Below are 144,179 nucleotides of genomic sequence, written 5' to 3'. Positions count from 1 at the left end.
ACTCAAGAAAAACATTTATTTTTCTTAAGTTTTGACTTTTTCTGTAGATCTTTTGGATTTTTTTCTTTTTTTTTTTCCCTCCTATTTCCCCCCTCTATTGTAGTTGTCGAGGTTATTGGCACTATGAAATCTAATTAAGATTTTTCTTTTTTTCTCACTCACATTTTTTTACTGTTGTTATAAATCTCTGCCTCTATGTTAGGCTTTTGCAGTTCTGTGGAGTTTTCCTTTTTTTTCCCTTTCTTCTGTTTTTATTTCCTTTTCTCTTTTAATTTTAATTTTTAATGTTTTAAACCTATTGTTGTTTTTATTCCTTTGTTTGCTTTTCCTACTGTTCTTTTCCCCTTGAAGTTAATTTTTAATGTATATAAATCTTTTTTACCTATCTGTATTTAATTTTGCATATCTATTCTCTTTTTCTTTTCTTTCTTTCCTTTTCTCCCAACATATTTGTTAGTTTTGTTTCATTGCTTTATCCCCACTTGGCACCTTGCTTTTGTTTTGTTTTCCAGTTTGTGCTTTAGTTAGTTTTGTTCTTAACTTGTAGATATGATTTTTGGTTTACTTTGTTCGCTGGGTCAATCTATTGTACTTTATTTTTGTTGGACTGTTTTAATTTTGCTTATGGATGCATATGTATATGTGTATTTTCAGTCACACTTTTTATTGGTGTTATAAACTTCTGCTCCTGCATTGGGCTTTTGCAGTTCTGTGGAGCTTTCTTTTCTTTCTTTTTTTTTAAATCTTTCTTCTTAGTTTTTGTTCGTTTTTTTTTTTCTCTTTTTTCATTTTAAATTTTAATTTTTTAAACCTATTATATTTTTCCACACTTTTTCCTTTGTTTGATTTTTCCTACTGGTCTTTTCCCCTTGCAGTTAATTTTTAATGTATATAAATCTTCTTTGTCTAGCTCTATTTAACTTTGCATATCTATTCTTTCTTTCCTTTCCTCTCAACATACTTTTTAGCTTTCTTTTCACTGCTTTATTCCCCACTTGGCACCTTGCTTTCATTTTGTTTTCCATGTTGTACTTTAGTTAGTTTTTGTCTTAACTGGTAGATATAATGTTTGGTTTCCTTTGTTTGCCAGGTGAATCTTCTGTACTATATTTTTGTTGTACTGATTTGATTTTGCTTATAGGTGTATATATATATGTGTGTGTGTGTGTGTATTCAGTCACACTTTTTATTGGTGTTATAAACCTCTGCCTCTATGTTGGGCAGTTCTACGGAGTTTTCCTGCTCTGTTTTTTTCTTTTTTAATCTTTTTTTTCTTTTAACCTATTGTATTTCTTTCCACATTTATTTCTTTGTTTGCCTTTCCTACTGGTCTTTTCCCCTTGCAGTTAATCTTTAATGTATATAAATCTTATTCCTCTACCTCTATTTAACTTTGAATATATATTTTTTCTTTCTTTCCTTTCCTCTCAACATATTTGTTAGATTTGTTTTCACTGCTTTATTCCCACTTGGCACCTTGCTCTAAGTTTGTTTTCCAGTTTGTGCTTAAGTTAGTTTTTTTCTTAATTGGTAAATATAATTTTTGATTCCCCTTGTTTGCTGGTCAATCTACTGTACTTTATTTTTGTTGGACTGTTTTCACTTTGCTCATGGGTGTATGTGAATGTGTATATTCCATTATTTTAATTATTATTTGCCTGATTTTGTAACTGCCATTTGTCTGTTGTTCAACGTTGGTTTCTCGTTATGGGGTATGCGTTTTAATCTCACTTAATGCACTCGTGGAATCTTTGTTCCTGACTAGAGATCAAGTCCTGAGCCTTTGGAGTGGGAGCAGTGACTCCAAGACCCTAGAATACTAGAGAATTAACCCTCAAGTGTATAAATAGTAAGAACTCAAACAAAGGAAGCCCAGAGAATAAAAGACCTGTCATCACCTAATCAACAGTAGCACTCTGTTCAGGACTCCCCATCTAAAAAACAAGCAAAACAAAACTACGAATCCAGTCATCAGCAGACTGGATGACCACCTCACTCAGACCTGCCCATCAGAGGAAAAACAAACAGACAAGCAAACAAACAAACAAAAAAACTCAGCACAAATCTCACCCTATATGAAACTTAAACAATTCACTGGACCAGAGGTAGAAGGGTAGAAATCAAAAGGAAGAAAGAATTCAACCCTGAAGCCTGGGGAAAGGAGACATCAAACACAATAAGCTAGAAAGAAAAATTATGAAAAGACAGAGAAATACTACACAAATGAAGGAACAGATGAGAAACACCACAGTTGAAATAAACGAAGAGGAAATAGGCAAACTATCTGAAAAATAATACAGAATAATGATAGTAAAGATTATCAAAAACCTTGAAAACAGAATTGAGAAAATACAAGAATCAATTAGCAAAGACCTAGAAGAATTAAATAATAAACTTACAGAGACAAGCAGCACAATTACTGAAATTAAAAATGCTGTAGAAGAAATCAATAGCAGAATATCTGAAGCAGAAGAATGAATCAGTGAGCTGGAAGATAAAATGGTGGAAATAACTTCTGAAGAGCAGAAAAAGGTAAAAAGAATGAAAAAAACTGAGAATACTTGAAGACCTCTGGGACAATATCAAATGCACCAACATTTGAAGAAGAAGAAGAAAATAAAGGGAATGAGAAAATTTTTGAAGAGATTATAGTTGAAAATTTCCCCAACATGTAAAAGGAAATAGTCAATCACGTTCAAGAGGTGCAGAGTCCCATACAGGATAAACCCAAGGAAAAACACACCAAGACACATACTAATCAAACTAACAAAAACTTAACACAAGGAAAGAATATTAAAAGCAGCAAGGGAAAAGCAACAAGTTACATACAAGGGAAACCCCATGTGTTTAATAGCAGATCTATCAGGAGAAACCCTGCAGGCCAGAAGAGAATGGCAGGATATATTTAAAGTACTGAAAAGGAAAAAATCTGCAACCAAGATTATTGTACCCAGCAAGGAATTCATTCAAATTTGATGGAGAAATAAAAAGCTCTTCAGACAAACAAAATGTAAGAGAATTCAGTACCACCAAACGAGCTTTAGAACAAATGTTAAAGGGACTTATATAGTCAAGAAATACAAGAGAAGAAAGTGATCTACAAAATCAACCCCAAAGAATTATGAAAATGGCAATAGGAATATATAGATCAAAAATTACTTTAAATGTAAACAGATAAAACATTCTAATCAAAAGACACAGGCAGGCTGAATGGATACAAAAACAAGACCTATATGCATGCTGTCTACAAGAAACCCACTTCAGACCTAAACAAAGTTATAGACTGAAAGTGAGAGGATGGAAAAATATATTCCATGCAAATGGGAGGCAAAAGAAAGCTGAAGTAGCAATCCTCATATCAGATAAGATAGATCTCAAATAAAGATTACAAGAGATAAGGAAAGACACTGCATAATGATCAAGGGATCAATCCAAGAGAAAGACATAATAATTGCAAATATCTAGGCAGCCAACCTAGGAGCACCTCAATCATAAGACAAACGCTAACAGACATAAAAGGAGAAATTGCCAGTAACACAATAAGAGTAGGAGACTTTAACACCCCACTCACACCAATCATCAAAACAGACAATTAATAAGGAAACACAAGTCTTTAATGATACATTAGAAAAGAAGGATCTCATTGATATCTTCAGGACATTCCATCCTAATACAGAATACTACACCTTCTTCTCAAATGCTCACGGGACATTCTCCAGGATAGATCACATCTTGGGTCAAAAATCAGGCCTCAGTAAATTTAAGAAAATCGAAATCATATCAAGCATCTTCTCCAACCACAACTCTATGTGATTAGATATCAATTACAAGAAAAAAAAAACTGTACAAAACACAAACATATGGAGTTTAAACAATGTGTTTCTAAACAACCAACAGGTACTGAAGAAATCAAAAGGGAAATCAAAAAGTTTCTAGAAACAAATGACAATGAAAACACGATAACTCAAAACCTACAGGATTTACAACTGCAGCAAAAGCAGTTCTAAGAGGGAAGTTTATAGCAATGCAATCCTACCTCAAGAAATAAGAAAACCATCAAAAAGACAACCTAACCTTGTGCTTAAAATAACTGGCAAAAGAAGAACAAGAAAAAAAAATAGTAGGAGGGAAAAAGTTATAAAGATCAGAGCAGAAATAAGTGAAAAAGAAATGAAAAAAACAATAGTAAAGATTAATAAAACTAAAAGCTGCTCTTTGAGAGATAAACAAAATTGACAAAACTTTAGCCAGACTCATCAAGAAAAAAAGAGAAGAATCAAAACCACAAAAATAGAAATGAAAGAGGAGAGATTACAATAAACAATGCCAAAATACAAATCTTCATAAGAGACTATTATGAACAACTATGTGACAACAAAACGGAAAAAACTGGAAGAAATGTGCAGATTCTTAGAAAAGTTCAATCTTCCAAACTGAACCATGAAGAAATACAAATTATGACCAATCCAATTACAAGCACTGAAATTGAAGCTGTGAGCAAAAATTGCCCAAAATACAAAAGCCCACGACCAGATAGCTTCAAAGGAAAATTCTATCAAACATTTAGACAAGAGATAAGGACTATCCTTTTAAAACACTTTCAAAAAACTGCAGAGGAAGGAACACTTCCAAACTCATTCTCAGCTCAGTTTAGTTCACTCGCTCAATCGTGTTCGACTCTTGCGACTCCATGAACCACAGAACGCCAGATCTCCCTGTCCATCATCAACTCCCGGAGCTTACCCGAACTCATGTCCATCGAGTTGGTGATGCCATCCAGCCATCTCATCCTGTGTCATCCCCTTCTCCTCCTGCCCCCAATCCTTCCCAGCATCAGAGTCTTTTCCAATGAGTCAGCTCTTCCCATCAGGTGGCCAAAGTATTAGAGTTTCAGCTTCAACATCAGTCCTTCCAATGAACACCCAGGACTGATCTCCTTTAGCATGGACTGGTTGGGTCTCCTTGCAGTCCAAGGAACTCTGAAGAGTCTTCTCCAACACCACAGTTCAAAAGCATCAATTCTTCAGCACTCAGCTTACTTCACCGTCCAACTCTCACATCCATACATTACTACTGGAAAAACCATAGCCTTGACTAGACAGATCTTTGTTGGCAAAGTAATGTCTCTGCTCTTTAATATGCTATCTAGGTTGGTCATAACTTTCCTTGCAAGGAGTAACTGTCTTTTCGTTTCATGGCTGCAATCACCATCTGCAGTGATTTTGGAGCCCAAAAGAATAAAGTCTGACACTGTTTCCACTGTTTCCCCATCTATTTCCCATGAAGTGATGGGACCAGATGCCATGATCTTAGTTTTCTGAACATTGAGCTTTAAGCCAACTTTTTCATTCTCCTCTTTCACTTTCATCAATAGGGCTCTTTAGTTCTTCTTCACTTTCTGCAATAAGGGTGGTGTAATCTGCATATATGAGGCTATTGATATTTCTCCCGGCAATCTTGATTCCACCTTGTCTTTCTTCCAGCCCAGCGTTTCTCATGATGTACTCTTCATGTAAGTTAAATAAGCAGGGTGACAATATACAGCCTTGACGTACTCCTTTGCCTATTTGGAACCAGTCTGTTGTTCCATCTCCAGTTCTAACTGTTGCTTCCTGACCTGCATGCAGGTTTCTCAAGACACAGGTAAGGTGGTCTGGTATTCCTATCTCTTTCAGAATTTTCCACAGTTTATTGTGATCCACGCAGTCAAATGCTATGGCATAGTCAACAAAGCAGAAACAGATGTGTTTCTGGAACTCTTTTGCTTATTTGATGATCCAGCAGATGTTGGAAATTTGATATCTGATTCCTCTACCTTTTCCAAAACCAGCTTGAACATCTGGAAGTTCACAGTTCACGTCTTGCTAAAGCCAGGCTTGGAGAATTGTGAGCATTATTTTACTAGCGTGTGAGATGAGTGCAATTGTGTGGTAGTTTGAGCATTCTTTGGAATTGCCTTTCTTTGGGATTCGAATGAAAATGGACCTTTACCAGTCCTGTGACCATGGCTGAGTTTTCCAAATTTGCTGGCATATCGAGTGCAGCACTTTCACAGCATCATCTTTCAGGATTCGAAATAGCTCAACTGAAACCCCATCACCTCCACTAGCTTTGTTCATAGTGATGCTTCCTAAGGCACACTTGACTTCACATTCCAGGATGTCTGGCTCTAGGTGAGTGATCACACCATCGTGATTATTTGGGTCTTGAAGATCTTATCTGTACAGTTCTGTGTATTCTTGCCACCTCTTCTCAGTATCTTCTGCTTCTATTAGGTCCATACCATTTCTGTCCTTTATTGAGCCCATCTTTGCATGAAATGTTCCCTTGGTATCTCTAATTTTCTTGAAGAGATCTCTAGTCTTTCCCATTCTGTTGTTTTCCTCTATTTCTTTGCACTGATTGCGGAGAAAGGCTTTCTTATCTCTCCTTGCTATTCTTTGGAACTCTGCATTCAGATGGGAATATCTTTCCTTTTCTCCTTTGCTTTTCGCTTCTCTTCTTTTCCCAGCTATTTGTAAGGCCTCCTCAGACAGCCATTTTGCTTTTTTGCATTTCTTTTCCATGGGGATGGTCTTGATCCCTGTCTCCTGTACAATGTCATGAACCTCTGTCCATAGTTCATCAGGCACTCTGTCTATCAGATCTAGTCCCTTAAATCTATTTTTCACTTTCACTGTATAGCCTTAATGTATTTGAATTAGGTCATACCTGAATGATCTAGTGGTTTTTCCCTATTTTATTCAATTTAAGTCTGAATTTGGTAATAAAGAGTTCATGATCTGAGCCATAGTCAGCTCCCAGTCTTGTTTTTGCTGACTGTATAGAGCTTCTTCATCTTTGGCTGCAAAGAATATAATCAGTCTGATTTCAGTGTTGACCATCTGGTGATGTCCATGTGTAGAGTCTTCTCTTGTGTTGTTGGAAGAGGGTGTTTGCTATGACCATTGTGTTCTCTTGGCAAAACTCTATTAGCCTTTGCCCTGCTTCATTCTGTACTCCTAGGCCAAATTTGCCTGTTACTCCAGGTGTTTCTTGGCTTCCTTCTTTGCATTCCATTTCCCTATAATGAAAAGGACATGTTTTTTGGGTGTTAGTTCTAAAAGCTCTTGTAGGTCTTCATAGAACCATTCAACTTCAGCTTCTTCAGTGTTACTGGTTGGGGCATAGACTTGGATTACCGTGATATTGAATGGTTTGCCTTGGAAACGAACAGAAATCATTCTGTCGTTTTTGAGATTGCATCCAAGTACTGCATCTCAGACTCTTTTGTTGACCATGATGGCTACTCCATTTCTTAAACTCATTCTACAAGGCCACAATTACCCTGATACCAAAACCAGACAAAACAACACACAAAAATAAAGCTACAGGTGAATATCACTGATGAACATATATGCAAAAATCCTCAACAAAATTTTAGCAAAGAGAATTCAGTGATACATCAAAAAGCTCATATACCGTGATCAAGTTGAGTTTATTCCAGGGATTAAAAGATTCTTAAATATAGGCAAATCAGTCGATTTGATACACCATATCAACAAATTGAAAGATAAAAAGCATATGATAATGTCAATAAATGCAGAAAAAGCCTTTGAGAAAATTCAACACCCATTTATAATTAAAATTCTTTAAAAAATGGGCATTGAAGGAACCCACCTCAACATCAGTTCAGTCAGTTCAGTTCAGTTGTTCAGTCGTGTCTGACTCTTTGCGACCCCATGGACTGCAGCGTGCCAGCTTCCCTGTCCATCATCAACTCCCGGAGTTTACCCAAACTCATGTCCATTGAGTCGGTGATGCCATCCAACCATCTCATCCTCTGTCATCCCCTTTTCCTCCTGCCTCTAATTTTTCCCAGAATCAGGGACTTTTCAAAGGAATCAGCTCTTTGCATCAGGTGACCAAAGTATTGGAGTTTCAGCTTCAGCATCAGTCCTTCCAATGAGCACTCAGGACTGATGTCCTTTAGGATGCACTTCAACATAGTAGAGGTCATATATGATAAGCCTACAGCAAGTATTATTTCCAGTGGTGAAAAATGGAAAGTATTCCCCCGAGATCAGGAACAAGACAAGGGTGTTCACTTTCACCACTATTATTCAACATACTTCTGGAAGCCCTAAGTACAGAAATCAGAGAAGAAATATAAATAAAAGGAATCCATATCAGAAAAGAAGAAGTAAAGTTCTCACTATTTGCAGATGACATGATATTTTACATAGAAAACCCTAAAGACAGTATAAGAAAATTACTAGAGCTAATCAGTGAATTTAGGAAAGTTGTAGGATGCAAAATCAATACCCAGAAATTGCTTGCATTTCTATATACTAACAATGAAATATCATAAATAGAAATTAAGAAATCAATTCCATTCATCTTTAAACAAAGAATAAAATATCTAGGAATAACCTTACCTAAGGAGACAAAAAAAAACTGTACACAGAAAATTATAAGACACTAATGAAAGAAATCAAAGATAACATAAACAGATAGAGAGCTATTCCATGTTCCTTGGTAGGAAGAATCAATATTTTGAGAATGACTATACTACCAAATGTGATTCTACAGATTCAATGTAATCCCTATCAAATTACCAAGGACATTTTTCACAGAATGAGAACAAAAATTTTCACAATTCAAATGGAAACACAAAAAACCCAAATAGCCAAAACAGTCTTGAGAAAGAAGGATGGAGCTGGAGGAAGGTTGCTTCATGACTTCAGATTATATTACAAAGCTACAGTCATCAAGACAGTATGGTGCTGGCACAAAACCAGAAATATAGACCAACGGAACAATATAGGAAGCCCAGACAAAAACCCATGCGCCTATGAGTTCCTCATTTTTTACAAAGGAGGCAAGAATATGCAATGGGACAAAGATAGCCTCTTCAATTTACTGTACTAGGAAAACTGGACAGCTGCATGTAAAAGAATGAATTTAGAACACTTCCTAACACCATACACAAAGATAAATGCAAAATGAATTAAAGACCTAAATGTAAGACCAGAAACTATAAAGCTCTTAGAGGCAGAACACTTGATGACATAAATCAAAGCAAGATCTGCTATGACCCACCTTGTAGAGAAAAGGGAAAAAAAATTAAATATGTGGAACCTGATTAAACTTAAAAGCTTTTGCACAGCAAAAGAAACTATAAGCAAGGTGAAAAGACAACCCTCAGAATGGGAGAAAGTAGTAGCAAGTGAAACAACTGATATAGGATTAATTTCCAAAATATACAAGAAGCTCATACAATTCAAAATCAGAAAAACAATAAACCCAATCAAAAAGTGGGAAAAAGACATAAAAAGACATTTCTCGAAGAAGACATAGAGATGGCTAACAAACACATGCAAAGATGCTCAACATCACTCATTATTAGAGAAATGCAAATCAAAACTACAAGGAGATATCACCTCACACCAGTCAGAATGGCCATCATGAAAAAGTCTACAAACAATAAGTGCTGTCAAGGGTGTGGAGAAAAGGGAACCCTTTTGTACTGTTTCTGTCGATGTAAATTGATACAGCCAGTATAGAAGACTGTATGGAGATTCTTTAAAAGACTAGGAATAAAACCACCATATGACCCAGCAGTCCCACTCCTAGGCATATACCCTGAGGAAACCAAAATTGAGAAAGACACCTGTATCCCATTGTTCATTGCAGCACTATTTACAATAGCTAGAACATGGAAGCAACCTAGATGTTCATTGACAGATGAATGAATAAAGAATTTGTGGTGCATACATACAATGGAATACCATTCAGCCATAAAAAGGGACACATTTGAGTTTTAATGAGGTGGATGAAACTAGAGCCTATTATCCAGAGTGAAGTAAGTCAGAAAGAGAAAGATAAATATTGTAATACTAATGCATATATATGAAATCTAGAAAAATGGTACTGAAGAAATAATTTGCAGTGCAGCAATGGAGAAACAGGCATACAGACTAGACTTATGGACTTAGGGAGAGGAGAGGAGGGGGTGAGATGTATGGAGAGAGTAATATGGAAACTTACTTTACCATATGAAAAATAGATAGCCAATGGGAATATTCTGTATGTCTTAGGAAACTCAAAGAGAGACTCTGTATCCACCTAGAGGGGTGGGATGGGAAGGGGGATGGGAGGGTGGTTCAGAAGTGAGGAGATATATGTTTACCTATTGCTGATTCATGTTGAGGTTTGACAGAAAACCACAAAATTCTGTAAAGGAATTTTCTTTCATTAAAAAAAAAACTAAACTATTTGAAATAGTAAATGAACAAACAACAGGGAATATCAACAAACTTGAAAATTAGCTTTTAAAAATATGACGAAATTGATAAGCACATAAGAAAACAAATCAAGGAAAAAGAGAATTATAAATTACCAGATTAAGAATAGGAAAGAGGTTTCACTACATGACCTATAATTATTACATATAATAATAAATATGGTAACCAATTTGAAATAGAATATGACACGGGATTTAAAAGATGACAACAAGATCATGAAAATACCTAAATCTATTAGATATGATAAAATTCACTAAAAATCTTAACTCCCCACACACATACACATGCTCCCCATACACAAACACAAACACACACACACACTTTCATTCACACTATACTAGTAATTACTTCAATCATTTATTGAAGAAAAAATGTCAATATTATAAAATCTTTTTAAAATAAAGTCTATATTAAACACTGCTAATTCATTTTATGAAGTCAGCAAAATCCTGATACCAAGCCAGAAAACACGTCATTCTCACTCAAAAGAAAAGTTAATATGGTTATAAAAATAAGTGCAAAATATTCGAGAAGTACTCACAAATTGAATTCATTGATAAATGAGAGAAATAATGTATTTTGACCAAGTACAATAAACTTCATCTAAATTAACAATTTATGCTAAACGTTATTATAAAGACAGTGAATAGAAAAGCCACAGTCTAGGAGAATATAACAGTAGAGTTGAAAAGGATAATTTACTTGGATATGGTCTTGATTACCACCTTCTGTACAATGCCCCAAACCTCCATCCATAGTTTTTCAGGCACTCTGTCTATCAGATCTAATCCCTTGAATCTACTGGTCACTTCAAATGTGTAATCATAAAGGATTTGATTTAGGTCATACCTGAATTTTCTAGTGGTTTTCCCTACTTTCTTGAATTTCAGTCTTTATGTTGCAATAAGGAGCTGATGATCTGAGCCACAGTCAGCTCTGGGTCTTGTTTTTGCTGATTTTATAGAACGTCTCCATCTTCAGCTGCAGAGAATAAAATCAATCTGATTTTGGCATTGACCATCTGGAGATGCCCATGTGTAGAGTCATCTCTTGTGTTATTGGAAGAGGGTGTTGCTTTGACCAGTGTGTTCATTTGACAAAACTCTGTTAGCCTTTGCTTTGCTTCATTTTGTACTCCAAGGCCAAACTCACCTGTTACTCCAGGTATCTCTTGACTTTCTACTTTTACTTTTAAATCTGATGAAAAAGACATCTTTGTGTGTGTGTGTGTGTTAGATCTAAAAGATCTTGTAATTCTTCATAGAATCACTCAACTTCCTCCTCTTCAGCATTTGTTGATGGGGCATAGACTTGGATTACTGTGATGTTGAATGATTTGCCTTGGAAATGAAAAAAAAGATCATTTTGTCATTTCTCATGTTGCACCCAAGTACTGCGTTTTGGGCTCTTTTGTTGACTATGCGAGATACTCCATTACTTCTAAGGGATTTTTGCTCACAGTAGTAGACATAGTAGCCACCTGAATTTAATTTTCTCATTTCAGTAAATTTTAGTTCACTGATTTATAAAATGTCACTGTTTCCTCTTTTCGTCTCCTGTTTGATCACTTACAACTTACCTTGATTCATGGACCAAACATTCCGTGTTCCTATGCGATATTGTTCTTTACAGTATAGCACTTTACTCTCAGCATTAGTGCTTAGTCACTCAGTCATGCCCAACTCCTGTGACCCCATAGACAGTAGGACCCACCAGGATCCCCTGTCCATGGAATTTTTCAAGCAAGAATACTGGAGTGGTTTGCAATTTCCTCCATAGGATCTTCCCCACCCCAGGGATCAAACACGCACCTCCTGTATCTCCTGTTTTGCCGTGGATTTGTTATCTTGATACTAGCTTGTGAGTCATCAGCCTTGTATTTCACATGATGTACTCTGCATATAAGTTAAACTAGCAAGGTGATAATATACAACCTTCACGTGCTTCTTTACCAATTTTGAACCAGTCCATTGTTCCATGTCTGGTTCTAATTGTTGCTTCTTGACCTGCATACAGGTTTCTCAGGACAAGATAAGATGGCCTGGTATTCTTATCTCTTTAAGAATATTATATAGTTTGTTGTGATCCACACTGTCAAAGGCTTTAGCATAGTCAGTGAAGCAGAAGTAGATGTATTTATGGAGATCCCTTGCTTTTTTCATGATGCAACAAATGTTGGTAATTTGATATTCAGCTGTTACAACTTGATGAGTAGAGAATCTTTCCATATACTTTCATGTTTTTTTTTTTTTAATTTTGGGAAAAAGTTAGAAAAAGTGTAAATAATACTGATAGTCACCACCAGTGTTTCATTTTGATTTCAGTGAGTACATCTTAAATTTCTTTTTTTTTTTATGTTTGAGAATATTTGGCATGGAAAAATAAAATCTCTTTAATAATGTTAAGGAATGTATTCTGGAAGTTTTTTCCTTTTAAAAATATTTGTTAGTGTTTAAAAAAATTATTTCCTAGCATTCTTGTTGATTTGCTTCTATTTTACAAATAATACAGTAGATTGTATTATGGTTCCCAGGTATATTCTCTACTTCCTATAAGAGCATTTATTTCATTTCAGCACCACATGATAGCCAGTGTCTCTTCTGGGAGGGACACACTGTCCCCTTAATGACATTTGTAGATTTGTAATGCATTGGATCAATGACATTTGAGAAAGCATGAAATATGCTACTTAAGAGCAAAGCTTTAAAAAAAATCACAAATTTTCATTGACTGTCTTGTGTTTTTTGTGAGTTTTTCTCTTTGTTTGTTTTGCTTTGTTTTTTTCCCAATGCGAAGAGAATGTACCAAATGGGGATCCTCCTCCAGCCTTGTTTCCAGTAAAAGAAGACCCCAGGAGCATATCTGAATAACCTATGGTTGTTAAGATAAAACAAGAACAGAACTGAGACATTTGTTGTCAGCAGCAAAGAATTTGGAGTGGTTAGTCGTCATAGCATTTTGGTATTCAATTTTTATCTTAAGCCTCTTAGAATCAGTGAAGATGAACATAAATTAGTATCTTATCTGAACAATGATCAGCATGATATTCATCATTTCCTAAATCAAACTGTCTTCCCATGCCAAGTTTAAATGATAATCCAGCATGATAAAATATGCTTATAAGTCAATATTGTCACTTTCAGTTTTCTAGTACTAAGAGTTATTCAGACTGCCAGCATCCCTAGAGGTTTTTAATCTGGTTATATTATTTGTTTTTGTTTTTGATAATTATCTATGCTTACAATTATTTGTCAGGCTTTCCATATTCTTCTCTGTCCCATGGAAATGCACACATCCTAATATCATTCATTAATTAAAAGTGGTCTTCTTGAAAATTATTTTTGCTTTCATTATACTTATTTTTTCTTACACTTTTGACAATGTACAAGTTTGTGTTAAATGATTTTTAAAACTGTAAAAAGATAAACATGAACCAAGAACTTCCAGATGTACAAACTGGATATAGAAAAGGCAGAAGAACCAGAGATCAAATTGCCAACATTTACTGGATTGTGGAGGAAGCAATGGAATTCTAGAAAAACATCTACTTTTGCTTCATTGACTACACTAAAGCTTTTGAGTGTATGGATCACAACAAACTGTGGAAAATTCTAAAAGAGAAGGGAATACCAGATCACTTTAGGTATCACCTGAGAAACCTGTACATAGGTCAAGAAGAGACAGTTAGAAACAAAAATGGAACAACTGACTGGTTCAAAATTGGTAAAGGAGTACAACAAGGTTGTATATCTCACCCTGCTTATTTAACTTATATGCAGAGTACATTGTGAAATGCTGAGCTGGAAGAATGACAAGCTGCAGTCAAGATGGCTGGGAGAAATATCAACCACTGCAGATATTTAGATGATACCACTCTAATGATAGAAGTTGAAGAGGAACTAAAGTGTCTCTTGCTGTGTGTGAAAGAGGAGAGTGAAAAAAAGCTGGCTTGAAACTCAACATTAAAAAAGATAAGATCATCTCATCCAGTCCCATCACTTCATGGCAAATAAATAGGGAGTGGCAGGAAATGGAAGCGATGGCAGATTTTATTTTTTAGTTTCCAAAACCCTTGCTCCTTGGAAGGAAAGCTATGCCAAACCTAGACAGTATTTTAAAAAGCAGAGACATCACTTTGCTGACAAAAGTCCATGTAGCCAAAGCTGGTTTTTCCATTAGGCATGTACGGATATGAGAGTTGGACCATAAAGAAGGCTTAGAGCCAAATAATTGATGCTTTTGAATTGTGACGCTGGAGAAGACTCTTGAGAGTCCCTTGGACTGCAAGGACATCAAACTAGTCAATCTTAAAGGAAATCAACCCTAAATATTCATTGGAAGGACTTATGCTGAAGCTCTAATATTAAGGTCACTTGATGCAAAGAGCGGATTCATTGGAAAGATTGAAGGTAAAGGAGAAGAGAGTGGCAGAGGATGAGATGGTTGGATGACATCACCGATTCAATGGACATGAACTTGGGTGAACTCCAGGAGATGGTAAGGGACAGAGAGGCCTAGTCTGTGCTGCTGTCTGTGGTGTTGAAAAGAGTCCAACATGACTTAGTGACTGAGAAACAACAACAACATACTCATCTTATTCTCCTCATCTTATTTGATTCCTTGTCATTTAACTTTCTTTTTCTACTATTTCCTTCAGGTGTTTCTCATGGCATAAAAATATGTCTGCTATTATTTATTCTCCACTTCTCCTTATTTATTATTGTTTGGAGTGGTATACATTTCATTCATTCTTATAATTTTACCAAGTATGTACGTGGTATGAAAAATGGTAACACATGTATTCAATTTTCAACATTTACTAAAATTCCTTTCATAAGTTCTTTATTTTTTCTTTCAAGGCTCAGTTTAAATGACAAATTTCCAATGCCAGATTCCCTGAAATTCCAAAACAGAACATTACTCCTCTCTCTTTGCTCTTCTAGAACTTTGCTCGTCATGTTTGTGTAGCAATCATTGTATTATATTTTAGCTACATTTGGACATATTTACCCCTTTTCTAAACTGAATATTACTTTGTAGCATTTTATCCATTATTGAAAAACATCTGGCTTATGGTAGGCACTCAGTCCATTTTTGCTAAATTCAATTGGAATTCAAGAAATTGGCATCCATCATATTCATCCTGCCTAAATCATCAGGTATGAGCTGGCTCCAATTGAAACTCAAATGAGTAGAAGGGGTAGAACTTTTTTTCAAATTTCCAAGACTTGTATTTTTTTTTTTCCTTTCATTAAAGTAAATACGTGAATTAATATTTAAGAGCAATGTTTCCATTTTCCTGGATTTCTAGTTATATAAACGTAAATCAGATGTCCTGTACTAGAATGCAAACTATTAAAAAGAGAAGAAGTAAATAGTTCTGTCCATAATCTTAAGAGTGTTTATACTGTGAAGGACTTCTATTTCTGATAACATTATTCTAATATGTGTAGGTGGAGTAAGAATTGGACAATTCCAGCCAGGAACTGGAGACATTATCTGAGCCCTTTCCAAGAATGAAAGTAAGGGGAAGGTGAGCAAGTTGTCCTCGGTAAACAAGTCCCCAGGCTTAATTAGAAAGGATTACTATAAAGGACCTCATGCTATATACTTTGGAGTAGTCATATTGTATACATATTATGATTTTTCCCCTTTCTGCACTGTTACTCCTTACTGTTAATCCTATTTTTTCTATAAAACTTGATTCAATGTTACTTGGCTTGGGAAATGAAAGAAATAAAAAATATACAATAAGATACCTGGAAAAAAGAGACAGCAACAGCCATCTGAAAAAGACTATCATAAGATATCATTCATTCAATCAATCAATCAAAAATGTTTATCAAACACCTAATATGAGCCAGATAATGGAGATAGGGCAGTGAACCAAACAAACGTGATTACTTTTTATAATCTACTCAAGCAAATTAAACATTTTTTTATGTTTAAAACATTTTAAACAAATGTTTAAATTTAAAATTAAATGTATCACATCAATATTTAATTTTTTTCCAATTTTGAAGATTTTCTTTGACTAGTTGAACTCAGAAGCAAGCATGCTACTGATATTGAGATTGCTATAACTTTAATACAGAAATTGTCATAAAATACAGAATTGAATTTTAAAATAAGACAACTTACCAAACTCCTGTAACCATAGACTCATACTCCATTTAGAATAAATATCTATCAAGGAAATTGCTTTACTTCTTTTTGGGATCAGCATTTATATTAAAGATATTCTCATGATGGTTACAGCAAGCATCTGCTGATTTTACAGTTAACTATTATCATCTGTCCAAGCCCTCAATTTGCCTCCCTTCAGAAATTAAGGAGCTAGCCATTTACCACCACTCAGCAAATATTAAAACTAGCATTTAAAATGAGAGAATAAAATTTAAAAGATAAATTTCTACCAAGATAAATGAGAAAATTCTCATGAGTTTTATCATACAAAGAAAGAAATAGAGAAAGAGGACAAAAGAGGGAGGTAGAAAGAACATTAAGTACAACTACAAAAGTATAACTTGAAATCTAAGGAAACCATTGCAAATCAAAATAAAGTTCACCGTTGTTTGTTATGCATGCCTCATGTACAAAATTCCCAAATGTGAAAGTTAGCATTATTAGTTTACCAAAAATATACTGACCTCACACTTATGACTGCTCCTCTATTCCATGGGCATTTCAAATGTAGTTCAATGGAATTACACATTGTTATGTTTTTAATCTTAATTCCTGATAGAATATTTCTATCTTGAGCTTCATGTTTACCACTGTCTGACTCATCACCATGTTGAAACTTTAAATTCTTTGCAACTTAATTAAAATGAAAGCAGTGAGGAAATTTTTATAAACTTCATGAAATTACTGATTCAACAACTGATATTTTGCCCTATGTAACAAAGACTAAAAAGTGGAGATAATCCAGAGGGACCTAGTGACTTAGAAGAGTACCTCTCACTTCTGTGTCAGTAGTTAAAATTCAGTGCAAACCTAAATTTGCTTCCATCTGGTGTTTCACAGAAGCAGGTAAGAAAATAAGGGCAAGGGACTTCGCAAGGTCTGATAATCCTCATTGACTGGTAAATACCCCTGGTGGCCCCTGAAAGGATGGGTGATGCAGGAGATACAAAAAGGAGACTGATGAGGAACAGAATGACCTTCTTCCAGGGGCTCTTCCTTCCAGAGAGGGAGGAATCCTCTCCATATATATATATTTTTAATATCTGATTTAGGAATTGACTCAAATATTATTTGGCATGGTTAAATGTTTTGTACTCTTAAGAAGGGAAAATATTTTAAAATTTCATTGAGACATAGTTCAAATGATGAGAGTCAAGAAACGCTCATGTATGAGACAGGGTGCTCAGGGCTGGTGCACTGTGATCATCTTGAGAGAAGGGATGGGGAGGGAGGTGGGAGGCAGGGTCAGGATGGGGAACACATGTACACCCATGGGTGAGTCATGTGAATGTATGGCAAAACCCACTGCAATCTTGTAAAGTAATTAGCCTCCAATTAAAATAAATTGAAAAAAAAAACACTCATGGATGTTAATTGTGTTTACATTATCCACAGTCAATAAAACAGAGGTAACAGTGAAATTAATGTGTGAATGAATTCTGTACATCTAAACTATCATTATAAATAGGGCATCTCTAAAATTAAATGTATAATTCAGAACTGTCCTCTTACATTTATCAGTTCAGTCACTCACTTGTGTCTGACTCTTTGTGACCCCGTGGATTGCAGCATGCCAGGTTGCCTGTCCATTAACAACTCATGTCAATCAAGTCGGTGGTACCATCCAGCCAACTTATCCTCTGTCACCCCCTTCTCCTCCTACCTTCAATCTTTCCCATCATCAAGGTCTTTTTCAGTGAGTCAGTTCCTTGCATCAGGTGGCCAAAGTATTGGAGCTTCAGCTTCAGCATCAGTCTTTCCAATGAGTATTCAGGACTGATTTCCTTTAGAATTTATTGGTTTAATCTTCTTCTAGCCCAAGGGACAAGCAAACGTCTTTTCCAACACCACAGTTCAAAAGCATTAATTCTTCAGCGCTCTGCCTTTTTTATGGTCCAGTTCTCACATCCATACATGACTACTGGAAACACCATAGTTTTGACTATACGGACCCTTGTCAGCAAAGCGATGTCTCTGCTTTTTAATATACTGTCTAGGTTGGTCATAGCTTTTCTTCCAAGGAGCAAGCATCTTTTAATTTCATGGCTGTCACCAACTGCAGTGATTTTGGAACCCAGAAAATAAAGCCTGCCACTGTTCCATTATTTCCCCATCTATTTGCCATGAAGTGATGAAATCAGATGCCATGATCTTCATTTTTTGAATGTTGAATCTTAAGCCAGCTTTTTCACTCTCTTCTTTCACTTTCATCAAGAGGCACTTTGAAAGCTCTCTTCACTTTCTACCATAAGGGTGGTGTCTTCTGCACATACGAGATTATTGACATTTCTTCAGGCAAACTTGATTCCAGCTTGTACTTCAGCCAGCCCAGCATTTCCCATGATGTACTCCACATATAAGTTAAATAAGTAGAGTGACAATGTACAGCCTTGACGTGCTTCTTTCCCAATTTTGAACCAGCCTTTTGTTCCATGTCTGAAATTAACTTTAGCTTGTTGACTTGCATACAGATTTCTCAGGAGGCAAATAAGGTGATTTGGTATTCCCATCACTTGAAGAATTTTCCACAGTTTGTTTTGTTACACACAGTCAAAGTCTTGAGCATAGTCAATGAATCATAAGTAGATGATTTTTTTTCTGGAATTATTTTGCCTTTTCTATGATTGAATGGATGATGGCAATTTGATCTCTGGTTCCTCTGCCTTTTCTAAATCCAGGTTAATTTAGAACTGAAAGTTCTCAGTTCATGTACTGTTGAAGCCTAGCTTGGAAAATTTTAAGCATTACTTTGTTAGCATGTGAAATAAGTGCAATTGTGCAGTAGTTTGTTATTTTCTGGCATTGCCTTTCTTTGGGATTGGAATGAAAACTGACTTTTTCCAGTCCTGTGGCCATTGCTGAGTTTTTCAAATTTGCTGGCATAGTGAGTGCAGCATTTTCACAGCATCATCTTTTAGGATTTGAAATAGCTCAACTGGAATTTCATCACCTCCACTAGCTTTGTTTGTAGCAATGCTTCCTAAGGCCCACTTGACTTCGCATTCCAGAAGTCTAGCTCTAGGTGAGTGATCACACCATCGTGGTTATCTGGGTCATTAAGATATTTTTGTATATTTCTTCTGTGTATTCTTGCCTTCAGATTTTCATTTCCCTTAGTTGTCTCATGATACTGTTAATTATATTAAACCAGGGACTAAAACATGATCTTTTCTCCAAAATGTTCTCTTCTTCTCACATTCATAGTTCCTAGGTCATTATTTTTTCACCTTCTTTGTCATCTATGGGTTCATATCTAAGTCTAATGTTTGGTATAGATAGGTAAGATAGATCAATATAGATATAAATAATGGTTTCAATCAGAAAATGTTTCTATCTGCAAGTTCATTTCACCAGCATCCTATAGAATTAATGTGGAGATTTTCTTTCCACTTATCATTGTAATTCAGACAGTCTTGCTCTTAGTCTTTGTCTTAATTACTAAACTTTATAGAAGTAGTCAAGTTCTCACTAAAGTTAGTATTTTATCTACTCTGTTGCCAGGCTCACTTTTCCTCTGACTGCTATGTGTGTCTTGAAGCTCCCATGTCATATGCTCTACTCAGGGGAATCTCTCTTGTATGTTTCTCCAGACAGGCCCTGTGCTCTCACCCTCCCTATGATTATGTACAACAACATACTCTCAGAGAGTATTTGACAAATTAAATCTACTTAAAAATATTTTTGCCTTAGGATAAATATTAATTATTGCCCAAATTCCCATTAAATATAATTTTACAGGCAATAAGAATATTCATTAACTTGTCTCTGGTTCTTTGCATGAAAAATATCAAGAGACAGATTTATAGAACAGAATGCTTTTTATAGATTATTTAACAGTGATTTTTGCAAATAAGAAAGCAAAACATGGGACAGCCTTTTGATTTTCCCAAAGATAGACAATTAGCAGACACCATAACTGGAATGTTTTTTCCTCAGGCTCTAGAGTATTATTTTTGTTGTTGTTTTTCACTATACAACAACTGACATTGATTTGTGCAAACTTATAAGTGCTTAATTTAATTACTAATTGTTACTTGTTTTGTACATACAGTGGAATAATGAGGTCTTATAGCAAGTGATCAATCTTTCCTCTAAAATGAAAGTAGATTGTGCAAAGGTGCAAGTCTGAAAACTATTTTCTTAGGCTATATTTGGAAAGGAAACAGTAAAGTCAAAAATTTTAACATTTTAAGACATTTGTTTCATATTACCAATTTTCTTTCTAATGTAGTATTGATATCTTCTGGCATAATGATTTTATTAGAAAGTTATTCTTGCCACAGCATGGTCAAAACTGAACCTTATTTTTTAATCTTTTCCAATTTATGAGATAACAATGAGGTGTTATTTTAATAAACTAATACAATTTCTTAATAATGTTAAGAAAATCTCTAAGGTTATGGTGAACAATATATGATAGCCACTAGTCATAAGACCATATAAATTTACATTAGGTGAATTTAAGAATTCAGTTATTCAGTAGCACTAATCATACCTAAACTACTCAATAATCACATGTGCCTACTGAATACTGTATCAGAGAGGGCTGATATGGAATATTTCCATCATCACAGAAAGCTGTATTAGACAATGATATTCTAATGTTAACAATATTTGTGAAACATTTTATATATATACACATATGTATACTCTTGAAAAGTTCTAGTCTACCATTCTTTTGACCAATTCCTAATGGTAATATGTGTGTGTTTGTGTGTGTGTGCACAAATATGCTCTTAAATAGGTGGTTTCACATTATAAGAGTAATAGCAGATAAAAACCGATCTCTTAAATAAGACTATTTTAATTAAAATTTAAAAAGTCCTATTTTAAAATACAAATTCCCACTGACTATTTTCACAAAATAGAGTATAACATTTTGCTTCCTTTAAATGCAACTACATTTTAGTTTGTTGTGTTGGAAGGTCTATGGTATCTTTGGTTAGAAAATTATCCAGGAAGTAACTTCTAAATGTCATTAACTGCATGAAAATGACACTTATCATTTTGTGTTTAAAAAGCAAAATGTTCTTGGAGTCTTTATTCTTTCAACTACTATACAGTTTATTGTTTTGATTATCCCATAAAGTTCCATTCTTTTCCTGCATGTCTCTTTTTCAGCCCAGATTTTACATTTAAATGCATAATAGAATTTATAGGAATTTGAAAAGTTAGAAGCTCAAGGTAAAGTTGCAGGAAACGTTGTTCATAATTTAGTCCTGAAACAAAGCCATGTAGCACATTTATATTTTTATACTCGGTAAAAATCTATGATTTTCTTTAAACAGAAGTGTAAATACACAAACGTTTATGATCCTCCTTTGCAGGCAATCTATTGAAAGCCTCTTTTTGACTTGCACAGTTGATGCAGGCTTAGGGCAGGTATCTTTCCACATTGAAATCCTCCAGAGAGTAAGGATAACAACTGCCTCAGGGTCTTCCTGGTTCGAATTCACCACTTCACCATATGGGGAGACATATGAGGATCAGTTTAGCAGATTTTGGAAGTGATTATCATGGAGGTTATTCTTTTTAGCAGATGATTTTTTGTCCTGAAGCTCCCACATAAATGTAAAACAGAAAATATGTTCTCAGAAGAGACAAATATATATTTCAGTTTTCCTCTCCAACAGTTGAAATGACGACAAACTGAGCCTGAGGATATCCCATCACAGTATGAAGGGTGAATTTTAAACTGAGTGTGCATTAATGGGATATTTGGTTCTTTCCTATCTTCCAAATAAATTATCTTTCAAGACAAATATAAATATAAGAACAAGCTGTGATGTGACTTGATAATTTAATTCTCCTTCAGTGTGTCCTTGAAACTTGTAACAAAGCGGTAGAGAAATCAGTCCTGGATATTTATTGGAAGGACTGATGCTGAAGCTGAAATTCCAATACTTTGGCCACCTGGTGAGAAGAACTGACTCATTTGAAAAGATCCTGATGCTGGGAAAGATTGAAGGCGAGAGGAGAAGGAGGCAACGGAGGATGAGATAGTTGGATGGTATCACCGACTCAATGGACATGAGTTTGAGTAAGCTCTGGAAGATGGTGATGGAGAAGGGAGGCCTGGCGTGCTGCAGACCGTGGGGTTGCAAAGAGTCAGACACAACTGAGTAACTGGACTGAACTGAACGCATGAAGTAAAAAGTACTTCAAGATTCCAATAGGTTTTCAAAATTAGAAAAGCAGTCATTCTAAAACATTTTTAAGTTAATGTTCTTTATTAATATTTCCTTCGAGTTTGAAAGTAACATTATGTAACGTGCAGATGTCTCTAGCCTTTAAAATTCTAATACAGAGTATGAACTTTATTGTTATATAAGTTAAACACTTCACTGCAGATAATTAATCACCACAGAATTATTACAATCTTCCCATGAATTTAATTAGAATTTTCAAAATATAAGAATATGGTAATTATTTGATCTTATCCTTCTATATGCTGCTGCTAAGTCGCTTCAGTCGTGCCCGACTCTGTGCGACCCCATAGACGGCAGCCCACCAGGCTCCGCCATCCCTGGGATTCTGTAGGCAAGAATACTGGAGTGGGTTGCCATTTCCTTCTCCAGTACATGAAAGGGAAAAGTGAAAGTGAAGTCGCTCAGTCGTGTCCGACTCCTGGCGACCCCATGGACTGTAGCTTACCAGGCTCCTCCATCCACGGGATTTTCCAGGCAAGAGTACTGGAGTGGGGTGCCATTGCCTTCTCCATCCTTCTATATAGATTTTATTAAATAAAGCATCATACTTCTCAAGTTTGACTCTGGCCACAGGAGAAAAAAATATATTTAAACAGTATAGCAAAATATAGAATTGAAACTGTATTATATGTTTACAAAATATCCATGTATGCTGAATCACAGTTTCTGCAAGTTTCTTTTATTTGATTATTTTCTCTAACCAGGGACTCTTGACTGGGGCCATTGTATCCTCCATGGAACATTTGGCAATGTCTGGAAAAATATTTAGTTTTTACGTCTAGGAGGTTGACTACAACCAGTATCTTTGGGTAGAGGCACTAATGGGGTTAAAAATCCCCACAACGATTTATGTAGTCTATAATATTGAGAATCTCTGCTCCAAAGCATATGTAAAGATCTACAAACTACCAAAATTTGATAAGCAAACACAATAAATCATGTACATAAAAATTTTTTAGAACCTCAAAGTCTTAGGAAGATGGGCAATCTGCTCCGACTGGTTTATATACACACACAAACATTACATGTATACATGATACATATGTATGCATGTGTGTTTATGTGTGTGTATATATAAATAGTTGAACACACATATTATGCCAAATGGTGTTCAAATGTTATTTGTCTTTGAATAATGCTTTGGATGGAGAAGACAATGGCAACTCACTCCAGTACTCTTGCCTGGAAAATCCCATGGACAGAAGAGCCTGGTAGGCTGCAGTCCATGGGGTCGCAAAGAGTGGAACCCGACTGAGCGGCTTCACTTTCACTTTTCACTTTCATGCATTGGAGAAGAAAATGGCAACCCACTCCAGTATTCTTGCCTGGAGAATCCCAGGGACGGTGGAGCCTGGTCGGCTGCCGTCTATGAGGTCGCACAGAGTCAGACACAACTGAAGCAACTTAGCAGCAATGCTTTGGAAGAATTGGTCTTTTTTTTCAGTTACTAAATTGCTGTCTAGTCTAGATTCTTTAAGTATTAAGTGATCAGAGCCACAATTTTAAGTAGGCAGGGACTTTTTCCTCCTGGTTGTTACTGCAGCTATATAGGAGTATGGTTTTTCTAGTGTGAGGCTTGTATTTAGAAAACCATCTCTTTTTGTGCCTGTCAAATCTCTGGTTTGTTGATACTCAGCCTCTAGAACAGATCCATCTTCTAAATTAGATATTTTTCAACTTCAAGAAGAAATATTATGTTCAATCATTTATTTACTAAAATGTAATTGTTGTTCTTGCTATAACTCAATATAAGTTCAATATAATTATCTAAACTGTGACTAAGTGACTGAGCTATCATAATTTTGGAGAGTGAAGGGAATTATGACCCCTATCTTCCTCTGTACTCAAATTCCTACCTCTATATTTAAAAGAAGCAAAACTCCATAGCTCAGTTCCTACACCTGGAAGGATGTGAATATATCCTGAACACTAGCCAGCCAGTCAAACAAAATTTCCTAATTTATTTTGAATTCTATCTTGAAGATTCTCTGAAAACTCTAACTGGTAGGTAGCACTTAGGCACCTGGAGATAAATTTAAGGATATTCCTCTCCCATTTATAAGTGTAAAATAAATTACTGCTTATTTTCTAAAGCATTTAGCTGCTGAAGATCTCCTGCAGTATATGAAATAAAAAGGGGATACATAGAGCATAACAGAGAACCTGACATTGATGTTGCAGAATGTGTGTGTGTGTTGTTACCATGTTTAAGTGTGGATCATATTCACTATGTAATATGCTATCAGTGTAATCTTTTTTGACAACTGTGAAGCCAATCTCCACTTAGCATCAACTTATATGACGGTCACTTGGAGTAAACTCACCATCACATGTTTGCTTGTTTTTGTTTTCCTTTTTTTGACAAAGTCTCACTAACACAATAATCTGAGACACAAGGTTTTATTCTACATAAACTTATTTAAATTGTGAGCTATCTCTGAAAAAAAATCCAATTTTTGTCTTATAAAATAACCAAAATTTAGTCTAAAACAAAGGTGAAAAGCAATATTATAATTTTATTTTGGTGGAAACCAACAAGTGTCGTGCTTGTTAAAATTATGGGCAAAGAGATTGTCTTTTCTCCTTTGTATATTCTTTCCTCCTTTGTCAAAGATAAGGTGTCCATAGGTGCATAGATTTATCTCTGGGCTTTCTATTTTGTTCCATTGATCTATATTTCTGTCTTTGTGCCAGTACCATACTGTCTTGATGACTGTGGCTTTGTAGTAGAGCCTGAAGTCAGGCAGGTTGATTCCTCCAGTTCCATTCTTCTTTCTCAAGATTGCTTTGGCTATTCGAGGTTTCTTATATTTCCATACAAATTGTGAAATGATTTGTTCTAGTTCTGTGAAAAATACCGTTGGTAGCTTGATAGGGATTGCATTGAATCTATAGATTGCTTTGGGTAGTATACTCATTTTCACTATATTAATTCTTGCAACCATGAACACGGTATATTTCTCCATCTGCTTGTGTCCTCTTTGATTTCTTTCATCAGTGTTTTATAGTTTTCTATATATAAGCCTTTTGTTTCTTTAGGTAGATATATTCCTAAGTATTTTATTCTTTTTGTGCAATGGTGAATGGTATTGTTTCCTTAATTTCTCTTTCTGTTTTCTCATTATTGGAGTATAGGAATGCAAGGGATTTCTGTGTGTTAATTTTATATCCTGCAACTTTACTACATGCATTGATTAGCTCTAGTAATCTTCTGGTAGAATCTTTAGGGTTTTCTATGTAGAGGATCATGTCATCTACAAACAGTGAGAATTTTACTTCTTCTTTTCCTATCTGTATTCCTTTTATTTCTTTTTCCACTCTGATTGCTGTGGCCAAAACATCCAAAACTATGTTGAATAGTAGTGGTGAAAGTGGGCATCCTTGCCTTATTCCTGACTTTAGGGGAAATGCTTTCGATTTTTCACCATTGAGGATAATGTTTGCTGGGGGTTTGTCATATATAGCTTTTATTATATTGAGGTATGTTCTTTCTATTCCTGCTTTCTGGAGGGTTTGTATCATAAATGGATGTTGAACTTTGTCAAAGGCTTTTTCTGCATCTATTGAGATAATCATATGGATTTATCTCTCAATTTGTTAATGTGGTGTATTACATTGATGGATTTGCGGATGTTAAAGAAACCTTGCATTCCTGGGATAAAGCCCACTTGGTCATGAGGTATGGTCTTTTTAATATGATGTTGGATTCTGTTTGCTAGAATTTTATTAAGAAGTTTTGCATCTATGTTCATCAGTGATATTGGCCTGTAGTTTTCTTTTTTTGTGGCATCTTTGTCTGGTTTTGAAATTAGGGTGATGTTGGCCTCAGAGAATGAGTTTGGAAGTTGACCATCTTCTGCAATTTTCTGGAAGAGTTTAAGTAGGATAGGTGTTAGCTCTTCTCTAAATTTTTGGTAGAATTCCGCTGTGAAGCTGTCTGGTCTTGGGCTTTTGTTTGCTGGAAGATTTCTGATTACAGTTTTGAATTCCGTGCTTGTTATGAGTCTGTTAAGATCTTCTATTTATTCCTGGTTCAGTTTTGAAAAGTTATACTTTTCTAAGAATTTGTCCATTTCTTCCAAGTTGTCTGGGAAAACTGGTCAACCACTTGTAAATGAATGAAACAGACCACTTCCCAACACCATACACAAAAATAAACTCAAAATGGATTAAACATCTAAACGTAAGACCAGAAACTATAAAACTCCTAGAGGAAAACATAAGCAAAACACTCTCTGACATAAATCACAGCAGGATCCTCCATGGCCCACCTCCCAGAATATTGGAAATAAAAGCAAAAATAAACAAATAGGACCTAATTAAAATTAAAAGCTTTTGCACAACAAAGGAAACTATAAGAAAGGTGAAAAGACAGCCTTCAGAATGGGAGAAAATAATAGCAAACGAAGCAACTGACAAACAATTAATCTCAAAAATATACAAGCAACTCCTGAAGCTCAATTCCAGAAAAATAAATGACCCAATCAAAAAATGGGTCAATGAACTGAACAGACATTTCTCCAAAGAAGACATACAGATGGCAAACAAACACATGAAAAGATGCTCAACATCATTCATTATCAGAGAAATGGAAATCAAAACCATAATGAGATACCATTTCACACCAGTCAGAATGGCTGCTATCCAAAAGTCTACAAGCAATAAATGCTGGAGAGGGTGTGGAGAAAAGGGAACCCTCTTACACTGTTGGTGGGAATGCAAACTAGTACAGCCACTATGGAGAACAGTGTGGAGATTCCTTAAAAAACTGGGAATAGAACTGCCATATGACCCAGCAATCCCACTGCTGGGCATACACACCGAGGAAACCAGAATTGAAAGAGAGGCGTGTACCCCAATGTTCATCGCAGCACTGTTTACAATAGCCAGGACATGGAAGCAACCTAGATGTCCATCAGCAGACGAATGGATAAGGAAGCTGTGGTACATATACACAATGGAATATTACTCAGCCATTAAAAAAAACATTTGAATCAGTTCTATTGAGATGGATGAAACTGGAGCCCATTATACAGAGTGAAGTAAGCCAGAAAGAAAAACACCAATACAGTATACTAATGCATATATATGGAATTTGAAAGATGGTAATGATATCCCTACATGCAAGACAGAATAAGAGACACACATGCATAGAACAGTCTTACGGATTCTGAGGGAGAAGGTGAGGGTGGGACGTTCTGGGAGAATAGCATTGAAACATGTATATTATCATATGTGAAACAGAACACCATTCCATGTTCGATTCATGAGACAAATGCTCAGGGCTTGGGCACTGGTATGACCCAGAGGGATGGGATGGGGAGGGAGGGGGGAGGGGGGTTCAGGATGGGGAACACATGTAAACCCATGGCTGACTCATGTCAATGTATGGCAAAAACTACTACAATATTGTAAAGTAATTAGCCCCCAACTAAAAGAAATAAATTTATTTAAAAAATAAAATAAAATAAAATTATGGGCAAATACAAACACCAAAATTCATTTTCAAATGATTATTTTGATTATATCTTTATAGTATTTTCATTTTAATTAAAATGGAAAGAAAAACTAAAAATATAAGGAATCCTCAGAACTCATACACTTTGACATAGGCAACATTTAGAGAAGTAATACACTGGGCTTTCCAGGTGGCTCAGGGGCAAATTATCTGCCTGCCAGGGTTCAATCCCTGGGTTGGGAAGATCTCCTGGAGGAAGAAATGGCAACCAACTCCAGTATTCTTGCCTGAAAAAACCCATGGATGGAGGAACCTAGTGGGCTACTGCCCATGAGGGCCACAAAGAGTTGGGTGTGAGTGAGCATGTCCAGACATAGACTCTGGAGGCAGTCTTCAAAAGGATATTGGCCAAAGGATTTTAACTGGCAGAGGCAATCCCAGTCTGGGTATTTCAGGGAAAAGTGCATGCATGATTAAATGGTGTAGGGGTGAAGAATATCATCTTTTTTTAATTAGTTTATTTTCTATTTTTTAACCTTAAAATATTGTATTTGTTTTGCCATACATTGACATGAATCCACCATGGGTGTGCATGTTTTCCCTTCCAGAACCCCCCTTCCACCTCCCTCCCCATCCTATCCCTCAGAGTAATCCTGGTGCACCAGCCCCGAGCACCCTGTATCATGCATTGAACCTGGACTGGCGATTCGTTTCACATATGATAATTTACATGCTTCCATGCCATTCTCCCATATCATCGCACCCTTGCCCTCTCCCATGGAGTCTAAAATACTGTTCTATTTATCTGTGTCTCTTTTGATGTCTTGCATACAGGGTTATCTTTACCGATTGACTAAAGACCATATATATGTGTTAGTATACTGTACTGGTGTTTTTCTTTCTGGCTTACTTCACTCTGTATAATAGGCTCCAGTTTCATCCACCTCATTAGAACTGATTCGAATGTATTCTTTTTAATGGTTGAGTAATATTCCATTGTGTGTATGTACCACAGCTTCCTTATCCATTCATCTGCTGATGGGCATCTAGGCTGCTTCCATGTCCTGGCTATTATGAACAGTGCTGCGATGAACATTGGGGTACACATGTCTCTTTCAAGTCTGGTTTCCTCAGTGTGTATGCCCAGCAGTGGGATTGCTGGGTCATATGGCAGTTCTATTTCCAGTTTTTTGAGGAATCTCCACACTGTTCTCCATAGTGGCTGTACTAGTTTGCATTCCCACCAACAGTGTAAGAGGGTTCCCTTTTCTCCACACCCTCTCCAGCATTTATTGCTTGTAGTCTTTTGGATAGCAGCTATTCTGATGGGCGTGAAATGGTACCTCATTATGGTTTTGATTTGCATTTCTCTGATAGCGAGTGATGTTGAGCATCTTTTCATGTGTTTGTTAGCCATCTATATGTCTTCTTTGGAGAAGGGTCTGCTTATTTCTTTGGCCCACTTGTTCATTGGGTCATTTATTTTTCTGGAATTGAGCTGCAGGAGTTGCTTGTATATTTTTGAGATTAATTATTTGTCAGTTGCTCCATTTGCTATTATTTTCTCCCATTCTGAAGGCTGTCTTTTCGCCTTGCTTATAGTTTCCTTTGTTGTGCAAAAGCTTTTAATTTTAATTAGGTCCTATTTGTTTATTTTTGCTTTTATTTCCAATATTCTGGGAGGTGGCTCATAGCGGATCCTGCTGTGGTTTATGTCGGAGAGTATTTTGCCTATGTTTTCCTCTAGGAGTTTGACAGTTTTGGGTCTTGCGTTTAGATCTTTAATCCATTTTGAGTATATTTTTGTGTATAGTGTTAGAAAGTGTTCTAGTTTCATACTTTTACAAGTGGTTGACCAGTTTTCCCAGTACCAGTTGTTAAAGAGTTTGTCTTTTCTCCATTGTATATTCTTGCCTCCGTTGTCAAAGATAAGGTGTCCGTAGGTGTGTGGATTTATCTCTGGGTTTTCTATTTTTGTTCCATTGATCTATATTTCTGTCCTTGTGCCAGTACCATACTGTCTTGATGACTGTGGCTTTATAGTAGAGCCTGAGGTCAGGCAGGTTTATTCTTCCAGTTCCATTCTTCTTTCTCAAGATTGCTTTGGCTATTCGAGGTTTTTTGTATTTCTATACAAATTGTGAAATTACTTGTTCTAGTTCTCTGAAGAATACCGTTGGAAGCTTGATAGGGATTGCATTGAATCTGTAGATTGCTTTGGGTAGTATACTCATTTTCACTATATTGATTCTTCTGATCCAAGAACACGATATATTTCTCCATCTGTGTCCTATTTGATTTCTTTCACCAGTGTTTTATAGTTTTCTATATATAGATCTTTTGTTTCTTTAGGTAGATATATATTCCTAAGTGTGGTATGCTTTTCATTGTGATAGTGAATGGAATTGTTTCCTTAATTTCTCTTTCTGTTTTCTAGTTGTTGGTGTAGAGGGATGCAAGGGATTTCTGTGTGTTAATTTCATATCCTGCAACTTTACTATATTCGTTGATTAGCTCTAGTAATTTTCTGGTGTAGTGTTTAGGGTTTTCTATGTAGAGGATCATGTCATCTGCAAACAGTGAGTTTTACTTCTTATTTTCCTATCTGGATTACTTTTATTTCTTTTTCTGCTCTGATTGCTGTGGCCAAAACTTCCAAAACTATGTTGTATAGTAGTGGTGAGAGTGGGCACCCTTGTCTTGTTCCTGATTTTCGGGGAAATGTTTTCAGTTTTTACCATTGAGGATAATGTTTGCCTTGGGTTTGTCATATATAGCTTTTATCATGTTGAGGTATGTTCCTTCTGTTCCTGCATTCTGGAGGATTTTTTTCATAAATGGATGTTGAATTTTGTCAAAGGCTTTCTCTGCATCTATTGAAATAGTCATATGGTTTTTATTTTTCAATTTGTTTATACGGTGTATTACACTGATTGATTTTCGGATATTGAAGAATCCTTGCATCCCTGGGATAAAGCCCACTTGGTCATGATGTATGATCTTTTTAATATGTTGTTGGATTTTCTGTTTGCTAGGATTTTGTTAAGAATTTTTGCATCTATGTTCATCAGTGATATTGGCCTGTAGTTTTCTTTTTTTTGTAGCATCTCTGTCAGGTTTTGGTATTAGGGTGATGGTGGCCTCATAGAATGAGTTTGGAAGTTTACCTTCCTCTGCAATTTTCTGGAAGAGTTTGAGTAGGATAGGTGTTAGCTCTTCTCTAAATTTTTGGTAGAATTCAGCTCTGAAGCCGTCTGGCCCTGGGCTTTTGTTTGCTGGAAGATTTCTGATTACAGTTTCAATTCCTGAGCTTGTGATGGGTCTGTTGAGATTTTCTATTTCTTCCTGGTTCAGTTTTGGGAAGTCGTACTTTTCTAAGAATTTATCCATTTCTTCCAAATTGTCCATTTAATTTGCATATAGTTGCTGATAATAGTCTCTTATGATCCTTTGTATTTCTGTGTTGTCTATTGTGATCTCTGTTTTCATTTCTAATTTTGTTGATTTGATTCTTCTCCCCATGTTTCTTGATGAGTCTGGCTAATAGCTTGTCAATTTTATTTATCTTCTCAAAGAACCAGCTTTTGGCTTTGTTGATTTTTGCTATGGTCTCTTTTGTTTCTTTTGCATTTATTTCTGCCCTAACTTTTAAGATTTCTTTCCTTCTACTAACCCTGTGGTTCTTCATTTCTTCCTTTTCTAGTTGCTTTAGGTGTAGAGTTAGGTTATTTATTTGGCTTTTTTCTTGTTTCTTGAGGTGAGCCTGTATTGCTATGAATCTTCCCCTTAGCACTGCTTTTACCGTGTCCCTAGGTTTTGGGTTGTTGTGTTCTCATTTTTGTTTGTTTCTATGAATATTTTGATTTCTTTTTTGATTTCTTCTGTGATTTGTTGGTCATTCAGCAGTGTGTTGTTCAGCCTCCTTATGTTGGAGTTTTTAATTATTTTTCTCCTGTAATTGTGGTCTAATCTTACTGAATTGTGGTCAGAAAAGGTGGAAGAAAATCATCTTAATTTGTTGAAATGTTACTAGGAGATTAAGTTCAGACAATGACTGGCAAGAATTGGGAGTACTTTCAATGCTGAAGTGAAGTGTGAAAGTCACTCAGTTGCATCCGTCTTTTTGTGAACCCATGGGCAAATCAGTCCATGGAATTCTCCAGGCCAAAATACTGGAGTGGGTAGCCTTTCCCTTCTCCAGAGGATCTTCCCAACCCAGGAATCAAACCTAGGTCTCCCGCATTGCAGGCGGATTCTTTGCCAACTGAGTCACAATGTTGAGATATTAGACAGATACAAAAACAATGTCTAGATAGTCTTATCAGGAAATGAACTTTTAAAAGATGTCTTTTAGGAAAGTAAGTCACACAGCAGTACTTTTGGTTCCTGAACCCAATTCCAACATGTTCTGTAGAAGCTTCCCTTCACCAATAAGTAACTGAAGGACCTCGGTATGGTGTCTGAGAATTCAACTCTATTCTGACTCTAATTGGAAATAGCATCAGAGATAGGTGAAGGACTCAGTCTCCTGAAAATGACCTTCCACTTCAGATGCCAAGCACAAGTTCAGGTTGTGACTTCCGACAGTCACAGTGTCACATTTTAATCAGTCACTGGTTGAAATCGGAAGCTCCCACAAGTTTTTCCTTGGTTTTGATGAATTACTCTATGAACTACAGAACTCAGGAAGCCTGTTCACACAGTATATTACTCACATATTAAAAAGAATATTACAGTATACAAATCAGTAACCAGATGAAAAGGTGAGGTCAGGAACAAAGGAGCTTCTGTCCTTGTGGAACTTGGAGCCTGGCACATTGTCTATGGACATGTTCTGGTTCCCCATCCAGAAGTTCTCTGATCAATCTCCTTCTTTTAGATTTTTTTATGAAGACTTTATTACTTAGGTGTGATTGATTAAATCATTGGCCATTGGTGATTTATTCAATCTTCAGCCCCTACCTCTCCCCCTCTATTTTTAAATCACATTATTAGAGAAGTATAACAAATGTTGAGAAAGTATACATTGAATTTTAATAAACAAGTAAAATAGCAGTTGCCATTGTTAACAAGGAAGATTACATGAACCTGAACATAATCTTACTGGAAGATTTCAATACAACCCTGTTAAAATGGGGAAAAAAAAAATCTAGAAAATATATGACAAATTATTTCAAACGAATATACAAGCTAATATAATTATACCATCAAGAAACTTAAACTTATATGACACATATATGCATATGTACATGTATAAAAAATCCTCTGAAAATTAAAAAAAAAAGTTTTTTCATTATGATAATGATGGTGATGTTTGCATAACTGTTATGAAAATTAAGCCTGGACATTAAAGGGAAAGCAGGAATTGCAAGCCTTAAAATATAAGTCTTTGGCATAAATGTTATTTTTAGCTAGTTATTCAAAGAAAGTGCACATACTGAAAAAGCTTTCCAGACTAAGTAGAAATTATCCTTTTGTGAGAAACATTTGCATTTTTAAGGAAAATCTTCATTTATAACGGAGTCTCCTTCTATGTACCAGGAAGAGAGGAATGATTTTAACTGTCTAGAAATTCTTGTCAATGAAGGCAAGTACTTTAATCTGCATAAAAATCTTATTCTATTTACAGTGCTTTGCTTGGTAGCCTTCAGTAACTGCCCCCTTCCCCATACACACATCTAGAACAAACACATTCTTTTGTCTTTATCTGGAGTCATTATTTAAGGTGATGGCTTGGGCCATGTCTGGGAGTTGCTCAGTTTTCCTGGACATTTCATATGTATACAGAAGATTTACATGCCATTAAAAGTCTTCTTGACCGCTATATTTAAAATGGTCACCAACAAAGACCTACTATATATGACAAGGAACTCTGCTCAATATTATGTGACAGCCTGGATGGGAGGGTAGTTTGGGGGAGAATGGATAGATATATATGTATTGCTGAGTCCCTCTGCTGTTTGCATGAAACTATCACAACATTGTTAACTGGCTATACTCCAATACAAAATAAAAAGTATGAATACAAAACAAACAAACAAAACTTCTGTTTGCTATTCTACTCTTAATATGTCTTTTTTATTATAGGGAGGATGTCTCAGCCAAGAACGTAGAAAAGTAGGGGAAAAATTATGTTTCCTTCCTCACAATGTTAACAAAAACAAAACAAACAACAACAACAACAAAAAACCCTCAACAATTAGAAAATTTAAGAATGTTTGCAGGCTGAATGCTTGTAAACAATAAAATTAAATTTATTCAATAAAATAAAAATTAAAAAAGATGAAAAGAAGTTTTTAAATATGAGGAACTTATGAAATAAATTGCTAAACAATTATACATCAAAGATAAAATATAAAATAAAAGTATCATCTCCTTAGAAACAATGAAAATGTAACCAAAAGTGGGGTCTTTGCTCAAAAACCATTAAAGAGGCCAGGTGGGATGCTGGCAATCAGAGATCAGGGGAGCACGGGTGGTGGACAGACACCTATCCAAAACCTAACTCCCCCAACTGACAGTCAGTGGGCATTTATAGGTTTACGGAGGAGACTTCATGCAGAAACAACACAATCAGCTCTGCTTCTAACAGAAACAGAAGATATTAAAAAGAGGTGTCAAGAATACACATAAGAGCTGTCCAAAATAGGTCTCAATAACCCAGGTAAACATGATGGTGTGATCACTCACCTAGAGCCAGACATCCTAGAATGTGAAGTCAAGTGGACCTTATGAAGCATTACCACACACAAAGCTCGTAGAAGTGATGGAATTGAAACTGAGCTATTTCAAATCCTAAAAGGTGATGCTATTAAAGTGCTGCATTCGATATGGCAGCAAATATGGAAAAATCAGCAGTGGCCACAGGACTGGAAAAAAGTCAGTTTTCATTCCAAACCCAAAAAAGGAAAATGCCAAAGGATGTTCAAACTACTGCACAATTGCACTCATTTCACATGCAAGCAAGGTAATACTCACAATCCTTTAAGCTAGGTTTCAACAGTACATGAACTGAGAACTTCCAGATGTACAAGTTGGATATAGAAAAGACAGAAGAACCAGAGATCAAATTGCGAACATCCATTTGGCCATAGAAAAAGCAATTGAATTTCAGAAAATCATCTACTTCTGCTTTATTGACTATGCTAAATCTTTTGACTGTGTAGATCACAACAAACTGTGTAAAATTCTTAAAGTGATGAGAATACCAGAACACCTTACTGCCTTCTGAGAAACTTGTATGCTGGCCAAGAAGCAACAGTTACAACTAGACATGGAACAATGGACTGGTTCAACATTGTGAAAGAAATATGACAAGGCTGTATATTGTCACCGTTTATTTAATCTATATGCGTAGTACATCATGTGAAATGTTGGGCTGATTTAATAACAAGCTGGAGTCAAGATGGCCAGGAGAAATATCAATAATCTCAGATATGCAGATGACACCACCCTTTTGGCAGAAAATGAAGAGGAACTAAAGAGCCTCTTGATGAAGGTGAAAGAGGAGGGTGAAAAAGCTGGCTTAAAACTTAACACTGAAAAAACAAACATCATGGTATCTTGTCCCATCACTTCATAACATCTTCTGCTTCTGTTAGGTCCATACCATTTCTGTCCTTTATCAAGACTATCTTTGCATGAAATGTTCCCTTGGTATCTCTAATTTTCTTGAAGAGATCTCTAGTCTTTCCCAATCTGTTGATTTCCTCTATTTCTTTGCATTGATCACTGAGGAAGGCTTTCTTATCTCTCCTTGCTATTCTTTGGAACTCGGCATTCAGATGGGAATATCTTTCCTTTTCCCCTTTGCTTTTCGCTTCTCTTCTCTTCCCAGCTATCTGTAAGGCCTTCTCTGACAGGCACTTTGCTTTTTTGCATTTCTTTTCCATGGGGATGGTCTTGATCCCTGTCACCTGTACAATGTCACGAACCTCTGTGCATAGTTCATCAGGCACTCTGTCTTTCAGATCTAGTCCCTTAAATCTATTTGTCACTTCTACTGTATACTCATAAGGGATTTGATCTAGGTCATACCTGAATGGACTAGTGTTTTTCCCTACTTTCTTCAATTTAAGTCTGAATTTGGCAATAAGGAGTTCATGATCTGAGCCACAGTCTGCTCCGGTCTTGTTTTTGCTGACTGTATAGAGCTTCTCCATCTTTGGCTGCAAAGAATATGATCAATCTGATTTTGGTGTTGATCATCTGGTGATGTCCACGTGTAGAGTTTTCTCTTGTGTTGTTGGAAGAGGGTGTTTGCTATGATCAGTGCGTTCTCTTGGCAAAACTCTATTAGCCTTTGCCCTGCTTCATTCTGTGCTCCAAGGCCAAATTTGCCCCTTACGCCAAGGTAATTTCTTGACTTCCTACTTTTGCATTCCAGTCCCCTATAATGAAAAGGACATCTTTTTTGGTGTTAGTTCTAGAAGGTCTTGTATGTCTTCATAGAACCGTTCAACTTCAGCTTCTTTGGCATTACTGGTCGGGGCATAGACTTGGATTACCGTGATATTGAATGGCTTGCCTTGGAAACAAACAGAGATCATTCTATCATTTTTGAGATTGCATTCAAGTACTGTCTTTCGGACTCTTTTTTGACCATGATGGCTACTCCATTTCTTCTAAGGGATTCTTGCCCACAGTCATAGATATAATGGTCATCTGAGTTAAATTCACCCATTCCAGTCCATCTTAGTTCGCTGATTCCTAGAATGTCGACGTTCACTCTTGCCATCTCCTGTTTGACCACTTCCAATTTGCCTTGATTCATGGACCTAACATTCCAGGTTCCTATGCAATATTGTTCTTTACAGCATCGGACTTTGCTTCTATCACCAGTCACATCCACAGCTGGGTATCGTTTTTGCTTTGGCTCCATCCCATCATTCTTTCTGGAGTTATTTCTCCACTGATCTCCAGTAGCATATTGGGCACTTGCTGACTTGGGGAGTACATCTTTCAGTGTCCTATCTTTTTGCCTTTTCATACTGTTCATGGGGTTCTCAAGGCAAGAACACTGAAGTGGTTTGCCATGCCCTTCTCCAGTAGACCACACTCTGTCAGCTTTGTTTAACTAAGCTTTGTTAGTTAAAATTAAAAATGATATAGACATCTAAAGATACACCCAGAGACTGGTTCAAAGTGGTGGAATGGAAGGACATGCATTCATCCCTCCTGTGATAAGACGAAAATCACAACCAGCTGTTGAATAACCATTAACAGGAGAATGCTTTAATCCACCGAAAAAGACAAAGACAAAGGAGAGACTGCAATGGAGATGGTAGGGGGGGAACAATCATGATAAAATCAAATCCCATGCTCATCATGTGGGTGATCCTCTAACTGGAGAATAATAATACAAAGAAGCTCCCCCACTGTTGTGAATGTTCTGAGCCTCACATCAGTCTTCCCAGCCTGGAGATCCAGCAAAGGGACTAGGAATCCTCAGGGAACCTGACTTTGAAGGCCAGCAAGCTTTGATCACAGGGCTTCCACAGGACAGGGGGAAACACAGACTCCACTCATGGAGGGCACAAACAAAATCCTGTTGGTACCAGGACCCAGGGAAAGGGACAGTGACCCCACAGCAGACTAAACCAGATCTACCTGCCAATGTTGGAGGGTCTCCTGTGGAGGCATGGGTCAGCTGTGTGGCTTGCTGTGTGGACAGGGACACCGGAGGCCTCAGTCCTGGTAGATGCCCCCAGGCATATGCCCTCTTGGGGATACCATTAGCCTCACCACTAAGCTGGATCACCTCAGGCCAGTCAACTAAGAGGGAGGGAGCACAGACCCACCCATCAGCAGACAATTGCATTAAATTTTACTGAGCACAGTCTTGCCTACCAGAACAAGACTCAGTTTTTCCCACCACCAGTTTCTCCCTCCCATCCAGAAGCTTACACAAACCTCTTAGCTTCATCCACTAGAAGGCAGACAGAAAAAGCAAGAACTCCAATCCCATAGAACTAGAATGAAAATCACATTACAGAAAGTTAACCAGAATGAAGAGGCAGAATGTTATGTACCAGGTGAAGGGACAATAGAAACCCCAAACAATCAAGTGAAGTGGAGATAGGCAACCTTTCAGAAAATATTTCAGAATAATGATAGTAAAGATAATCCAGAATCTCTGAAAAAGAATGGAGAAGATACAATAAAAGTTTGCTTAAGGCCTAAAAGAAATAAAGAACAAACAAACAAACAAATTCAAGATATACTAAATGAAATTAATATCAAAATAACTGAGGCAGAAGAATGGAAATGTGATCTGGAAGACAGAGTTGTGGAAATCACTACTGCAAAACAAAATATAGAAAAAAAATGAAAAAACAAATAGAGAGATCTTTGGGACAACATTAAATTCACCAACACTTGTATTTTGAGAGTCCCAGAAGGAGAGGAACCAGAAATCAAATTGTCGAATTCTGCTGGATCATTGACAAAGCAAGAGAGTTCCAGAAAAAAACATCTACTTCTGCTTTATTGACTATGTCAAAGCCTTTAATGGTGTAGATCACAATAAACTGTGGAAAATTCTTAAAGAGATGGGAATGCCAGAGCTGACCAACCTCCAGAGAAATCTGTATGCAGGTCAAGAAGCAACAGTTAGATCTGGACATGGAATAACAGACTGGTTCCAAATCGGGAAAGGAGTACATCAAGGTTGCATATTGTCACACTGCTTATTTAACTTATATGCAGAGTACATCATGAGAAATGCTGGGTTGGATGAAGCACAAGCTGGAATCAAGATTGCCAGGTGAAATATCAATAACCTCACATATGCAGATGACACCACCCTTATGGCAGAAAGCAAAGAAGAACTAAAGAGCCTCTTGATGAAAGTGAAAGAAGAGAATGAAAAAGTTGGCTTAAAACTCAACATACATAAAACTAAGATCATGGCATCCTGCCCCACCACTTTATAGAAAATAGATGTGGAAACAGTGAGAAACTTTATTTTCTTGGGCTCCAAAATCACTGCAGATGGTGACTGCATCCATGAAATTAAAAGATCCTTGCTCCTTGGAAGAAAAGCTATGACCAACCTACACATATATTAAAAACAGAGACATTACTATGCCAACAAATGTCTGTGTAGTCAAAACTATGGCTTTTCCTGTTGTCATGTATGGATGTGAGACTTGGACTATAAAGAAAGCTGAGAGCCGAAGAATTGATGCTTTTGAACTGTGGTTTTGGAGAAGACTCTTGAGAGTCCTGTGGACTGAGAGCAATAAAACCAATCAATCCTAAAGGAAATCAGTCCTGGATGTTCATTGGAAGGACTGATGTTGTAGCTGAAACTCCAATACTTTGGCCACCTGATGTGAAGAACTGACTCATTTGAAAAAACTCTGATTCTGGGAAAGATTGAAGGCAGGGGGAGAAGGGGACAACAAGGATGAGATGGTTGGATGGCATCACTGACTCGATGGGTATGAGTTTGAGTAAAACTCCGGTATTGGTAATGAAGAGGGAAGTCTGACATGCTGTAATGTATGGGGTCTCAAGGAATTGGACACGACTGAGTGACTGAACTGAATTGAACTGAGAAGGAGAAGAGAGAGAGAAAAGATCTGAGAAAATATTTGAAGACATGATAGCTGAAAACCTCCCTAACAAGAAATAGATTGATGAAATAATCAAGAACATCCAGGAAGCTCAGAGAAGCTTCAGAGAGTGCCAGACAGGATAAACCCAAGGAGGAACACTCCAAGACACATAGGAATCAAACTGACAAAAATTAAAGACAAAGATAAAATATTAAAAGCAACAAGGGAAAAATGGGAAATAACATACAAGGGAGCTCCTGTAGGGTTATTGTGAAAGAGGAGAGTGAAAAAGTTGGCTTACAGCTCAACGTTCAGAAAACTAAGATCATGGCCTCTGGTCCCATCACTTCATGCGAAATAGATGGGGAAACAGTGGAAACAGTGTCAGACTTTATTTTTTGGGCTCCAAAATCACTGTTGATGGTGATTGAAGCCATGAAATTAAAATACGCTTACTCCTTGAAAGGAAGGTTATGGCCAACATAGATAGCATACTTAAAAGCAGAGACATTACTTTGCCAACAAAGGTCCATCTAGTCAAAGCTATGGTTTTTCCAGTGGTCATATATGTATGTGAGAGTTGGATGGTGAAGAAAGCTGAGTGCTGAAGAATTGATGCTTTTCAACTGTGGTGATGGAGAAGACTCTTGAGCCCCTTGGACTGCAAGCAGATCCAATCCATCCATCCTAAAGGAGATAAGTCCTGGGTGTTCATTGGAAGGACTGATGTTGAAGCTGAAACTCCAATACTTTGGCCATCTCATGCGAAGAGTTGACTCATTGGAAAAGACCCTGATGCTGGGAAGGATTGGGGGCAGGAGGAGAAGGGGATAACAGAGGATGAGATGGTTGGATGGCATCACTGACTCGATGGATATGGGTTTGGGTAACCGTGAGTTGGTGATGGACAGGGAGGCCTGGCGTCCTGCGATTCATAGGGTTGCAAAGAATCGGACATGACTGAGCGACTGAACTGAACTGATAGGGTTATTAGCTGATTTCCCAACAGGTACTCTACAAACTGGAAGGGAATGGCATGAAGTTTTTAAAATGATGAAAGTGAAGAAATTACAAACCAAGAATGTTCTACCTAGCAAGACTCTCATTCAGATTTGATGGAAAAATCAAAAGCTCTACAGACAAGCAAAAATTCAGCACCAACAAATCGGCTTTACAAGATAGGCTAAAGGGATTTTTCTAGGCATGAAACACAAGAAAAGGAAAAAAAAAAAAAAACAGCTCACATAACATAAACCCAAAACAATTAAGAAAATGGTCATATGATCATGCATATTGGTAATTACCTTAAATGTAAATGGATTAAGTGCACCAATACAGACTGGCTGGGCAGATGAGAACATGTACGTATAGGCACCTCCACTTCCCACATCACTCTACTTAATCCCTCAAACTGTATGTGAGTTCCTTTTGTTATTAGGATAATCATGTTTACATTATGATTTTAAATTGTATCTTCAATTTTCTGTCTCACTATTGATTGTGAAAACTGATAAACATCTTTTACCATTGTGACTATATAACTATTATTTGTTTAATACATTTATATCATGATTGGTCAACAGAAAATAATTGGATCCTGTATAATGAAAATTACTATTTAATAGAAAAACTCGTAATCACTTTTTGAAATCCTGATGCACATTAGAATTATCTTGGAATATTTTGAAAAACATAAATGCCCAGCTATTGTTTGTCCTCCAAATTATATTTGATATTAACTTCTTATTTTGATATTAGTTTCTAATTTTGATACTAATTCCTCATTTAAATGCTTTCTTCTAGCAATCACTCTCTGAGTTTTTTCAGTCTTTTAAGTTTACTGAAGCTTTCAATGATTAAGTCAAAGATCTCTCTTGGTTATTGTCACATTGCACTTAAAATATGTGGGTTATTTTCAGTATATTTTGATATTGATTTCTAACATAATTCCATAGTGATAGGAGAGCAAACTTTATATAATTTCAAAACCTTTAGGCAGTGAATTTTGTGCACCTTCTTTTATGTTTCTGGATATGTTCCAGTGTCTATAGCTTTACAGTTTATGGGTACTTGAATAGAATTTATATTTTACTGTTGTGTGATAATTTATGTTAATTATGTTATTCAATTTATGTTATTTATGTTAAGTATGTTATTTAATTTATGTTAAAATTAAGATTTTAACATAATCTTAATTATGTTGAATTGGTTTGTAGCCCTTTTTAGGTCTACTGTATCCTTCTACTTTTCTGTCTATTCATTCTATTAATTTTTGAGAGTATAATGTTGAAACTCCAACTAAAATCTTTATTTATCAATTTAAAAATAATAATAATAATATATAGTGGAACTTTATATAACTTTGTTCTGTATTTTCCAAGTCTCCTGCAATGTGTTATCATACTTTAATAATTAAAAAAGTTTTAAATTAAAAATGATAGGAGAAAATTGATGAAGTATGTGGCAATATGTGTGGGTAATCTAGCTAGATGGTATAGACACTTTCAAGTTTGCCTAAATGTTACATTATAATCAGATGAACCCATGAACAAATGCCTTCCCAAGTGATTCTCTAGACTGTAACTCAACTTCTGTGTCCTGTCTCTCATTTGGGGATTCATCATATGTCATGGACCTTTAGCTCACACTGATACTAGATTTATCCTATCTGACTGGAGCACACTTTGTATGTAATGAATTCACAAAAAGAGATTGCATAAAGATTATTCTGCCTACTTGTAAATAAATATTTGAAATAAATTCTAGCTATTTTATTTAAGGAATGTCTTGGCAACAAGATTTTTGGTCACAGGCTCATAGACCTAGCCATGTCTTACTCTTTGCGACCTCATGGACTGCAGCATGTCAGGCTTCTCTGTCCACCACCAACCCCCGGGGCTTGCTCAAACTCACTTCCATCGAGTTGATGATGTCATCCAACCATCTCATCCTCTGTTGTCCCCTTCTCCTCCTGCTTTCAATCTTTCCCAGAATCAGGGTCTTTTCCAGGGAGTCAGTTCTTCGTATCAGGTGACCAAAGTATTGGAGCTTCAGCTTCAGCATCAGTCCTTCCAATGAATATTCAGGACTGATTTCCTTTAGTATTGACTGGTTGAACCTCCTTGAAGTCCACAGGACTCTCAAAAAGTCTTCTTCAACACCACAGTTCAAAAGCATCAGTTCTTCAGCGCTAAGCTTTTTTTATGGTCTAATTCTCACATCCATACCTGACTACTGGAAAAGTCATAGCTTTGACTAGATGGACTTTTGTCAGCAAAGTGCTATCTCTGCTTCTAATACACTCTCTATGTTGGTCATAGCTTTTCTTCCAAGGAGCAATGATCTTTTAATTTCATGGATGCAGTCACCATCTGCAGTGATTTTGGAGCCCAAGAAAATAAAGTCTCTCACTGTTTCCATTGTTTCCCCATTGATTTTCTATAAAATGTTGGGGCAGGATGCCATGATCTTCATTTTTTGAAAGTTGATTTTAAGCCAGGTTTTTCACTCTCCTCTTTCACCTTCATCAAAGAGCTCTTTAGTTCCTCTCTGCTTTTTGCCATAAGGGGGGTATCATCTGTGTATCTGAGGTTATTGATATTTCTCTCAGCAATCTTGATTCCAGCTTGTGCTTCATCCAGACCAGCATTTCACATGATGTTTTGTGAATAGAAGTTAAATAAGCAGGGTGACAATATACAGCCTTCAATTAAAAATAAATAAATTAAAAAAGAAAAAAATGTATATTGTAAATTTGAGGGAAGTCACCTGTAAACTTTAAAAAACATAAATGAGGGGGAGGGGGCTAAGATGGTGGAGGACTAGAACGGGGAGACCACTCTCTCCCCCACAAATTCATCGAAAGAATATCTGAACGCTGAGTAAACTTCACAAAACAACTTCTGAACGCTGTCAGAGGACATCAGGCATCCAGAAAAACAGCCCATTGTCTTCGAAAGGAGGTAGGAAAAATATAAATGATAGAGAGACAAAATAGTTAGGGACAGAGACCCGTCCCAGGGAGGGAGTCGTAAAAGAGGAGAAGTTTCCAAACACCAGGAAACCCTCTCACTGGCGGGTTTGCGGGAAGTTTGTGAATCTTGGAGGGCAAAATAATCAGGAGGAAAAATAAATAAATAAAACCCACGGATTACGTGCCTAAACGCAACTCCCAGCAAAGTACCCCAGACGCTCGCATCTGCCACCAGCAAGTGGGGGCTGAACAGAGAGGAGCAGGCGGCACTGCTTAGGCTAAGGACCGGGCCGGAATGCCCCGAGGACAATCTGAGGGAGCTAACGTGAGATAGCAACCTAAATGGTGGGATAGCCAGAGAGAGAGAAAGAACTCTCCCCCCAAAAGCCCAAATCTAAGGCACTGCCGGCCCGCTCACAGAACAAAGGACTGAGCAATACCAGAAAAGAGCTAGCTGGCTGTGGACTGCTCCATCCCCCACCCCCCCCGCCAGATGCAGCAGGCAGGCGGGGCCAGCCAGAGCCAGAAAGGGGCAAACTTAGCCCCAGAGAGGAAAGACTTCTTGAGATTCCGGATGGTTGACATATACTGGTAGGATCACAGACAGAGGCCAGCTACCCAGAACTGACACAAGGCACTCCGGAGCCAGGTGCCCCCAGGAAACGAGACTGGGACCAGGGAGGTGATGTCGCACCACACTCGCAAACACCTGGCAGCCTGAGCTGCTCCGACCAGGGATTGGCACAAACCACAGGGCCAACCGAGTCTGCGCCTTTCTGGAGTACCCGAGAACCTGAACCTGTGCAGCTCAGACCTGGGAAGTGCATGCATTTAAGGGGCAGCTCCCTGGCAGAATAACCTGAAGCCTGAGCAGAGTAGACTGGGAAAGCACACACGCCGTGAGCGGGGGCAAACCCAGCGTGGCCGAGACACTGCGAGTTCTCCACACACACGCCAGTGATATTAGTCTGCAGTGCTCCTCCCTCCCCACAGCACGACTGAACAAGGGAACCTAAAGAGACCACCTCCTCCCCCTTGTGTCAGGGCGGAAATTAGACACTGAAGAGACCTGCAAACAGAAGCCAAATGAACAGAGGGAACTGCTTTAGAAGTGACAGGTCAACAGATTAAAATCCCTGTAGTTAACACCAACTGCATTGAAAGGGGCCTAAAGATCTTGAAAAGTATTAGCAGGAACAAGGAACTATCTGAAACTGAACTTACCCCACACTGCTCGCAACAGCACGAGAGAAAGTCCTGGATATATTTTTCCTATTATCTTTTAATTTTTTAAAATTTTTTTCCTGTTTTCTGTAAGTCCTCTATTACACCTTTAATTTTCATTTTTATAACCCACTATTACCTTGCAAAAAAAAAAGATCCTATTTTTAAAGCAAACCACATACATATATCTTATACTTTTTGTGATTTTGATTTTTTTAATATTGTATTTTTTTAAGAGTCTAACTTCTACTCTAGATTTTTAATCTTTGTTTTATAGTATTTGGTATCAATTTTGTACATTTAAGAACCCAATCTTTAGCACCCATTTTTACTCAGGAGTGTGATTACTGGCTTGATTATTCTCTCCCCCTACTGACTCTCTTTCTTATACCCCAGGGCACCTCTATCTCTCCCGCCTCCTCTTCTCAACCCAATTCTGTGAATCTCTGTGTGTGTTCTGGGCACCAAATAACACTTAGGGAAGAGAGTACTGCCCAGATCTCTCTCCTCTTGATTCCTCCCTTTCTCCTCATACTTACCTCTATCTCCTTCCTCCCTCCTCTCTATGTAACTCCGTGAACTTCTCTGAGGGTTCCAGACTGTAGAGAGCACACAGGGAAGTGCTTACAGGCTAGACTGCTCTCTCCACATTTGAGTCCCCCTCTTCTCCTCCTGGTCACCTCTATCTCCCTCTTCCCTCTCCACCTCTCCATGTAACTTGGTGAACCTCTCTAGGTATCCCTCACTGTGGAGAATCTTTTCACCAAGAACCTAGAAGTTTTATTATCAGTGTTGTATGGATGGAGAAGTCTTGAAGCTACTGCAGGAATAAGACTGAAAACCAGAGGCAGGAGGCCTAAGCCCAAAACCTGAGAACACCAGGGAACTCCTGACTCCAGGAAACATTAATTAATAAGAGATCATCCAAAAGCCTCCATGCGTACACTGAAACCAAGCTCCACTCAAGAGCCAATAAGTTCCAGAGCAAGACATACCATGCAAATTCTCCAGCAACACAGGAACATAGCCCTGAGCATCAATATACAGGCTGCACAAAGTCACACCAAACCCACAGACATCTCAAAACTCACTACTGGACACTCCATTGCACTCCAGAGAGAAGAAATCCAGCTCCACCCACCAGAACACCAAAGTAGACTTCCCCAGCCTGGAAGTCTTGACAAGCCAATCGTCCAATCCCACCCACAGGGAGGAACCTCCACAATAAAGAGGAACTTCAAACTATCTAGAATGCAGAAAAGCTACCCCAAACACAGCAATCTAAACAAGATGAAAAGGCATAGAAATACTCAGCAAGTAAAGGAAAATGATAAATGTTCACTAAAACAGCAAAAGAGGAGGAGATCAGGAATCTACTGAAAAAGAATTTAGAATAATGATAATAAAAATGATCCAAAATATCGAAAACAAAATGGAGTGACAGATAAATAACCTGGAGACAAGGATTGAGAAGATGCAAGAAACGTTTAACGAGGACCTAGAAGAAATAAAAGAGAGTCAATATATAGTGAATAATGAAATAAATGAGATCAAAAACACTCTGGAGGGAAGCAACAGTAGAATAACAGAGGCAGAAGATAGGATAAGTGAGATAGAAGATAGAATGGTGGAAATAAATGAGGCAGAGAGGAGAAAAGAAAAAAGAATCAAAAGAAATGAGGAAAACCTCGGGGACAATATGAAACACCCCAATATTCGAATCATAGGAGTCCCAGAAGAAGAAGACAAAAGGAAAGGCCATGAAAAAAATACTCGAGGAGATAATAGTTGAAAATTTCCCTAAAATGGGGAAGGAAATGGTCACACAAGTCCAAGAAACCCAGAGAGTCCCAAACAGGATAAACCCAAGGTGAAATACAGAAAGACGCATATTAATCAAATTAACAAAGATCAAACACAAAGAACAAATATTAAAAGCAGCAAGGGAAAAACAACAAATAACACACAAGAGGATTCCCATAAAGATAACAACTGATCTTTCAATAGAAACTCTTCAGGCCAGAAGGGAATGGTAGGACATACTTAAAGTAATGAAAGAGAATAACCTACAACCCAGATTACTGTACCCAGCAAGGATCTCATTCAGATATGAAGGAGAATTCAAAAGCTTTACAAACAAGCAAAAGCTGAGAGAATTCAGCGCCACCAAACCAGCTCTCCAACAAATGCTAAAGGACCTTCTCTAGACGGGAAACACAGAAAGGGTGTATAAACACGAACTCAAAACAATAAAGTAAATGGCAATGGGACCATACTTATCAATAATTACCTTAAATGTAAATGGGTTGAATGCCCCAACCAAAAGACAAAGACTGGCTGAATGGATACAAAAACAAGACCCCTATATATGCTGTCTACAAGAGACCCGCCTTAAAACAAGGGACGCATTCAGACTAAAAGTGAAGGGCTGGAAAAAGATATTACATGCAAACGGAGATCTAAAGAAAGCAGGAGTCGAAATACTCATTTCAGATAAAATAAACTTTAAAATAAAGGCTGTGAAAAGATACAAAGAAGGAACCTACATAATGATCAAAGGATCAATCCAAGAAGAAGATATAACAATTATAACTATATATGCACCCAACATAGGAGCACCACAATATGTAAGGCAAATGCTAACAAGTATGAAAGGGGAAATTAACAATAACACAATAATAGTGGGAGACTTTAATACCCCACTCACACCTATGGATAGATCAACTAAACAGAAATTTAACAAGAAAATACAAACTTTAAATGATACAATAGACTAGCTAGATTTAATTGACATTTACAGGACATTTCACCCCAAAACAATCAATTTCACTTTTTTCTCAAGTGCACACGGAACCTTCTCCAGGATAGATCACATTCTGGGCCATAAGTCTACCCTTGGTAAATTAAAAAAAAATGAAATCATCCCAATCATCTTCTCTGACCAAAATGCAGTAAGATTAGACCTCAATTACAGGAAAAAAAACTATTAAAAATTCCAGCATATGGAGGCTGAACAACACGCTTCTGAATAACCAACAAATCACAGAATAAATCAAAAAAGAAATCAAAATATGCATAGAAACGAATGAAAATGAAAACACAACCCAAAACCTATGGGACTCTGTTAAACCAGTGCTAAGGCTAAAGTTAATAGCAATACAGGCATACCTCAAGAAACAAGAAAAAACTCAAATAAATAACCTAACTCTACACCTAAAGCAACTAGAAAAGGAAGAAATGAAGAACCCCAGGGTTAGTAGAAGGAAAGAAATCTTTAAAATTAGGGCAGAAATAAATGCAAAAGAAACAAAAAAGACCGTAGCAAAAATCAACAAAACTAAAAGCTGGTTATTCGAGAAGATAAACAAAATTGACAAACCATTAGCCAAACTCATCAAGAAACAAAGGGAGAAGAATCAAATCAACAAAATTAGAAATGCAAATGGAGAGATCACAACTGACTACACAGAAATACAAAAAATCATAAGGGACTACTTCCAACAGCTATATGCCAATAAAATGGACAACTTGGAAGAAATGGACAAATACTTAGAGAAGTATAACTTTCCAAAACAGAACCAGGAAGAAAGAGAAGATTTTATCAGACCCATCACAAGCATGGAAATCAAAACTGTTATCAGAAATCTTCCAGCAAACAAAAGCCCAGGAGCTGATGGCTTCACTGCTGAATTCTACCAAAAATTTAGAGAAGAGCTAACACCTATCCTACTCAAACTCTTCCAGAAAATTGCAGAAGATGGTAAACTTCCAAACTCAATCCATGAGGCCACCATCACCCTAATTCCAAAACCAGACAAAGATGCCACAAAAAAAAGAAAACTGCAGGTCAACATCACTGATGAACATAGATGCAAAAATTCTTAATAAAATACTAGCGAACAGAATCCAACAACATATTAAAAAGATCATACATCATGACCAAGTGGGCTTTATCCCAGGAAAGCAAGGTTTCTTTAATATTCACAAATCAATCAATGTAATACACCACATTAACAAATTGAAAGATAAAAACCATATGATTATCTCAATAGATGCAGAAAAAGCTTTTGACAAAATTCAACATCCATTTATGATAAAAACCCTCCAGAAAGCAGGAATAGAAGGAACAAACCTCAACATAGTAAAAGCTATATATGACAAATCCACAGCAAACATTATCCTCAATGGTGAGAAATTGGAAGCATTTTCCCTAAGGTCAGGAACAAGGCAAGGGCGCCCACTTTCACCACTACTATTCAACATAGTTTTGGAAGTTTGGGTCACAGCAATCAGAACAGAAAAAGAAATAAAAGGAATCCTGATAGGAAAAGAAGAAGTAAAACTCACTGTTTGCAGATGACATGATCCTCTACATAGAAAACCCTAAACACTACACCAGAAAATTACTAGAGCTAATCAATGAATATAGTAAAGTTGCAGGATATAAAATTAATGCAGAGAAATCCCTTGCATTCCTATACACTAACAATGAGAAAACAGAAAGAGAAATTAAGGAAACAATACCATTCACCATTGCAACGAAAATAATAAAGTACTTAGGAATATATCTACCTAAAGAAACAAAAGACTTATATATAGAAAACTATAAAACACTGGTGAAAGAAATCAAAGAGGGAACAAACAGATGGAGAAATATACCGTGTTCATGGATTGGAAGAATTAATATAGTGAAAATGAGTATACTACCCAAAGCAATCTATAGATTCAATGCAATCCCTATCAAGCTACCAACGGTATTTTTCACAGAACTAGAACAAATCATTTCACAATTTGTATGGAAATATAAAAAAACCTCGAATAGCCAAAGCAATCTTGAGAAAGAAGAATGGAACTGGAGAATCAACCTGCCTGACTTCAGGCTCTACTACAAAGCCACAGTCATCAAGACAGTATGGTACTGGCACAAGGAAAGAAACATAGATCAATGGAACAAAATAGAAAGCCCAGAGATAAACCCATGCAACTATGGACACCCTATTTTCGACAAAGGAGGAAAGAATATACAATGGAGAAAAGACAATCTCTTTAAAAAGTGGTGCTGGGAAAACTGGTCAACCACTTGTAAAAGAATGAAACTAGAACACTTTCTAACACCATACACAAAAATAAACTCAAAATGGATTAAAGATCTAAACATAAGACCAAAAACTATAAAACTCCTAGAGGAAAACATAGGCAAAACACTCTCCGACATAAACCACAGCAGGATCCTCTATAACCCACCTCCCAGAATATTGGAAATAAAAGCAAAAATAAACAAATGGGACTTAATTAAACTTAAAAGCTTTTGCACAACAAAGGAAACTACAAGCAAGGAGAAAAGACAGCCTTCAGAATGGGAGAAAATAATAGCAAACGAAGCAACAGACAATTAATCTCAAAAATATACAAGCAACTCCTGCAGCTCAATTCCAGAAAAATAAATGACCCAATTTAAAAATTGGCCAAAAAACTAAACAGACATTTCTCCAAAGAAGACATACAGATGGCAAACAAACACATGAAAAGATGCTCAACATCACTCATTATGAGAGAAATGCAAATCAAAACCACCATGAGGTACCATTTCACACCTGTCAGAATGGCTGCTATCCAAAAGTCTACAAGCAACAAATACTGGAGAGGGTGTGGAGAAAATGGAACCCTCTTACACTGTTGGTGGGAATGCAAACTAGTGCTACCACTATGGAGAAGAGTGTGGAGATTCCTTAAAAAACTGAGAATTGAACTGCTATATGACCCAGCAATCCCACTGCTGGGCATACACAATGAGGCAACCAGAATTGAAAGAGACACGTGTACCCCAATGTTCATCGCAGCACTGTTTGTAATAGCCAAGACATGGAAGCAACCTAGATGTCCATCAGCAGACGAATGGATAAGGAAGCTGTGGTACATATACACAATGGAATATTACTCAGCCATTAAAAAGAATACATTTGAATCAATTCTATTGAGATGGATGGAACTGGAGCCCATTATACAGAGTGAAGTAAGCCAGAAAGAAAAACACCAATACAGTATACTAATGCATATATATGGAATTTGAAAGATTGTAACATTACCGTATATGTGAGACAGAATAAGAGACACAGATGCATAGAACAGTCTTATGGACTCTGAGGGAGAAGGTGAGGGTGGGATGTTCTGAGAGATTAGCACTGAAACATGTATGTTATCATATGTGAAACAGAACACCATTCCATGTTCGATGCATGAGAGAAATGCTCAGGGCTGGGGCAATGGGATGACCCAGAGGCATGGGATGGGGAGGGTGCTGGGAGGGGGGTTCAGAATGGGGAACACATGTAAACCCATGGCTGATTCATGTCAATGTATGGCAAAAACCACTACAATATTGTAAAGTAATTAGCCCCCAACTAATATAAATAAATTAAAAAAAACATAAATGAAAAATAATCTTAAAAGATAACATAGAATGATTAAAAATGCTCACTTAAAACCAGAAATGACAAAAATAGAAAAAAATTAAACAATGAACAAATGCATGACAAAAAGCTGTTAGAAATATAGCTATCTTTACCCAACTATATCAATAGTTATTTTAAATATGAATGATCTAAACACACCAGTTAGAAGATAGAGAAATTTAGGCTGTATTTAAACAGTAAAAGTAATACTGAAAGATCTACAAGAAACTCACTGTAAATATTGACTCAGATAATTTAAAAGTGAAGTAGATGGAGAAACATATGTAATTACTAACCAAATGAAATTTGGTATAACTATATTAATGTCAGACAAAGCTAGCTTTGTAACAAAGAACATTAAATGTGATGGAGGAACATCACATAGTGATAAAGTGTTCAATTCTGAAAGAAGATATAATTATCAAATCACATAGTTATATAAAGCTAATACTTGGGAGAAAATCATCATTTTATGATATCCATATAATTTGCCTATGAAATAACTGTTGATTGATTAATTTACTTAATATTTGTTTCAAATGTTTATGTACTTCGTATTATCACTAAACTTTGGGAAAAAGTGCAGTAAAGGAGGAAAAATAGGTAGAAAACAATACATAACTTAGCTGGCATAATAAAAATGTGTCAACTTCCTTTAGCAGTGTTTTGATTGTATTATATTACTATTACTTTCTCCAAAAGGTCTCATATCTGTTCTATTTGATACTTTCCATGAAATTAAAAGATGCTTGCTCCTTAGAAGGAAAGAATATTAAAAAGCAGAGACATCACCCTGCTGACAAATGTCCATCGAGTCAAAGCTATGTTTTTTCCAGTAGTCATGTACAGATGTGAGAGTTGGATCAAAAAGAAGGCTGAGTGCTAAAAAATTGATGCTTTTGAATTCTGATGCTGGAGAAGACTCTTGAGAGTCCCTTGGACAGCAAGGAGATCAAATCAGTCCATCCTAAAGGAAATCAACACTGAATATTCATTGTAAGGACTGATACTGAAGCTGAAGCTCCAATATTTTGGCCATCTGATGCAGGAAGCCAGTTCATTGGAAAAGACCCTGATACTGGTGAAAATTGGAGGCAAAAAGGAGAAAAGGGTGGGAAAGGGTGAGATGGTTAGTTATAATGCATGATTGACTCCATGTACATGAGTTTAAGTAAAGTCCAGGAGATAGTGAAGTACAGAGCAGCCTGGCATGCTGCAGTCCATGGCATCCCAGAGTTGGACATGACTTAGTGACTGAATAACAATGGCAATTTAGGCATGAGTTAAGAAATTTTATAGTATCCAATTGTTGAACCATATGATACTACCTAGTTTCACCTTCTTATATTTGAAGTACCTTTAATCAAATTCAATTCACTTAAATTTTACTTTAATAATTTTAGATTGCAAACTAAATGCTACTCTTTAGAGATATCTTATATATAATACAAGCATGGTTCCCATTTTCCTGGATGTCATTGACAGCCTCTAGTGTGGCCCTCAATCATGTCCCTACCTGGTATTGATGACTTTGTACAATTCTCTCTAATTCAATATGGCCTAAATATCAGTTCAGTTCAGTTCAGTTCATTTGCTCAGTCGTGTCTGACTCTTTGCAAGCCGAAGGACTGCAGCACGTCAGGACTCCCCGTCCAACACCAACTCCTGGAGTTTATTCAAACTCATGTCCATTGGGTCGGTGATGCCATCCAACCATCTCATTCTCTGTCATCCCCTTCTCCCACCTTCAATCTTTTCCAGCATCAGGATCTTTTCCAACGAGTCAGTTCTTCACATCAGGTGGCCAAAGTATTGGAGTTTCAGCTTCAGCATCAGTCCTTCCAATGAATATTCAGGACTGATTTCCTTTAGGATGGACTGGTTGTATCTCCTTGCTGTCCACGGGACTCTCAAGAGTCTTTTCCAACACCACCGTTCAAAAGCATCAATTCTTTGGTGTTCAGCTTCTGGAGAAGGGAATGGCAAACCACTTTAGTATTCTTGCCTTAAGAATCCCATGAACAGTATGAAAAGGCCTGAATAGAGTGACTCCTAAAAGAATAAGATGCATAAAAGTGATGGATTGTCACTTACGATAGATATGAAGTTACAAAACGAGTGTAGCTTTTATCCTGGGTACACCTTCTTACCTTCTCACTGTCTCACTCTGAAAGAAGCCAGCTAGCATGTTGGGAAAACATCCTCTCTACCAATTGACTCTTCAGATGAGACTGAAGTCCTGTCTAAAAGTTTGAATCCAATACCATGATAAACCTTTAAACAGAGGTTTAAACTAAGTGCTACACCACAGAAACAGTGAGGTAATAAATATTTGTTTTAAGTGGACATATCTTGTGTTATTTTGTTTTGCAGCAACAGATAATTCATATAATGGAGTGCATCATCCACAAGAGCAATGAAAGAGTAAGCATCATTGCTACAAAGTTAATAATTTTACTTACCCTACCCAGTTGTGGAAAGGCTCTGTAAAAATGATCTTTAACTCGGATTTTGTACAAAGAGTAAAACTCTGGGTCAGAGAACAAGAAATTTGATTTGGTAATATGTGAAACTAATAATTAATATAATGGGAAAAAGTAGATATAATAGTTCTCTTTATTATTTGAAGTTCATGGAGCACAAATGACTAGTAAAAAGTAAAAATTGAGACCCTCAGCAATGAATATAACTTGAAAATCCTCTCTGCATGTAAAATTCAGTTTGGTCTCAGGTGGCTGAAAACCAGATATTAACTGGAATCTATCTTCCCAATTAAATACTATTGAATACATCTTGTAGAGCTTCAAAGTCATCTGTGTGCAAAGAGTTCATGCGTGCTAAGTCACTTTAGTCATGTCTGACTCTTCATGAGACCCTACATAGCTTTCCAGGCTTCTCTGTCCATGTTATTCTTCAGGAAAAAATATTGGAGTAGGTTGTCATGCTCTCCTCCAGAGGATCTTCTCGACACAGGGATCAAATCTGTGTCTCTTATGTTTCCTGTATTGGCAGACTATATATATATACACATATATATATACTAATACTTTTGACTTCTAGAATCATTCATGGTTCCCATACATGATCCTATGGTAAATCGATAGTAATGTTCTCTTTTCTTCACCAACAGCAGCAAAACAAATTTACGTGAATTTATTACCCAAAAGGAAAGTTGCACAGATAAATTTCCACTGATCATTGCTTTCTTTTTGAATCCCAAATGTTTACCTCACCTTCTTACACCATATGATTATTTACAACTTATATAGAAAAAAAGTAAGTTTTTGTTTTCCTAAAAGAAGAAAAGAATGAAGGAAATAAAAGAGGAAAGAATGTGTTATCAGATATTTATAGACACACCACTGTTGAGAATGAATACCAGTGAGAGACAATGGAATCTATTAAAAAGTATCTACAGAATCTTTACCTATTACCCAGAACTAGGGTAAAATCATTGAAGAATGTTTTACTTTTGTTTTAAATTGAAGGATAAATGAAACATACAGTGGTTAAAAAAACAACAACAACAACAAAAAAAAGAATGATTCTCTCTTGATATATCTTAAAAACAGTGCAAAATTAGAACCAAGCCAAGTCCTAATGTGTGAGTTCTCAAAAGACAAGTCAGTTGTGAATAGAAAATCAGAGATGGACTGACTGGTAGCTAGAGTTTGGATCACAAATCTGTCTTGTATTTTTTCCAGTCTCCATAGTCCTGAGACAGAGGAATGTTGGAAACATAAAAGTACCCTGGGTGGAGAAGGGCTCTGAAAGTAAAAACAATGTGATTCAGTAAAGTTTTTAATGATAAATTACTATAATAATGAACATTTCTTTGACAAAAACACGTGCATTTGTCAGCATGCAGTGATGGTCAGAAGTGGCCACAGGACTGAAAAAGATCAATTTTAATTCCAATCCCAAAAAAGAGCAGTGCCAAAGAATGTTCAAACTACCCTACAATTGTATTCATTTCCCCTGCTAGTAAGGTTACGATCAAAATCCTTCAAGCTTGGCTTTAGCAGTATGTGACATGAGAATTTCTAGAGGCACAAGCTGGATTTAGAAAAGGCAGAGGAACCAGAGATCAAATTGTCAACCTTCACTGGATCATAAAAAAGCAAGGGAATCCCAGAAAAAAAAAAAGAAAATGTACTTCTGCTTCATTGACAACGTTAAAGCCTTTGACTGTGTGGATCACAACAAACTGTGGAAAATTCTTAAAGATGTGGGAATATGATACAACCTTTTCTGTCTCTTGAGAAACTTTTATGCAAGTCAAGAAGCAATAGTTAGAACTTTACTTGGAAAAAATGACTGGTTCAAAATTGGTAAAGGAGTATGGCAAGGCTGTATATTGTCACCCTGTTTCTTTAACTTCTATGCAGAGTACATCATGTAAAATGCCAGGCTGGGTGACTCACAAGGTGGGATCATGTTTGCCAGGAGAAATATCAACAACCTCACATATTCAGACCCCACTCTAGAAAGACACCACTCTAATGTCAGAAAGTGAAGAGTAACTAAAGAGCCTCTTGATGAGGGTGAAAGAGGAGAGTGAAAAAGCTGACTTAAAGCTCACCACTCAAAAAACTAAGATCATCACTGCATCTGATCCTATAATTTCATGGCAAATGGAAAGGGAAAAAGTGGAACGAGTTACAGATTTTATTTTCTTGGGCTCCAAAATCACTGCAGGATGGTGACTGCAGCCATGAAATTAAAAGATGATTGCTCCTTGGAAGAAAAGTTATGACAAACACTGAGACCATATTAAAAAGCAAAGACATCACTTTGCTGATAACGGTCCATATATTCAAAGCTATGGTTTTTCCAGTAGTCATGTTTGGATGTGAGAGCTGGACCATAAAGAAGGCTGAGCACCAAAGAATTGATGCTTTCAAATTGTGATGCTGGAGAAGACTCTTGAGAGTCTCTTGACAGCAAAGAGTTCAAATCAGTCATCCTACAGGAAATAAACTCTGAATATTAATGGAAAAGACTGATACTGAAGTTCTAATACTGTGGCCACCTCATGCAAACATCCAACTCATTGGAAAAGACCCTGATGCTAGGAAATATTGAAGGTCAAAGGAGAAGAGGGTAGTAGAGCATGAGATGTTTGGATAGCATCACTGACTCGATGGACATGAAGTTGAGCAAATTCCAGGAGATGGTGAAGGACAGAGAAGCCTGGCATGTTGCAGTCTGTGGGGCTGCAGAGTCAGACATGACTTAGTGACTGAACAACAATAGTAATGGTCTACTAAGTTTAGAACTTAGTAGGAAGTATTCAGAGTCATGCTGGGAATAAAAGGTGTGATTCTCCAATCTGGTCAGTGGAAACTAAAACTTAAAGATTTATAAGATCAAGTATACAGAATTGCAGTAATAAATTAGTGTCTAGAAGCAAAAACTACAAAATGGATTAACACTACAGGTGGCTTCTACCTGTCCTAGGCATTGATAGCTTTGTTTAGAAATTGTCTTTCAAATATACTTAAAGTAATCTTTTAATGCTTTTCTATTAATACTTCTTTTCTTATGAAAGGTCCCATTTGCCTGTGAACTGCAGTCAACTGGAGCATCTCCTTGGCATCTCAGGTCCATTCTACATCTAGACTTGAGTGGTTTTATTCTAGCCTTAGCCATATTGTGTCTGCCTCTGTCTCAAGCTCTTTGAGGAGTAAGGGCCATGTGGGTGGAGATGAATAATGTGCTCTTTCCAGCTTCTGCTTTTCTCTCCTCTTCCAGCCTTTCTGTAGAGGGTCAGGTGTGGGGTGAACTCTCCTTACTCTTCATCTCCTCATTACTGCAAGGCAGGGGGCCCTCCAACCTCAGAGATGTGGGCTTCCAGTGTTTTGGCCTCAAATTTCTATCTTTGTTTTTCCTGTTGCCTATCCTGGTGCCAAAATTCTATATAAAATTCATTATTTAAAATATATATATCATGAAATAATTTATAGTTAAACCAAATACATTATAGGGATTATTGATGCATTTAGGCAAGTACCCTGCTTCACAAAACCACTTTTAAAGACAGTTTAGAACATCCTGTATTAGAAAATGTTGTAAGAATTTACATTATTATATTCCCTAAACATAAACAATTGCATTTACTTCATTAGAGATCTCTTTTTAAAGGCTACCATTTCCTGAAGACTTTTTATATCAGAGGCTTCATAAATGTTTCCTCTCCTAAGGGGCATAACATTGGTACAAGGTCGCATGGACTAAAATAAACATGCAATGTGTGAGTTGTGAAGTTGTATTTGGAGCTTACTGAGGACTATAACCTGGGAGGCAACTTCTCAGATAGCTTTGAGGGACTGCTTCAAAGAGGCAGGGGAATGTCATTGGTAAGGAAATTGGTGAAGGAGGTACATACAACCATCACACATTTTAGTTGAAGGTTGATGCTAATTACAGGGAGCACACATGTCCATTAACAGTTCTAGTGCTTTTCTAGACATGAGAAGATTTAAGAAACTGGGCCCATAAAATCCCCTAAAATATCTAAGTATCTGTAGGTCTGTTCTGTCAATTTTAACCAGAGTACAGAGTATCTCACTCTTGACCTCCACCCAGAACTCCTTTCAGGGGATGTTGAAGGTCAGCTACTGCTCTGGCTGGTGACTTAATCCTTATAGAGCCAGATAGCAAGTGACATTGTTTAGTTCACGTTTGGTACTATTTTAATTTTAAAGAAACTCAGTGTGGTTATTAACTAAAATTACAAGTTTATTTGAAGAGGTAGGATTTAAACTCAGATTTCTTCTCTCTAAAGCCTGAAATCTTTTCTAAACACCACTGAAAAGAAAAGAAAGTAGAACAAAACAAAATATCATTTAGAGATTTAGTCCACAATATCAGGATTTGCAATACTATGATTATGTTTTAACATATGAAGAAATTTAGAGAACATAGGACATGAGAGTAAAACTAAGTTATTTTATTTTAAGATTATCTGTGTTTAATTTAAGAAATTGAACCAATTGTATTGGGTTGGTCAAAAAGTAAAGTAAAAATAGACACATATTCCATTTCCACTTGAAGTAAAAAAAATTTAAAAACATATATTTCATTTTCACGAATAACTTTTTTTTAATAAATTTATTTATTTTAGTTGAGGGCTAATTACTTTACAATATTGTAGTGGTTTTTGCCATACATTGACATGAATCAGCCATGGGTTTACATGTGTTCCTCATCCTGAACCCTCTTTCCACCTCCCTCCCCATCCCGAATAACTTTTTTGAACCGGTTGTTCACAATTTTGTTCCACTACCTTCTGTCATTTTTCGGGAAACTTCGTAATGCCATCCTCCCAAAACTTTTTTTAACCTTTTTAAGTAAACAACTGTTTCAGGTATCTTTTACAGTCTTCCAGGGAATTTAAATGTTTTCCATCAAGAGAATTTTGTAAATTATAAAATAAACAGCCCTCTAGCGCAGATGGTGAGTGCTGGGCCAGGGCGGGAGGCGGCTACAGCGCCATGGTAGGGCAGCAGGGGCTCTTTCCGCAGCCGAGTCTCCATCCGCGCTCCTCCCGTCCCTGGGGCGCCCAATGCTCCAGCCCTGGGGAAGCTGCGGCTTATGCCAACGGCCGGATCCGCTTCCCGCCTCAGCGCCCAGAGGACATGCGGAGGACAGAATGAGCCAGAAGCACACGCTGGTGCACGTGTTGGCCAGAGGATGCGGTGGTGCAGGGAGAGCTATTCTGACACGTCCGCTGGAAGTTGTGAAAACACGGCTGCGGTCATCTTCTGTGACACTTTGTATCTCTGCAGTTCAGCTGAGCACCACGGCCGGAGCCAGGGTCAATGGAGTAGTGTCTCCTGGACCTCTTCATTGTCTAAAGGTGATCTTGGAAAAAGAAGGGCCTCGGTTCCCTGTTTAGAGGATTAGGCCTCAATTTGGTGGTGGTGGCCCCTTCCAGAGCAATATAGTTTGCTGCTTATTCAAACGGCAAGGAAAAGTTGAATCGTTCGTTTGATCCTGATTCTACCCAGGTACACATGATTTCACCTGCAATGGCGGGCATCTACTGTACATTTCTCCCCAGAAAAGAGTGAGATCGTGTCATCTCATGCTCCCCATCTGCAGGTCACTTCCTGTGGAATTATGGACTAACTTAAACCTCGTTTTACTGCAATCACAGCCACCAACCCCATTTGGCTTATAAAGACTTGATTACAGCTTGATGCAAGGAACCGTGGGGAAAAGCCAATGGGTGCTTTCCAGTGTGTCCCTGAAGTGTATCAGACAGATGGACTTAGAGGATGTAGTAACGTGAAAACAAACAAACAAACAAACATGGCTGCCTCCAAGAAAAGCCTTTAGAAGCACTCTTTCCTCAAAATTGCCATTTTCTCTATCATGTCCACAGGATACCGTTGGCATTTTTTTTTTGATTTATGGCAACCAGAGTATAGTGTTTATCCCATGAGCACTTTTCCAGTCTTCTAGACAAAGCCATCCGTAACCATATACTATACTAGAACTATCCAAAGAAAGTATTAACAGTCATAAATTTCTAACTTCTGGCTTCCGTATAGTTCCCATAAAATTGGAAAGTAACAATACTAGTATTTACATTTCCTTGAGAGGATCTGGCACTGTATTTTAAAGTTAATTGTTTGATATTAGTAGCCACTGTTTTTGACAAATAAAGTAGAGTCCAAATATTGGGCTTACTTTTAGCTTTAAAATGTTTTGGTTTCTACTGCTCACAGGTGCTTTATGTTTGGCCCAATGTGAACACTAAAATTGTTTAATGTATCAACTTAAGTGGTAATAGTTTGGGGCAGAATAAGCCTGTAAAATGCTGATTCTTGGCCATTTCGATAACTTGAGCATGTCCTCTTATCTTTTCTAACCTAATGATAAGTGAATGAATGCAATGTCTTTGCAGTTACTTATTAATTATGAACTTGAATTATCATCCATCATACCTAGGTATCATTTTCTTTCTTTTTTTTTTTTAAAGTGGAAAAAAAATGTACTGCTTCTGAATCTTTCTCTGGTCTCACTTTAAGTATTTGAACCTTTGGATTATTTCTGAAAGATCTGCATACATTGCGTTTATTTAGTAGAGAAAATGATAATTTTCAGTTTTGCCCTTAAAAGCTGCTTTTCTTTTTAAGGCAACATTTTAAGTATCCAGGGCAGCATAAACATTCATAGAAGAAGGGCCTCTGTTATCTGATTGAGTAGGTAGGGATCCTAATTGACTTATAGTTTTATAAGTCAACAAACTACTTTGGATAAGAAATTTATTACATCCTAATTTCTTGAATGGTAAATCATAAAAAAAGTTGAAAATTAATTCAGATTAAGTATGTTAACAGGAGATAGCTTTTACATTTTGCTGTTGAGTTCAACTGCACCTTTTAATACCTTAACTGTATTATATGCATGGCCCTTATGAAGATATTTGGTGTAAGTCTATAATATTAAATACTTTGGCTTATGGATGTTGCTATACTGTTATATGAAGCTTATACCATTAAACTCCTGTGTAGTATTCATTTCAGTATACAGGAACTGTACGTCGTGTGCAATGGCTTTATCTTAAGAACAACTCTTTGTGAATGCACTTTGTGGCCTTTTGAGGGGTTGGGGGGCTGTAACTAGGAGAGAATTCCCATGTTAGATTATTTTTTTTTAAACATTGGTTAATGTACTAGGCAGAAACAGTATTCATAACATTTTTTTCTGGGATTTAGGTGTATTGTTTGAGGGATCTTTAATACAAATGTTTCAAGTATTTTTATGTGTAGTGCAGTGCCCCTAACATAAAATTCATAGCATGTCATTGCAAGCTCTCTCTGCTGTCACCAGTGAAATACAGTGCCCTGTTGAATTCCTCCACCTTCTTAACTTCCTTGTAATCAACAGTAACTGGATGTTTTTGAGGAGCTTTGATTGGAATTACTATTTTAATCTATTTGGAAACCAAAGGCAAATTCAGTTTCATTACTTTTGGTATTATTCATATCTTTTATGGTGAATTTCAGCTTTGACATTTATTGTGAGTAGCATGCCAAAAAAAAGAAAACAGTAATGGAGTTTATAACTTAAATCTGTAGAGAAAGTGTCAACCTATAGTGTGTTGATTTTCAGGTGCCACTTATACTGCCTAATACAGTGCCATTTGCCTTGTGAAGATCTGTAAACATTAGTTGTTTTGAATGTGCAAGAGACTCTAATTTTAGTGATCTGAATGCCCCACAAATGGTTAAGAATGATATGAAAACCAGCAACTAAGGAACATCTTAGTTGCAGCAAATTCATAACAAGTGTCCCGCAAGGAGGAACTCATATTCTGTTCCTGTTTGTATTTGTATTGACATTTTAGTGCATTGTATTCTGCTTTTAAAAGTGAGTATATTTCTGTGCTGGAAGAAAAGGATCTTAGAGTCTCAGACTTTGTTTCTTTGTGCGACAACTGGAAAAGAGCGATGATTTTTAATTGTTTTGTCCCTCCAAAAGTACAATCTGTTGCAGTTTAGTTTATGTATGACAGAGATAATTTTTTAAAAAACTATAAAAAATAAACAGATATCTGAAGTGATGAATATAAGGAATGAATCAGAACTTTCAAATGAAACTGTAATAGCTTTTGCCCAATTATCAAAGAAACATGTGGTCTTGTGATATCCTGATGGAAGATTGTGCATAAAGTTGACTAATCCCAGACGCTTTTTGTTGAGTGCTGCCTTCAGTTGGTCTAACTGTGAGTAGTACTTGGAATTAATTGTTTGGTTTTCCAAAAGGAGCTCATAATAGAGGATTCCCTTCCAATCCCACCGTATACACAATATCACCTTTGGATGAAGACCAGCCTTTGGAGTGGCTGGTGGTGGTTCATTTCCCTTTCTCCATGATATCTTCCATTCCACATAATTGTACAAGATCTACCTTTTACTGCCTGTTATGATTTGTTTTAAAAATGGAACAGTTTTGTTACATTTAAGTAGAGACTTGCATGCAGAAATATGATCAAAGAGATTTTTTTGTTTTTGTTTAACTTATGTGGAACCCAAACATCAAAGCAATTAGCATAACTAGGCTGGTGCAAATTATTTTCAGCACTTGATGTGGATATTTTGAGTATGTCTGCTATCTCCTCCATGGCGTAACACTGATTATTCTCAAATAATGTCTCAGTTGAATTGCTATCAAATTCAACTGGTCTACCCAAATGTGGGGCATCTTCCTGTGAAAAATCTACGGCATGAAACTTCCCAAACCACTTTTAACATGTTCAGTCAGTCACAGCATCTTCCTTATACATGCACAAATCTTTCTTGCATCTCAGTTGAGTTTCTACCTTTAAATAATAAAAGATAATATGCTGGAAATTTTTGTTTTTTTTTCTTCTACCTTCAATATTAAAATAGCTACACAAAAATTCACCAACTTTGATAACTTTTTCAATGCATGCTGATATGATTGCTGTCATAATACAGTATAATAAAACTGTTTGGAATTATTTTAAGGACAGCTAAGCACTATTAGAGCCATTTTGCAGAAAAACCTAGATGAACCTTTTGGCTGACCCAAAAATATATTCAATATTTCCTCCTCATGGATGATTTCTTTGTGATTGCAGGTAGGATGATCATTTCTGAATATATACCAAGACTTAAAGGCAAGAAAACTAGTATGGCATGCGTGTGTCACCCTTCTTAGTACCCTGGTGAGCTGGTAGTGGCCACATCAGAGTAAGGAGTCAGCCTCTTGGAGATGAAGTCTATCTGAATCATTCAAATGGCTACTGTTTATGTGACTTAGTCCACTAAATGGAATTGGTGTTTGCTTATTTCTCTGGAAATGGGGAAGTGAGAGGTTGAGTGGACACTATTGCCCATACTTAACCTGCATTTGACCTAAAATTACATTTCCAAGGAAATTAGATCTTGGGTCTAAAACCATAAAAGTTCAACGTGTAAAGCATAAACTATGCCTAATTTTAATCAGTGTAAATTACTCTGCTAGACGAGATGTATATATGCCATGAACAGCCATATAATTTTTCAGAAAGGTACTCTTTGAATAAATTCTTATAGTCAAATTTTAATGAATGAGATTTCAATGCACTTTTCAAATGAAACAGTTGAATGATTTATTAATTTTCTAAGCTTTATGTTTTATTTAATTGAATGACAGACTTGTAATTTTCATTTCATCTGCCTTGGAAGCTTCTGGGAATATTGCTTTCTTTGTCTGTTTTAAGCTGTATGAATATATTTTTATATCAAGTGAAAAATACAGTATTAAATCCTGATTTGCATGGTGCTAGATCTCAAAGTAAACATGATCATGGTAAAAATTGAAATCGTAAACAACAAAATTTAACCTTTGACAATGCTATTGCTAGCTATTGTTGAAATATAATAGTTATCTTTATCATTATTGATCTATAATCCTTCATTCCTAGTGAATACTAATCAGTAGGTTTTTACTCATAGTTTTAGCACTGTTGCTAATCTTCTGTGAATTAATAATAAAACCTTTAAATATAATAATTCCAGTTCAGTATAATATACTGAAAATAAAGCTGCCTTTTTAAAGTTCAGGTATAAGTCACTGTCCTACTAATAGCATTTCCTAAAGAGAGAGAAAGTCTCTTACACCTAATGAACAGTCTGCAAATGAAAAGGTGCCTCCCATATTTTACTTTGGCATGATGCTGAAATCCTTCCCCACTGTAATTAGAACTATATCAAGCTCTTGTTATTCTCCTGACTTTGCTTTCTCCAGTGTGGGTTATGTTCATCCTAATCATATAGGCTCTTCAATCAGGTAGAGTTAATGCTGACGTCTGGTTCACCCCATCTCAAAGAAATGGTCTGTAGTTTCTTCCTCATTTGCCAATATAATTTAAATTATTGTAGAAAACAAAAGTGACACATGTAGCAGAGCAGTTTTCAGGAGTATAACAATACTGATTAAAGTTCTAGATTGTTTATTTACTCATTATGAAGCAACCAGGCTCAGGTCAATGGAAAGAAAAGATAGGATTTTTGTGTAAATTCTTCTTTATGGGAGTTGATTTCCATTCAATAATGAGCTATGGAAGGAACAACTAAAACAATTCAGCTGCAAATTAGACAATTCAATTACCTTGTACAATGTCTTGGACAGGATCAAATGCTAATGTGACCTAAACATTGCTCTTGTATTTTCCCATTTGGAATGCAGAACTGTGCCCATTGCATGTGATTTTAAAGAAAAATTCTGATTTTGGTTCATTTATAAACAGGTGCTAATATCAGAGGACTTTTTTTAATATGTTATTTGTCTGCTTATTAGATTATTTTCCTGAATATTTGTCTCTTTCCCTTGCCATGTAATCTAAATGTCACTATACTAGACCAAATAGGCTGAGTATGGAATTAAAAATGCACAAATTGTCAAACAATGAAGCAATCCTAACACTCCCATTAACTAGGTGTTGCTATTAAAAAGAACTTTCCTAATAATTTTCCTGTTATTAGGAAATGAACTTCCACTTTCACTTTCATAAGGCACATTTACTCTGCCTGATTTGTGTCTACATACCAGGTATTTTATGGTTGTCTACTAAATGTTTACTGATGACAGTATAGTCAGTCTACACATCCTTGGAGGAGGAAGCAAGCAAGAGCACAGGGTATAGCTGTACTATCACGTCACTGGGTCACCAATCTCCTTTACAATATATTAGCTACATTTCGTAGTCCTGGTTGAAACAGGACACAACTGAGTGACTCAACTGAACTGAACTGAACTTCAGACAAAATTATGTAAAGATGCTTCCATAAAAGGAGCATTTGAGTTGACTTAAATGTGCACATTAATTCATTAATATTGATAGTACTCAACCTGTTCTTGTCATGATGGTTTGGTAGTCATAGAAAAGCTAAATAAGCCCAAGTAATTGTATAATAGATGGTCCATCTGAAGAGGAAAAGATGTGTATTCATCTTGAATTATTGAAATGATTTTTTCTTTACATTAGTATATGTAAGTGATAACAAACTCTTTTGTGGTTTATCAATATTCCTCATCTTCTTAATCATTAGCGAAATAATCAGCAGCTGTTTCTACTCTGCATGTCGTATACTTTACTGGGATTCCTTGGGATGTAAAGTAACTTGAGATCCAGTCTCTACCTCCTGAGCTGTGGAGATAAGCTATTCATATGTGGAAAAGTAATATCATTACCATAACAGAAATGAGAGAATTAGAGAAGAGGCTTTATCATCTGAATAAATGCTTGGGAAAATTGGAAGCAGAGGGTAACAAACCAAAAATTTAAGACATGTTTCTTACAATGTTTTTAGGTTGGTTTAAAGAAACATAGGTAGAAAAAACATGGCAAAAGTGTGAGGTGGGCAAATTTGATAGTTTCTTCTGTGTCACTCATTTTCCTCTGATGTCATTAAATTTCACAGGCAACCCAAGTGTATCCAAGATGCCTTGGCAAGATTTCTGAGGCAGAGTAATGGATAATCAAGTTCAAGAGTATTTCAAGACCGGAAATAGACCTACAGAAATGCTACTGATATAGCTGCTCTTTATTTAGCAGTCTGAGGTATCTCCTGCACCTACCCTGGGTCTCCTTGGGCTACCAGTTAATCACCAATTTTGTATAATGCCTTTGATCCTTTCCCCCAAGAGTAGCAATGTGGCTGTGGCATTTTTGAGACAGAGATGGAAAATGCGGAGTCTGTATTCACAGCCTGCCCCTAGCACTCAAGGTTATCCATGCATTTCAACACAGCTTTTGTTTTCAGTGGAATCTCTGTCTATTGCCCTGTGAGCTACTCATAATGATCAAGTGTAAAAACATCTTGACTGGCACCTGCCTGGAGCTTCACTTAATGGATGCTTTCAGTCCTCAGATGCCAGGGCTAAATTAAAATGTGTATCTGTGGGAAAACTTTCTGAGCATGTTTTCCATCCTGAATTGGTTGATTTAAAAAAAAATAGTTTGGAGTAAGAATGTACAGTGACAAGAATAGAGAATTGTGAAAGTGAAGAAGGAGAAAAAAACTCAGGTTAACGTTTACATAAGTTAGGGGCTATTCCAGGCTTGGTTGGCACTGTGAAAGAGATATGCTTTTATTAAAACTGTTAGGAAGAACACACATTCATCAAAAAGTCCTTTACACAAGCAAAGCAAGCAAACCTAAACACCAATAAATCCTAACTGAATAGGAATAAGAGTTAGTAGATTAACCTTTAAAGAAAATTGCTTTACGTTCATTATAGCTTTGCTAATATAAATTCTTCATATTTAACTGTAAGTCAGTTAATGGCTTATGATTTAAAAAGAAAGTTATCTATTTGCAGTTTTCTTTGAACGATAAAAGTACTCAGATTTTGTTGTAGAAACGTTGGAAAAAATATAACCAAAATGTAAATAATTCCATCATCCTAAATTAGTTAATTTGAAAGATTGTTATATTACTTTCAAACACACAGACATACACCCAATGACCATGTTATGTGTCTGGGTGTGTGTATAAAATTATGAACATATAATAATTGATCTATATTTTAGAATTTTTAAAATTATGGTTTGAATTGGGCATCAAAGCTGGTAATATATTCAAAATACTTCCTTTATGAAATTTACATGTCAGAGGCTTATGTATATATGTATGTGGCATATGTGCATATATATATATGTAATTATGACTTTTGTTTGTAGTATTTTTAACATTCATACATTTAAATATTTTGTGCTAGTCTGTCAACACCTTTCTTTGTATTTTCTTCTTTTGCATTTTAGTTGTGAATTTGATTTTTATTTCTGCCATATCACTGTTTTACCTGAAGCATATATAACTTCTTAAAATATGTGTTTTCATATAGCACAATGCATAGTCAATGGTTTCTTACATTTCTCTCATTATTGAATTAATCTCAACTGCATTACTGGAGATGCTCTTAATTACCGATTTAAGTTTTTACAATCATATCCAGTTCTTTCTACCATCCATTAAAAGCTCAGATTGTCTCTCTTTACTCTTAAATTCCTTCAAATGTCATATGCGTGTGTGCTAAGTCACTTCAGTTGTGTCTGACTCTTTGCGAACTAAGGACCATAATCCACCAGGCTCCTCTGTCCATGGGATTCTCCAGGCAAGAATACTGGAGTAGGTTTCCATGCCCTTCTCCAGGGTATCTTTTCAACTCAGGATCGAACCCATGTCTCTCTCATTGTCAGGCAGGCTCTTTACCACTAGAACTACCTGAGAAACCCTCTATGTCATTTACTTCTTTTTAATTCCAGGCCATTTTATCCTTGTGACTTTTAAAGCATTATTTTTTACTTTTTTTTTTTTTCTTTTTAAAGATGCTTAGAAATTCTCTGTCATTAACTTCTTCAGGTTTGAAGAGACTGTTTTCAGAAGTATGCTTTCTTCAGTAAAACTTAGATATGTCCTCAACTTCTTGTTTCACATTAATAGTACAGGTATCAAGGTGATTAAAATAATGCTTTCCTTGTAGTCACATCAATCAATATATAATTAACCATACTTTCAATGTATAAGGTCCATATATTATTTGTACCTCATTGTTCACCTGGGAGATATTTCAGATATATAAATTCAATTCTCTTAGCGAGAAAAAGCTTGAGAAAATTTTTCTGAATCCAACTTTAAACCATGTGCAAAGAATCATTCTTCCAAGATTCTGATGTGACTAGAAGAGACTGTTGCTCAGTCACTCAGTCGTGTCTGACTCTTTGTGACCCTGTGGACTGCAGCACGCCAGGCTTCTTTGTCTTTCATCAATTCCCAAAGCTTCCTCATACTCCTATCCATCGAGTCGGTGATGCCATCCAACCATTTCCTCCTCTTTTGTCCCCTTCTCCTTCTGCCTTCAATCTTTCCCAGCATTAGGGTCTTTTCTAATGAGTCAGGTCTTCACAGCAGGTGCCAAAGTATTAGAGCATCAACTTCAATATCAGTCTTTCCAATGGATATTCAAGGCTGATTTCCTTTAATAATGACTGGCTTGAAATCCTTGCTGTCCAAGGGGCTCTCAAGAGTTTCTTCCAACACCACAGTTCAAAAGTATCAATTATTTAGCGCTCAGCCTTCTTGATGGTCTACTCTCACGTCCATACATGACTACTAGAAAAACCATAGCTTTGACTATATGGACCTTAGTCGGCAAACTAATGTCTCCACTTTTTAATGCTCTGTCTAGGTTTGTCATATCTTTTCTTCCAAGGAGCAAGTGCCTTTTAATTTCATGGCTGCAGTCACCATCAGCAGTGATTTTGGAGCCCAAGAAAATAAATTCTGTCACTGTTTCCACTGTTTTCCCATCTATTTGCCATGAAGTGATGTTATCGGAAGCCATGATTTTAGTTTTTTGAATGTTGAGTTTTAACCCAGCTTTTTCACTCTTCTTTTTCACCTTCATCAATAAGTTCTTTAGTTCCTCTTCACTTTCTGCCATACGGATGGTATAAACTGCATATAATCTACATAACTGTGGTTATTGGTATTTCTCCTGATAATCTTGATTCCAGCTTTTGCTTCATCCAGCCTGGCATTTCTCATGATGTACTCAGTATATAATCTAAATAAACAGGATAAGATACAGACTTGACATATTCCTTTCCCAATTTTGAACCAGTCCATTGTTGCATGTATGGTTCTAACTGTTGCTTCTTGACCTGTAAACAGGTTTCTCAGGTGACAGGTAAAGTGGTCTGGTATTCCCAACTCTTTAATATTTTTCAACAGTTTGTTGTGATTCATACAGTCAAAGGCTTTACCATAGTCAATGAAGCAGAACTAAATATTTTTCTGGAACTCTCTTGTTTTGTCTATGATCCAACAGATGTTGGCAATTTCATCTCTGGTTTCTCTGCCTTTTCTAAATCCAGCTGGTACATCTGGAAGTTCTCAGTTCAGATACTGCTGAAGCCTAGCTTGAAGGATTTTGAGCACTACTTTTCCAGCATGTGAAATGAGTGAAATTTTGTGGTAGTTTGAGTATTCTTTGACATTGCCTTTCTTTGGGATTGGGATGAAAACTGACCTTTTTTCAGTCCTGTGGCCACTGTTGAGTTTTTCAAATTTGATGGCATATTGAGTGCAGCACTTTCACAGCATCATCTTTTAGGATTTAAAAAAGCTCAGCTGGAATTCCATCACCTCCACTAACTTTGTTCATAGTGATGCTTGACTTTGCACTCCAAAATGTCTGGCTCTAGGTGAGTGATCACACCATTGTGGTTATCTGGGTCGTGAAGATTTTTTTGCACAGTAATTCTGTGTGTTCCTCCCACCTCTTCTTAATATCTTCTGCTTTTGTTAGGTCCATACCATTTCTGTCCTCACTGTGCCCATCTTTACATGAAATATTCCGTTGGTAGCTCTAATTTTCTTGAAGAGATCTCTAGTCTTTCTCATTCTCTTGTGTTCCTGTATTTCTTTGCATTGATCAGTGAGAAAGGCTTTCTTATCTCTCCTTGCTATTCTTTGGAACTCTGCATTCAGATGGGTATATCTTTCTTTTTCTCCTTTGTCTTTAGTTTCTCTTCTTTTCTTAAAGAGGAAAAGTTAAAATTTTACATAACCTCCTGCTCCTTCTGCTTCTGTAATCCAGCTTGCTCCTTGCAAAGTCTAGATCATGTAGGTCTCAGAAAGTGGGGATTCACAATACTAGAAACTGGAGCTTATCTCACTCACCCTTGTCCTTCTTTGCAATTGCCCTAGCTGCTGCAAACCCCCAAACCCTGTCTGTGTATAAAAATAATTAATAATCAATATTAAATAATTAGTATTAATGTTTGTTTGCTAATCTAATAAGGAATTAAGATGTATGATTTTAGTAAAGAAGATATAAAAAATAAAATTATATTTTATAAAGGGAAAAAAAGTAGGTCTGACTTCCACGTGGCTGTTACAGAAAGTGATTAAAAGGCTTGTGGAAAGTGAACCCTAAAAAGTTTTGTGCATGGTTAGGACTGACTAAATTTAAAATAGATTTAATTAAATTTACCTAAATGAGTTTAAAGTAAGCTGGTGCAAAATGAAGTTGGCCTTTCCCTCTGCTAAGAGGACATACTTTCTTCAGATATTTAACTGCTTTTAATAATAGATTTAAGTTTTTTTACCTCTTAATCGATCTGTTCTATATTTACCTTTAAAATCTTTTGTTAACTTTGGCTAAGTGAATAACTATTATTTCACAGTGACTTATATGATCCTACCTGACTGAGTGTTATAAACCCTTTTGATATTTATTGACAAAGCTTCCTAAATAACTTGACTTCTACTAACTTTGGAATGCTTCAGAGGGCCCCTGAGACATCCCAAAGAGCTATTAAGCTACCTGGGTTCATTGGACATGTTAAATTACATGTTGAAGGGGTGATAAATCTTTTCAGATTATACTATATGGTTGATGTTACTAATACAAATATCTTCAAATTGTGTAAAATTCATATAGTTCTGATATGCCCTGCTAAAATATGGTCAATTATAATTCTAGTTATCATATTAAAGTGTTATGACCAGGTTTCTTTGCCAATTGCAATAGAATCAGATTTTAAACATGCCTTCTATGGTTTTACTCTTATGCTTTTAGAAAAATACTGCTAGTTCTTCAAGATTTATAGAAAAGACTTTCTAAGATTAAGCAGATAAACAAATTTTGTTATTAATAGTAAGCTGGTACCAGACCGGAATTTGGTCTTCTCTCTATTTAGAGAACAAAGTTTTCTTAAAATGCAGCTTTTGATAACAGATTATGAGTTTCTTTGCCTTTAAGTGGTTTATATTTGTTTTTAAAATCTTTTTGTTACTTTGACAAAGTAAATAAACATTATTTAAGATTACAGTACATGTAGACAAAGCTCATTCTGCTTCAACAACAACAAAAAATATCCCTTCATGAGTGAGATTTAGATATCCTGATGTCCTTAAAACATGGCAATAGTCTGCTCCTAAATCAGGAAATTAAAAATGGATAAGCAATAGCTTAAAATCAAAGTCCCAGGGCTATGGGAAATACAAGATGGCCACTTGGCTTTTCCAAGCTGCCTGACAGACCTCATTTTTATTTGATGGGTTAAGGCCTTACCTGGCTACAGTGTTAATGCCCTCACAATGAGTTCTCCAAAAAATAAAAAAAAAATTATGTTTAACTGAATATTAAGTTCTAGTTTTGTTAATTAAAACCTGTGCTTACTAAGACTCGCTTCTGAGATAGTTCCTTATTATGTTATAGTGCTAAAAGTTTGAATTAAGTTATTAAAAAGGATGCTCTAAGATTGTTTCTAAAGCTTATCTCAGTATCCAGTCTTTGGATAAAGGTCAGACGCTCCATGATGTACAACCAGGAGATGAACACTTAGCTATAATCATTTAACTGAGTCAGATGACATGCGGTATACCAGGCTGTACCCAATGAAAGTTCTTGACTTGAATTCTTGCTTGTGACCTTACTAATAACTGTTAGCTATATTATTTTCTATGTAGCTTGCTTCAGAAGATTATTTCTTAAGTTACCAAATGTGTGACTGAGCCTGTGATAAAATACTGATATACAGTTCCATATGAGATCAATAATTGTAGTAATGTAACTCTAGATATGAGAAGAAACAACAAGGGGAAATATTTTCCTGGACCAAGAGGCTAGTAAGACAGGTATGATCCAGAGACTTTTGTTACTTACAAGGTTTGGTCTAGTGACAAAACACTGAGTGGCTTGTCAATGGAATCTTTGTTAGACCTGGGAATGAGCCTTCCCAGCATCGTAGGACACAATGACCATGAAGTGTCCCCCAAACATGGTAAAATATGTGGCTATGAAGGGGCTCTGCTGACTGGAAGTTGGCCCTTGCCAACTTTTCATTACAAGGGTGCCTCTACAAGGATTAAATCATGACCACTACAAGATGCTGACCTTCAACACCACCTTGAAAGGAATTCAGAGTGGAAACAAAAAATAAAGTACTCTGTGCTCTGGGAAAAACCCAGAAAACATGCCTTCAGATAGTCAGATGTTTTCAGGTAAAGATTTTTATGAGTCCAAATTCTTGCATCTTCTCATATCTAAAGAAACACTAATTGTCACAAACCAATGTCTGGACCTAGTTCTCCTGGCTAGCCCCTCAGCAACTTTCCTATGTCTATCAATCTTTGGGCCAAATATCTTTAATTTTCTTGTTGAGTTTGTTTCTCCAAGTAGTAGTACAACAAGAATATCCCCCGGCCAATACCCAGACAGTGCTAGAATAAGCTGCCTTATCATTCTGTGGACTCTCCTCTCCCTCCGTAAATGCACCCCAAGGTCCTCAGGCTATTCTCCCTTTGAGATCTTATACAAGAGACCACCCCCAGTGATAGAAAAGCTCAAGGGAGAGCATCAACAACTAGCTGACCTGGAGATGTCCATCTCCAGGACCTGGAAAAGTGTTCTGCCATATCGCCCAAGAAACTTTTAAAAGGACACCCTTTTTGGGGGGCAAATGGCTTCATTCCTATCTGCCAGGAGATGAGATACAGGTTAAATAGTAAAAGAAGGAACTTCTTCAGCTAATTGGAACAGGCCCTCACACTGTCATCCTGGAAACCCCTACTGCTGTTAAAGTTATGATGTCATCCCTTGGATCCACCTCACCAGAGTCAAGAAGGCAGCAGCTTCCTGTGATGAGGACACCTGGAAAGCAGGGACCCCAAAAACCTCCTCAAAGTCTGGCTCCAAAGACAAAGGTCCTCACCCACGAAGAATGCTGACCCTTACTCTAGTCACTCCAGAAGCTGACTAGTCAATGCATGGCAGAGGCTTGAAGATTCTTCAGCCTTGCTCCAGCCACACTCTGGCAGCTGGCTCGTCAACTCACAGTGGAAGCTTGAGGATCTGGCTATTGAAGTATTAATGGATTTTCATTGTCAACTCTGGCCTCTATCCCTAATCAGTATTATTGCTATACTTTTCATTACAAGACCAACTAGACTCCCTGGCTGAGGTAGTTTTACAGAATAGGAGAGGGCTAGACCTACAGACAGCTGAAAAGAGGGGACTCTGTCTCTTCTTAAATGAAGAATGCTGCCTTTATGTAAACCAATCAGAAATACTCAGGGATGGCCCAACAGCTAAGGGAACAAATCATAAAAAGGAGAGAGGAGCTAGCTAATTCCTGGGGTAATTAGAGCAGTATCTGCAGCTGGCTTCTATTGTGGCTTCTCCCTTTAACAGGTCCTCTCTTCATCCTCTTTGCGGAGCTCTTGTTTGACCCTTGCGTTCTCAATGTAATTAGCAGTTCGTAACCTCTCAGACTGAATCCATAACGTTCCAAATGGTAATAGCTCAATATAGCCCCCTAAACAATGGGGAGCTCTGAATGTCCTACCAAAACATGAGATGATGCTTTCTGCAATGAGTGATAGAAGCATCAAGAGGCGGGAATGAAGAGGCAAAGTTAAAATTTTACATAACCTCCTGCTCCTTCTGACTGTGTAATCCAGCTTGCTCCTTGCAAAGTCTAGATCACGTAGGTCTCAGAAAGTGGGGACTGACAATACTAGGAACTGGAGCTTATCTCACTCACCCTTGTCCTGTTCTTTACAATCGCCCTAGCCCCTGCAAACCACAAACCCACTTAATCGTGCCTGTCTGTGTATATAGAAAGCCTGTAACCCATTTGTTCGGGGCTCAGAGCTTAAAGTGTTAACTCCTCTGGGCCCACAGGAGTAATAAACCTGAGTTCTCCAACTCTCTGAGTGTGGTGCTTTGTTTCTCGAGTAGTGTATTCTGCAACATTCTCAGTTATTTGTAAGGCCTCATCAGATAACCATTTTGCCTTTTTGGATTTCTTTTTCTTGGGGATGGTTTTGATCACTGCCTACTGTACAATGTTGCAAACCTCTGTCCTTAGTTTGTCAGTTATTCTATCAGATCTAATCCCTTGAATCTATTTGTTACTTCCATTGTGTAATCATAAGGATTTGATTTAGGTCATAACTGAATGGCTTAGTGGTTTTCCCCACTTTCTTCAATTGAAGTCTGAATTTTGCAATAAGGAGTTCATGATCTGAGCCACAGTCAGCTCTCTGTTTTGTTTTTGCTAATTATATAAAGCTTCTCCGTCTTTGGCTGCAAAAAAAATGCAATCAATATGATTTTGCTATTGACCATCTGGTGATGTCCATGTGTAGAGTTGTGTTGATGCTGTTGGAAGAGGGTGTTTGCTATGACCAGTGCATTCTGTTGGTAAAACTCTGTTAGCCTTTGCCCTGTTTCATTTTGTATTCCAAAGCCAAACATGCCTTTTACTCCAGGTAGAAGATGTGAGAAGATGAATTTCGCTTGTTATTTCTTATAACTAATCTAAAACTTACCAGAGGTACTTGGTATGCTTTGCAGTTAGTAGAATCATGGTAACATCCTGTTTCTGTGGCACCCACACCAAGTGAGATACAGGAAAAGAACCTCAACAATAGAATTTGCATTAGAAATTACAATACAAGTGAACTTTGAAAAGCATCACTGAAACTCTTTTTTATACAAAAGATTGGAGTTTGAAATCTAATTTACAATAGAAAAAAACTTCTTATCTACAAAAATCTTTTCTATTATTAACATTGATGAGGAAAACAGCAAAATAACAATAGGAGTGACATGAGCAAGAACATCAGTTCAGTTCAGTTCAGTCGCTCAGTTGTGTCCAACTCTTTGCAAACCCATGGACTGCAGCAAGCCAAGCTTCCTTGTCCATCACCAATACCCGGAGCTTGCTCAAACTGATGTCCATTGAGTCGGTGATGCCATCCAACCATTTCCTCTTCTGTCATCTCCTTCATCTCCTGCATCAGAGTCTTCTAATGAGTCAGTTCTTTGCATTAGATGGCCAAAGTATTGGAGTTTCAGCTTCAGCATCAGTCCTTCCTATGACTATTCAAGACTGATTTCCTTGAGGATTGACTGGTTTGATCTCCTCGAAGTCCAAGGGACTCTCAAGAGTATTCGCCAGCACCACAGTTCAAAAGCATCAATTCTTTCGGTCAGCTTTCTTTATAGTCCAACTCTTACATCCATACACAACTACTGGAAAAACCATCACTTTGATTAGATGGACTTTTGTCAGCAAAGTAATGTCTCTGTTTTTCAATATGCTGTCTAGGTTTGTCATAGTTTGTCATAGCTTTTCTTCCAAGGAGCAAGCATCTTTTAGTTCATGGTTACAGACACCATCTGCAGTGATTTTGGAGCCCAAGAAAATAAAGTCCGTCACAGTTTCCATTGTTTCTCCATCTACTTGCCATGAAGTGATGAGACTGGATGCCATGATCTTCGTTTTTTGAACGTTGGGTTTTAAACCAGCTTTTTCACTCTCCTCTTTCACTTTCTTGTTTTCTCTTTTCCTCTTCACTTTCTGCCATGATGGTGGTGTCATCTGCATATCTGAGGTTAAGAAATAATATAGCAGAGGGCATTTGTGGTTATCCTCTAAATTGCATAATAAATAAAAAAGAAGAAAATATATATGAGTAGATGATGCATAAGGTGTGAAAATTTTCAAATTTGTTGTGATTTTATCTAGAGATTTTGGTTTAATCCTCAGATCTCAGTTAACTTGTTATTGGAATTATAACTTACCTGAAGTATATTAGTATGTATTATTTAAAGGACTTAGCCTATATAGCAATAGTGCAATGTGACTTATTAAAATGACGTTCTTCAAAGGTCATATCAATTTTAATAAATACTTATTTTTCCCTTGATGGAGAAAAGTTCAAAATTTTCTGAAACTTGAAAATTTAGATTTCAAATACTCCCTGAAAGTAACAGAGTGGCTATGAATACAAAATGGAGGTTGTTAATGATGAAAAAGTATCCCTTGAATCAAGCACTTACTCCATTGAAATCTAGACTTTCAGATTTATTTTAAATTTGAGTGATCTCATTATACATCATCATTGTTGTTGTTGTTTAGTCCCCCAGTCATGTCTGACTCTTTGCAAGCCCATGGACTGCAGCATGCACGGCCTCCCTGTCACTCACCAACTCCCAGAGTTTGCCCAAGTTCATGTCCATTGTATCAGTGATGCCGTACAACCATCTCATCCTCTGTCGTCCGCTTCTCCTTCTGCCCTCAACCTTTCCCAGCATCAGGGTCTTTTCAAATGAGTCAACTGTTCGCATCATGTAGCCAAAGTACTGAAGTTTAGCTTCAGCATCAGTCCTTTCAACGAGTATTCAGAGTTAATCTTCTTTAAAATTGACTGGTTTGATCTCCTTGTTCAAGGGACTCTCAAGAGCCTTCTCCAGCACCACAGTTTGAAGGCATCAATTCTTCGCCATCTGCCTTCTTTACAGTCCAGCTATCACAACTTTACGTGACCAATGGAAAGACCATAACCTTAACTATACAGACTTCATTACGTCACATATTGACTGAGATATTTTATGACTCCAACCATTTTTCATCACTTTTACAAGATTATTTCAGCTAAAGCTTCATATATATTATACTTGACAACATCCAAGCCATTTTGAAATATGAAGACTACCATCTGACATCAGAGCTGGTGATACTACTGTACTACTGCATTTTTGTTTAATCTACTTCTTTTCACCATATATGGAAAGAAGAGCTGCTTAAATCTTTTTCATTCACAAACCTATGCTTTAAAATTTAAGAACCAAAGCTTAATTCAGTTATGCATACTGTCTCTGGCTCAATGGGACACTCTCCCAATTCAAGAAGCTGTGATTCTGACTTAATGTACAGTATTGGGAAATAACATATGCCCATTGGGATTACCCTGAAAAATTAAGTACTATAAACCAAATTAAGTGCTTCACTGGTAGCTCAGTGGTGAAGAATCTACCTAGCAATGCAGGAGACATGGGCTTGATCCCTGGGTTGGGACGATCCCCTGGAGAAGGAAATGACAACCCACTCCAGTATTCTTGCCTGAAAAATCCTATGGACAGAGGAGCCTGGTGGGTTACAGTCCATAAAGTCTCAAAAGAGTTAGATATGACTTAGCGACTAAACAACAACAGTAAGCAAAATTAAAATATTGCAATTGCATTCTTAAATTCTTCTATTAATGTATCTTGAACATATATATATATATGTATATGTATGTGTCTGTGTATGTGTGTGTACATGCATATATATATGCATATATATTTATATGCATATACTGGGCTTCCCTGGTGGCTCAGATGGTAAAGAATCCACCTGCAATGCCAGGAGACCTGGGTTCAATCCAGGGAAGATCCTGGGTTGGAAAGATCCCCTGGAGAAGGGAACAGCTACCCACTCCAGTATACTGGCCTGGAGAATTAGATGGACTATATAGTCCATGGGGTCACAATGAGCCTGTCATTACTGAGCAACTTGCACTTTCATATATATATATCAGCCATGAAATTAAAAGACGCTTACTCCTTGGAAGGAAAGTTATGGCCAACCTACATAGCATATTTAAAAGCAGAGACATTACTTTGCCAACAAAAGTCCGTCTAGTCAAGGCTATGGTTTTTCCAGTGGTCATGTATGGATGTGAGAGTTGGATGGTGAAGAAAGCTGAGCACCGCAGAATTGATGCTTTTGAACTGTGGTGTTGGAGAAAACTCTTGAGAGTCCCTTGGACTGCAAGGAGATCCAATCAATCCATCCTAAAGGAGATCAATCCTGGGTGTTCATTGGAAGGTCTGATGTTGAAGCTGAAACTCCAATCCTTTGGCCCCCTCATGCGAAGAGTTGACTCATTGGAAAAGACCCTAATGCTGGGTAGGATTGGGGGCAGGAGGACAAGGGGACGACAGAGGATGGGATGGTTGGATGGCATTACCAACTTGATGGACATGGGTTTGGGTAGACTCTGGGAGTTGATGATGGACAGAGAGGCCTGGCGTGCTGCAATTCATGGGGTCGCAAAGAGTCAGACACAACTGAGCAACTGAACTGAACTGATATATATATATATATATATGAAATGATATATATATACATATATATATTTTATTAACCAAATCAGAAGCAAATCAAGGTAAAGTAATGAGATACAAGTACACACATATTAGAAAGGCCCAACTCCAGCATACAGACAACACCAAATGATGATGAGGATGTAGAATATCTACTGCTGGTAGAAGGCATATTTTTGCAGTCACTTTGTAAGACAATTTGAGACTTTCTTACAACACTGAACATATTTTTACCAGGCAGTCTAGTGAGTGTATTCCTTGGCATCTACTCAAAGGAGTTGAAAACCTGTGTCTACCTAAAAACTTATATACAGACATTTGTAGAAGTTTTATCCATAGTTGACACAACTTGGAAGCAACCAAATTTTCCTTCAGTGTGTGAATAAATAAGTAAACTATGGTAGTTCCAGACAATAGAATATCACTCAGCATTAAAAAGAAGTGAGCTATTAAACCTTAAAAAGACATAGAGGAAAAAATGCATATTGCTAAGTGAAAGAAGCCTACCTGAAAAGGCCACAAATTGTATGATTTGAGTTATACAACATATTGGAAAAGGCAGAACTATGGAAGAAGTAAAAAAAAATCAGTGGTTGCCAGAGTTTAAGGGCTAGAGGAGGGGTGAATGGGTGGAGCACAAAGGCTTTTAAGGGTAGTTAAAACACTCACTGGACTCCCCTTGTGGCTCAGTGGTAAAGAATTTGACTGCCTGTGCAGGAGACTTGGGTTTGATCCCTGGGTAGGGAAGACCCTCTGGAGAAGCAAAAGGCAATCCACTCCAGGATTCTTGCCTGTGAACTCTTATGGATGGGGGAGTCTGGTGGGCTATGGTCCAAGGAGTTGCAAAAGAATCTGGCACAACTTAGTAACTAAGCAACAATAAAACAACAAAAAGTATTCTATATAATTCTATAATGGGAGCTACCTATCATTAAACATTTTTCCAGACCCAAAGAATGTACAGTACTAGGTGCGCTTGCATGTGCATACTTAACTCAGTCGTGTCCTACTGTTTGCCAACCCATGGACTGTATCTTTCCTCTCAGTTTTGGTGTGAGTCTAAAACTACTCTGGAAAAAGTAGTCTTAATAAAAGCAATCAAATTGAGATCAATTCAAAATGGTAAGAAAATCGAGTCACAGTGATGTCTATGACCATTGCTTTGAAGTTGTCAGTGAAAACTATTCAACATTCAATCACTAACATTATCAAGGATCACAGTCTCTTACCATGATTACTAAAGAAATTGTACATTACATTAGAGTGTACAGTTGCAAATTGATTTTGTTATTATTTCCAATTCATTGATCATTATTTGGGACTCAGAAAAGTAAAATGACTTACCTAGGATCACACAGACTTAACTAATATCACATCTGATAGAATTGTAACTGAAACTTAGCTTCCACCTTGAATTTATGTATACTTTTTTCTTATGTATCTTTTAGTCAAGGAAGAGATTTATGGAATTAAGAGCCAATTAGCTAGGTTGTAGCTCTGAATCTGGCATTATGATTAAACAAGTATAGTAGTCTATTTTATTAAAATGACTGGAAAAACTTATGGACACTTGTTCACTTTTGTAATTAATTCTGCTTAGTGTATAGTAACTGACTTATGCTTGCCACTGCACAATTCTTCCTTAGGTAGAGAAAGAAAAACTTTTATATGAATTAATCCATAGTTGTGGAAAATACAATGTATGCAAAGAGACAGTATGGAAGATGAATTTAATTTCTGTATTAGCTATAAACTTTTAGAATAAGAGCAGCCAGATCAGAGGGAGAGAAACCAAAGAAGGCCTTTTACAGAAATTATACTGAGCAAAAACACACTGTTAGAATGCAAGCTGTGTAAGGAAAACAGCAGTAGCAATGCTAGAACACAACTGGTGCTAAACATGTATGTATAGGATGTACCAATGTCCAAACTGCAAACTTAGTTAAATCTTTATTCACTCTTACAAAACAAAGAGTCATTAGCTGGATTTTGTGCCATGTTTTTGATTTGATAGCATTGCCAATTTTAGTTGGATGCACATACAGAAATAGATGTATACATGCATAAATATACATATACATATACACAGGTTATATGGAAGATTTATTATGATTGCATCAAAAATGAGTAGCCAGAAACAATATGTCTGAATAATTCTGAGGATACATAATCCTAATTTGTGTTCCCTTTTCTACCTTTTAAAGCTTTCCTTCAATAGAACTTTTCATTAGATATCAGAAATTATGCATTGTTGAACCCACACTAGAGTTTATAAAACCTGAGATAAAATAAACTTATAGAAAAGGTGAAAGCATGTCATTTCCTCTTATGCTCATAAATTTGCTACCTTACTTCTTAAAAAAGTTCACATGTCTTTCTGCCAGACTTATAGAATTCCAGCTAAGGCCCAACTGTGGAGAGCATGTCCAAATCCTTTGAGCTAAAAACTGCATCTGGCTTGATAAACAAAATTGTACCTTTTTTTCAGTAAATATTATGCATTTGCCCAAGTTTGTCTTTCTAAAGTAGTGCCCAAGGCCTGTTATTGCAAAAGAAGACAAATTCACTTTCTATATCAAAATGTTTCTAAAAACACATCTTTATGCATATAATATTTGTGTTGAGGTCTAAAATTCTTTATATATATAGCTAAACACACAAAGGCAATAACATATAAAAAGAATATTGGTCTTTCAACACCGTGCTTCTCATCTGCTTAGTTAGCAATTTGTACAATTACACCTAAATGGATTCAATGCTAATATCACTTCTTATTTTATTATAGCAGTAAAACAGGTACAGTACTATCTGCCCTACTCGTTTGTAATATTACTCATAAACACTTCTGTGTACATTCTATTTCAATTTCCCAGCTTGATTAGCTAACAATCTGCAGTAAAACATTCAAGGTAAAATGGAAAGCTAATTGCATAGAGATTTTTAAACTCATTTTCACACAATAGGATTTATTAGTGCCAATGAAGGTAAAAAGCAATAGAACTTCATTCATACCCTCACTAATTCCCTCTGTTAATTCAAATATCCATGAAGAACTTAAATGGGATAGAATGCAGCAGTAGCATTTTTGGTAAGAACAGTACTTGAAGAGAAGAAAATGTTCCTTGAGTCTGTGTGTGGATTATGACTTGTTTTTGTTCTGGATTATTGCCTAAATTTTAGACTGCTGCATCAAATGATGGAAAAAAGACAAAGCTTCTTTCTATTAAGGGCTGTTTTCCACTCATTGCATTCTCTTACAATTTCCCATTTGGTGTCTCTCTCTTATTCCCCTTAACCAAACAACACCAATTATAGGATTCCACAAGAGGAATCCAGGTGACAAAAGGCTCGAAATATATCACATGGAGTAGTAGCTAAAAATATGCTATTCTCGAGTGGATAAGAAAAAGAAAATTAAATTGAAATAGTCTTAAACAAGGTAAAGCAGGCCAAAACTGAATTTTTTGAGCTCTTAAAACTTAAAAAAAAAATGAACTTATAATATTTTAGCACAAAATGCTATTGATTGAAAAAATTTATAGTTATCACAAATGTTTCTGAACTTAGGGATTAATTAATTCAAATAACATTTAAAAGATTTTTTTTCTGGTAGATATTCTACAAGAGGAAGTCTAAAACTGTTGTCAACGTTCTAGTTAAAAGCCAAACAAAGAAAGACTAAACAACAATAATACTCATTAATATTTATTCTTAGCCTAAATGAAATTAAAATACCATTGCTTTGAGAAAGAAACATTTTTATCCAGTTATTAGGAGGTGACAACTTTTACTTTCTGTGCTTGTTTGTATGTGTGTTTGCTCTATCACGCAGTTGTGTTTAACTCTTTGCTACCCTATGAACTATAGCCCAGCAGGCTCCTCTGTTCACAGGATTCTCCATGCAAGAATACTAGTATAGATTGCCATTTCCTGCTCCAGGGGACCTTTTCAACCCGGGGATCAAACCAACATCTCCGGCATCTCTTGCATTGGCAGGTGGAGTCTAAACCATTGAACCACCTGGGTAGAGACATTCATATCACTGTCTTCGCAAACTCTCCCCCATATCCATTTTTTTCCACGTCCCTAGATGAAATTTCAGTCTTTCATCGTATTTAGGAAGAAAATTGTCTTTTAGGTATATTGGAGAGTGCTGAATCTAAGGGCATCATCAAACCTGAAGACTTTTCTCCAATTCTAGACTCCTCTGCTCTCTTCTCCAATGCTGAAATCTTGCACACCTGTGGGTAGTTTGGGTGCTGAGAGCCTTTAATCTCTTCCCCATCAAGAGCTGCAGTATTGGCCCTGCAGTGGTTTCTTCTGACTATGGAGATCTCAGTGTCTGATTCTGTCCAATGGTGGGGAAGGAGGGAATGTTTCTCTGGTGACTTCGTCCCATTGCTGGGCTGCTACCAGTTCTTTGAAGAAAACCATGCCTGTTCTGATCCCTCAGGATTTCTCTATCTGCTGCCTGTTTCTGAATTTCCTCTCTGGTGAACTCACCTTGCCCCTTCTACTTTCCTCTTGAGCAGATTTCATGCCAGGTTGCCTGGTCCAGCTGCTTTCACATGAATCGCATTTTACTTATGCTGTATATTCATGTGACCTTGCATGACATTTCACTCTGAAAGGAAAGACATTCACAAACAACTATGTCTACTTGACTGCCCTAAGTTAACTTGCTAACCACTGACTCTATACTTCAGGTTTTTCAGAATGTGTCAAATACTAGTCCCTCATCTTTCAGAGAATCCCAGTTCAGTTCAGTCATGTCCGACTCCTTGCGACCTCATGGACTGCAGCACACCAGGCTTCCTTGCCCATCACTAACTCTCGGAGTTTACCCAAACTCATGTTCATTGAGTCGGTGATGCCATCCAACCATCTCATCCTCTGTCGTCCCCTTCTTCTCCCGCCTTCAATCTTTCCCAGCATCAGGGTCTTTTCAAATGAGTCAGCTCTTCGCATCAGGTGGCCGAAGTAGTGGAGTGTCAGCTTCAACATCAGTCCTTCCAATGAACACTTAACACTGATCTCCTTTGAGTCAACAATTCCAACTGAGGCTCTTGGACTTCTGACATGAAGGTGAATTAGTCTCCTACCCATGGTTTGAAAGTTTGAGAACTGTGCCTAAAAACATCTTCCTCCTAAGAAAGCTCTGTCTTATCTCTTCACCTGATTAAACTCATACTTTGCCTTCTCTTCTATAGATTTAAGGTCCCGATGGACTAATGCTGACTAAACCAATTTCATAATCTTTTACCAAGGCCAGACTATATATCCCAGCAAATCAGGATGTTGATACACTGTTCTTATTTTACGCTTTTTTGGAAACTCAGCCCTAACAATATAAGAAAAGTTGCATTTTTATATTTATTTCTCTATCTGTTATTCTCTGTCACACAGAGTCACAAAGTAGACCTGACTCATTCATCACTAGGTTATTGTGAGTTTTCAGACTTAACAGAAAGGCAATAGGGGTAGAATTGTCACCTACTGCCATTGATTTCTGGGTTTCCCTATGACAAACCTAGACAGAATATTAAAAAGCAGAGACATTACTTTGCCAACAAAAGTCTGTCTAGTCAAGGCTATGGTTTTTCCAGTGGTCATGTATGGATGTTTGAGAGTTGGACTATAAAGAAAGCTGAGCACAGAAGAATTGATGGTTTTGAACTGTGGTGTTGGAGAAGACTCTTGAGAGTCCCTTGGACAGCAAGGAGATCCAAGCAGTCCATTCTAAAGGAGATCAGTCCTGGGTATTCATTGGAAGCACTGATGTTGAAGCTGAAACTCCAATACTTTGGCCACCTGATGCGAGGAGCTGACTCATTTGAAAAGACCCTGATGCTGGGGAAGATTGAGGGCAGGAGGAGAAGTGGACTACAGAGGATGAGATGGTTGGATGGCATCACCGACTCAATGGACATGGGTTTGGGTGGACTCCGGGAGTTAGTGATGGACAGGGAGGCCTGGTGTGCTGTGATTCATGGGGTTGCAAAGACTCGGACACGACTGAGTGACTGAACTGAACTGAACTGATGACTCAGATGGTAAAGAATTTGCCTGCAATGTGGAAGGTCTGGATTTGATACCTGGGTTGGGAAGATGCCCAGGAGGAGGGCATGGCAACCCACTCCAGTATTCTTGCCTGGAAAATCCCTATGGACAGAGGAGCCTTGTGGGCTATAGTCCATGTGTTTGCAAAGAGTCGGATACACACCATTGTTTTATAATTCTATTTTTTAAATGTATGATTTATCTTAAAATTTCTTATAAGATTGCCATCTTCTGCATTCTTTTTCTCTTTAATTAAAGGGTTGAAATCCTAGCACTTATTCATGTATCCTATTACAATCACACATAAAATGAATCTATTGGAAATATAACACAAGTTATTTATACATTAGCAAATTTGTCAGTTGTCTTCTCTGAACAATTACAAAAATAAATCTATTGTTAGATGTGAGGTTAAATTTTGAAGGTATTTCATTCATGTACACAGAAGTGCAATTCCTTTTCTTACAATTCCCCTTTCCCAATTTCCTTCTACTTTCCAAGCAAGTCATCTCCATGAAATAAAAAATTTTAATGGGAACTGAAGCATTACTTCACCATGTTAAAGTCCACAAGTTAAAGTTCACAGTATCCCTTTCACAACCAAATCTGGCTTAGATTAAATCCTAATGGAAAAGGAAATGGCAACCCAGCATTCTTGCCTGGAGAATCCCATGGACAGAGGAGCCTCGTAGGCTACAATCCATGGGGTCACAAGATTTGGACATGACTAAACCACCACCACCAAGTCCTAATGCACCTAATCTAAATCTTGGTAATGATGTTTAAGCATACTTCTGGGGACTGTTTGGGCGGGAGAGATGAAAAGACTGAGAGAGAGGAGGAAGAGGAGGAATATGTTAGTCAGTATATGGTTGTTCTTCTATCATAACAAGCAATCACACAGTCTCAGTGACTTAGGATAATTTGTTTACTTCTTGCTCACTCTTTACTTCCAAAGTGCATCAGCGTGTGTGTTCTTTGTCAATATTCAGGAACTCACGGCCAGAAAAACAGAATGTAGCAAATTGCATATTGTCTCCTAAGCTTGCATGCTATCTTTCTACTCAGACTAAATCTTATTAGCTAAAGCAAATTGTACATCTAGATTTAGTTTCAAAGGGGACAGAATAATACAACTCTACCTGTGCCTAAATGGAAAAGAGAATCACAGTAGTTGAAAACACCTCTAATGACCTCCACGAGTCCATTAATCCCGTCAGCAGCAAGAGTCAAACAAGATACATAAATGAGGTCATGCTTTTAAAGAATAATGACCGTGTTCATTTTCAGAATATGGTCTAATGCTGTGGTTCTTAAAGCACAGTCCACAAACTCCTGTGTGTCTCCAAAACCCAAAACATTTTTTATAAGAACACTGTGATGTTATTTGACCTTTTCAGTTCCATTCTGTCATGAGTTTACCGTGGAAATTTCCAGAAGTTATATGATATGTCATATGGCAACAAATTAAATCCAGCTTCTCTCTGCTAAAACAGAAAATAAAGAAATTTACACAAAGAATGTTGATCTTCTCACAAAAATGTTTGTCTTCAAAATAGTTACTTGTTATGAAAATACACTGTACAACATATAATGACTGTACTATGTACTATTATCTTAAATTAATTAATAAATACCTGACCTCAGTATCAGAGCCTCCCATAGGATGGGCTGGACCTCTGTTGTTGCTATATTATAGTTTATTGTAGTTTAATTTCTTCCTTTGTCCAGACTCCCATCCTTCAGTCCCCCAAGGATGATATTTCAAGAAGTTTCCCCCCAAAATTCCTGCATTCAGATCTCTATCTTAGAGTCTGTTTCCCAGACACTCCATTTAAGATAGTTGGTGCAACTAGTCTAAGGAAGCTAAAACTGGATTTTGGGGTTCTGTCACCCAGGAGGCAGTGAGGATCCCCTCACTGGTGGTAAGTGGAAGACTAATTGTATTTGTTAAGTGAAGTGATAAAAGTGAATTTTTAAATAGTTCCACTCATGGTGGTGGATTGGATAGGGTCCTGTGTCAGATATTTGGGAAGAGTGAGATAGATAATAATAGGAAAATTAGAGAATTCAATGTCTCTTTCTGGAACCAATGAATGATATGAAGAAAGAAGATTAAGACTGATTAACCACCAAGAAATCACAAGGGATGAAAGCAAGAGGGCCTGGGAGCTTATAAAGAGAGTCAATTCTTACAGAAGGAAGACAGAAACAGCTGATCACCCCTACCACAATCATCAAAGTAGCATAGCCTTGGAATAGGTTGAATTTTAAAGTGAGGAGTCTCCTATCTCAGTATTAGGATCCTGAAAGGAAGAAGTGAGATCCTGAGATATTATGAACTGGATAATCTTGACTCCTCAGATCCTGTTGAACTCTCTTGAAAGAAAGTGAAAGTGTTAGTTGAGCCACCAGGGAAACCCAATTGCAACTGTCTTGCTAGATATAGTACCTCCACTAGAGCAAATTAGCACTGTCTCAGGAAGATGCCATGTGGGCACTGGTCTGACAGAAACATTCTTTTACATCCCTATATAAAAAGGAGGATTAGAAACATTTTACATTAATTTGGAATGGACTACACTGCTCCCTTATGCTCTTGCTATATTAACTCCTCTACCTTCTGTCTGATACATCCCTAGGGACTTGGACCATCTGGACATTTTACAGAATATCATATTGATTCAAAATACAGATATTAATAGGAATGACTGAGCAAAAATTTGCACAAACCAAGAAAGAACAAGTTGACAAATTGGAGTCCATCAAAATTTTAAAAGTTTGCTTTTTAAACGTCAAAAATTAAAAGACAAGCCACTATGAGAAAATATTTGCAAATTATTTATTTGATAAAGGATCTTCAATTTAGAATAGATAAAGAATCTTCAATATCAATAATAAAAACATTCATTTTAAGAATGGACAAAAATTTGGAAAGAAGCTTAAGCAAGAAGATATAGCATATGGGCAATAAGAAGATGAAAAATATTCAACATTGTTAGAAATCGGGAAAAACAAATTAAAAATACAATGAGATACAATCTCACACACCAATTATAATTAATGGGCTTACAGATAGAGAAACAGACACAGGGGGAAATAAGTGGCTTATAATGTTCCTAGAAGCAGAGAAGAGCTAGGACTCAAGCCTAGAATTGTTTGACTTCAAAAAGTTACTACCTCAATACACTGTGTAACACACTAGAGGTGACAGAATTGTTCAAAAATACTTTCATCTTTTTCATGTGATTGTTTTGAAATTAACAGCTGCAGCTTTGCACATGTTCATACACACAAAATCAATAAACTTCACTCCTATTTACTTTTTACAAATTAATTGACTCATTAATAACATTTCCCTAGTGGGTCTTTAAGTGCTTTTCAGCATTATTGGAATCATGTGCTTCATTTAAAATTATATGAGGCAGTATCACACAGCAGTGAAGGGTTTAAGGGTCAGTTTTACCAAATAGAAGTTGGAATAAATTAATGAAGCAAAATCAAAGGCCCTGAGATTTCTCTTATTTACTCTGGAAGACTCTCATCCCTAGTCATATATCCACTTCATCCCTGGATGTGAATAAACTTTATTTCATAAGTTATATCATTTATGTCCTATCTTTCCCTCAAAACTACTAAAATGTTTTATTTTTCAACCTGCCACTCTAGAGTCTGTTTTAACTCTATGTTCATGCTTTCTTCTGAACATAATCCTGCAGACTTTCTGATGACTAAAGCACATACATATATATGATCAAAAAAGTGGCTTGAGAAATCCCCTTCAGAATTATATAACCTTAGTGTTTAGACTTATACATATAGAAGTTCAAATCTAAGCACTTACTACCTGTGAGAAGTTTGAATAGATTTCAAAATCTTTCTGAGTCTTTGTTTACCCTTTTTAAATGAGAACCCTAGTACCTACATTTAGGATTTCATGAATTCACAGTATCAGTATGAAAAGCCTAATTTAAAAAAAAGTGTAAACATTTTACATATATTAAAGTAAAGCCTTTCTATTTACTTAAAAGTTTTACTTTTAAGGTATGTGAATTTTTATAAGATTTTTTTTACTGTTTTGGGTTAACTATTTCAAAGGATTTAGAATGTGCATATGTATAATTTTTGGATGAATTTAGGAACTGAGGCTAGACTGAGTTGAGTTCTTCTACAACAAAGGGTGAAGAGATGAAGTTAGAGTTCCCCAAGTCCATCAGGTGGGAGAGGAGAAATAAGAAGAGAGAGATGGAGAATAAAAGCAAGTCTAGAGATCTAGACTTATTTCAGAAAAGTCAAAACTGCTATTACAAATGACAAACCTAGTAGTGACGTAGCCAAAAAGTCAATAAAACAGATGTTCAGTGTGTGATATTTATTTTTCTCTTTGTAATGAAGATGAGTGAGTATAAGCCTTTCCCCATAATCCTTTATTTTTAAGTACCTAATGATATGATGCCTACCACAATCCTATTTTAGAGGATACATGTGTTCATGGTTCAAAACGTCAGCTGGAGGACTGATAGGAAAAAAGGATGTTGTCACAATTTGGATAAAATCTAAGAAAAAGCTAAAGTAAAAGAAGTAAGTCCCAATAAAGGAATAATGAATCAAAACCAGGTAGAAAGTCAGAGGCAATGAAGACAAGGAGCAGGAAAGCCCATCTGCGAATTTTCTGACATCATGGAGAGGGAATGTGAAATGTTATAAAGATCATGTTGATCCCATCTAATATACATGATAATACCGTAATAGTGGGGAGATACGTAGTTATAATATTCAAATTTTTGTTTATATTGAGTAAGTTTTTACTTTTCTGCCTTAATGCTTCCTTTTCCATTGAAGACTTTAAGACAGAAGAGAAAATCTAGACCATTGAAAGTAAGGCCTGTTACATAAGTCAGAGAAAAATAAAAGCACAATACACCTGATAATGATATTATAGTAAAGGGTTTCCTGGGCATCTTATCAAGGCTAGTGCAATATTTCTTCAGAAGACTTTCCTGTCCTCCAGCTACTTTTTAAATCCCAGTCAGGATGTGATCTCCAAAGCCTCACAGACTATATCAATTTCTATTCTCCTTCACAACAGATAAAACCTTCTGTAGCCAGTACAATGTGGTCCCTTCACATATAACTCAGCTTTGCTGGAAGCAAGCAATCTTTGTTTATTTCTTCTCTCAGCCCGATAGAGATTGTGTGCATTGGTCTTTAAAGCAATGCTTTTATTTCTTTGAGTTTCTTCTGGACTGCGGTTGTTTTATTAGTTCTCAGATGATTTATGTATTTTCAATGTACAAATGTCTACAAGCTAAGATAAATAGAGATATTTTTATAGTAAAATTTGAAAAATAGTTCAAGGCTTGTAAAAGCAAAGTCTATTAGGTGCTCAAAATTAAAATGAATGCTTTTTCTACCATACTATTTTTGCAATGGAGAAAAAACACATATGAAGAGAAGGTCTATTAGATTTTCTACTTTTTATCTCTATCTACAGCACATGAATGCCTAGGGTAAATATTAAGTCATTTACTATAAGATATCTGGATATTTTAGAAGAGGATAATTCTGACAGTGATAACACCCTAACTTGGGCACATGGATACTGGTATATTTAGGCCTCAACTTTTTAAGTGTTGGAAATATTAATAGGTGTCAGTCAACATACCGATATGACTATCATGCCTAAATTTTCTTACCACAATTCTTCCTCAGGCAGAAAGGTCAGATTTCTATGTATCCATTGATATTTAAATCATTAAGGTTGTTACAATTATATTAAAACTATATCACATATTTGCACACTTCTATGCTTTGATCAATTACCATTATAAGGGGATTTGATATCTTCATGTTCCAGAAAGGCGTCTTTTTTCCCATGGTGGATGGAGAAGGCATCTTGTCATAAGATATACTATTATAGAGAGTAGATAAAAACCTATTTTCCCTAAAACTCATTTTTAATGTATTAGAGATGATAAATTGTTACTGATGTTTCCAATTTTATATTTTGTAGCTGTCACATTAATCCCTCATCAAGTTTAAATTATAACCCTCCAAATTCCTGATATTGACTATGCTTATGATTAATTTTTATTTGGGCTTCCCTGGTGGCTCAGACGGTAAAAATCTCCCTGCAATGTGGGAGACCTAGGTTCAGTCCTTGGGTTGAAAAGATCCCCTGGAGAAGGGAATAGCTACCCACTCCAATAATCTTGCCTGGAGAATCCCATGGACAGAGAAACCTACTGAGCTTTAGTCCATGTGGTCGCAAAGAGTCAGAGAGGACTGAGTGACTAACACTTTCACTTTTCAATTATTATTTATATAAGGTAACAAGCATGTTTATTTAAGTATATATGAATAATATATAATTTAAAAATCAAAGTTAAAAGAATTGTGGGGTAAAGTGCTAAAGAGATTTACTGTTAGTGACTTCAACTATTCATAGCGAAAGTCTTTTGACAAAATGAGTACTGAGTACCGCTGCATGGAGAAGTGTTCTGGAAAGGACAGAGGTCAGACATAAGTAGCTGATGCACCTTATTACTCTCAGTAATAGACACAGCTTGTAATGTGGGTTCACAGACTGTACAAAGCTGATTAAAATCAGCATCAGGTCATCAGCCCTGGCTTTGACAAGGTGCTCAGGGGCAATGAACAGAACGGGGAAAGGACAGGGTTATGACTGGGCTGTGGTGAACACAGATATAAAAAAGGTGAGTAGAAAATTAAAAAGCCAGTGAAAGTACTGAGTAGAAGCCAGAAATGTGGGGGTGGGGAGGGGAATAGAAGAGTACGTGTTAGTAAATGAAAGGGCTTCCCTGGAGACTCAGTGGTAAAGAATCTACTGGCCAGTGCAGGAGATGTGAGTTTGATTCCAGGGTCGGGAAGATCCTGGAGAAGTAAATGGCAATCCACTCCAGTATTCTTGCCTGGAAAATCCCACAGGCAGAGGAACCTGGTGGGCTACAGTCCAAGGGATACAAAAGTGATTAAACAACAACAAAAAGGAAATGAAGAAATGGGAGTTTTCAGAGAAGGCAACAGAGACCATGCTGGAGAGGACAGTTTCTACAGAGTGCTGAGGGCAGAGAACAGAAGGTAGTGTAGGGGTGATGAAGTGCATGAAGAGCTGATTAATTATTTTGAAAGTTCATCTTAGGATAACAAAAAAGTCACCAAACAGCAGGCAATGCTTGTTAGAAAAATTAATTTTTTTTGCTTTGGGGACAAAAATCCAATAAGAAGACAAAGGCTGATCATGAAGAAAAGAAAGAGCTTGCTGGATGGAGCAAGGGAAGGTTGGGAAGGCTGGAAATCAAAGCTGGTGTGCAGATATCTACTGTGTGTGCGGGGGGGTAGGGGCATGCCACTTCCAGGGATAAAGGAGGACAGTTGGAAAAGGAGTGACTGAATGTCTGTTCAGGTGTAAAGCCCAGGAGAGACAGTATAGAAACCTATGAGTCTGATTGTCTTGTTAATGTAGGCGAAAAATGAATTTGTCTTGAGATTGAAAGAACAGCTTGTAGGTAGGGAGTTCAAAAGGAAATTCAAAGTCTGGATGGGTTGCTTTGGGAAATGAGGGATAAATGTGGAGTAGGGATCTTTCAGAGGACCCACGGAAGGTATAGGAACTGCATGTGTCATCAGAGAACAGGAATTTGTATTAACTTCAATGTGCATTGCTGGGACATTTTGTCCAGACACACTCAGGGACTGAGGTGAAGGAGTGACCGTCTGTGGTTACGTCAATTCAAAGCAGTTACCATGGAACAAAAATGTGGGCATGTTTAAGATAATAGGGAGAAATGGGTTGTATGTTTCATAGTTGAGTGGCAGTATAATTTATCATCCAAAAGGGAATTTGTTTAAGAGTGAAAGAGGACAACCAAGCAGGAAGCCAGGAAAACAGGGGTAAACTGAGTCTGTCACCAGGCAAGTGGGGTAAAAGGCCATCCTGCTCACGGTAAGTAAAACTAATTTTCAGAAAGAACATATGGACTGGGGGGAAACTTCTAGTAACCGCTCTAAATCTAGTTGAGGTTGAAGAAAAGTTAGATCGTGAGTAAGAGAATATGTATCCTGGAAGTGTGGAGTACTACAGCTAAAAGAAAAAACTGGCTATAAGTGTGCAGACCTCAGAAGTTTAATAGATATTGCAGCTCTGGTTAATGAAACGATTTAGTGATGCTGGAGTAGAGAAGGTAAGGAGTCTGCTGGGTTCAGAAAGTCAAAGTGGACTAAAGTTCAGGTATGGGTGTTTATTATCCCTCAGACTCTAAAATTGTCCAGGAAGAGAGTGGAATTGATGGTGGAAAGAATGTGTATAAGCCAGAGACCAGAGTCCTCAAAGAATGCGAAGAAATGAGCTTGAGGGAGGTCGGTCAGTAACGTGAATGAGGTCTGGGTGACATGAGTTTCAATAAAAATAGTTTTATAAGAGGGCACAAGAGGTTCGGTAATAGCTATTAAGGAAATGAATAAATTTGTCATTGCTTCATGTCATCGAGTATTCGAATCACCCTTGATCCAAGCTCATCCCAACTTTGATGATAATTTTATTTCCAATGCCTGCAGGGAGAGAATTCACTATTTATGGTAACCAAGAATGTACAGTTCTACATATCAGTTTTAAAATTCCTTTTAAATGAATAACTTGGACTTTTTGTGCATGTTTTGCTTTGATTAACAAGGATTCATCCAGAGAGGACCATCTATTCTTCCTCTGCCATTAAAAATAAAATCCATTGCCTATAATATGTGATGTTAATTGACAAAATTTAAGACTTCTTTTGAGGTTCTTTATCATAATATCCTAACTGTTTTTTATACACTAATTTTTAAATATCTATAAAATTTCAAAATTCAGGGGGAAATGTATTCACACCTTTGTTGACGTCATAAATATTTCGTATCTTCATTCTTTGTCACTGACTTTAAAACACAAAAATCCTATTATGTTCATAAGTACATAAGTTTTATATTTTTTCCTTTCCAAGAGAAAATTAGACATTAAAATATTACTTGTATCATTACATTTGACACACTTTTTTTTTTTACTACACTAAAATCATAGCTTCATATGGGAAGCAGTCTTTTTTGAAAACTTGAAGAATTTTGCATGTACCAGATATCATCACTCAATGGCCTGCAAATAAAGTCATTATAATTCATTAGCATAAGTGAGGTTTTACTTTGTTGATTATTTAAGATTGTTGAAATTATAGCAAGTTATCTAAGCTATTGCAGACCAAAACAAACAAACAAAAATATTATCTTAACATTGGGAGGGGGGTTCAGGATGGGGAACACATGCAAATCCATGGCTGAATCATATCAATGTATGGCAAAAACCACTACAATATTGTAAAGTAATTAGCCTCCAACAAAAATAAATAAATAAATAAATAAATAAAAGAGTTTCTGGTCTTTTATGTTAATGAGAAGCTGCAGCTGTCTGTTTGCTGACCTCTTACTAAACTTATTCTGAAAGAGAGCATAATCTTCTTTGTAAAAGCAAACATGTTCAGTTTTGACAGTACAGAAGTCTAAGAGAGATGAGAAGGACATAAAAATGGCAGCTCTTAAAAGAGACAAGATCCAGAGGAAAAAAAAAAAAACCTTGACATACATGCTACATGTACCTTGGTATTTTATTCAACATTTTTTTCTCCAGCTTCAGACCCTACAAGACTTTCAGTCTTCATTTTCTCCTGTTTCCTTTAAAACATTCTTTTCTCCAAAAGGTAGACACCTCTGTGTTGGGTTTAAACAATACACTCAGTAAATAAGCAAAGGGCAAAGACAGTGTGCATTTTACTATCTTTGGAATGTGTTAATTGATGATTCTCAGAGTGCAGCAGCATCAGTATCATTTCCAGAATGCAAATTCTAAGTACCATTCCCAGACATACTGAAGCAGAAACCTTGGGCATTAGGCCCAACAATCTGCATTTCAACTACTCTTCCATGTGATTCTGGTATATGCTAAAATTGGGAATCAACTGTGAAAAGGAAGGTAACTAGTTATTGGTATTTTAGCATGTGAATTTTGCTTCCTATTAGAAATTACAAGAGACTTTCAATGGTTTGTTATCACTGGAGACAGAAATGTGGAAAGGAAGAATCATTCCCTTTCTTTGCCGTTAGAATTTTCTAACAAAATTATATTATTTTTAGTTTTCAGGACTTATCTATATATTGAACTGAAAGCCCATTTTTTGTTTGCACTTTTATATTTCCTTACATATATAAAGTATAAATAAACTGTTTTTTTTTTAAGATAATGAATTGAATTCAGTTCTTCTCAGAGCATTTATTCATTCCAGCAATCAATCTTGCTACCTTTCTAAGTCCTTCCTTTGTGCTAGAAATTGTGCTAAGCACTTAACTAAATGAAATGAATGATGAATAAGACATAATTCTTAATTTTAAGATATTCTGATCTTCTTGAGGAGAAAAATGTAGAAACTAGTATAACTTTCCAAAGTTGAGAGGGTTAAACTCTAGTCTTAGGATCTTTCACCCATAAAAATCTACATTAAAAATTAAAAGTTCTATCAACTATTTTTCCCAAAAGGATTTGAGTTCTGGTATGCATAAATGGTGTTAAAAATAAGCTGTCAGAAAGACAAACAAAATCTCAACATGTAGACTCATTTTATTTCATTGTTTCAATAAACACTTCTTAAGCACCTGCTTTGTGTCAAGTATTATGCCATACACTGAGAATTCATAGGATGAAATAGTTATTTTCTGTGTTATAGGAGTGATGGAAGCTAAGTCAATTTACAAACAGTTAATCATCAAAACCCCAAGAGAAAAATCTGGACAGGATACAAGAAAGATGAGGTTTTGATGACAAAAGGCGAGAATGATCAGTTTTTCTGGGAATAATTTTCTTTAAGTTTAAGGTTATTCCATCATTTTCAGAGTAATACTTCTCAGTAAAGGACAAAGTAGAAAGAAGAGAACTTTTCCTCTCATAGTTCAAAAGCAAGCTCTGTAGAACAGTTTTGTATATTTCTTTTGCTTCATTTTCCTACTAATTTTCCTTTCCTTGTTGAGTTTATGCTTTATCTAAAATGATATTTTCTGCTAACAGATGAGACATTTCTAATGACTTTTCACAATATTCTTTTTTTTATTTTTTAAATTATGAAAGTATAATAACACATTTACAGAAGACTTGGAAAATACACAAAAAAGTTTCACTATATATTATCATTATTTTTAAGTAGAAAAATTAAGATTTTTAGTTGGATTTTCAATATCAACCTCTCAAAAATTAATAGAATGAATATATAGAAAAGAAGGAAATAGTAGACTATAAAAATAATCGTGAACAAATTCAACACAATTAAGAATTATATAATTTTCACACAGCAGTAGGATACAAATTCTATCCAAGTTCCCATAGACTATAAACTAGGACACCCTGGAACATATCCAGGGATATAAAACAAAATGCAAAAATTTCAAGGACTAAAGGTATTGAAATCATACAGAGTCTGTCCTCTTATCATTGGGGAATTTTGTTAGAAATAAATATCAAAAGATATTTGAAAATAACCCACACATTTTCATGTGCAATGTGACATTTACCAAGAGAGATCTTTGACTTAGCCACGGAATGCTCAATAAAGTTAGAAGACTGAAAAAACACAGAGGGTGATTACAGAGATGAAAGCATTTAAATGAGAAATTAATATCAAAGATACTTTAAAAACCAAATGTATTTGGAAATTAAATGCCCACTTTTAAATGATGGCTGTATCTAAGAAGCCCTAACAAAGAAAATTAGAAAATATTTGTATCAGAATAAAAATGAAAAGAGAATTTACCAGAATTTGTTGCATGCAGTTGAAGCTGCTCTATGAAACTAAATACAATGTGGAATCTTAAATAAGCTATGAAAGCAAATAATGAACACTGGCATAATTTTTTGTGAAATTTGAACAAAATCTGTAATTTAGTTAATAATGCAATATCACATATTAATATTCTTTTTTTTTTAAACAACATTGCATTTCTTTATATTCTCAGAATTGGATTAGAAGTTTCAAATCACATTATTTTTTTTTAAGTCAAATGTAAAATGCTGGGGTAAATGACTCACAAGCTGGAACCAAGCTGGGAGAAATATCAACAACATGAGATATGCAGATGATATCACTTTAATGGCAGAAAGTGAAGAGGAACAAAAGAGACTCTTGAAGGTAAAACAGAGCTATGACAAAACTGGACAGCATATTAAAAAACAGAGACAACATTTTTCTGACAAAGGTTCATCTAGATAAAACTATGGTCTTTCCAGTAGTCATGTAGAGATGTGAAAGTTGGACCATGAGGAAGGCTGAGCACCAAATAATGGATGTTTTTGAACACTGTGGTGCTAGAGAAGACTCTTGACCATCACTTGGACAGCAAGAAGATTTAACCAGTCAATCCTAAAGGAAATCAACTATAAATATTTATTGGAAGGACAGATACTGAAGCTGAAGCTCCAATCCTTTGGCCACCTGATGAGAATAGCTGATGCTTTGGAAAAGACCCTAATGCTGGGAAAGATTGAGGGCAAGGGGAGAAGACGGTGACAGAGGATGAGATGGAGGATGGCCTCACTGACTCAATGAACATGAGTTTGAGCAAACTGGGAGATAGTGAAGGACAGGGAAGCCTGGTGTGCTGCAGTTCATGGGGTCAAAAAGAGTCAGACAAGACTTAGTGACTGAACAGCAACAAAGATAATAAACTTTCTAAATTGTTAGCAATAATACTAGATGCCAAAATACAGGGAATTATATCAAAGTTTTGAGTGAATATAAATTAGAAATTTACATTTCTATTCATATTAAGTCAAACAGGGGGAATAAAAATATCATAATTTTATAGCTAGGCAAAAATTCATGTTTTCTAAAATATGTATTTTATGGTATACATCCCATATATAGAGAGAGTAAGTATATATATATATATTCAAAAGACTTTCTACCATACTTGATAAAGACTTGGGAAAGAACAAAAAAAGAGGCACAGAAATGGGAAAACATAAACTAAATAAATGGGACGAGCCACTGAATACAAATTGAAAAAAGTGAAATAAACTGGATAAAAGTAAAAGATCGTCACATAATTGATTTACTTTTAAACATGGTTGCTCAATAGAAACACATCTTTAGCTTTGGAGAAAAGAAGCAATACCTTAGCATTTGTATTTTTCAAAAAATTCCAAGATAGTTCTTTTTTTCTTTTTCTTTTTTTTTTCAAATAAATTTATTTATTTTAGTTGGGGGCTAATCATCTTACAATATTGTAGCAGTTTTTGCCATACATTGACATGAATCAGCCATGGGTTTACATGTGTTCCCCTTCCTGGACCCCCCTCCCACCTCCCTCCCCATCCCATGCCTCTGGGCCATCCCATTGCCCCAGCCCTGAGCATTTGTCTCATGCATCGAACATGGAATGCTTCCTTAAAAAACTGGGAATAGAACTGCCATATGACCCAGCAATCCCACTGCTGGGCATACACACCGAGGAAACCAGAATTGAAAGAGACGCGTGTACCCCAATGTTCATCGCAGCACTGTTTACAATAGCCAGGACATGGAAGCAACCTAGATGTCCATCAGCAAACGAATGGATAAGGAAGCTGTGGTACATATACACAATGGAATATTACTCAGCCATTAAAAAAATACATTTGAATCGGTTCTATTGAGATGGATGAAACTGGAGCCCATAATACAGAGTGAAGTAAGCCAGAAAGAAAAACACCAATACAGTATACTAATGCATATATATGGAATTTGAAAAATGGTAATGATAACCCTATATGCGAGACACAATAAGAGACACAGATGCATAGAACAGTCTTACGGACTCTGAGGGAGAAGGTGAGGGTGGGACGTTCTGGGAGAATAGCATTGAAACATGTATATTATCATATGTGAAAAAGATAGTTCTTATATGCATCTGGATTTTAAAAAGTGATTATGCGTTTCTCTATTAAAAGTGTTTACATGTTGTAGTGATAGAGAATTCTGTTATTGTCTATTGACCAGTCACAATGTTATTAAGTGAATAATAGTTATATAATCATAATAATAAAAGATGTTTATCAGTTTTCACAATCAGTTACCAGGCAAAAAATAAGGGATAGTTACAACTGCAAGCCATAATGAAAATTTAATTAACCTAACAATATAAAATTGTTATATACATCTGGGAGGTTAAATAGAGTGATGTGGTAAGTGGAGGTGCATACATACACATATTTTCATCCGCCCAATCCCTCTATGTCTTTTGTTTTGTGCATTAAATCTATTTACATTGAATGTAATTATGGACATGTATGATCTTATTACTATTTTCTTGGTTTGGATTTATTCTGTGTAGGTCTTTTCCCTCTCTTGTGCTTCCTGCCTAGAGACATTCTTTTAGCATTTCTTATAAAAGTGATTTGGAGGTGCTGAATTGGCTTAAACTTTTCTTGTCTTGAAATCTTTTGATATCTCCATCAAATCTGAATGAGAGTTTTGCTGGTTAGAGTATTCTTGGTTGTAGGTACTTCCCTTTCATTACTTTAAGTATACAATATCATTCATTTCTGACCTGTAGAGATTCTGTTGAGAAATCAGTCACTGATGTTGTGGGAGTTCAAGTGTATGTTATTTATAGTTTTTCCCTTTTTGCTTTTAATATTTTATCTCTGTTTTAATTTTCATCATTTAGATTACTGTGTGTCTTGGTATGTTCCCCCTCGGGTCCATCCTGCATGGCACTCTGCACTTCCTGGACTTGGTTGACTATTTCTTTTCCCATATTAAGGAAGTTTTCAGCTATTATGTCTTTGAATATTTTTTCGGGTCTTTTCTCTCTCTCTTCTTCTGAGCCCCCTATAATGTGAATGTTGGTGCATTTAATGTTGTCCCAGAGGTCTCTTAGGCTGTCTTCATTTTTTTCATTCTTTTTTCTATATTGTGTTCCATGGCAGTGATTTCCACATTCCTTCTTTCAGGTCACTTACCTGTTCTTCTACTTCAGTTATTCTGCTATTGTTTCCTTTGAGTATACTGTTCATCTCTGTTTGGTCTTTAGTTCTTCTAGAACTTTAGTGAACATTTCTTGTATCTTCTTCATTCTTTTCCCAGGGTCCTGGATCATCTTCACTATCATTATTCTGAATTCTTTTTCTGGAAGGTTTCCTATCTCAAATTCATTTAGTTTTTTTTTTTTTTTTTCCTGGGGTTTTGTCTTGTACCTTCTTCTGGGACATAACCTTCTCTTTTTTAATTTTGATAAGTTTTCTGTGATGTGGGATTCATTCTAGCGACTGTGAGATTGTTATTCTTTTTGCTTCATCTATCTTCTTTCTGGTGGATGAGGCTAAGTGTCTTGTGTAACCTTCCTGCTAGGAAGAACTGGTGGTGGGAAAAATTGGGTCTCTGGTGGGCAGGATCATGCTCATGATGACTGGGGTTTTGCTCCCTTCCTGTAAGTTGTTTGGGCTGATGCAACCCAGCCCTGGGATGTAAGGGTTCTATGGTAAGGTTAATGGTGACTTCCAAGAGGATTTATACCAAAGGGCATTTTCTGGATTGTTGTTGCCAGTACTCCCATCCCCTCAGCAAAACACTGCTGACCCACACCTCCACAGGAGACCCTCCAACACTAGCAGGTAGGTGTGGTTCAGTCTTCTATGGGGTCACCGTTACTTTACCTTGTCTCTTGGTGTGTGTGCAAGATTCTGTTTATGTCCTCCATGCAAGATTTTATTTATGTCCTCTACGAGTGGAGACTCTGTTTCCTCATTCCTTTGGAAATCCTGTAACAAAATCCTGTTGGCCTTAAAAATCAGATTCCCTGGAGATTCCCAGTCCCTTTACTAGATCTCCAGGCTAGGAAGCCTGGTATGGGCCTCAGAACCTGCACAATAGTGGGAGAGTTTCTTTGGTATTACTGTTCTCCAGTTTGTGGATCACCCACCCAGCAGGTACGGGATTTTGTTTCACTGTGATTGTACCCCTCCTACCATCTTGTTGCAGCTTCTTCCTTGTCTACGGACATAAGATATCTTTTTGTGTGTGTGTGTGTGAGTTCCAGCATCCTCCCATTGATGATTGTTTAACAGCTAGTTGTGATTTTGGTGCTCCTGCAGGAGGAGATGAGCACACATCCTTTTACTGTGCCATCTTGAACCAATCCCATAATAGCCTTTTAAAATAATTAAACTATATTCTCTCATAACTTCTCATTATACTTATCCATGTCAAAGTTGGATTTTTATTTCATCAAACATAATGCTGTCATTATAAATTTTGTAGTGTGTTTTTTCCCTCAGGTATTCACAGGTGTACTTACATTTATCCTCTAGATATGAATTTGTGAAAATGAAAAACAAAAATATCTTTAAGTTTCTTGATACATATAGTGGCCTGCCTTGCAAAACAATGAATACTATCAAAGAATCTTTTATTTTTCTTTACTTTTTAGTTCTGGAAATCTTGCCAAATAAGGAAAAAAATATAATGTCCATCTTACATTTATAAAATGAAACAAATATAGTAAATTTTGAGAGTAGAAAAATATGTTCTTTAACCTTAATACTAGTCTGAATTCTCATCTCTTCAGTTCAGTCACTCAGTCTTATCCGACTCTGTGACCCCATGGACTGCAGCACGCCAGGCCTCCCTGTCCATCACCAACTCCTGGAGTTTACTCAAACTCATGTCCATTGAGTCAGTGATGCCATCCAACCATCTAATCCTCTGTCGTCCCCTTCTCCTTCTGCCCTCAATCTTTCCCAGCATCAGGGTCTTTTTCTTCTTGACTTTCTGCCATAAGGGTGGTGTCACCTGCATATCTGAGGTTACTGATATTTCTCTCGGCAATCTTGATTCCAGCTTGTGCTTCCTCCAGCCCAGCATTTCTCCTGTTTCTCATGATGTACTCTGCATAGAAGTTAAATAAGCAGGGTGACAATATACAGCCTTGATGTACTCCTTTTCCATTATCATAAGGAGACTAATTTTTTAAAATATATATAGAAAACATGTCAATGGGATTTCCTTGGTGGTCCAGGGTTTCGGACTTGACAGTTTCACAGCTGGCACCAAGATTCAATCCCTGGTTGGAGAACTAAGATCCCACAAGCCACATGACATGATGTGGCCAGAAACCAAACAAATAAGCAAACAAATTAACAACAAATATGGACATTGTCCTTAACAACTGTTTTAGAGCAAACAGTTGCTAAGGACAACTAAATTTTAGTTCTCTAAAATTTAGTTCATGTAGCCATTTCAGTGTAATACTATGTATAATAATGTGTAGGGTCTGGAGTCTGGATGCCAGGAATTAAGTCCCAGTTCAATAGGTCACATTATTTCAGAAAGTTTTTGTATCTCTCTAAGTTTCAGTTTTCTAATTTCTAAAATGGGATTAAAATATTTTTCCAAAAGATATCTGACAGAATTAAATGAAACAATGTTCATAGGCCTCAGTAAAAAATATAAGTATATGAAGATATCAAGTGAAGATACCAAGATATCAAGAAAGGCTAACTGTTCTTATTATTGATGGCCTTTGATAACTGTAGATGTTAATAAAAACTTTCTTTCTGTTTCTTTGTATAAATAAAGGTTTGTATCAGCATATATTTCAAACCATTGTCAAGGGAAACTTATGAAATGTCTTTCAAGATTCCTGCTGCCTGGTACTTAGGTGTTTGTATAAATTCCTGCCCCAAGCATGGGCTGGACTTAATGGCTTGCTTATAACTAATGGAATATGGCAGAAGTGAAGAGCTGTGGCTTCAGAGATTCAGTTACACAGGTTACATGGGTCTGTGACTTTCATCTTTCAAGTGCTTTCATGTCCTCTGATTGTCTGACTCTGGTGACACCAGTTATCTTGAGTTTTACTATGATATGTCCACAGGGAGGGAAACTGAGTTCTCTGTCCAATAACGTGTGAGGTCCCCAATCCTATCATCAGCCATTTGAGTGACCTTGGAAGCTGATTTTTCCCAAGGGGGTTAGGAGATGTCCACAGCCCCAGCTGACAGTTTGGTATCCTGTCAAAGACTCTGACCTAAGTTATGCTTGAATTACTGACCTACAGACATGGTAAGATAACACATACTGTTGCTTTAAATCACTAAATTTTGGGACAACTTTTTCCACAGTAATATATAACTAATATAATCCATTAGTTATACATTAGAGATTTATGAATCTTAGTGATTAAAAACAATCTTTTAGATTTTATATTTTCTAGGTTATATTCATGTATGTATCTTGTAAAAAAAAGTAAAAAGAAAAAAAGCTTTTTATTAAAAAAAAGGAATTTCTCAAAAAAGGTAAAAGCTCTAATTTGAAAAGATGCATGCACTTCAACGCTCATAGTGGCACTATTTATAGTAGCCAAAATATAGAAGCAACCTAAATATCCATCAACAAATTAATGCATAAAGAAGCAACATTTTATATATACATATTTATATACAATGCATTTTATATAATATATATAAATTATTCAGGCATAAAAAAAGAATGAGACAATGTCATTTAAGGCAATATGAATAGACCTAGAAATTGCCATACTGATTAAGTCAAGGAAAGACAAATTTCATGTGGTATCACTTATAGGTGTGTATGTGTGTGCTCAGTCATGTCTGACTCTTTGTGACCCTATGAACTGTAGCCCACTAGTCTTCTCCATCCGTGGGATTTTCCAAGCACAAATATTGGATTGTGTTGTCATTTCCTCCTCCAGGGGATCTTCCTGACCCAGGGATCAAACTCTCTCTCCTGTGTCTCCTGCATTGGCAGGGAGATTCTTTACCAGTGAGGCACCAGGAAAACCTGGTGGAATCTAAAAAAAAAAAAAAAAAATGAGCTTAATTACAAAACAGAAGCATAATCGTAGACATAGACAACAAACATAGGGTTACCAAAGGGAAAGATGAGATAAATTGGGAGTTTGGAATCAAAACAATAATTTTCCTATAAGTTTACCACGCAAGTGTTTACACATATTTGTTAAAAAGCTTGGAATTACTTTCTTCCCATATTAGCTTTAAGGAGGCAGGGCACTTAGTTATAAAGACTATCTCCATTAAAAAGTTATAAAGCGAATCTTCATTAAAAAGTTCCCTATTCTATTTACTCACTAATCTTTAATAATATGTAATGCAATCACCATTTCATTGGACATTAACTTGGGCACACTCCAGGAGATGGTGAGGGACAGAGAAGTCTGGGGCGCTGCAGTCCATGCAGATACAAAGAGTAGAACACAAGTTGGCGACTGAAAAACAACAATCCCAATGTTAATTGTTAGTCCCTCAGTCATGTCCGACTCTTGCTTTTTCGATGATCCAGTGGATATGGGCATATATCCACTGGATATATGGTTCCTCTGCCTTTTCTAAAACCAGCTTGAACATCTGGAAGTTCACAGTTCATGTATTGCTGAAGCCTGGCTTGGAGAATTTTGAGCATTATTTACTAGCATGTGAGATGAGTGCAATTGTGCGGTAGTTTGAGCATTCTTTGGCATTGCCTTTCTTTGGGATTGGAACGAAGATTGACCTCTTCCAGTCCTGTGGCCACTGCTGAGTTTTCCAAATTTGCTGGCATATCGAGTGCAGCACTTTCACAGCATCACCTTTGAGGATTTGAAATAGCTCAACTGGAATTCCATCACCTCCACTAGCTTTGTTCGTAGTGATGCTTTCTAAGGCCCACTTGACTTCACATTCCAGCATGTCTGGCTCTAGGTGAGTGATCACACCATTGTGATTATCTGGGTCGTGAAGATCTTTTTTGTACAGTTCTTCTGTGTATTCTTGCCACCTCTTCTTAATATCTTCTGCTTCTGTTAGGTCCATACCATTTCTGTCCTTTATTGAGCCTATCTTTGCATGAAATGTTCCTTTGGTATCTCTAATTTTCTTGAAGAGATCACTAGTCTTTCCCAATCTGTTGTTTTCCTCTATTTGTTTGCACTGATCGCTGAGGAAGGCTTTCTTGTCTCTCCTTGCTATTCTTTGGAACTCTGCATTCAGATGGGAATATCTTTCCTTTTCTCCTTTGCTTTTCACTTCTCTTCTCTTCCCAGCTATCAGTAAGGCCTCCTCAGACAGCCATTTTGCTTTTTTGTATTTCTTTTCTATGGGGATTTTCTTGATCCCTATCTTCTGTACAATGTCATGAACCTCTGTCCATAGTTCATCAGGCACTCTGTCTATCAGGTCTAGTCCCTTAACTCTATTTCTCATTTCCACTGTATACTCATAAGGGATTTGATCTAGGTCATACCTGAATGGTCTAGTGGTTTTCCCTACTTTCTTCAATTTAAGTCTGAATTTGGCAATAAGCAATTCATGATCCGAGCCACAGTCTGCTCCCGGTCTTGTTTTTGCTGACTGTATAGAGCTTCTCCATCTTTGGCTGCAAAGAATATAATCAATCTGATTTCGGTGTTGACCATCTGGTGATGTCCACGAAAAAGCAAGAGAGTTCCAGAAAAACATCTATTTCTGCTTTACTGACTATGCCAAAGCCTTTGACTGTGTGGATCACAATAAACTGTGGAAAATTCTGAAAGAGATGGTATTACCAGACCATCTGACCTGTCTCTTGAGTAACCTGTATGCGGGTTAGGAAGCAACAGTTAGAACTGGACAGGGAACAACAGACTGGTTCCAAATAGGAAAAGGAGTACGTCAAGGCTGTATATTGTCACCCTGCTTATTTAACTTCTATGCAGAGTACATCATGAGAAACGCTGGGCTGGAAGAAACACAAGCTGGAATCAAGATTGCCCGGAGAAATATCAATAACCTCAGATATGCGGGTGACACCACCCTTATGGCAGAAAGTGAAGAAGAACTAAAGAGCCTCTTGATGAAGGTGAAAGAGGAGAGTGAAAAAGTTGGCTTAAAGCTCAACGTTCAGAAAACTAAGATCATTGCATCTGGTCCCATCACTTCATGGGAAATAGATGGGGAAACAGTGGAAACAGTGTCAGACTTTATTTTGGGGGGCTCCAAAATCACTGCTGATGGTGACTGCAGCCATGAAATTAAAAGACGCTTACTCCTTGGAAGGAAGGTTATGGCCAACCTAGATAGCATATTTAAAAGCAGAGACATTACTTTGCCAACAAAAGTCCGTCTAGTCAAGGCTATGGTTTTTCCAGTGGTCATGTATGGATGTGAGAGTTGGACGGTGAAGAAAGCTGAGCGCCGAAGAATTGATGCTTTTGAACTGTGGTGTTGGAGAAGACTCTTCAGAGTCCCTTGGACTGCAAGGAGATCCAATCCATGCATCCTAAAAGAGATCAATCCTGAGTGTTCATTGGAAGGTCTGATGTTGAAGCTGAAACTCCAATACTTTGGGCACCTCATGCGAAGGGTTGACTCATTGGAAAAGACCCTAATGCTGGGTAGGATTGGGGGCGGGAGGAGAAGGGGACGACAGAGGATGAGATGGTTGGATGGCATCACCGACATGATGGACATGGGTTTGGGTAGACTCCGGGAGTTGGTGATGGACAGAGTGGACTGGCGTGCTGCAATTCATGGGGTTGCAAAGAGTCAGACACGACTGAGCGACTGAACTGAACATGTCCAACTGTTTGTAACCCCACAGACTGTAGTCTGCCAGACTCCTCTGTCCATAGAATTATCCAGGCAAGAATACTGGAGTGGTTAACCATTCCCTTCTCCAAGAGATCTTCCTGACACAAAGATCTAACCCAGATCTCTTGCATTGCTGGCAGATTCTTTACCTTCTGAACCACCAGGGAAGCACCGTGTAATCACAGTACTTTTATTTAAGTTACTCTGGGACTAACCCTATAGTTTTCAATTCTTCTGAAAAAATGTTGTAAAATGCAAAGGTGTTTTAAAATTAATTTAGTTAATTTGCTAATTATAAAAAGAGAAAAAACAGAATAAAGAAGGTCATTTTAGTTGTTTTTGAAGCAGTTATAGTCTGAGTAATAATTTTTAAGCTCTCTACATATTCATTTCATCACAAAATGCATCCTTCTCACTTAATATATAAATTTCTTAAATATATGTAAGCATTAATTTTAACAATCTGTTTGTTATTCCTAGATCATAAATTATATATTAATCAAAGTATTAGAAATGTAACATGTTAATATTTTGATAACATACTCATAAATGATTATTTATAGGATTTGTGAAACTTTTGGTGAGTAAGTAAATACAACTTTCAAAAAGTAGAAAATGACTTATTGTATAATTTCAGACCAGGAAATAGTCCTTCCAAAATCACACTTTGGGATGTATTTCAATATTATACTAACTGGAATGTATTAATAAACCATTTGGTGAAGAGGAAAAAAGGATTTGTGCTTTGCTATGCCTACTACTGCTACTTTCTAGTTATCGTAACTAAAGGAAAGACACGTCTATGGGAATTGTTTAATAATTTAGTGAGAGATAGAAGTATTTTGGAAAGAATATTCAGAAACGGAGTGGTTAATGAATAATAAGAAACATGGGAATGAGAAGAGATTGCAGGATGGATGCTATTAAATAAAAAATAAGAAAGATTTTTGGACTGTCTCTTAAACCTGGATAAAGATAAATTCACATAGACCAGAATCAACTTGATTTATTTTTCAGTGGTAAAATTAAAGAGTCAAAACTGAATGAAATTAGGTTTCTGCAATACCTAATACTTCTCTATAGATAAAAATAAAAGTTACTTTCTTTATACTAGTTGGTGACTACTCTTATTGTTGTTTATTTAAAAACACAAGCTGCTAAACTATACTTTAGGCAGAACTGTTTATTCCAACTGCTAAATCTACCAAGTATAAATCTTGGAAGCAGGTAAGAACTTGGCTATGCAATAAGCCAAGTTAGATCTTTTCAAGCCAAATAAACTTAATTTGTGTCCAGAATCATTTAAGCATATTTGCCACACTGATTTAATTAATCAAGTGTAGATATACCCCAAATTAGGAATAGTCATTTTATGGATATCTATAAATGAATTTATGGTTATTGTGTACATGAACATGAATTTCTACTATTGGAGAAAATGTGTCATCCCAAGTGACTTTGAGTGCCAAAAGCAACAGATCAGAGAGACCCTCCCATTCAGTTAGAGTGAGAAAGGTAACCACATGCCCGAGCTTCAGTAAGTGTCTGGGAAAGGTCAAGAGGTCCGGGAACCACTGAAGCAGTGCCTCCACTGAAGTATATAATAGTTGGATTGTGTGGGCTTCCTTGGAAGTCAAATTGCTATTTGTCGCATTTTCTATATAAAACAATATATTTGGAATTCAAATAACTGACTCCAAATCAATCAGTCAATACATTTGGAAGGGAATTTATCAATTGGGACCTGCCTGCAATTGCTAAATCTGCCTTTTGCTCTGAGCTCTGTGACTGCAGCCATTGACAATTACCTTATAGTTCACCTCTGACCCGAGAGAGCAGGCACACTTTCTTAACTTACTTTCATTGAGCAAGCTGATGCTAGACAAAGTCTGGCTCAATAAAGCTTTAAAATAAAAGGTGATCTGTATACTGAAACTAAAGTTATTTTCAATATTACAGCATTTTAATTCTTTTCAATATCATTTTTTAAAAAAAAACTAAATTCTGCACCATTATTCTTCCTTATATTAAGAACAAGATTTCCCCCCTTGATTATGAGAAGGTAAAAAGTCATACAGAGCATTTCCGTTTCCATTTGGAACAAATTAAAAGATGTGTTGGCACATAAATACAAAGAATCATAAGAAACTACTTTCAGCAACTATATTACAATAAAATGGACAACTTGGAAGAAATGAACAAATTCTTAGAAAAGTATAACCTTCCAAAACTGAACCTGGAAGAAATAGAAAATCTTAACAGGCCCATCACAAGCATGGAAATTGAAACTGTAATAAAAAAAAAAAAGAAATCTTCCAACAAACAAAAGCCCAGGACCAGATGGCTTTACAGGTGAAGTCTACTAAAAATTTAGAGAAAGGCTAACATCTATCTCACTCAAATTCTTCCAGAAAATTACAGAGGAAGGTCAACTGCCAAACTCATTCTATGAGGCCACCATCACACTAATACCAAAGCCAGACAAAGATGCCCCCCCAAAAGAAAACTACAGACCAATATCACTGATGAACATAGATGCAAAAATCCTCAAAAAAATTCTAGCAAACAGAATCCAACAACATATTAAAAAGATCATACATCATGATCAAGTGGACTTTATCCCAGGGATGCAAGGATTCTTCAATATTCACAAATCAATGTGATATACCACATTAACAAATTGAAAGATAAAAACCATATGATTATGTCAATAGATGCATGAAAAGTTTTTGACAAAATTCAACATCCATTTATGATAAAAACCCTTCAGAAAGCAGGCATAAAAGGAATGTACCTCAACATAATAAAAGCCATATATGATAACCCACAACAGACATTATCCTCAAAGGTGAAAAATTGAAAGCATTTCCCCTAAGACAAGACAAGGGTGCCCACTCTCACCACTACCACTAGTCAACATAATTTTGGAAGTTTTAGCCACAGCAGTCAGAAAAGAAAAAGAAATAAGGAATCCAGATTGGAAAAGAAGAAGTAAAACTCTCACTGTTTGCGGATGACATGATCCTCTACATAGAAAAAGATACCATCAGAAAATTACAAGAGCTGATCAATGAAGATAGTAAAGTTGCAAGATATAAAATTAATACACAGAAATCCCTTACATTCCTATACATTAACAATGAGAAAACAGAAAGAGAAATGAAGGAAATAATTCCATTCACCAGTGCACCAAAAAGAATAAAATACTTAGGAATAAATCTACCTAAAAAAACAAAGTATCTATATATAGAAAATTATAAAACACTGTGAAAAAAATAAAAAAAATGACACAAATAGATGGAGAAATATGCCATGTTCATGGATCCAAAGAATCAATATAGTGAAAATGAGTATACTACCCAAAGTAATCTATAGATTCAATGCAATCCCTACCAAGCTACTAATGGTATTTTTCACAGAACTAGAACAAATGATTTCACAATTTGCATGGAAATACAAGAAAAAAAAGCTTGAATAGCCAAAGCAATCTTGAGAAAGAAAAAAATAGAACTGAAGGAATCAATCTGCCTGACTTCAAACTACACTACAAAGCTAAAGTCATCAAAACAGTATGTTACTGACACAAAGACAGAAATATAGATCAATGGAACAAAATAGAAAGCCCAGAGATAAATTCATGCACCTATGGACACCTTATCTTTGACAAAGGAGGAAAGAATACACAATGGAGAAAAGACAATGTCTTCAACAAGTGGTGCTGGGAAAACTGGTCAAACATTTGTAAATGAGTGAAACTAGAACACTTTCTAATACCATACACAAAAGTGAACTCAAAATGGATGAAAGATCAAAATGTGAGACCAGAAACTATAAAACTCCTAGAGGAAAACATAGGCAAAATACTCTCTGACATAAATCACAGCAGGATCCTCTATGACCCACCACCCAGAGTAATGGAAATAAAAGGAAAAATAAACAAACGGGACCTAATTAAACTTAAAAGCTTTTGCACAACAAAAGAAACTCTAAGCAAGGTGAAAAGACAACCATCAGAATGGGAGAAAATAATAGCAAATGAAGCAACTGACAAAGAATTAATCTCAAAAATATACAAACAGCTCATGCAGTTCAATTCCAGAAAAATAAATCAGCCAATCAAGAAATGGGCCAAAGAACTAAACAGACATTTTTCCAAAGAAGACATACAGATGACTAACAAACACATGAAATGATGTTCAACATCACTCATTATCAGAGAAATGCAAATCAAAACCACAATGAGGTACCATCTCATGCTGGTCAGAATGGCTTCTATCAAAAAATCTGCAAACAATAAATGCTGGAGAGGGTGTGGAGAAAAGGGAACCCTCTTAACACTGTTGGTGGGAATGCAAACTAGTACAGCCACTATGGAGAACAGTGTGGAGATTCCTTAAAAAACTGGAAAGAGAACTGCCATACGACCCAGCAATCCCATTACTGGGCATACACACTGAGGAAACCAGAATCAAAAGAGACTCGTGTATCACAATGTTCATTGAAGCACTGTTTATAATAGCCAGGGCATGGAAGCAACCTAAATGTCCATCAGCAGACGAATGGATAAGAAAGCTGTGGTACATATACACAATGGAATATTACTCAGCTATTAAAAAGAACACCTTTTAGTCAGTTCTAATGAGGTGGATGAAACTGGAGCCTATTATGCAGAGTGAAGTAAGTCAGAAAGAAAAACACCAATACGGTATATTAACACATGTATATGAAATATAGAAATATGGTAATGATGATCCTATAAAGAGACACAGATATAAAGAACAGACTTTTGGACTCTGTGGGAGAAGGCACGAGTGGGATGATTTGAGATAATAACATTGAAACATGTATATTATCATATGTGAAATAGAACACCAGTCCAAGTTTGCTGCATGAAGCAGGACACTCAAAGCCAGTGCACTGGGACAATGCTGAGTGATGGAATGGGGTGGGAGGTTGGAGGTAGGTTCAGGATGGGGGACACACGTACACCCATGGCTGATTCATGTCAATATGTGGCAAAAACCACTACAATATTGTAGAGTGGTTAGCCTCCAATTAAAATTAGTAATTTAATTTTTTTTAAATGTGTTGGATTAGTCAAAGACAGCTCTGCTCTCTGTAGTAAAAAGTGCACAAAATGCATGCTTTCAATGAGCCTGGGTTTTAGCTGCCTAAGACCTATTGGATATGTCAAAGTGAATGAATCTTCCAAACAATATTATATACAGAAAATAAATATATAAACATCACATTATAATACATGAAAGAATATATTTCTGTGTTTAGATTTTATGATTAAATTGTTCAGTGAAAGCTAAACATCTGGTTAAAACACCAGCCTCCTCTTTCTTCTACATGTTTTTAAGCATCTTTCATCAAAGTAACATAGGTGGATTTCTTTTTACAAGTAAGGAGATATTATGCTCATTTATCCACATGAACTCTATACGTAGGGAAAGTACTTGGCACACCAGTTGGCTATGGGGTAAAATTCTCTTTTCAGTAAGTCAATTCAGGTACAACAATTCTCCCCTGTTAAAGTTTATAACACTATTCTAGAATCTTCTGTCTTTCATATTACATAGTAATAAATAAGCATCATGATTTCCATAATGTATTCATTTTCCTATTCTAAGATAAGCATATTGAGACTGCAATATCCAAGAGATATCAAAGGGCTTTCCATATCACCAAGCCAGATCTATGACCAGAATCAGAAATTCAGAAAGATCTGCTTTAAACAAGCAAGAAACCTGGCTATAATTATAGCAAGGAGAATGGCATTATTGTAAATCTTCAGCTTTGATGAGATGAGGGAGACTACACCTCGACAAATGTTAGTTTGTCCTGTGTCAGAATATCTTTTGAAGATAAATTTGGGGCTTACTTTATGAATTCATATTTTCCTCCCAAGGGTTACAGTGTTGATAGAACTAAAAATATATTTTACTATTGTTTGAAATATCAGTAGAGATTAGTCAAATACATAAAACTAACAGATTTTTGATGTAGCTCAAGATTCAATGTAAAGTTAAAAAAAATTCCTTCTATGATCTTACTTTTTAAATATGGACCAGATACTAATGATAATAGGTAAAATGTGGTGTCACTTTTTCATTTACATTCTTTGACATAAAAGTGTCTAACACATTTTATGATTCTACACACAGAATTTTTACTATATAAATTTCATGTGTACAGCATTAAGTTCAACATCTGCAAATCTTTTCTTCTTTTTTTTTTGAAGTGGTGCAAATGAACTAACTACACACATCAGAGATCTTTTATTTTATGCTTTTGCTTTACAAGGATGGTGATCCTGTTTTAGGTGCATATTAAATAGAAAATATGAAATTCACTATTATGATCAAGGTGGGGGAAAAAATTCTTTAACATTTAAATTCTCATGCAATGAGAATGATCACAACAAATCCATTTACCACCCATCACCATACAATTGAGCTCTTTAACAATTTCACACACCTTCAATCTCCCTTGCCCAGTGATGACCACTACTCTATTCTCTATATCGATGAGTTTGTTTTTATTTTATGTTTGTTTGTTTAGACAGTGCATTTGAGTGAAGTCATCCATACACTTTATAGAAAACTGACCAAATTGATCACATGGATCACAGCCTTGTCAAACTTAATGAAACGATGAGCCATGCTGTGTAGGGCCACTCAAGATGGACGGGTCATGGTGGAGAGGTCTGGCAAAACGTGGTCCACTGGAAAAGTGAATAGCAAACAACTTCTGGATTCTTGGCTTGAGAATCCCATGAACAGTATGAAAAGGCAAAAAGTTATGACACTGAAAAATGAACTCCCCAGGTCAGTAGATGTCCAATAAGCTACTGGAGAAGAGTGGGGAAATGACTCCGGGAAGAATGAAGAAACAGAGTCAAAGAAAAAACATGCCCAGTTGTGGATGTGACTGGTGAATGAAGTAAAGGAGCTGATGCTGTAAGGAGCTATATTGCATAAGAACCTGGAAGGTGAAGTCCATGGATCAAGCTAAATTAGAAGTAGTCAAACAGGAGATGGCAAGAATGAACATTGGCATTTTAGGAATCAGTGAACTAAAATGGATTGGAACGTGCAAATTTAATTCAGATGACCATTTTCATCTATGAATGTGGGCAAGAATCCCTTAGAAGAAATGGAGTAGCCCTCATAGTCAACAAGAGTCTGAAATGCAGTACTTGGGTGCATTCTCAAAATTGACAGAATGACCTCTGTTCATTTCCAACGCAAAACATTCAATATCACAATAATCTTAGTATATGCCCCACTACTAATGCAGAAGAAGCTGAAATTAAACAGTTCTTTGATGATATACAAGAACTTCTAGAATGAACACTAAAAAAAAAAAAAAATGTCCTTTTCATCATAGGGGACTGGAATGCAAAAGTAGGGAGTCAAGAGATATCTGGAGTAATAGGCAAGTTTGGTCTTAGGGTACAAAATGAAGCAAGAAAAGGGCTAACAGAGTTTTGCCAACAGAATGTGCTGGTTATAGTAAACACCCTGTTCCAACAACAGAAGAGATGACTCTACACAGGGACATCACCAGATGGTCAATACTGAAACTAGATTTATTATATTCTTTTCATCCTAAAAGAGATCAATCCTGGGTGTTCATTGGAAGGTCTGATGTTGAAGCTGAAACTCCAATACTTTGGCCACCTCATGCAAAGGGTTGACTCATTGGAAAAGACCCTAATGCTGGGTAGGATTGGGGGCGGGAGGAGAAGGGGATGACAGAGGATGAGATGGTTGGATGGCATCACCAACTCGATGGACATGGGTTTGGGTAGACTCTGGGAGTTGGTGATGGACAGAGAGGCCTGGCATGCTGCAATTCATGGGGTCGTAGAGTCGGACACGACTGAGCGACTGAACTGAACTTTCAGCTGGAAATGGAGAAACTCTATACAGACAGCAAAAACAAGACCAGAAGATACTGTAGCTCACGTCATGAACACTTTATTGCAAAATTCAGACTTTAATTGATAAAAGTAGGGAAAACCACTACACCATTCAGGTATGATCTAAATAATATACCTTAGGATTATGCAGTGGAAATGTCAAATAGATTAAGGGATTAGATCTGATAGATTGCCTGAAGAACTATGGACAAAAGTTCGTGATATTGTAAAGGAGGCAGTGATCAAGACCACCCCCCCTCAAAAAAAAAAAAAAAAAGAAATGCAAAAAGGCAAAATGGTTGTCTGAGGAGGCCTTACAAATAGCAAGAAAAGAGAAGCTAAAGACAAAGTAGAAAAGGAAAGATATACCCATCTGAATGTAGAGTTCCAAGGAATAGCAAGGAGAGATAAGAAAGTCTTCCTTAGTGATCACTGTAAAGAAATAGAAGAAAACAATACACTAGGGAAGACTAGAAATCTTTTCAAGGAAATTAGAGATATCAAGGGGAACATTTCATGAAAAGGTGGGCACAATAAAGGACAGAAACTGTATGGACCTAGCAGAAGCAGAAGATATTAAGGAAAGGTAGCAAGAATACACAGAGGAACTATGCAAAAAAAAAAAAAAAAATCCAATGAACCAGATAACCACGAAGGTGTGATCACTCACCTAGAGCCAGACATCAAGGAGTCCAAAGTTATGTGGGCCTTAGGAAACATCACAAAGAACAAAGCTAGCAGAGGTGATGGAATTTCAGCTGAGGTATTTCACCTCTTAAAAAATGATTCTATTAAAGTTCTGCACCCAATATGCTAGCAAATTTGGAAAACTCAGCAGTGGTCACAGGACTGGAAAAGTTCAGTTTTCATTCCAATCCCAAAGCAAGGGCAATGCCAAACAACATTCAGACGATTGAACAATTGTACTCATCTCACATGCTAGCAAAGTAATGCTCAAAATTCTCCTAGTCAGGCTTCAACTGTACATGAACCTAAGTTCCAGATATTCAAGCTGGATTTTTAAAAGACAGAGGAACCAGAGATCCAATTGCCAACATCTATTGGATCATACAAAAAAGCAAGGGAGTTCCAGGAAAACAGCTACTTCAGCTTTATTGACTACACCTAAGTCTTTGACTATCTGGATCACAACAAACTGTGGAAAATTCTTGAAGAGATAGGAATACCAGGCCACCTGACCTGCCTCCTGAAAAATTTGTATGCAGGTCAAGAAGCAACAGTTAGAACCCAACATCGAGTAACAGACTCGTTCCAAATTGGGAAAGGAGCATGTCAAGGTGTATATTGTCTCCCGTGAACCAGGAACTTCCAGATGTTCAAGCTGGATTTAGAAAAGGCAGAAGAACCAGAGATCAAATTGCCAATATCCACTGGATCATCAAAAAAGCAAGAGAGTTCCAGAAAAAACATCTATTTCTGCTTTATTGACTATGCCAAAGCCTTTGACTGTGTGGATCACAATAAACTGTGGAAAATTCTGAAAGAGATGGGAATACCAGACCATATGACCTGTCTCTTGAGAAACCTGCATGCAGGTCAGGAAGCAACAGTTAGAACTGGACATGGAACAACAGACTGGTTCCAAATAGGAAAAGGAGTACGTCAAGGCTGTATATTGTCACCCTGCTTATTTAACTTCTATGCAGAGTACATCATGAGAAACGCTGGGCTGGAAGAAACACAAGCTGGAATCAAGATTGCTGGGAGAAATATCAATAACCTCAGATATGCGGATGACACCACCCTTATGGCAGAAAGTGAAGAAGAACTAAAGAGCCTCTTGATGAAAGTGAAAGAGGAGTGAAAAAGTTGGCTTAAAGCTCAACGTTCAGAAAACTAAGATCATGGCATCTGGCCCATCACTTCATGGGAAATAGATGGGGAAACAGTGGAAACAGTGTCAGATTTTATTTTGGGGGGCTCCAAAATCACTGCAGATGGTGATTGCAGCCATGAAAGTAAAAGACGCTTACTCCTTGGAAGGAAGGTTATGGCCAACCTAGATAGCATATTTAAAAGCAGAGACGTTACTTTGCCAACAAAAGTCCGTCTAGTAAAGGCTATGGTTTTTCCAGTGGTCATGTATGGATGTGAGAGTTGGACGGTGAAGAAAGCTGAGCGTCACAGAATTGATGCTTTTGAACTGTGGTGTTGGAGAAGACTCTTGAGAGTCCCTTGGACTGCAAGGAGATCCAGTCAATCCACCCTAAAGGAGATCAGTCCTGGGTGTTCATTGGAAGGACTGATGTTGAAGCTGAAACTCCAATACTTTGGCCACTTCATGCAAAGAGTTGACTCATTGGAAAAGACCCTAATGCTGGGTAGGATTAGGGGCAGGAGGAGAAGGGGATGATAGAGGATGAGATGGTTGGATGGCATCACTGACTCGATGGACATGGGTTTGGGTAAACTCCAGGAGTTGGTGATGGACGGGAAGGCCTGGCGTGCTGCAATTCATGGGGTCGCAAAGAGTCAGACACCACTGAGCGACTGAACTGAACTGAACTTATTTAACTTAAGTGCAGAGTATTCCATGAGAAATGCTGGGGTGAATGAAGCACAAGCTGGAATCAAGATTTCCAGGAGAAATATCAATAACCTCAGATATGCAGATGAAACCACCCTTATGGCAGAAAACAAAGAGGAACTAAAGAGCTTCTTGAAGAAATTAAAAGAGGAGAGTGAAAAAGCTGGCTTAAAACTCAACACTCAAAACACTAAGATCACGGAATATGGTCCCATCGCTTCATTCAAATAGATGGGGAAACAAAGGAAATAGTGAAAGACTTTATTTTCTTGGACTCCAAATCACTGCAGGTGGCGACTGCAGCCATGAAATTAAAAGACACTTGTTCCTTGTAAGAAAAGCTATGACTAACTTAAATAGCACTTTAAAAAGCAGAGACATTATTTTGCTCAAATGGTCCATCTAGTCAAAGCTATGGTTTTTCCAGTAGTCATGTATGGATGTGAGAGTTGGACCATAAAGAAAGCTGTGCACTGAAGAATGATGCATTTGAACTGTGGTATTGGAAAAGACTCCCTTGTGGTGTTGGAAAGAATACCTTGGACTGCTAGATCAAACCAGTCAATCCTAAAGGAAATCAGTCCTGAATAGTCATTGGAAAGACTGATGCTGTAGCTGAAGCTCCAATACTTTGGCCACCTGATGGGAAGAACTGACTCTTTGGAAAAGACTCTGATGCTGGGAAAGATTGAAGTCAGGAGAAGGGGATGACAGAGGATGAGACGGTTGGGTGTCATCACTGACTCAATGGATGTAAGTTTGAGTAAGCACCGGGAATTATTGATGGACAGGAAAGCCTGTCATGTTGCTGTCCATGGGGTCGCAAATAGTTGGACACAACGGAGTGACTGGACTAAACTGACCCATGGGCTTATTTCACTTAGAATAATACCCTGTAGGCCTATCTATGTTGCTGCAAATTGCAAGACTTCATTCTATATTATAGCTGATAATAAGTCACAGTATATAGGCACCACATTTTCTTTATCATTCATCTGTTGACTAATACTCAGGTTGCTTCCATATATTTGCTATTCTAAATAATGCTGCAATAAACAGAGAGGTGTATGTCTTTTTAAATTAGTGTTTTCATGTTCTTTGGACAAATATTCCAAAGTGAAATAGTTAGGTTACATGGTAACTCTATTCTTAAATTTTTGAGGAATAATCATACTAATTTTCATACTGGGTGAACCAATTTATACTCCCACCAGTAATGTAAGAGGTCCCTTTTACTCCACGTCCTCTTTAATATATTTTACTCCTTGTATGTTTAATAGACATTTAACAGGTATTTGGTGGTTTCATACTGTGGTTTAAACAGCTTGTTTGTTTTTTGCATAAGTTCTTAATATATTTTTGATACTAAACTATTCTTGTATATGTGATATTTAATCATATTGCTTTCATATTAGTGTCTTTAGCTGTTCAGGAGCATTTTAGTTTGATACAATCTCAATTGTTAATTTTTGCTTTTATATCTATTTTCTTTAGAATCACATCCTCATAAACACCCCTGCAACAAAAGTCAGTTAGGTTACTGCCTAAGTTTTCTTGAAGGAATTTTAAATATCCATTCTTCTCCCAAGTTTGATAATCATCTTTTTCTGAGATTTTTTTTTTATTGCTCTGTTGATTAGAAAATATACCTCTGTTTCATAATGTCGCCTTTTTCTCTGTGTTTGTTTCTATCAATGTATTATGTAAATCAGTTATTTCTCCACGTTGTGAAGAGATGATCTTATGTAACAGATATCCTTTGTGGTCAAAAGCACAATCCCACTTGACCACAAGAGCCAGGCACTCAACAGTGTCCTACATGTGGCTTCCATGTGCTTGTCATTTGTGGCAAAACTAGGAATGCTGCTGTGGCATGTGGGTGGGCAGCACCTGACCTTGGAATGACTGTGGTGCCTAACTACAATATCATCTATGTGTTGGTGGGCCCAGTCATTATGGGGTCAGCTGTGAGACCCAACAGAAACTCAGGAGAGGGCCAGACTCTCAGCTAACAGGTTAGATGGAGATTTCCAAAATGGTACCAGCCAGCACAGGCATTAAAAAGGTAGCATGAGATTACAAAAATGGCTCATAACTGTGTCTCACTCACCAAAGTGTGTCCTAATTGGTTCTTGCTTTCTGAAATTTGCTTCGAGATAAGTAAGTGGGTTTCTTTCATCTATGGTACACGTGCTGTTCAATCTGGTGTTTTGTGCTGGTTTGGGGCTGAACAAGGCTGTGAACAACCCCACTAGAGAAGGTTTTCCATTCCATATAGTTCTATAATTTTCCTAGTCATATTCCCCATTGATTTTCAAAGCCAAGTGTTTCAGGGGCTTGTCACTCCATGCAGCATCTGAGGGATGGATGCCTCAATTGGAGCTCAAATTCCTCAATCTTCAGGGAAAATAAGTATTTTTCATCCTTTCCAAATATGGATACGTTTTTCAAACAACACAAAGGATGACTCTAAATATGGACATCACCAGATGGTCAGTATCAAAATCAGATTGATTATGTTCTTTGTAGCTAAAGATGGAGAAGCTAAATACAGTCAGTAAAAACAAGACCTGGAGCTGACTGTGGCTCAGATCATCAGCTACATATTGCAAAATTCAGGTTTAAATCGAAAAAAGTACGGAAAACCACTGGGTCATTTAAGTATGACCTAAGTCAAATCCCTTATGATTATACAATGAAGGTAATGAATAAATTCAAGGGATTAGATCTGGTAGATAGAGTGCATGAAGAACTACAGATGGAGGTTTGTAACAGTGTACAGGAGGCAGTGACCGAATCCTTCAGAAAAAGAAGGAAGCTGTCCAAGATGATGGAGGAATAGGGTGGGGAGACCACTTTCTCCTCCACAAATTCATCAAAAGATCGTTTGAATGCTGAGCAACTTCCACAGAACAACTTCTGAACACTGATGGAGGACACCAGGCACCCAGAAAAGCAGCCCAATCTCTTCAAAAGGAGGTAAGACAGAATAGAATATAATAGACAAAAACAGAGACAAAAAGATTTAGGAATGGAGACCCATCCTGGGAGGGAGTCATGAAGGAGGAGAAGTTTCTACACAGTAGAAAAACCTCTCACAGTCTTGTCTGTGGGAAGTTATGGAATCTCAGAGGGCAACATAACTGGGAGAAAACACACACACCCACAGAATACACACCTAACCACAACTAAAAGCAGAGACAGAGAAGTGACACAGATGCTCCCATCCGCCAACAGTGAGTGGGGGCTGGGCAGGGAGGCATGAGCTGCATCATCATCATTGGTCCTTAAGGTAAGGACCAGGCCTGAATTCTCTGAGGACAATCTGAGGGAGCTAATGCGAGATAGCAAACCAAACCACAGGATCGCCAGAGGGGGGGGAAAGAGACGTTTCCTGCGAAAGGCTATAATACCACATGGTGACCCCTGGTGCACTCACAGAACAAAGGATTGAGTGAATATCAAAGGAGAGCAACCCAGCTGCTATATAGGTCCCTCCCTCCCTGGAGGCAGAGAGGCAAGTGTGTGGCAGCCAAAGCCAGAAGGCAAGGGTGTGCTGCAATCTCGGCCCCAGGCACCTCATCTTCCACAAAACTGTGAGCAAGCTCCCAGTTTCTAAGCACATTTTCCTGGGATCCTGGAAGATGGACATCTGGCAGGAGTGTCACAGCCTGAGAACAGCTCCCCAGAAGAGGCACACAGCACACCTGAGGCTGTGCCCTCACAGCACACCCGGGAAACTGATCAGACAGGGCCAGAGAGGTGCATAAGACGCATGGCCCACCTGGTACAGTGTGTTTGCCAAGCACCCAGTCGCCTGAGCTACTCATACCTGGGAAGGGCACAAAATGAACAGCCCATCTGTGTTTGTGCCCCTGAGAAGCACCCAAGAACCTGAATGACTTACACCTGGGAAGTGCACAAAATGCAGGCCCACTTGGGACAGTGCCCTAGCAGAACACTCTAGAGCCTGAGCAGTGTGGGCCCGGGAAGAACACACCACCTTGGGCTGTGACAAACCCAGTGTGGTTGTCCCACTGAGAGCACTCCCCACACATGCCAGTGTTATTTGTTTGCAGTGTCCCTCCCTCCCCACAAGACAACTGAAAATGTGAGCCTAAAAAAGTGGCCATCTTTGCACCCTTGCATCAGGGTGAAAACTAGACACTAAAGAGACTTGCAAACAGAGAAAACCAAAATAAACAAAGACGAGGGAACTGCTCTGAAAGTGACAAAAGTAACTAATTAAGACCTTAAGTTAATGCTGAGACAGTGCATTTGAGGGGCACCTACAGACCTTAAGAAAAAATATAAGCCATAACAAGGGACTATCTGACACTGAACTGACCCAGCAGTGCCCACAACAGTTCCACAGAAATTACTAGCTATATTTTTTACTACTATCATATTTAGTTGTTTTGAAAAAATTTAGTTCTTTATTATTCCTTTAACTTTCATTTTTATAAACTACTATTACCTTTCAAAAAAACCCTATTTTTTAAAAACAAATTCTATATATATTTTTTAATTTTCTCAATTGAAATCGTTTTGCATTTTTATATTGTGTTTTTGAGAGTCTAACCTCTATTCTAGATTTTTAATCTTTGCTTTTTTATATTTGTTATCAATTTTGCACATTTAAGAATTGAATCTTCAATATCTATTTTCACTTAGGGATTTGATTACTGGCTTGATTGCTCCCTCTCCTTTGACTCTGCCTATTCTCCTCCAGGTAACCTCTATCTCCTTCTTCCCTCTTGTGGCTCAACTGGTAAAGAATCAGCCTGCAATGCGGGAGACCTGGGTTTGATCCCTGGGTTGGGGAGATCCCCTGGATAAGGAAAAGACTACCCACTTCAGTATTCTGGCCTGGAAATTCCGTGGACTACACAGTTCACAGGGTCGCAAAGAGTCAGACATAACTGAGCGACTTTCACTTCACTTTCTCCTCCTGGTCACCTCTAACTCTATCCTACCTCTTCTAGTCTCTATATAGCTCTGTGAATCTCTTTGTGTGTCCTTGGCTATGGAAAATTGTTTCACCATTAACCTAGGGATTTTATCTTTTGTGCTGTGTGAATGGAGAATTCTTGAAGCTTCTGTCAGAGAAGGACCAAAAGTCAGAAGCAGGAGGTTTAATTCCAGAACTTTAGAACACCAGATAACTCCTAACTCCATGGAATATTAATAGACAAGAGCTCACCCTAAAGTCTCCATATCTACACTGAAATCAAGTTCCACGCAAGAGCAAACATGTCCTAGTGCAACACACACCATGCTAACTCTCAGGCAAAACAGGAACATAACTCTGAACATTAAAAGATGGGCTACTCAAAGCCATACCAAATCCATAGACACCCCAAATTCATTACTGTACACTTCATTGCACTTCAGAGAGAAGAGATCTAGTACCACCCACTGAAACACAGACACAAGCTCCTTTAACAAGGAAACTGTGACAGGCCACTGATCCAACCACACCCACAGGGAACAGACTTGACAATTAAGAGGAACAATGAACTTCCAGCCTGCAGAAAGGGCATCCAATCCCAGCAAAATGAAACATGCAAAGAACTATTCAGCAGGTGAAGGAATATGGTAAAAACCCACCAAACCAAACAAAAGAGGAAGAGATAGGGAGTCTACCTGAAAAAGAATTCAGAATAATGATAGTAAAGATGATCTAAAATCTTGAAAAAAAAAAAAAGGAGTTACAGATAAACAGACTAGAGATGAGGATTGAGAAGATGTAAGAAATTCTTAACAAGGACCTAGAAGAAATAAAGAAGAGTGAATCAGTAATGAATAATGCAAAAACCAAGATCAAAAGCACTCTGAGGGGAACCAACAGTAGAATAACTGAGGCAAAAGAGAGGATAGGTGAGGTGGAAGATAGAATGGTGGAGATAAAATTTTAAAAAAAAAAGAGAGGAAAAAAGAAATTTAAAAAAATGAGGACAACCTCAAAGACTTCTTGGACAATGTTAAACGCCTCAACATCTGAATCACAGGTGTCCCAAAAGAAGACAAAAAGAAAGATCATGAGAAAATACGTAGGAAATAATGGTTGAAATCCTCCCTAAAATGGGGAAGGAAATAGCCTCCTAAGTCCAAGAATCCCAGAGAGTCCCAAACAGGGTAAACCTAAGATGAAACACCCCAAGACATATATGAATCACACTAAGAAAGATCAAAGACAATAGGAAAATATTAAAAGGAGCAAGGGAAAAGCAATAAATAACACAGAAGGGGATCCCCATAAGGATAACAGCTGATCTTTCAATAGAAACCCTTCAGACCAGAAGGAAACAGCAGGAAATACTTAGAGTGATGAAAGAGAAACACCTACAAACAATATTACTCTATCCAGCAAGGATCTAATTCAGATACGAAGCTGAAATCAAAAGCTTTACAGACAAGCAAAAGCTGAGTTAATTCATCACCACCAAATCAGCTCTTCAAAAATGCTAAAGGATCTTCTCTAGAGAGGAAACACAGAAAAGGTGTATAAAAACGAACTCAAAGCAACAAAGTATATGGTAATGGGATCATACTTATCAATAATTACATTAAATGTAAATGGGTTAATGCTTCAACCAAAAGACAGACAGGCCAAGGGACACAAAAACAAGACCCCTATATATGTTCTTTACAAAAGACTCACCTCAGATCTAGGGACACATACAGACTAAAAGTGAGGGGTGGAAAAATGCTATTTTGTGCAAATGGAGATAAAAACAAAGCAGGAATACCAATAATCATATCAGATAAAATATACTTTGAAATAAAGCTTCTGATAAGAGAAAAAGAAGGACACTACATAATGATCAAAGGATAAACCCAAGAAGAAGATATAACAATTATAAATATACAAGCACCCAACATAGGAGCACATCAGTATGTAAGGCAAATTCTAACAAGAATGAAAGGGGAAATAAAAGTAACACAATAATAGTGGGTGACTTTAGTACTCCACTCACACCTATGGATAGATCAACAAAACAGAATCACAAGATTTAAATTATACAGTGACCAGTTATACCTATTGATATGTATAGGACATTTCACCCAAAATCAGTGGATGTCACCTTTTTCTCAAGTGCACATGGAAGTTTCTTCAGGATAGATCACATCCTGTGCAATAAATCTAGCCTTGGTAAATTTTTTTTAAAAGTGAAATCATTTCAGGCATCTTTTCTGATCACATGTGGTAAGATTAGATATCAAGTACATAGGAAAATCTGTTAAAATTGCATGTATATGGAGGCTAGACAACATGTTTCTGAATAACCAACAGATTATGGAATAAATCAAAACATGTATAAAAGCAAATGAAAATAAAAACACGACAACACAAAATCTATGGGATTCAGGAAAAGCAGTGCTAAGAGGGAGGCTCACAGCAATACAAGCCTACCTAAAGAAACAAGAGAAGCATCAAATAAACAACCTCATTTTACACCTAAAATAACTAGAGAAAAAGAAAGAAGAATCCCAAAGGTAATAGAAATAAAGAAATCATAAAATCAGAGCAGAAATAAATGAAAGAGAAACAAAAGTTAACAAAAGTTATAGCAAAAGTTAACAAAACTGAAAGTTGGTTCTTTGAGAAGATAAATAAAACAGACAAACCGTTAGCCAGACTCATCAAGAAAAAAAAGGGAGAAGAATCAGATCAACAAAATTAGAAATGAAAATGTAGAAATCACAATAGACAACACAGAAATACAAAAGATTATAAGAGGCTACTATGAGCAATGATATGCCAACAAAATGGACAACTTGGAAGAAATGAGCAAATTCTTAGAAAATTATAACCTTTCAAAACTGAACCAGGAAGAAACAGAAAATCTTCGCAGATCCAACACAAGTCTGGAAATCAAAGCTGTAATCAAAAATCTTCCAACCCTCAAAAGCCCAGGACCAGATGGCTTCACAATTGAATTCTACCAAAATTTTAGAAAAGAGCTAACACCTATCTTATTCAAACTCTCACAGAAAATTGCAGAGGAAGATAAACTCCTAAACACATTCTATGAGGCCATCACCCTAATACCAAAACCAGACAAAGATGCCACAAAAAAAGGAAAACTACAGGCTAATATCACTGATAAACATACATGCAACAATCCTCCACAAACTTCTATCAAACAGAATCCAACAAAATAATAATAAAATCATACATCATGAGCAAGTGGGCTTTATCCCAAGGATGCAAGGATTCTTCAATATTTGCAAATTTGTCAATGTGATACACCATAATAACAAAATGAGAAATAAAAATCATATGATTATCTCAATAGAGGCAGAGAAAGCCTTTAACAAAATCGACACCCATTTATGATAAAAGCTCTCCAGAAAGCAGGCATAGAAGGAACATACCTCAACATAATGAAAGCCATCTATGATAAAAACACAGCAAGCATTATCCTCAATGGCAAAATATTGAAAGCATTTCCCTTAAAGTCAGGAACAAGACAAGGGTGCCCACTCTTATCACTACTATTCAACATAGTTTTGGAAGTCTAGCCACAACAATCAGAGAAGAAAAAGAAATAAAAGGAATCCAAATTGGAAAAGAAGAAGAAAAATTCACTTTTTGTAGACGACATGATCCTCCATATAAAAAACCCTAAAGATACCATCAGACTATTAGTAGAGCTAATCAATGAATATAGTAAATTTGCAGGATATAAAATTAATGCACAGAAATCCCTGGCATGCCTATACACTAACAATGAAAAAAGAGAAATAGGAATTAAGGAAACAATCCCATTCACCATTGAAATGAAAAGAGTAAAATATTTAGGAATAAATTTACCTAAAGAAAAAAGATTTATATATAGAAAACTATAAAACACTGTTGAAAGAAATCAATGTCACAAATGGATGGAGAAATATACCATGTTTGTGGATTGGAAGAATCAATATAGTGAAAATAAGTATACTCCCCAAAGCAATTTATAGATTCAGCACAATCGCTATCAAGCAAAAAATGGCATTTTTCACAGAACCAGAACAAATAATCACACAATTTGTGTGGGAACACAAAAATCCTCGAATAGCCAAAGCCATCTTGAGAAAGAAGAATGGAACTGGAGGGATCAACCTGACTGACTTCAGACTATACTACAAAGCTACAGTCTTCAAGAGAGTATGGTGCTGGCACAAAGACAGAAATATTGATCAATGAAACAGAATAGAAAGCCCAGAGATAAATACACATACCTGTGGACACCTTATCTTTGACAAAGGAGGCAAAAATATACAATGGAGAAAAGACAATCTCTTTAACAAGTGGTGCTGAGGCTCTACTACAAAGCCACAGTCATCAAGACAGTATGGTACTGGCACAAAGATAGAAATATAGATCAATGGAACAAAATAGAAAGCCCAGAGATAAACCCACGCACATACGGACACCTTACCTTCGACAAAGGAGGCAAGAATATACAATGGAGAAAAGACAATCTCTTTAACAAGTGGTGCTGGGAAAACTGGTCAACCACTTGTAAAAGAATGAAACTAGAACACTTCCTAACACCGTACACAAAAATAAACTCAAAATGGATTAAAGATCTAAACGTAAGACCAGAAACTATAAAACTCCTAGAGGAAAACATAGGCAAAACACTCTCCGACATAAATCACAGCAGGATCCTCCATGACCCACCTCCCAGAATATTGGAAATAAAAGCAAAAATAAACAAATGGGACCTAATTAAAATTAAAAGCTTTTGCACAACAAAGGAAACTATAAGCAAGGTGAAAAGACAGCCTTCAGAATGGGAGAAAATAATAGCAAATGAAGCAACAGACAAACAATTAATCTCAAAAATATACAAGCAACTTCTGCAGCTGAATTCCAGAAAAATAAACGACCCGATCAAAAAATGGGCCAAAGAACTAAACAGACATTTCTCCAAAGAAGACATACAGATGGCTAACAAACACATGAAAAGATGCTCAACATCACTCATTATTAGAGAAATGCAAATCAAAACCACAATGAGGTATCATTTCACACCAGTCAGAATGGCTGCTATCCAAAAGTCTACAAGCAATAAATGCTGGAGAGGGTGTGGAGAAAAGGGAACCCTCTTACACTGTTGGTGGGAATGCAAACTAGTACAGCCACTATGGAGAACAGTGTGGAGATTCCTTAAAAAACTGGGAATAGAACTGCCATATGACCCAGCAATCCCACTGCTGGGCATATACACCGAGGAAACCAGAATTGAAAGAGACGCGTGTACCCCAATGTTCATCGCAGCACTGTTTACAATAGCCAGGACATGGAAGCAACCTAGATGTCCATCAGCAGACGAATGGATAAGGAAGCTGTGGTACATATACACAATGGAATATTACTCAGCCATTAAAAAAAATACATTTGAATCGGTTCTACTGAGATGGATGAAACTGGAGCCCATTATACAGAGTGAAGTAAGCCAGAAAGAAAAACAACAATACAGTATACTAATGCATATATATGGAATTTGAAAGATGGTAACGATAACCCTATATGCGAGACGGAATAAGAGACACAGATGCATAGAAGAATTTTATGGACTCTGAGGGAGAAGGTGAGGGTGGGACATTCTGGGAGAATAGCATTGAAACATGTATATTATCATATGTGAAACAGAACACCATTCCATGTTCGATGCATGAGACAAGGGCTCAGGGCCGGGGCAATGGGATGACCCAGAGGGATGGGATGGGGAGGGAGGTGGGTGGGGGGTCCAGGAAGGGGAACACATGTAAACCCATGGCTGATTCATGTCAATGTATGGCAAAAACTATTACAATATTGTAAAGTAATTAGCCCCCAACTAAAATAAATAAATTTATAAAAAATAAAAAAAAATAAAATAAAATGGATAACCAACAAAAACCCACCATATAGCACATGGAGCTCTGCTCAATGTTATGTGGCAGCCTGGATGGGAGAGGGGCTTGGGGGAAAACGGATACATGTATATGTATGGCTGAGTCCCTTCACTGTTTGTCGGAAACTGTCACAACATTGTTAATTGGCTATCCCCCGATACAAAATGTTTCTGATGTTTAAAAAAATGAAATAAAAAGATACATGTCAAAAAAAAATAAGCTCAAAATGGATTAAATATATAAATGTAAGACCAGAAACTATAAAACTCTTAGAGAAAAGCATAGGCAGGACACTTTCTGACATAAATCACAGCAAGATCCTCTATGATCCACATCATAGAGGAAATAAAAACAAAAATTAAAAAATGGGACCAGTTAAACATAAAAACATTTGCACAATGAAGGAAACTATATGCAAGGTGAAAAGGCAGCCTTCAGAATGTGAGAAAATAATAGCAAGCAAAACAGTTGACAAAAAATTAATCTCCAAACTATACAAGCAGCCCGTGCAGCTCAATACCACAAAAATGAACAACCCAATCAAAAAGTGGGCCAAATAACTAAAGACATTTCTCCAAAGAAGTCATACAGATGGCTAATAAGTGTATGAAAAGATGTTCAACATCTCTCATTATTAGACAAATGCAAATCAAAACTACAATGAAGTATCATTTCACGCTGGTCAGAATGGTCACCATCAAAAAGTCGACAAACAATAAATGCTGGAGAGGGTGTGGGGGAAATGGCACCCTCTTACACTGTTGATGAGAATGTAAACTAGTACAGCCATTGAGGAGGATAATGTGAAGAGTTCATAAAAAACTGGAACTAGAACTGTCATATGACCCAGCGATCCCACTTCTGGGTATACACACTGATGAAACCAGAATTGAAAGAGACACATGTACCCCAATGTTCATTGCAGCACTGTTTATAATAGCTAGGTCATGGAAGCAACATAGATGTGCATCAGCAGATGAATGGATAGGGAAGTTGTGGTACATATACACAATAGGATACTACTCAACTGTAAAAAGAATGCATTTGAGTTAGTTCTAATGAGGTAGATGAAAGTGGAGCCTATTTTATACAGTGAAGTAGTTCAGAAAGAAAAACACCAATACAGCATATTAACATATATATATATATGTACATATATACATATATATATATACACATATGTAGTTTAGAAACACTGTAATGATGGCCCTATATGCAAGACAGCAAAAGAGACACAGATGTAAAGAACGGACTTTGGGACTATGTGGTAGAAGGCAATGGTGGAATGGTTTCAGAGAATAGCATTGAAACATACATATTACCATATGTAAAATGGATGACCAGTGAAAATTCGATGCATGAAGTAGGACACTCAAAGCCAGTGCTCTTTGAAAACCCAGAGGGATTGGGTGAGGAGGGAGGTGAGAGGGGGTTCAGGATGGGGGGACACATGTGTACCTGTGGCTGATTCATGTCGCTATATGGCTAAAACCACCAAAGTATTGTAAAGCAATTAAGCTCTAATTAAAATAAACTAATCAATTAAAAGAAAAAAGAAAAAGCAATGCAACAAAACAAAGAAGTTGTCTGAAGAGGATTTACAAATATCTGAGAAAAGAAGATAAGTGAAAGGCAAGGGAGAAAGAGAAAGATATACTCACCTGAATTCAGAGTCCCAGAGAATAGCAAGGACAGATTAGAAGGCCATCTTGGTGCAAAGAAATAAAGGAAAAATAGAACAGAAAAACCTAGAGATCTGTTCAAGAAAATTGGAGATATCAGAGAAACATTTCATACAAGGATGGGTACAATAAGAGACAGAAATGATAAAGACCTAATAGAAGCAGAAGAAACTAAGAAGAGGTGGCAAGAATACACAAAAGAGCTATACAAAAAAATCCAATAACCAGGATAACTACAAAGTTGTGGTCACTCACCTAGAGCTGAAAATCCTAGAGTTTAAAGTCAAGTGGGCCTTAGGAAGTATCACCATGAACAAAGGTAGTGGAGTTCACTGAATTCTAACTGGGCTATTTAAAATCCTGAAAGATGATGCTATTAAAGTGCTGACTCAATATGTCAGAAAATTTGGAAAACTCATCAGTGGTCACAGGGCTGAAAAAGGTCAGTTTTCATTTCAATCCCAAAGAAAGGCAATGGCAAAGAATTTTCAAACTAGCATACAATTGCAATCTTTTCACATGCTAGCAAGCTTATAATCAAGCTCCTTATAGCTAGGCTTCAGCAGTATGTGAATAGAAAATTTCCAGATGTAGAAGCTGGGTTTTGAAGAGGCAGAGGAACCAGAGATCAAATTGCCAAAATTCACTGGATCATGGAGAATAAAGGGAGTTCCAGAAAAGCATCTACTTCTGCTTCATTGACTACACTAAAACCTTTGACTGTGTGTATCACAACAAACTGTCGAAAACTGCCAAAGAGATAAGAGCACCAGACCACCTTACCTGTCTCTTGAGAAGCCTGTAAGAAGGTCAAGGAGCAACAATAAGAACCAGATATGGAATAACTGACTGCTTCAAAATTGGAAAAGTTGTATGACAAGGATGTATATCATCAACTTGCTTATTTAACTTATATGCACAATACGTCATTTGAAATGCAAGGTTGGATGAATCACAAGCAGGAATCAAGATTGCTGGGAGAAATATCAACAATCTCAGATATGCAAATGATAATACCACTTTAATGGAAGAAAGTGAAGAGGGACTAAAGAGCTTCTTGATGAAGGTAAAAAAGGAGAGTGAATAAATTGGCTTAAAACTCAACATTCAATAAACTAGGGTCATGGCATCTGGTCCATCACTTCAAGGCAAATAGATGGAGTAAAATGGAAACAGTGACAGACTTTATTTTCTTAGGCTCCAAAATCACTGTGAACAGTGACTTCTTCCATGAAATTAAGACACTTGCCCCTTGGAAGGAAAGCTTTTACAAACATAGGCAGCATATTAAAAAGCAGGGATACTCACACAAAACAAACATTGCCAACAAAGATCTGTAAGATAAAAACTATGTTTTTTTTTTCCCCATAGTATGTATGAATGTGAGAGTTGATTCATAAAGAAGGTTGAGCACCAAAGAATTGATGTTTTAGAATTGTGGTGCTGGAGAGGATTCTTGAGAGTCCCTTGGAGAGTAAGGAGATCAAATCAGTCAATCCTAAAGGAAATCAATCATGAATATTCATTGAAAGGACTGCTGATGAAGCTGAAGCTCAAATACTTTAGCCACCTGAAACGAAGAGCCAACTCATGGGAATAGATGCTGATGCTGGGAAAGATCGAAGACAACAGGAGAAGAGGTTTGCAGTGGATGAGATGGTTAGACCATGTCACTGACTCAATGAACATAAATTTGAGCAAACTCCAGGAGATACTGGTGGACACAGAAGCCTGGTGTGATGCAGTCCTCGAGGTCATAAAGAGTAACACACAATTTAGAGACTGAGTAACAACAGCAACAACAATGCCTGAGATATGGTCTTATTTCTGTTGTGACCATATTTCTGTTTCTCTTCTTGTTGTCCTTTTACTCTTTGTTGTGAAGACTCCTTATTCAGTTTTCAGGTCTCTTTCAGAGGAATTTATTTCATATGTAGTTGTTTTATTTGTTGTGTTCATATGAGGAGGTGAGTTCAGGATCTTCCTACAGCACCCTCTTGAATATCTCTCCAATGTGTCTGTTATAGAGTGATGAAGAAAGGAAGCTTTTTAGTATTTAAAGTGATTTTTTTAGTCTATATCCTATTTTTAAAATTTGAATCAGCTTTCATGCAAAACTGAGATGATCCATCTCTTCCCCCAAGTCATTCATTATGTTGTGAATAATCTATTCTATCCAAACACCACTAATTTGGGTCTGGAGGATCAGACATTGAGATATATATTACTTATAAGAACATGACCTTTCTGAGACAATAAATAAAAAAGGGAGCAGTTTAATTATAGGAACTTACTCACTGGAAAGAAGCAATATCTAAGAAAAAAAGTTACTTCCAAGGCAAGGAAAGCCAGCAAAAACTTTCTAGCAGCTGATATGGTAGGAACAAAATTTGAAAGTTCCCAAGGATCTGACTGGAAAAGACCCTGGTGCTGGGAAATGTTGAAGACAGGAGGAGAAGGGGACAACAGAGGATGAGATGGTTGGATGACATTATCGATGTGATGGACATGAGTTTGAGTAGACTCTGTGAGTTGGTGATGGACAGGGAGGCCTGGTATGCTGCAGTCCATAGGGTCACAAAGAGTTGGACACGACAGTGTGACTGAACTGAAGGATCTGACACAGTTACAGAACCCTATCTACAAAGTTATAAGATAAGGTGAACATGTTAGAAGGCTTGGCTAGTAATGCACAACAGAGGAATTCATGTGAGCATGTTTAAAGAAACATCATGCTACACGTAGAGTCTAAGACACCCTGCTCCTAACTGTGACACAAGCTGAACCAGCTTCCCCAGATTCCTGGCCAATGGCCAGATTCCCTTCAGGGCTGGAGAGGTGTGGTGCAGCAGTATAGACTCATGTGTAAGAACAGTGGTGAGGATTATTCATGTATTATATGAATTATAAGGAAAGATTCACTGCAATCAGCAAGGGATTGCCACTATCCCAACCCAGAAATAAGAATTTTCTTAGGGAAGGTGGTAGATAGAGGTGCAGAAACACTAGAAATCTTCCATCATATTTTTGTCCCAAATGAGAAATATGGATATAGCCAAACAACAACCCTTGGACCCTCAATTTGTACCCAAACTAAATGAAAGAAAACCTAGCTAAAAGTGTATTGAATGAGGAACACTTATTTGCATTTACCCAGCCATTCCACTGGATTCTTTACTCTTTTATTTCAACTGGACTCCTTCACATGACATCTCAGTGAACACCTTAGGAAGCATTTTCGTTGGGTTTTCACACACAGTCACATTCCTCTGCTAGGAAGATTCATTGCACCATCCCCACCTCCACCTCTGTGTCCTTCAATCCTTGTGTCAGAACTCTCCCTGTGTCTGGAGCTATTCCATGGATCTTCTCTCCCTGAAGGTTTCCATTTCCTAATCCTCCATGACTTTCAACAGGTTGGGGTAACCAGTATTCATGCTAATAAATTGTCCCTGGCAAGATTTTACTGATGATAGAGTTGGTGATGGATAGGGAAGCCTGGTGTGCTGCAGTCCATGGGGTCACAAAGAGTTGGACACGACTGAGTGACTGAACTGAAGATTTTACTGGTCCCACTGGTCTCTCCAGAAACCCACTAGTAAAGGATAGTTTTCTCCTGCCTCAAATACCCTGGTCTCTCAGATTCTTGAATTCTCTTCTTTTATGCATTTGATCTTCCTCCTACTACAAACACGTGCTCACATAAGCACATTTTATACCAGAGGTTGGCAAACTACAACCCATGGACCAAATCTAGCTTGCTGCAATATTTGGTAAAGTCCATGAGCCAAAGATAGATTCTATATTTTTAAATAGTTTTATGAGTACCACAGTTATGTATTCAAATTTGACTCTTGGTCCACAAAGCCTAAAATATTTGCTACCCAGCCATCTCAGTGAAGATGTTAACCCTACTTTATTAGAGTATTAATAGCTCAGTTGTGTTCAACTTTGTGACCCAATGGACTGTAGCCTGCCAGGTTTCCCTGACCAGGCAAGAATACTGGAGTGAGTTGCCATTCCCTTCCCCAGGGGATCTTCCTGACCAATCTCCCACATTGCAGGCAGGTTCTTTACCATCTAAGCCACCAGGAATTTTAGATCTTATTATTTCCATTAACTACACTCCTTCCTCCACAGTCTCACTCTCAAACAACTCATGCTTTGGTCCTCACTTCCAATACTTCCAGTTTATTTCCTTTAGAACTTTGACTTCTCAGATCTTTTCATTTGACTGAGATCACGAATCCATCCATTTCAAAGTGTCTATTTTATCCGCTCAAAATTCATGCTTAATAAATATTTGCTGGGTGAATAATTTGAGTGGGTGTATTCACATCACGTTTAAAGTTCCAAATCCTCTCAGGAACCTTGTTGTCTGCAATCCACCTGATAAGCCATTCACTAGTGTGAACTTTTTTATTGCTCCTTCCCTCCCCATTGCTCTTCCTGGGTATTATCATCTGTGCCTACAAAAAAAAAAAAAAAACTGAAAAATAAACCTATTCTGTAAATGTGTGTGTGTGTTCACTCGTTCAGTCATGTCTGACTTTTTGTGACCCGTGAACTGTAGTCTGCCAAGCTCCTCTGCCCATGGGATTTTTCAGGCAAGAATATTGGAATGGGTTTTCATTTCCTCCTCTAGGGGATGTTCCAGACCAGGGATTGGACCAGTGTCTCCTGAACATCTCCTGCATTGCAGGCCAATTTTTTACCACTGAGCCATCGGGAAACCCATTCTATAAACAGAAGCTATCAATTTTTTAATAAGTATAGCACAGCAGGCATTGTAAAACATAATCTTATTTGATCCTCAAAATAATTCTGCAAGATAAGTATTAGTTATATTTAAGGATGAAGAAATTAAGCCTCTGAGAGGTTAATTGCTCAAACTCATATAACTCATATGCTAGAGTCCCACCTAAAGTCTTTAGAGATCTGAAAGATATATTCTTCCCATAATGCTGTGTGCTGTAACTATCAATAAGGGCTCAAGCGGTGGACATACCAGTTCACTTTTGGGGTAGAGTTAGAGGCTTTATTAAGCTTCAGAAGAGGGTATATATGCCATTAAGTGAAAAACTTAGATGGTCTTGAATCATAGCTTCCGAGAAAACTATAAAATGGAAGAAAATCCAGACTTACCCACCTGGATTTTTTCTGTCACAGGCTAAGAGTTTTTTAAAGACAATAAATGTACAGGCAATTTCATTTTTTTCCAAATACAGCTTCTTCTGTATGTCAAGACGTTCAGCTTTATTCCATAACCTTGTAATTTCCTAGCTGGAAAAGCTTGATGGGAAGACCTTTCCACTGAACTACGGAGTAGCTGTTCCTCACTTTCTTCCAAAAATAGGGGGTTGAACCTATAAGGAAAAAAAACAAAAAGTCACCCAGTATGATAATTCAACTGAGGTTTAAATTATTTTTAATTAGTGGTTTAATGTATTTTCTCACTCTCCCCTCATCAAGATTAACATAGTTCTTCCTTCTTATAGTCTAAGTTTTTCTAATAGAACTAACTAGTTAAAATACAGAAATTCATATCTAAAATAAAGTAGACAATTCTAGTCTACAGTTTAAAAAATACTGTGAATTATATTATTCATATTATTACTCTTTAAAAAGGCTCTCTCTTAGAAAAAACAATTCTATTTACTTTTCTATGTTACCATAGCATAGTCTATCATATGTTAACCTTCTCTAAGAGTTTGTAACTTCTCTGCAAGTGTCTCTCACATCTGTGCCCCTGACATTCTCTCTGTTCCTTGGTCATTCCTGTGCTCATTTGAGTATTTAGAGTCACAGACCCAGTTTTTCAACTGAATCTCTCTATTTCTTTGTAGCTGTAAGTTGGAAAGTCCGGTACTAATTTCTCTTTTTAAAAAAAGAACCATTTATCTGTGTACACATGCCTAACTGTTATTCAATCTAACTCTCCTTTGTAAAATTAGTGCAGCAAACTCTTCACAAACATGCAATATGCCCTTTACAGACAGAAGAAGTTGTATACTGACTGTGTCTCTATATTTCCTATGTATCAACTCATTTATGAGTTTATAATAATATGCATATTATTTTAACTCTATAATATATATATATTATATTTTCCCCAAATAATAGTATGTAAAGAACAAAGAGACTGATAAATTGCTAAGCTCAAATAGCTAATAGACGTCTAACGATTCAAATTCAGTCAATCTGCCATCAGAACTTGTTTAACCACTAAATTGTATTCTACTTAGGACTATTGATTGGTGCAAGGCTTCTTCAAGAGGGCTTTTGTCTCAAAACAAAAATAAGAGGTTGGTGTTAACATACACACAATACTATATATAAAATAGATAAACAGCAAGGACCCACTGCATAGCACATGAAATATATTCTATATCTTATAATAACCTCTAATGGAAAATAATCTGAAAAAGAATATATGTACATATTCAGTTTTATATATACATAACTGAATCCTTTCCTTGTTTTATTTTTTTTTATTTTTTATTTTTTTTGCATAACAAGGATACTTTAATACAAATGGCAAGTATGAGTATACACATGGGAAAAGAGCGGTTATTTTGAAAGCAGAGGAGTACTAAAAGAAACTTTCTTTTAGTTTCTAGAGATTACCAAACAAACTGAAATGTGCTTAGAGAACACAAGCAACAAAGCAAATAAAAGCATTCTCAGGGAGCTTTAAAGGTGAGGTCGACTGATTACACTGCAGTAACCACACTGGTCCCTAACACAGACATTTCAGACATGAGATTTATTTTAAAGATACACTGAAAACACTTTTTACAAATTATATGGAACACTTAAAACATAATCTAGGAATGCTGAACATTAATTCTTAATTCAAAGTAATGACATTCACAGAAAACATTTTGGTGCCAGCCAATATGGAGTTGACTTGTGTCAGCTTAACCATTCATCCTTGCTAAAATTCAATGATTATGATTCTACTTTATAAGGTTAATCAAGTCTTCCAGGCAATACTAATATAACTTTCTCAAATACAAACATGTGTACCAGCAAGGAAATTATTAAAACATATATAAATTATGCTGAGGGGCTTGGTTAAAAGGCTGTCTATATAGGAAGGCACCTCATCTTAGAAAGCACACATGCACAAAAATACTTAAATCGAATATAAGATGCCAGGACATTCTCTTAGTCATGTTACATAGCAAACTGCACGTCTATAAAAGTCATTCTGTTATATATGAACTGAAAAACATATATATATATTAAAGCCCTTGACATGAAGGAGTGGAATATGCCTGCATTAAGCACAGAAACTCAGAGCTTTATGAAATGTATGTCTACAGCTGGCTCCCAGGAGCCACTGAAAACTGTCACCGCCCTCAGAAAGACAGGATGGTCTTGTTAATGATCTCCACAGCCTCTAGAATTTCATCCTCCTTGATCACAAGTCGGGGTGCAAACCTGATGATGTCACCATGGGTTGGCTTGGCCAGAAGTCCATTATCTCGAAGTCGCAGACATACCTTCCAAGCATCACAATCTTTGGTTTCTCTGATAACAATAGCATTGAGTAATCCTTTTCCTCTTACAGTTGTTACAAAATCAGAAGGCAGCTTCATGAGTTCATTTCTCAAGATGATACCCATTTTCTCTGCATTTTCAGCAAGGTTTTCTTCTTCCAACACCTCCAGGGCTGCGATGGCCACTCGGCAGCACAGAGGATTGCCTCCATACGTAGAACCATGTTCCCCTGGCTTAATGGTCAGCATTATTTCATCATCACACAACACTGCGGACACAGGATATAAACCGCCAGAAAGTGCCTTTCCTAGAAGGACAATATCAGGTCGGACATTTTCTTGGTTGATAGCCAGCCATCTCCCGGTTCTGGCCAAGCCTGTCTATATTTCATCAGCAATAAACAGAACCTGGTGCTGGGTGCAGAGCTCGTGGACACCCACTAGGTAGCCTGGATCCAGAACAACAACGCCCGCTTCACCCTGGATTGTTTCCACCGTGAATGTGGCAACGTTTGGGTGCTGAAGCGCACGCTCAAGGGCAGGCAGATCATTATAAGGAATGATTTTGAAACCTGGCATAAATGGTCCAAAACCATCATAACTGGTTGAGTCAGTGGAACTGGAGATAGCAGACAATGTTCTATTCCAAAAATTTCCAGCTGCAAAAACAATCTTTGCTTTGTATTTCGGGATCTCCTTGACAGTACATCCCCATTTACGAGCAAGCTTTCAAGCAGTCTCTCCAGCCTCCACTCCTGTATTCATTGGAAGAACTTTCTGGTAGTTGAAAAGTTTAGTGACATATTTTTCATATTCACCAAGCACATTATTGTAGAAAGCCCTAGATGTTAAGGTCAACTTGTCCACTTGACTTTTCAAAGCATCCACAATCTTTGGATGACAATGCCCCTGGTTGACAGCACTGTAAACACTTAGAAAGTCAAAGTATTTTCTGCCTTCAACGTCCCATATGTAAATACCTTTCCCTCTCTCCAGGGCTACAGGTAAAGGATGGTAGTTGTGGGCACCATATTTAGATTCCCGTTCAAAAATGTAATCAGAGAATAGAGGGCCTTGAAGGGTTTTTTTAGTTGCAACAGATGTAGCAGAAGCCACTGAAGAATGAACTCCACGACCAAGGCCAGCAACAGTCTGCAAACTTGCTAGTTTGGAAACTAGCACTTCTTCCCACAGCTGAGATTACAACAAGGATTGTTAACCAGAGACCCAGGGACGTCTTCAGAAGGTCCAATGACTCTTGGCGGCACCTCCAAGGCCAGCCCGGGAACACGCGGCATCCACGGAGTAGCTGCCGAATCCTTTTCTTGTACACCTGAAATTAACACAACATTGTAAGTCAACTATACATCAATTGAAAAAATAATTTAAATATAATGAAAAAGAATTTTGTTATCACTTTTCTGGAGTGAGCGGAGTACCTTCATGCAAACTGGCCTCATTAAAGCATGCTGCATTTTTCTTCCCCTTAGATGAATGCATATAGAGTAACCACATGCCTAGAGACAAGCTTTCAAATTCATTGGGAAAACTTTTGTCGCTACCCAAATATTGCTTTCCAACCTTCATGCTAATTTCTCCATCTGGCCTTAGTGCTTTAACTTATGGCTTTGAAATATGCAAAAATGTGTACCTCTAAACTAATAGATTTCCCTGTTATCTCCCAAACACAATGCCTGGCTCATATGGAGCAGCTATTAAATATTGCCTTCAAATGAAAGCAGTGTTTGTGAAGAAATCTTCATGGAGGGAAGGGACTATGATCAATGATTTTCTGAGGTCAGTAGGGAGATTCATCTCAACTTCAACCCAATGGGTGCAGTGAAAATATTTTAAAATTCATATAAATATACTCTTTGTAAAATTATATATTTTGAAAGTTTGACATTAAAAAATTAAAATTTATACAAATGGATTCTAAGTCATATTTTGTGTTGACAGTATCTTTCCTGTCCCTCTTTGCATATTTTTGTTGATAACATTGACCTATGGGGTGTCTTCAACCCTTATGCCTGGTTCAACATTCCAGACCTTATTTAATATTACAACAAACAAGAAAACATCATTTCTGCAAGTTAAAAGTGTCATAACTGTAAAATCACTTAATGACTGAAATTCGATTTCTATGTCTTCAGAAAGAAGAATACCTTCACTCAAATATAGCTATCTCATAAAAACAAAAAAGTAATCAACACTTCCTTTTATTCAGGTCTTGTGAATTTCCTCAGCTCTCTTGGTTAGGCAGGACCTGCATCCCCTAATCTTCAATTTTTAATTTCAAAAACAGCCCCGTAAAGTGAATGCTTCTGAGAATCAGACTGAATTCAAGGTGAACACACACACACACACACACACACACACACACACACACACTCACAGGGAGCCTTGGGGAACTGTTTTTATTTTGTGGAAAATATAACTAATTGTAATGTTATTTGCTAAGTGCCATGTCCAATCATTCTCAAAGAAATCTTTCAGCTCCTGCTGGAAAGTGGGTTTGCTTATATAGTTGCTTTTTTATTGCTGCTAGCAACAAGTCCAATTTATCTTCTCAGTACATAAATACTGTCTCAATACTTGAAATTTCTTATGCAAGAGACAGCCTGATCCACCGTGTACTTGTGAGCAGTGTGTTTCCTTGACCTACTTTAATTTTTAGGAAAATCAACAACCACTTAAAACATTAAACAAAATAATTTTCTCACCAACATCTCCCTCTAAGAAATAAAATTCAGGTAAAACTGCTTTACTTCTGTAAAGCTCTATTTTAATTAAACATCTTAATTGAAAGAGCAAATGTATTTCTAGAAAGTTAATTTGTTTTCTGGAATTTTTATGCAATATAATTGACTAAAATATTGCTCTTATTCTGTATGCATACATATCCAAAAGGGGAAACATTTTATCAGCTTAGATGTTTATGTTTCAAATGGGATCTCTTTTTATACCAAAAAGTGGGACAGGATCTACATTGTCAACATGCCATATCTAATTAATAGTGAGTATCTTGATTATAGGGCCTATACAAATGAAGCCAAATCCATAAAAATTACACACAACATTTTTTTTTTCTCCAGATTTCCAGACTCTTCTAACTCTAGCAAATCAAGACTTAGGTAAATAGATATTTGTAAGAAAGTTATTCTGATTCTCTTTTAAAATAGCATAAGTGAATCTGTATAGATCTATGGTAGATATAAAGTCCACTTTATTTGGTAAATAAACAATCTGAAATGCAAATCTTTTACTGTGAATATATTGACTTAATGGAGATTATATCTATTTTTTTCCCCAATATTTCCAGTCATGTTCTGACCCAAAATGTTTAAAATCAAGTCTTACTAGTGAATAGGCATGTATGAGAGTGGACATTATGTGTTATTACTTTTGTTTGCCATTATATATCTTGGGACCAAGTGTTCAGCAAATATTTTTTGAAGAAAAAGAGTAAAGAAGGGGAGAGATGGAGAATGGAAGGAGGTAGGGGACAGTGGGGAGGAGGGTGGGAGGTAGATGGAGGAAGACAAGCTGTTTCTGTTGTGGTTATCCCTTTCCTAGATGATTTATTGGTAGACAATACCAGGCAGATACTACAGGTCCAGACAACACAAGGATCACAGTTTAAGCTCTCCAGGATGCAGACCCTGGGTCAGACTTGGGCATACAACTCTGGAAAGTAACAGTAGTGAAAAGAAAAGGAAGGAATGCCTATATTTGAGAGAAGCTCTATCAGCCAAACAAGGAGCTTCATAGTAAGGCTTGCCCATTGCAGCAGTGCCATATTGGGTTGGCTGGGTCCTTGTGCCACCACTTTCTCAATCACTGACTGGCAGCCACTCTAAGAGGGTTACCCCGGCTTGAAAGCCAGGGCTGATCATAAGAATGCTAACAGATAGAGGCTGTTGGGTGACCATAGAAGCTGACAAGTTCTTTCTTCAATAGGAATCGGGAAGGTACAACTCTGTGTCTTCTACACAATGTAAGAACTAGTTTCCTTAACCCTAGAAAGTAACCTAAGGAGAATCAACTTCTCTCTTTCAAAGTATCAGCATCAGATAACAAAGGAAAATATTTCTAGGAAAGTACTCCAATGGAGGAGTCTATATATTCACCAATCTCTCCACTGCATTTCTCTGTCTCTACCTCATTTATTAGGGACTTTCACAACAAATGCATTTGTGATTGTTTACATTGGCAATGTAATATTGATCAAACCATTAAAGAAATTAGCTAAATATCTATGTCACTTAAAAGAACAAGAAAGTAAGACATTCAAATAGATATCATTCGGTGAGCCTAAAGTAACTTAATATATTTGTTTGTCATTTTTCCACACTTTTTTTGAGATTCCATGGGAATCTTTGTAGAGAAACTGACTACAGATGAATCTATTTGTGCTTTAAAAGAATCAGTTTCAATTAAAGACTTGCTGCATCTGCTCCCTGTGGTTCACGGAAAAAACGTCATCACGAATCTATTGAATAATTAATATGTACCCAAGATTATGCAAAATCTCCTTAGGAAATTCAAAACCCATGTGTGTTCCCTCATGACAATAATAAAATGAAGCTAGACACATGTTCATTAAGATGACAGATGTGAGTATCTCAGTTTATCTTTTCCATACTTCTATTCAAATACTCTTTACCATCACATCAACTGAAATGGTTTTCTTCAATTTTGGGAAAGTGTTAGGCTTCTGTTCAGTTCAGCTCAGTCACTCAGTCATGTCTGACGCTTTGTGACCCCATGGACTGCAGCACTCCAGGCCTTCCTGTCCATCACTAACTCCCGGAGTTTACCCAAACTCATGTCCATTGAGGTGGTGATGCCATCCAACCATCTCATCCCCTTCTCCTCCTGCCATCAATCTTTCCCAGCATCAGGGTCTTTTCAAATGAGTCAAGTCTTCACAACAGATAGCCAAAGTATTGGAATTTCATCTTCAGCATCAGTGATAGGCTTGGAGCAGGTCAAACTAGAAGTTCAAAGAATGACATTATAGATAGTCTGCTAGTAAGTCATTGATTCTTAATTAGCCAATGACTAAAAATTGAGTATCTATAATTTGCCAGTCACCATGATAAGAGTCTAAGTCATAGAAATTAACAGTGTAAGAAATATCTGTCTTCAATTAACTTATATATGACCAAAAATTTAGAGCAATAATTTATAATAATTATAAAGACTGGGAATTAAATGATGAAAAAAAATCACTAAAAGTAAATAAGGGAAAGCCAGGTAGCTATTGAATTTTATCTAAGTTGACCCAGCAAAGGCGCTTTGTGGCGATATAATTTGAAGTGAGATCTGAGAAACAGTGAAGTGAGAATTTGGTGGGAAAGTATCAAAGAAGACAAGAAACTAGAGAGAAAAATAAGTTTCTGAAATGCAAGTTCAGTCTGTTCTAGAAATACCCAGCCCACTAGAAAAATAATTCCTGCTTGTGTGCTCAGTAGCTCAGTCATATCTGATTCTTTATAACCCATGGATGTAGTCCACCAGGCTCCTCCGCCCATGGAATCTTTCAGGCAAGAATACTGGAGTGGGTTGCCATTTTCTCCTCCAGAGGATCTTCCCAATCAGGGATCAAACCGGTGTCTACAGCACTGGTAAGTGGATTCTTTTACCAAAGAATCACCAGGGAAGTTCAGAAATATAATGCAAAGCACATAAATAGTATTAAATTCTCTAGAAGTGCATTAGAAAAGTAAAAATGGTTCAGTTCAGTTCAGTTGCTCAGTTGTGTTGGACTCATTGCAACCCCATGAACCACAGCACGCCAGGCCACCCTGACCATCACCAACTCCCTGAGTCCACTCAAACTCATAACCATCTCATCCTCTGTCATCCCTTTCTCCTCCTGCCTTCAATCTTTCCCAGCATCTGGGTCTTTTCAAATGAGTCAGCTCTTCACATCAGGTGGCCAAAGTATTGGAGTTTCAGCTTCAACATCAGTCCTTCCAATGAACACCCAGAACTGATCTCCTTTAGGATGAACTGGTTGGATCTCCTTGCAGTCCAAGGGACTCTCAAGAGTCTTCTCCAACACCACAGTTCAAAAGCATCAATTCTTATGCACTCAGCTTTCTTTATAGTTCAACTCTTACACTGGAGAAACCATGCCCTTGACTAGATGGACCTTTGTTGGCAAAGTAATGTCTCTGTTTCTTAATATGCTATTTAGGTTGGTCATAACTTTCCTTCCAAGGAGCAAGCATCTTTTAATTTTATGGCTGCAATCACCATCTGCAGTGATTTTGGAGCCCAGAAAAATAAAGTCAGCCCCTGTTTCCACTGTTTCCCCATCTACCTGCCATGAAGTGATGGGACCAGATGCCATAATCTTGTTTTCTGGATGTTGAGCTTTAAGCCAATTTTTCCACTATCCTCTTTCACTTTCATCAAGAGGCTCTTTAGTTCTTCTTTGCTTTCTGCCATAAGGGTGGTGTCACCTGCATATCTGAGGTTACTGATATTTCTCCCGGCAACCTTGATTCCAGCTTGTGTTTCTTCCAGCCCAACGTTTCTCATGATGTACTCTGCATATAAGTTAAATAAGCAGGGTGACAATATACAGCCTTGATGTACTCCTTTGCCTATTTGGAACCAGTCTGTTGTTCCATGTCCAGTTCTAACTGTTGCTTCTTGACCTGCATACAGATTTCTCAAGAGGCAGGTCAGGTGGTCTGGTATTCCCATCTCTTGAAGAATTTTCCACTGTTTATTGTCACAGGCTTTGTTATAGTCAATAAAGAAGAAATAGATGTTTTTCTGAAACTCTCTTCTTTTTTGATGATCCATCGGATGTTGGCAATTTGATCTCTGGTTTCTCTGCCTTTTCTAAAATCATCTTGAACATCTGGAAGTTCATGGTTCACATATTGCTGAAGCCTGGCTTGAAGAATTTTGAACATTACTTTGCTAGCATGTGAAATGAGTGCAATTGTGCGGTAGCTTGAGCATTCTTTGGCATTGCCTTTCTTTGGGATTGGAATGAAAACTGACCTTTTCCAGCCCTGTGGCCGCTGCTGAGCTTTCCAAATTTGCTGGCATATTGAGTGCAGCACTTTCACAGCATCATCTTTCAGAATTTGAAATAGCTCAACTGGAATCCCATCACCTCCACTAGCTTTGTTCATAGTGATGCTTCCTAAGGCCCACTTGACTTCCCATTCCAGGATGTCTGGCTCTAGGTGAGTGATCACACCATCGTGATTATCTGTGTCGTGAAGATCTTTTTTGTACAGTTCTTCTGTGTATTCTTGCCACCTCTTCTTAATATCTTCTGCTTCTGTTAGGTCCTTACCATTTCTGTTCCTTGTTGTGCCCATCTTCACATGAAATGTTCCCTTGGTATCTCTAATTTTCTTGAAGAGATCTCTGGTCTTTCCCATTCTATTGTTTTCCTCTATTTCTTTACACTGATTCCTGAGGAAGGCTTTCTTATCTCTCCTTGCTATTCTTTGGAACTCTGCATTCAAATGGGTATATCTTTCCTTTCCTCCTTGCTTTTCACTTCCCTTCTTTTCACAGCTATTTGTAAGGCTTCCTCAGACAGCCATTTTG

At 37.0% G+C, this 144,179-nt stretch overlaps 2 pseudogenes across 1 annotated transcript; one reads left to right on the top strand and one right to left on the bottom strand.

Moving 5' to 3' along the window:
* The first annotated feature begins 59,003 nt into the window (after positions 1–59,003).
* LOC145521878 (solute carrier family 25 member 36-like) lies at positions 59,004–120,410 on the top strand (annotated as a pseudogene).
* Positions 120,411–136,334: 15,924 nt separating this feature from the next.
* On the bottom strand, positions 136,335–137,424 carry LOC145520485 (ornithine aminotransferase, mitochondrial pseudogene; annotated as a pseudogene). The gene has a single exon (XR_014064501.1). The product of XR_014064501.1 is annotated as an ornithine aminotransferase, mitochondrial pseudogene (transcript).
* Positions 137,425–144,179: the final 6,755 nt, after the last annotated feature.

Source organism: Giraffa tippelskirchi, chromosome 9, assembly GCF_054371585.1.
Source record: "Giraffa tippelskirchi isolate mGirTip1 chromosome 9, T2T-mGirTip1v1.2.pri, whole genome shotgun sequence".
NCBI classification, from domain to species: Eukaryota; Metazoa; Chordata; class Mammalia; order Artiodactyla; family Giraffidae; genus Giraffa; species Giraffa tippelskirchi.
Note: the sequence above shows the minus strand (reverse complement) of the source record. Positions and strands in the feature narration are given on the sequence as shown.